Source organism: Dama dama, chromosome 20, assembly GCF_033118175.1.
Source record: "Dama dama isolate Ldn47 chromosome 20, ASM3311817v1, whole genome shotgun sequence".
NCBI lineage: Eukaryota > Metazoa > Chordata > Mammalia > Artiodactyla > Cervidae > Dama > Dama dama.
Window position 1 is genome coordinate 44524410 of NC_083700.1, and position 144179 is coordinate 44668588.

A 144179-nucleotide genomic window follows, 5' to 3' on the forward strand; every position below is an offset into this window, starting at 1 on the left:
TAAAGTTAAAAGTTTGTCTTGAGACTCCTTTTCTCTCATTCACTACACTCTAAGACACTCGGGGAACACGTATCCATGGCTGATTCATGTCAATGTATGGCAAAACCCACTACAATATTGTAAAGTAATTAGCCTCCAACTAATAAAAATAAATGAAAAAAAAAAAAAAAAAAGACACTCAGGTTATGTTTCAGTTCTTCCTGTGCATCAAGCTTTTTCACACCTCAGGACCTTAGAATGTGCCATTTCATTCAGCTCATCTACTCCCCTTTGCCTATTTGTTGTTGTTTAGTCACTTTCTTTGTGACCCTATGGAGCCTGCCGGGCTCCTCTGTCCATGGGATTTCCCAGTTAAGAATACTGAAATGGATTCTTTACCACTAGCACCACCTGGAAAGCCCTTTACCTATTTGACTAATTCTTATTTTCTGATTCCTCAGTAGTCCTTCCCTGTTTACTCAACTCAAAATAGATGCTTCATACTATTCTCTCTGTTAGTGGTCAGACTACATCATAGCACTTGTCACTCTTCATAATTGTGCATTGTTATGGGTTGAATTGTGCCCCCTAAAGAACATATGTTGAAGTTCTATCCCCAGTATCTCATACTGTGCCCTTGTTTTAAAATGGGGTCATTATAGAGGTAATAAAGTTAAAATGAGGTCATTAGGGTGGGCCCTAATATATTATGACTAGTGTCCTTGTGAAAAGAGGATATTTGGACAGAGTATGAAGACACACAGAGGGAAGATTGCCCAGGGAATGAGTGGCACACCTGCAACCCCAGGAGCCCCCAGGACTGCCAGCAAACAGCAGCAGCTAGAAGAGGCAAGCAGGGATTTTCCCCTAGAGCCTCAGATTTCCAACCTCCAGAGCTGAAAGACAATCAATTTCTGTTGTTCTCAGCCACCTAGTCTTTGATACTTAATTACGGCAGCCCTAGAGCCTAATACATTCATTAAATTGAGATTTAATTTTTATTTATATATGGTGTCTTTCTTCTCATTAGACTTAAACTTACTGAAGGCAACTTATGTTTATTTTATTTACCATTACCATTTACAATACTTTGGCCACCTGATGCAAGGAGCAGACTCATTAGAAAAGACCCTGATGCTGAGAAAGATTGAAGGCAAAAGGAGATGGGGGCGACACAGGAAGAGATGGTTAGATAGTATCAACGACTCAATGGACATGAATGCGAGCAAACTCCAGGAGATAGTGGAGGACAGGGAAGCCCAGCGGGTTGCAGTTCATGAAGTCACAAAGAATTGGACATGACTTAGCGAATAAACAACAACAATGACAATTTACAGCAGCACAGATGATGGTATCTGGTCCCTATTAGCAGTGGAATCTTTGTGGAATTGAACAACTATGAGTGGATGCATGGTTGATGGATATTTGAATGCAAAGTATTTCAAAAGGTTTTAGAATCTCAGACTGCTTAAATAAATCACTTTATTAATTTAATCTTAGAATCAGTAATCATAATACTTCAAGTAGGAAGAGAACATTGTTTATGCATAATTAACAAATGCCTCATTTAACCAGCTCTGATTAGCTGTTTAATTACATGTTCTGGAAAGACTTCCCTTAAAATGAGACAGCATTGTTCTTTTGATCTTACCCAAAGATTACCCTAACTGTAATGTTCAGAATAAAAAATATAAACAATGTCTTCAATCTCCATGACTTACACTAAGAGAAATATAAACAGGAACTGTGGAAGTTCAATTTTTCTGTTTTGAACATATGTAAGTATAGCCTTAAAGAACTGCACTAGCCAAAGTGGTGGCAAACACACACAAAAAGCTGTCCTATTTTAAAGGATATCATTGCTCAAGAGCCTTATGAACATGAACATAAATACATTTTCACACCTGGAAAAACTGTAACACACAGAAAGATGGGAGGAAGATAAGCAATAGTATGCATGCTGTTGACTTCTGCTCCAACAATTTTTTTTTTTTGGCCATGCCATGTGGCAAGCAGGCTCCTAGTTCTAGATCATGGATTGAACCCAGACCTCCTGCTTTAGGTGTGTGGGCCACCAAGGAAGTCCCATGCTCCATTAATTTTTAATTCACATCGTTCCACTAATCACTATACACATTCACACACCACGTACCCATATGCACACATACACACACATCTATGTACATAAATACAAGCTTAAATGTGTATCTATAGCTATCTATATTCACACACATAAACCTTTCTTAATATAATACACCTTAGTAACTATGACCATTAGCCTGTTTTATCTCAGGATACCCTGAATTCACGGATGGACTGAAAGTCTGTGTTTGGATGAGTAACGAAGGAAAGCTGATATAGAATTTTTTTAACTAGTCAAAGTCAGCTGTGTATAATTTATTCTAATACTTCCTAGCAATGTAAATCTGGCAGATTAATTCCCCCTTTCCACAAATGGGAAATTGAGGCCTAGAATACTTAACTAACAGGCTCAGAATTTTAAATGTTAAATGCCTTTTTTTTTTACAGTGTGCTCAGAACTTAATTCTATATCTAACAACTCTGAGAGTTTATTCAAAGCCATTATTAAATGTGAAGGAACATTATTTGTACATTTCCAGACAACTTCTATTCCTCTCTGATGTTAGGCTGCTCACAGTACACATTGATATATTCCTACATCTGGCTTTTAAAAAGCTAGAAATTAGGAAAGTTTTCTTGATCATAATGTTACCTATGAGTTGGTCAAAACCTAATAGTTGCATGTTTCTGTTTCAGATTAGGTAGCAATCAAAGTGATTTTTCCATTTAGGAACGATGCATATGCTGTAAGGTAGGTCTCTCCAGGAAAACTTCTAAGATCCTGTTTTTACCTTTTATGTTTAACCTGTGCCCTTAGTATGTACAGCCCTTTACACATATTATTTTATACAGTACTACATTAATAAAGTACTATTATTAGTCTTTTTATAGAACAGGTAAAGCAAGGGGCATGGGTTCGATCCCTGGTCTGGGAAGATTCCACATGCCAAGGTCAACTAAAGTCTGTGGGCAACAAGTACTGAAGCCCATGAGCCTAGAGACTGTGCTCCACAACAAGAGAAGCCACCGCAATGAGAAGCCCGTGCACTGCAACAAAAAGTAACCTATGCTAGCCGCCCTAGAGAAAGCTGTCGCAGCAATGAAGACCCATTGCAACCAAATAAATAAATAATTTCAAAAAATAAATAAAAATGACTTTAAATAAGACACAATTTCAAAATAACTCATCATGAGAATGAAATTTGGCTATAGAAAAATTATAGTTAACTATCCTTCATTTTCTCATTTTAATATGAACCAAATAAAGCTGCCAGGATGAAATGAGTCAGAAAATTGAGGCTTGGAGGCTCTAGGGAGAGTAGGCAAGGGAGTGGAATACTGAAGAGGGTATCCACTGAAATCCAGTGCTAATGTGATCAAAGACTTGCTTTTCTGCCAGTGAGATTATGAAAGGAGTCATGAGATGGAGAGGGCAACCAAATAAAAGTCATCATGCACCCTGCAGCTTTTCTTTTCTCATGTGACAAAGGCTGACTGAGACACTATTAAGAACTGGTTGTCAAATGCCATGATTCTGGATGTTCAAGCTAAGCAGATCTGTGAAATGACAGAAATAAAACAACTTGTCAAGAGCTTATACCTCAGAGATCTGGTGAAATACAGTGCAGTGGACAGAAAAATTGGAAGTCATACCACGCCTACCAGGTGGCTCGAGTCATTCGACAGTTGTAAGAAATTCATGATTTGTTCATTTTCAGAAGAAAAAAAGGACTAATTCTATTCAAAAACAAAGCCACATAAAATAAAACAGGAAATTAAATCTAAAATACCCTCTAAAATACCTGTGAAGAAGGAAACACATGGGCCTGATTCTACTGTTTTAATCTGTGAATGCTTATTAGGTACTGTATGTATGTAAAAGTTTCACTTGAGATGTTATGAAAAAATAGCTGCTTTTCACATGAACATTTTCTGCGACAGGTGTCAGAATGAGGAGGTTCACTGCTAAAGGGAGTCAGAATATAACACGGCAGAGGAATCCAAGAACAGACTGATTAATTACGAGATCAATCAAGAACACAGTCACTTCAGTTTAAATTAAAGATGTTTATAAGCCATATTTCATTTGCTAACCTAGCTTAAGAGACATGGAAATCTCCACATAATAGACTAATTTCATTATTCTTAATTTTCAAATCTCCATAAAACAGTGAGAATGCTGAGCTTGATCTTTAATGAAATTGGGTGTAGCAATCCTTCATTACACTGTTGATGTTACAATAATCATGTAGTTGGTTGAATGTATTTGTAAAAGAAAGGATCATGGCTTTGTCATTCAATATATCCTTCACATCAGTGTGCTTTGGATCTCAATGGAGTATTTCAATATAGAAATATATTTTATCCACTGGGCTCAATCAAATCTAATGTAAAGACTGTATTTTCAACAGATGAGTACTCTCACAACTCTTCATTTCCCAGCCTTGTGCTATTTTTTGGCCAATAAAATTATGATTGACTTCCTATGCAATTACATGTGCTGGACTAATGGTCTATTTATACTTGCAATTTCTAATCCATGTTCCCTGTAGAGCTATTTTTACATTAGTCTTTTCTTGTTGAGGAATTTAGGTGTAAGTACAGAATATTGTTAATTATATGAGTGTATAGAACTTATACAATTGTAAATGAATAAAAATGTATGCTCATTTTAAAATTATAGTGTGGACATAATTTGTGTTCCCTCAACCTCTTCTTTCTTTTGCATAAAGCAGCCCTCTTCTTTTCGAGGGTGCACATCTAACATGAGGTCTGAATGAAAGCTGCATCTTCCTTTGACCATAATAACCCCCTTGCCTTCTGTTCTTTGCATAAAAACAAGAACTTGACCTAGGATTTATTGATAATGGCACCCTGGCTTTCAGCCCCAGACTGGCCTGAGGCCAGGATGTGGGGAAGAGGGAGAGCTGGCTATATCCTAAGCCACTTTTCTGACTGAAGCTGGAAAAGAAGAGCTCTTTCCTTTCCAGCACCAAAGCTAGGAACTCATGAGCCAGGAGTTACTAGGAAACACTAATCTAGCTCAGGATTCTCAGTTTAGGCAATCAAGGTATTTTGGGTCAGATAGTTCTTTGTTATAGGGGTTAAGATGTTTAGCAGCATCCCTGATCTCTTATCAACTAGATGCCAGTATCTCCTCCCATAATGTAGTTTAAAAAAATATCTCCAGACTCTGTTAAATGGGCCCCCGTTTGAGAACCACAGAATAAGCCTCATGAAAAGGCAAGGCTGGGCTTCCCCGGTGGCTCAGACAGTAAAGAATCTGCCTGCATGCAGGAGACCCAGGTTTGACCCTTGGGTCAGAAGATCCCCTGGAGAAGGAAATGGCTACCCACTCCAGTATTCTTGACTGGAGAATTCCATGGGCAGAGAAGCCTGGTGGGCTATAGTCTATGGAGTCACAAAGAGTCAGACACAACTGACTAACACTTTCACTTTTTCACTTTCAAAGGCAGGACCAGGTGGAAGTGAAGTCAACCCATTTGAGCAAAGTAGGAAATAAAGACAGAAAGAGAAATACATCTATTCAGAACCAGTTACACTCTTTTCCTTCTTGGTTATATAAGCCCATTATTTCCCATTTTTTTCTAAAATAGTTTCTTTGGTCAGTTAGAATAAGAATTCTGAAACAATATCACAAAAAGACTGAAGGAGAAACTGGGCCAAAGGCAAAAAACCAAAAAAAAAAAAAAAAAAAAAAAACCCACAATCAATAATAGGTTAATCAAAGCACAGAATCAACTGCCAGTTTTGAAAAAAATATAAGAATTTAAAAACCTGTTTAAGGCAAAGACAGAGAATTTGATTATAAAATAGACGGTCAACAGCGTGAGTAGAAATCCAAGTTTCCAGAGTAATATAAAACTAGTCAAGGTAGTAATCTTGGGATGAGGTAAGAAAGTGGAAAAATACTTACATTTGTATTTTCTGGGGATCATACACATGTCCAGTGATAATTTCTTATTTTAAGTGTGTGTCAGTGTGCCTGTAGTTCTCTAAAAAAGAAGCAAATAATGTTTTCTAGTCAATCAACTGCCAACAATTTTTAAAAAAGAGACGGGAAAGTACAAACTAGGAACCAAACAAGTTAAGTAACATTCTCAAATCATATCTTAAACCTGAGCTCACTGACTCTAAAATTCACAGGAGTCAAACTCTATGATGATGACTTTCATCCTAGTACAACAAAGGAAATAAAATTTTTCCTTCCTAGGACCTCGGGTCAAAACAACAGAGAAATTCACCATGAGTGTGTCTACTTTAAATATCCAGTTGAGGTTAAAAGATTTTAAATTTCCCTCCAGGTAACTGGAATGAAAGAAGAGGGTGGAATCCTTCGAAAGAAAGAAATAGTATTACCTGGCTAGAAGCAATTATACAAGATGGACTTAAACCACTTTGAAAATATGCCAAGTCTATCTCCAATTCCATACAATGGCTACTGGCCTGTTCCACTTGAAATCCTTGCCTTTTTTTTTTTGAAGGCTATGTGCTTGGTGGGAAAATAACTGAACAACAAGAATTGTATTCTTTGAGAATCTGTTGTTGAAAGAAGGCATGAGTGCAATGAAAAGTACCTATAGACTTTAGTTTTTTTCTTTAAGTAAAAGTCAAATGTATCATTCTGATGTTTTTAAAAATTGTTTTTATGATGAGGTATCTAGTAATCATATTTCCATATGCTAACAACAACCATCACAGTACACATCACACCAGCCAGCTCAAGAAAACTACACTAGGAGTTCTACTTCCAGGATGACAACACAAGGAGTTCCAACTACATGTTTCTCAATAGTGAAAATTATGACAGAGTCTCTTCAGCGAATAGAGCTAAGACAACTGTATATTCTCATGTAGAAGAATAAAATTGGGCCCTTATCACACATCATATGCAATGACTGACTCAAAGTGGATATCAAAAGCCTAAAAGTTAAGGCTCTTTTTACAAGAAAACTTAGAGGTAGAACTGCATGACTGCTCTTTTGGCAATGACTTCTTAGTTATGACGGGGCTTCCCTGGTGGTTTAGAGGGCAAAGCATCTGCCCAATCCCCTGGAGAAGGAAATGACAACCCACTCCAGTACTCTTGCCTGGAAAATCCCATGGATGGAGGAGCCTGGTAGACTACAGTCCATGGGGTCACAAAGAGTCGGACACAACTGAGCAACTTCACTTTCCTTTCCTAGTTATGACACCAAAAGGATAAGCAAACAAAACAAAACAAAACAAAACTGAACTTCACCAAAATTTAAAATTTCTGTGATCCAAAGTGCACTATCAAGAAAGTAGAAAAGAAATATTTGCAAATCATAATCTGATAAGAGATCTGTATCTAGAATTATACAAAGAACTTTTACAACTCAATAACTAAAATTGGGCAAGGGATCGGAACAGATATTTTTCCAAAGAATATACACAAATCACTAACAGGCACACAATAAAAGATGCAACAGGAAATGCAAATCAAAACAAGATACCATTCATCCACTGGGATGGCTATAATAAAACTAAATTAAATTTTAAAAATAAATGCTGATAAGGATGTAAAGTAATTGGAACTCTCATACACTAATGGTAGGAATGTAAAATGGTACAGCCACTTTGAAAAACATTCTGGTAGCTCCTTAAATGGCCAAATATAGTTGTGGTATGAACCAGCAATTCCACTCTTAGGTACAGGCCCAAAAGAAATGAAACCTATGTTCACACAAACACTTACATACCAATATTTATAGCAGCTGTATTCATAATAGCCAAAGCTGAAAACAAACTAAATGTCTATCAATGAAAGAAAAAACAAATATAATGAATAAGCAAAAATGTATATGTCTACACATGTATGTGTGTGTGTGTAAATATATATCTGTTCTTGTCACCCTGCTTATTTAACTTATATGCAGAGTATATCATGCAAAACGCCAGGCTGAAAGACTCATAAACTGGAATCAAGAGTGCTGGGAGAAATATCAGTGACCTCAGATATGCAGATGATACCACCCTAATGACAGAAAGTGAAAAAGAACTGAAGAGCTTCGAGACAGGAGTGAAAGAGGAGGATGAAAAAGCTGGCTTAAAATTAAACATTCAAAAATCTAAGACCATGGCATTCAGTCCCATCACTTCATGGCAAAGAGATGGGGAAAAAGTGGAAACAGTGACAAATTTTATTTTCCTGGGCTCCAAAATCACTGCAGACAGTGACTGCAGCCACAAAATTAAAAGATGCTTGCTCCTTGGAAGAAAAGCTATGACAAACCTAGACAACATATTAGAAAGCAGTCATAATTTTGCCTATAAAGGTCTGTATACTCAAAGCTATGGTTTTTCTAGCAGACATGTATGGATGTGAGAGTTGGACCATTAAGAACGCTGAGTGCCGAACTGATGCTTTCAAACTATGGTGTTGGAGAAAACTTTTGAGAGTTCCTTGGACAGCAAGGAGATCAAATCAGTCAATCCTAAAGGAAATCAACCCTGAATATCCATTGGAAGGACTGAGGCTGAAGCTGAAGCTAAAATAGTTTGGCCACCTGATGTGAAGAGCCGACTCACTAGAAAAGACCCTGATGCTGGGAAAAACTGAGGAAAAGAGGAGAAAAGGATGACAGAGGATGACATGGTTGGATGGCACCATCAACTCAAAGGACATGAGTTTGAACAAACTATGGGAGATGGTAAAGGACAGGGAAGCCTGGCGTGCTTCAGTCTAAAGAGTTGGACATGATTTAGTGAGTAAACAACACACTTGCACACACACACATATACAATAGAATATTTTTGACCATAAAAAAGAACAAAGTACTGATCAATGCTACAACATGAATGAAACTTGAAAATATTATGTTAAATGATAGAAGCCAGTCACAAAAAAAAATCACATATTATATGATCCATTAATGTGAAATATCTTGAACAAGCAAATCTATAAAGACAGAAGACAGATTAGACATTCCTTAGGCCTGGAGAAATGGGGAGAGGGGCTGTAGACATGAAGTGGTAACCAAAATGTATAGTGTTTCTTTTTGTGGTGAGATGATAAATTAGAAGCAAAGTAAGTAGCTGTAAACAACAAAATGGCTCACAAATCACTTCAGATTCACAGCATGACATACTGTGCAGCCATTTAAAAAGTGCATAAGAGCTTTCCACAAGATACTGTGAAATAAGAAACAAAAGGCAAAATAGTAGGTATAATATGACTTCATTTTTATAAGACAAAGCTAAAAACTGCCTGTGAGGGAGTGTGTGTATGTGTGTGAGCCTGTACAGGATACTGTAAGTATCCTGTAAAGCAACGTATGGAAGGAGATATACAAGTTAACACATGTAACCTCTGTGGGCATGTGGTGTGTATGTGGGATGTCACTCATGGATAGAATGAGGGACAGAAGAGAGGAAAGATATGCAGAGCTAAAGGCTTATTGAGGTATAATTGATAAGTAACACTAAGTTTAAGAATACAACATAATGATCTATTTATACACTGTAAAATGACTAACACAGTAAGATTAGTTAATATCCATTACCTCACACTTGCAACCAAAACCTTGATGAGGATTTTTAAGATCTACTCTCCTGTCAACTTCAAATACACAATACATTATTAACTACTGTCATGCTGTGCATTACATCCCCAGGCCTTATTTATAGTTGGAAGTGTGTACCTCTGACCACCTTCACCTAATTCCCCCACCCCTACTTCCCTCTGGCAGGTGTTCTAAGTTTTCTATGTCATTTAACAGGCTGTTAACTGGAGACTATTACCTCCATTTGAGTTCTAGATTATTCTCTCTGGATGGAGAAATGAAGTTTGGAGTGGCTAAATAGTTTGCAAAACAATACAGTTGGAGCCATCCTGATAAATAGGAAGGCTTCTCAATCCAAATTCGTTTTGAATGTCAAGACCAGTGGTGGCACAAACACACAAACTGTGTATGAAAAGAGTTATCACATAATGAGGCTTCCCCATTACAGTTATCACATAATGGGGCCAATAGGGCAGTCCTCTCTGAAAATGACCTGAGACCTGGGAAAGAACTGGCTTGGGGTTTTTATGATAGTTAGAGATGAGTCCCTGTAGACAGGGAGGAGGCTGAATGGTTTGAACTTCCTGTGAGTGCTGAAAGAGGGAACATTCTTTTGGCTTTCTTAGCAGCTTGTCCAGACATGGGGCAGGAGAGCAAAAAGCAGGTGAAGCTTAAATGTTGTCAGCAGCCGAACATTAAAAAATGAAGGCAGATTCTTCACTACAAATGGTTTGAAAAGTCTACATGTCAGTATTTAAGAAAAAATGTTCAGTTTTATATCTGTATAAGTGATTGTGTATCTCTTCTTTCAGTTTGTTGTTCAGTTGCCCAGTCATGTCCAACTCTTTGCAACCCCATGGACTGCAGGACACCAGGCCTCCCTGTCCCTCACCACTCACCATCTCCCACAGTTTGCCCAAGTTCATGTCCATTGCATTGGTGATGCCATCCAGCCATCTCATCTTCTGACACCCTCTTCTCCTTCTGACCCCAATCATTCCAGCATCAGGGACTTTTCAATGAGTCGGCTGTTCACATCAGATGAACAAAGTACTGGAGCTTCAGCTTCCTTGCTTTGGTTAAGATGATTTAAATGTCTAGTTTGTGTGTGTGAGACATTTATTTAAATGCTAATAACCAAATGATTAAAAATAATAAGCAAATTCTGGGATACAGTGAAGGACAGAGAAGCCTGGCAAGCTGCAGTCCCTGGGTTGCAAAGAGGCAGACATGAGTGACCGAACAACAACAGCCGAATGGTACAAGTCATACATGTAAGGTAATACACATACCTCAAGCTTCACTCCAAGTCTTGAGAAATGTCTATTTACAAAAATTAGCAAATGTTAGATAACTAACATATTCAATTTTTACATGGCTATAAAATGAATATAAAATCATTTTGTATGATAAGTATTACTAGACTGTGAGCCTGGAGAATGAATTGAGGTGTAATGTGTCTTTATCTCTGTTATTGTAACTTGTGTCTTTAACTTTGTTACCGTAAGTCACCTGCACTTGTGACTTAAAACAAACAAAATGGGAGGACAAATTTGATAAACACTGTGTACATTAAAAAATAAAGTTAGATGTGAGTTGCAAAGAGTATGTTAAAAAAAAAAAAATCCCCAAAACATAAAGTTACTAGTGGGAAAATGACTGTATGAGTATTTCTAAATAATAACTCAAAAATAATTTATATTTATTTTGGTAGCCTTTAAACAATTTTTTAACTTTTAGCCAACCAACTATCAAAGTTATCTTTAATTGTTAAAAATATTTAATCTGTTTTGCAAATTTACTTTGAATTCCTAATATCAAAGTAAATAGTATTTCAGAGAAAATTATGATGAAATAAAGGTGAATATACAGTATACTTATTAATATACACTGGATTCATATTAGAATCTGTTTCAGAGACTTGAGTTACTAATAGGAAAAGAACACACAATAGTCAGTCATTTCATAATAAACTTTTTATTAAAACTGAGTCTTTACAATATATTTAAAATGACATGTTCCACAGACAAATATTTAAGAAAAAAACTATTTTATGTATAATTATTGGCATACAAATTTAAGAACATAGTTAAAACTAAGCTAAATATTTATATGTATGTATATGTGTGTGTGTATATATATGTATATCCAAATTTATATCAATGATCTGGCACACCTGAGCTTTAAGTTGTTGGTTTTCCAGATAGTGTGAAATACCTTTTATCCACTTTAGAAAGGATCCAGCCCATTGAGAAAGAATAACTTTGGTTAACAGACATTATCTTCCAAAGATCACATAGAGGTCTTCAATGAGATTACAATTTATCTTCAGAGGCTTCTTCCAAGTGGAGATCTGTCTGTGATGTAAGGAAGGATTCCCATGTAGCAAGGCACTAAATAATGGAAACACACCATCAGGAGATCAACAGTAGTTCACTTTCACTGTTAGAAAAAGTAGTAAATCCTTATATAACTGTTCTGATAGCAACGTGTCCAACTCCTCTCTCCCATCGGCTTGCCAGGATCCCTGTCACTTTTTACATATTTTAACTCTTAATGAGGGAAATTATTGCTAAATAAGATGAAAAGATAAAGGTTAAAAAACTAGCATGGATTAGTTTGTTGAAAAAATCTACTATTTCCCCACTGTCAGGGCAGAAAACAGGTCTAAATCATAGAGGAAAAGATGGACCATTTGGATATGAGGCAGGCATTAAGCACCTAGACAGAGGAGTAGTGATACAAGCATGGTTAATCAGATCTGAATCCTACTACATCACATATGTTTCTGCAAGTCGATTAATCTGTTATAGTTTCTTCAGCTATAAATTAGGTTAATGATAATACCACAAAACCAATCGTGAAAATTAAATTTACATAGTCTGTATAAATTTTTATGCAGAATGCCTGGCTCAAAGTAAATATTCAAAAGTCAGCAATTATTATATTATAATGGTCTACCAAGACTAAGTAGTGAATGAAAGTGAAGTGAAGTCACTCAGTTGTGTCCGACTCTTTGTGACCCAATGGGCTATAGCCTACCAGGTTCCATCGTCCATGGGATTTTCCAGGCAAGAATACTGGAGTGGGTTGCCATTTCCTTCTCCAGGAGATCTTCCTGACCCAGGGATTGAACCCGGGTCTCCTGCATTGTAGGCAGATGCTTTACCGTCTGAGCCACCATTAACGTGCCCAGGAAATGAATCAAGGTGATCTAATTGAGAACTATAGAACAAAAGAGAATACATATTTTTTTTCTATGTGCACATAAAACATATACCAAAACTCACCATATTCCAGGATATACAATAAGTCTCAATACACTTAAAAAGAGTAAATCATATGAGGTTTGTTCTCTGTGCATAGTGAAATTAACTTGGGAATCAGCAATTGAAAAGTATCTGAAAAATCCCCAAATATTTGAAATCTAAAGAAGAAAAAAACCAGGTAATCTAGAAAGTATTTTATTTTAAACTGAATGAAAATGAAAACATAATATAAAATTTTGGGATGCCACTAAAGTAGTACATAAAGAGAAATTTATAGCACTAAACACCTATTTAAGAAAAGAAAAAGGTCTTAAATGACTTCAATTTCCATCTTAAAAACTAAAAAAAGAACAAATTATACCAAAAGTAAGCAGTAGAAGGAAAAAAACAAAAAAGATAGCAGTGTGAATCAATGAAAGAAGAATCACTGGATCTTTGAGAGGATTAACAAAATTGATAAACTTTTAGCTAGACTGTTCATAACAGAAGAGATGACATAAACTACCAACTGTTAGGATTAAGAGAGGTGACATTAGTCTAAAAATTATTGAAGGAAAAGTAAATATTATTGAAAACTTTATACCTATACATTTGAGATCTTGAATAAAACCAGTGAAAAGATACACACTACCAAAATTACCAAAACTCACTCTAGAAAAAATAATCCAAATAAATCTGAATGTTTTGTTAAATATCTTCCCATAAAGAATACTCCAGGTATAAATGGCTTCCCAAGCGAACTGTATCAAAAATTTAATGAACAATCATATTAATTCTACACAAACTTTCAGAGAACTGAAGAGAAAGGGAAGGTGTCCATCATACCAAAGATATTACAAGGGAAGAAAACTATAGATTGCTACCCCTCATAAATACAGATGTAAAAATTCCAAACAAAATTTTAGCAAATCATATAGAAATCTATATACATACATACATATATATACACATACATATATACATACATATACATATATACATACATACAGAAATCTATAGAAAGAATTATACATCATGATCAAATGGAGTTTATCCCAAGAATGTAAGATTGGATTAATGTTCAAATCTATCAGTGTAACTAACTGTATTCAATTGACATGGAAAGACATTTGTCAAATTACAAACGTCCATCTCTTAGTTTAAAAAAAGTTCTCAGCAACCTAGAAACATATGGACAAATGTATTAACTATTAGCTATTATTAGTATTTTCTTTTGAATGCCAAGAAAAAAATTTAATTCAGCTTTATACTTAAAAATCTCTACCAAATTTTAAACATAAAAAAGGAAATAAGAAATACCTAAATATATATAATGTTTAAAAATCTTTATCCACAATGTATACAAAACTATGGAACTGAAGGGCTAATAGATAGCAGAATCATAGTTCACCTTTGTAAAAAGTTCTGTTTCCTATGTGAAACTCATTTCTGGCCTCTTCTGCAAATTCATACATAATCTACTATCTGGTAACCCTGCAGGGTAGCCCAAAGCAATTACTGCGCTCAGGAGATATCATATCTTTTTGATAAGTCTGCCAAACTATTATTTAAATAAACTTCTGAACATTCTCAAGGCAAAATTCAATGAAAATGTGAGCAGTCTACTCTATTTAAAATTCCTGTCAAATAGATCCGAACTGCACCAAAAATGGTATTAATCCTAATGTGGAGAAGCTTCTATCATTGTCATATTCTTCAACTATCCTAGTTTAATAAATGTCTAAGGGAGATCAGCCCTCCACGCTGATTACTGCTGTGAATTAATGTTTCCATTTCTAAAGAAAATCCTCAGAGGGACAGTGAAATGTGGTAAAAGAAACAAAGTAACTCCAACATATGAAAGGCAGAAAAACAATTTATGTATTTTGAAATATAGATTATAGAACAGTAGCATAGAAAAACAAGTGAAGTATCATGACAGCTGCTGAATATCTATATGAATACTCAAAGAGGCATCATTATGGTTGTTTATCACATATTGGGCTTTCCTTGTGGCTCAGCTAGTAAAGAATCCACCTGCCATTCAGGAGACGTAGATTCAATCCCTGGGTTGGGAAGATCCCCTGGAGAAAGGAAAGGTTACCCATTCCAGTATTCTGGCCTGGAGAATTCCACGGACTCTATAGTCCATGGGGTCGCAAAGAGTCGGACACGACTGAGCGACTTTCACATTTGACTATCACATATTACCTTCTTTAAACTTCACAGTGATGATTATGAACCTTATTTTACAGATGAGAAAGCTAAGTATCAATGGTTAAATATGTGATATTACAAATCTAATAAGAGGTACAGCCATTTAATAGCAAATGGAAAATAATTAATATCTTGAATGACCACCAGAGTACATTTAATAAGTCACTGGGCCATCAAGATGAGATACCTTTCTTTTACACAATGTAAGAAGAACCATTTTGGAGGAGAAGAGGGTAAAAAAAATGCCTGATTGCAGGTGGATCAACTTTTACGAAAGAGTATAAATGCAGGTTGCGTGTAGAAACTGATTCTTTACATGCCTCTTGGAAGTTTTTCCAGGTGTATGTATACTCTTTGAAGATGACTGAGTTAATAACATGCCAGGCAGGAAGTAAGTGTTCAGTAAATGCTGAGAGCATAGGGAAGGAATGTACTCAACTGCTGATGCAAATACACGGGTCATCAGAAACACTGCATTTTTCAATCTGAATATTAATCAACTGACATCCTGGCTTCTATTGATTACTAAATGTGTTAATGTTAAGTTTTGCCATAAAAACCTGATCCCCAGTCAGGGTGCTGACCAATCAGTTTTCTGGGTCCACAAAGCTGAGACATGGCCCTGAACTGTAACTCCTGATGCTACCATTCATCTTTTGGAATTTTGATAGCAGATATTTTTACTAACTAAATATGCTAATTGCCCCCTCCTGCCAATGTTTAATATCAACCTGTTAATATTGATATGTTGTGTATTTATCCAGTTAATGTACATAAGTCTAATTTTTGAATAATCAAAGATAATCTCTAATGTTCTTTAAATCTATCTTTTTTTTTTAGCATGAAAAATGAAGTGAAAACTCAAGAAATGGATTTTTTATACCATAAGCAATTGGGATAATTGAATGATACAAAGAATCATCAAAACAACAACAAAAATCTCAAAACCCAGTGTGACACTTGCTCATAATTGTAAATTATATATATATTTTAAAGTATTTCTATTATTTGGCTTCTCACTGTTTTCTATCAAGGAACTGATATATTCCCATTTTTAAATCATTATATTTAGTAAAGCAAGCTAATATCTATTAAAATTAAAGTAACAACAAAAAATACCCAGTGTCACAGTTGACTTGACCTTTAATTGTACCCCTTAGCTCATCAGTGGCAACCCACTCCAGTACTCTCGCCTGGAAAATCCCATGGACGGAGGAGCCTGGTAGGCTGCAGTCCATGGGGTCGCTAGGAGTTGGACACGACTGAGCAACTTCACTTTCACTTTTCACTTTCATGCATTGGAGAAGGAAGTGGCAACCCACTCCGGTATTCTTGCCTGGAGAATCCCAGGGACAGGGGAGCCTGGTGGGCTGCCATCTATGGGGTCGCACAGAGTCAGACACAACTGAAGTGACTTAGCAGCAGCAGCAGCTTAGCTCATTCTAGTTTGATTATCATACTGTCATAGAGAATCAATAACAATTCCACATTTAATTGAATAATGTGCATATTTTTTGTACATATTATTTTATTTGATACAACAATACTCTGACAAACTGTAGTAATTGCATCTTATAGGTAAGAGAACTGATCTATTGAGTCCAGTATTCTTTTCTAATGCCCTATGCTTCTCACTGCAGTAAAAGAAAGCCCATAAACATGTTGAACACGCTATTAGGCAAGATGTGGGGTGACTGGAAAGCAAGTTTATCACAGACCCTCATTAATTGAGAAGCCAGTGCACATTTTTTTTCTCCCCTAGGTGGCTCCAGTTTGTAGCCAAAGACCAAAAACTGTAGCTTCTCTTTGAAGGCATGACTGGGAAAGACTGTACAGTTAGGAAAGTGAGGCAGAACTAGGGCAAACATACTCAAAAGGTAAATAAAAGCCCTTTTGTTCTGACACATGCTTAAAGACTTCTCAAATAAACAGAATATGTAGAAAGTAAGTTTTAATTACAAAACTAGTCTTGAAAGTAAATCTCTTGCTACCTCAGTAAAAGCAGTGATGACATTTTGCCCTAAGAAAAGGTAAATGTCTCTTTAGCTCTCAAAAGTGACAGTGATCCACAAGTAGATGTGATTAAATTTTCTAAAGAATGAATGATAACAAAAATGGGGTTTCTGTTGGTATAACATAGCTTCCAATGAAAGCTTCCACATTTAAGAGTCACTATTTTCTCAAAATGGTAGGCTATAAAGAGGTTCTGTCCCACAGTCTGAAAACATTCAAGCAAATGTTTTCACTTTTCTGGGCCTATTTACCCATTCACAGAAGAGGGGGCTTAAACCATGTGCATGCATCAACTTTCATCCGAGAACCTAAAATGGCCAACACAAAAATAAACAAACGCAACCTAGTTATTAACTTAAAAGCTTTTGCACAGCAGAGGAAACCAGAAACAAAATGAAACGACAACTTACAGAATGGGAGAAAATATTTGCAAATGACGTGACCAACAAGCAACTACTCTCCAAAATACACAAACAGCTCATACAGCCTAATATAAAGGAAAAAATCGAAAAATGAGCAGAAGTTCTAAATAGACATTTGCCCAAAGAAGACATACAGATGGCTACATGAAAAGATACTCAACATTGCTAATTATTGGAGAAATGTAAATTGAAATTACAGTGAGGCGTGACTGAGCACACACACATCAGCTCACACGGGTCAGAATGGCCATCATCAAAAAATCTAAAGCAATAAATGCTGGGAAGGGTGTGGAGAAATGGGAACCCTCCTACACTGTATAGCCACAATGGAGAACAGTATGGAAGTTCCTTAAAAAACTAAAAATAGAAGTACCATATGATCCTACAATCCCACTCCTGGGCATAGATCCAGAGAAAATCAGAATTCAAAAAGATACATGCACTCCAATGTTCATTGCTGTACTACTTGGAAGAACAAAGGCATGGGAGCAACCGAAACGATCACTGATGAAAGAATAAATAAGAGGTGGGATATACACACAATGGAATATTACTCAGCCACTATTCAGCCAAAAATGAATGAAATAATGCCATATGCAGCAACATGGATGGACCTAGAGATTATCATACAAAGTGAAGTAATTCAGACAAAGACAAGTATCCTATGATATTGCTTACATGTGGAATCTAAAAAAAAAAAAAAAATACAAGTAAACTTATATACAAAACAGAAAGAGACCCAAAGACATGGAATACCAACTTACGGTTACTGAAGGGGAAAGCAGTGGGAAGGGAGGGTAAATTAGGAGTTTGGGAATAACATATATACATTCTATATCATTACTATATATTTAACAGACAACCAGGAAGGACCTACTGTATAACCCAAGGAACTATACTCAATATTCTGTGATAACCTATAACGAAAAAGAATCTGGAAAAAATAGATATATATGTAGGTACAAGTGAATCACATTGCTATACACCTGAAACTAACACAACACCGTAAATCAACTGTACATAAATCAATTTTTTTAAATTGGCAAATGAGATCACATATATTTGATAAATATGCCTTGCTCTATTTGGCCTAAGAGTGTGGAAAAGCATCAAATATAAAATGTTACCTCTTCCCTCAGTATTTGATATTTATAAGTTAATTGTCACTATAAATAATTTCTGAAGATTCAGAAATACATGAGAAATATTTTCAATTACTACTATTGCTATTAATGGTCTACATTTTTTGAAACCTTATTATGTGCTAGATTATTGTACTGAATTAAGAACTTAACATATATTTTACTTACTTATTTACTTATCCATCTATCTAGCAGCTTTGAAACATATTTTCTAAACTGGCAATTTCAGGCTCAAGTGAAATAAGTAGTGGCTTAAGGGATAAGCTAGTTGAGACTCCTGAAAAGGTAATGAGTATAAAAGCTTCAAAATAATTTATTTTTAGTGACTTACTAGGAATATTAAATTTTGCCTCTAAGACTTTTCTTTCATCTTTATTTTATTATGTACATATATACATACATGTACATATATATTTTAATATCAAATAAAATTTATGATGTGTATACTATTATTTTCAGCACTTTACAGAAGAAGATACTGAGGCTCACTGAAATAATGAAAGTGTCTGAACTTGAAGTCACAAGTTACGCCTATCCAAGGCCAAGTTCTTAGTCACCAGGTGACAGAGCCAACATAAAGTCTGATATCTCCACAGGTAATGCTATGACCCTGTTCATGGAACAGCTGGTGGAAAACTTAGTCTCATGCAAATTACCACAAGAATCAAATTAATAAAATATTATCTATATATCTCTGCTAATGAAGTAAAATAACCATAAATTTGCCTAAAACAATAACCATGATATGTACTAATATAAAATATGATAAAAGCCAAACCTTACCACGTACTTTTTTTTAAACCAGAAATTTCCACATTAAGTCTAAAGTTGTGCTTCTAGTTTTCCTATTAACCCCAATGAAATAATAACTGTATCTCTCTTAAATTAGAGCTGAGAAATATGACTGAGCATCCTTTACTTATTTTAATGCTATCTCAACTATCTTGGGCACATATGACATCATCTACATGTGAGGAAACACTGAAGCTCAAATATGTAAACATCTCCATACTAGGCCAATATCAATGCAAAATAAATTACATTGGGAAAATTTGTAGGCCAAACCTAAAATGAGGGCAATGGGGTGTGCAACATTTTAGTAACTGCTTTTTCAATCACCTAGACCTAAGAGCCAAATAGTAATGAAAACTTTAAGGAGTTGCATATTTAAACATTTTCCTGAAATATAACCAATGTAGAAAAAAATTAGAGATGATGTTATAAAAGGAAATCAACTTCTATTATTTTACAATGGCTCAAAATTATTCAATAAATTTCATTTTTGGAAAAGTCTAAATTCAGAATGAACTGCTAATTTATAATTTGAGAAATATCAGTAACTTCAAAATGACAAGATTTGCATTTTTTTCTAAAATTAGTTTTACATATGAAGACTATAAGTAATAAGTCTGCATTTGTAAATACTGCAAATACTTAAATGATTGCAACAGTTAACACAAAAAAACTCATTAGCTACAAACGCCATCTTGTGGTCCTTTTAAAAATTATTTTGTAGTTTGTAGATTTCTAACTCAAGATCTTCTAAAGATAGAAAGAGCCTTAGATACAACCAATTCCATTTTTCTCATTTTTACATGTGGAAAAGTTGGGGCTCCAAAGACCTAATACACTGGAAATTTTTATAGAGAGAATACAAGAGCCAAAATTTTCACATTTTCAACTCATACTTTTATATACGATATCATCATTCTTTTTTTTTTTTTTTTAACTAGTACCAAGCCAATTACATGAAGTTTGTCTGGTTTAGTACCAGACACTTCAAACACTGAGCTGATCTTGTTTATCATACATGAAAATACAATAAGCTAAAAGAAGAGCACATTTACTTTTGGATTTTGGAAAATTATCAAGGCACAGCTATGATAAAGCACATTATTTTAAAGCATTTCACACACTTTCTAATTTTATTCTTCTAAAAACCTGTGAGGGATGTGTGTGGATAGTGGGCAGAGGCAGATGAAGACCACTGGTTTTTACCTTTTGACAGATTAGAAAGCTAGGCATAGAGAAGATATGACCAAGATTTTACATTTAGTGGCAGGCATCCTGATAGCCAAGTTTAACTTGTGTCATTAGGCAATCCACCTTCTTTCTTCAAAGTGTTACAACATGCAGTGTGTGCATGTGTGTTTTAAGTCATTTCTTCCTTTTCTTTACAGGAACTATTATATCAGCCCATAGTACAGCAACTTACACAGTAAGTTGTAAGTTCTTGATTCAGAATCTAGATAATTTTAGAAATGATTTCATTATAAAATATAATCACCTATTTAAATGTTTGACTAACTTAACTACAGAAAAACTACAGAAAAAACTCACCTCATTCAAAAGTTGAGAAAAGACAGACTGTCGATACTATGGTATAACTATCACTTATACTCCTAAATTCAACTTCACTTGTATAAATAATTGAGAAATAACTATATCTCAGAATATAAGAGATTAATGAAAATGTTTTTAACGTAAGTTTTTAAGAAAGAAGAAACCTACAAAACAACAAAAGCTTTAAAACTTACATGAACTATAATAAAAAATGTTCATAGTTGTTTGGAAACATGAACTATAGCTTTGAAACATGCAATTCAGCATAGAACTCATCACTTAATAAATAAAACAACACAGTTACATGATACTTTTGAATTCTAAAAATGATAAATATTTCATTTTTAAGGTTTCCTTAGAAGTATATAAAAGTCAGACCTTGTTGCCTTTAAACTGAATTCTATAATTAATCTTGCTTTATATACATTATAATACTTGAATATTAGCCAGATTATACATTTTAAATGAGAAAAAAACACTACCTATGTTAATTTGAAGAGCTAAACAAACTTCTAGAAAACAGAAGGAACTTTAGAGCAGTGCTTCTCAAACTATCTGTGGTGAAGAAAACATCTTTTGTCGGCTAAGAACCATTAGTGATCCTACTGAGCTGACTAGTTCGCACTTCATGCCACAAAAGTCATCACAAAAGCTGGACAATACCCCAACTGGCCTATACTTGATTCAACAAAAGAAGTCTAATAATCACCTGGACATCATGACAATATCTAATTGCCCTAGAATATTTCAATTGGTTATATTCTATTTCTGAACTTATCATGTTGTAAATCTGTAATAAACAATTTATGAATTAGGCATTAGTCCACACCTTAAGTAACATAACTTTAGAGATCAATATAATTACCCAAGCTTTCCTAAATTGTGTTCCACGACAGGCTAATGCTATAAGAAGAAATGCTAACCTAGTCAAAGTTATGTCTTAGATTCATAAACCATTTAAGAACCTGTGCTAAATCACTTTAGTCGTGTCTGACCCTTTGTGACCCCACAGACTGAAGCCCTCCAGGTGTCTCTTTCCATGGAATTCTCCAAGCAAGAATACTGGAGTGGGTTGCTGTGCCTTCGTCCAGGGGATCTTCCCAACACAGGGACTGAACCCCCGTCTCTTACGTCTTCTGCATTGGCAACTGGGTTCTTTACCACTATCGCTACCCAGGAAGCCCATATAAGCACATAAAAGGTTCTAAGAACTTCTTTAGTAAATATGCCTATTTAATTCAAACTTATTTGACTACAGAATCTATCTTTTTGATCAAGATAAACACCCATTAACATTACAAAAACAAATTTCCTATAAAATGCATAGAGAAATTCTAGTTTAAACAGAACTTGCTGATGTACATTATTCAACAACTGCTTTAAAATTCCCAGTGGCAGAGAACTAATTTCTTTGCAATGCAATTTAATATAATTTAGAGAATTATAATACATAGGATATAATTCTCTTTTTGTGATTTCAAATTATTTAACTTCCAAAAGTTAGTTCTAGATATGCTTTCTTTTTTAAAAAAATTTCATTGGAGTATAGTTGCTCAGAACTATGTAGTTTTTTCCAGTAGTCATGTACAGATGTGAGAGTTGAACCATAAAGAAGGCTGAGTGCCAAAGAATTGATGTTTTTGAACTGTGATATTGAAGATGACTTTTGAGAGTCCCTTGGACTGCAAAGTCAAACCAATAAATCCTAAAGGAAATAAACCCTGAATACTCATTGGAAGGACTGATGCTGAAGATGAAGCTCCAATACTTTGGCCACCTGATGCGAAGAGCCAAGTCACTGGAAAGGACCCTGATGCTATGAAAGACTGAGGACAACAGAGAAGGGAGTGACAGAGGATGAGATGGTTGGATGCCATCACCAATTCAATGGACATGAATCTGAGCAAACTCTGGGAGATGGTGAAGGACAGGGAAGCCTGGCGAGTTGCAGTCCATGGGGTTGAAAAGAATTGGACACGACTGAGTAACTGAAAAACAACATAGTTGCTCAGCAGGTAAAGAATATGCCTGCGATGCAGGAGATGTAGGAGATAGGAGATGCGGTTTCAATTCCTGCGTCAGGAAGACCCCTTGGAGAAGGTCATGGTGACCTGGTCTAGCATTCTTGCTTGGAAAATCCCATGAACAGAGGAACCTGGCAGGCTACAGTCCAAAGGGTCACAAACAGTAGGACACGCCTGAGTGACTAAGCACTAAAATCGCTCTACAATGTTGTGTTAGTCTCTAATGTACAGCAAGATGAATCAGCTATACATGCACATTTAGCCCCTCTATTTTTCTTTTGGATTTCCTCTCCATTTGGGTCACCACAGAGCACCGAGTCGAGTTCCCTGTGCTATGCAGTAAGTTTTCATTAGTAATCTATTTTATGCACAATATTAATAGTGTATAGATACCAATCCCAATCTCCCAATTCATCCCACCTAGATAAGGTCTCTGAAGCAACAACAAAACATGAACTCCCTCCATGACTGCCCTCCAAATACCTTTCTTCTTTTCCAATTCCTTCAATAAACATGCATCTCAAAGACCACTATCATCATTACCACCTTATTCTGAATACATCACAGTTTGTCAGTATTACTCCCAAATGCATCATCTGGACTGAATTCAGTATTCAGAAAAGCTACTGAAGAATGGAGATCATTACTGTGTTATAATTTTTTTTTAAAGTGTCTTCTAACATAACAAGACCTCATGAATCTTATAAAACTTCAATTTTGAAAGAAGCAAATTTCAATGTGGTGACCGAGACAAAGACCTAGTAAGTTAAATGACTTAAACTTGACAAAGTACACTATCATTCTACATGCTGAAAATAATCTTTTTGCAAAGTATTTCTGGCTTGAGTATAAAGATTCTTTGGTACTAGGGTGCGGGGTGGGGGAAACCAGTTAGAAGTAGATTTACAACTTGGAATATGAAAGGACTTTGTCATCAATATAGAGGATAACATTTACCTTATTTGCTATGAGAGAGAAGAATTCCTTTGAATCACTGAAAAGCTGTATCAAATTATTGAAATGAAACTTTAAAAGGTAGTTGGCTAAAACTGAGCAGTTTTTTTTTTTTAAGACAAGTGGAACTGAAATTCACTGTCAAGAGTTCATAGCTACTAAACATCTTCAGATGGTTTTACAACAAAGGCTTTAATGAACATTAGAAGTCTTACATTTTAATCAGTTTCTTAAGTATTTTCTAGACAAAAATTTCATAAATATTTCAGACATGATTCCATAAATGACTTCTGTGAACAAATAAATCTGAGATCTTAAACAAAGGTGAACATAGTTTTTTTCCTAAGGAGCTTCTTAGGAATTTAATGTGCTAAGATGCATTGCAACCTTCTTCAATAAAATGAAACAGCATAACTTAGGAAGGCACTTGGCTATGAAGTTGTCATACCCAATAAGAGCAAAAGTAAAATAAATGGGAGCAAATGATTGTGTGATCAAATATATCCTCAAATAAACAATTAGGACTCAAAAACTATGCCCAGGGACTTCCTCCAGCATTTGTACTAGTTGACTTTAAAAACTTACAAAATGTCTTTAATGTAGCATTCCCTCAGCTCAGTTTATAATTTCACCTCTTCACTCATCCAAGATTCCTGGTACAATCTATCAAGCTGAGAAGGCAGCTTCCCAGACTCTGTGGTTGGTATTCTCCATGGATGCCTCTCCCATAACCAATCAACTAATAACACAGGACCATAAAAGCATCCCATGAACAGCCCAAGCAAGAGTTTATTGAAGATTTTGTTTCTATAAGCAGTGGTGAAGCCTCTCATCTGAGAGTAAGAATAAAAAGTTTTAAAGTCTTAGGATGCACAAGGTTATTTCTTCTCTGCTTCCCTTTTAAGCATTATTATTATGTACCTTTAGATTCTATTTCAAATAGGAATTAATTGCTTACCAAAAATAAAAGATTTTGATAGCATAAATGGTAAAAAGGACAAGATTAATCATTAAATAATCAATAGTGTCGGTCTCTTTTATAAAAATACAAAGGGAAAAGCTCCTAGGCATTCAGTGGAGCATTATGGCATTAAGAAGATGAAAACTTGGTGTTTTGATGAAGATGACTGTCCCTAAATGAACTGGATGGTCCCTAAACATGTGGTGTACTATAGCTTGAATTTGTCAATCTTGACATCAGGCTTCTGAGTACCTTTCAGTGAGTAAAAAAGTCAATAACGTGGACAAAAGAATGTAATGAATCGGAAATTCTAACTGGCACAAAAATGGTCAGGTTGAGTAAATATCTAAGCATCTTAACCTCTCAAGATGGTAGCAAGTTTACTTTTCAGGAAATCTATCCTACCCATTAATGGAAATCTACTGAATTCACTAGGGTGTATAATGTAGTTCTGAAACATTCTTCCAACAGTTCCAAATAGAGACTGGTATTTTCTGAAGGGTTGTTTTACCACCATCAGGAGATCTGTCTTCCTGAGTTCTAGAGATTAGGTAAGGTACCAGTTTAAGTAAATGTTATGAGGCATGACTGTAAAAAGAAAAGTACCCTGATATGGATTCCAAAATCCCTGTCCTAGATAATACTGAATTATTCTAGCTCTTTGTTCTTATGATTTTCACAGGGAGTTGAGACACACATTAACCTTAAAGAAAGTATCTATTTACTCCATTTCATCTTAAGAAACTGTCAATATAAAAATATAATTTAAATTGCTCAACATAGAGCAACTATTATGCCTCTCTCCCAACATTTAAACGGAAAACTAAGAAACAACAGGTCCTTCTTTGTGACCAAAATGATACTAAAAAACTATAGTTGAGTAAACCTTCAATCATCTCCATCCTTCTCTCTACAAGTACTGATGCTGAAATTAAACTTTTTTGTAAATTTTCAAATCACTTTATTAAATTCTAGGGAATATGGCTAGATGGCCAGGGTTTCCTTCCTTTCCTTTTCTTTGACTCCCAGATTTTCAAAATAGTACTTTGTCATCAAGTTTCTGTCTTGTTACATAACAGCTCCTCTTTGTTGGATGGAGTTAGATCTTGGGAAAGTTATTCTCCCTCACTGCTCCTTTCAATTAATGTAGATGAACAGCAAGTCCATAATTTATCTGAGACCCAATTTTTAAGAAAATAATGAAATTTCAGACAGATACATAAATTCCACTCATCAGAATCTTCTTAGCTGGCAGTTTTATTATCATTATCAACATAGATTAACCTCTTAAAGTCACAATGTTTGGGAGATACTTTTACTTGGATCACGGTGTTTTATTCATGAAAAATTTTTAAAATGTACCAATGTATGTAGCGCACCAATGAATGTAAAACAAGAAAAAAATCTTTTGCTACAATTTATTTTACTATTCCCCAATATAACAAGGAATATATTTCTAAATAAAAACAACTATACCTGAAAACTTCTAGGAGATTTAATGCTTATCTGTTACTTACTTTGTAAAAGAACTTCTATGATGTGTATTTTTAAAATTTTCTCTGCTTTTTGAATGGCTCATATATAGCTGGACTTGGATTTCAGGGAAGCATTAGTTGTGTTATTGATTTGGCTAGATTGTGAACTCTTGAAATGATTTTTCTTTTCTTCTTTTATCTCAGAGAAAACATCCTATACTAGATGCTTTTCTGCTTCCTAGATACCCACATAGATATAAATATTTTTATTATTCAATCATGATAGAACCCTTCTACTAAGTCAGTTTATTACGATTCAACTAAAAAAACTAATTCTAATACTCTTCCATTAAAAAAGTAATATATTATAAAGCTGTATCAATCAAATGAAAAATACATATACTTATTATTCTTCCCTAAGGGGAAGATTTAAGTTTGAATTTGAATGCTGCTTAGCATAGGGTTTTGATGTTAATAGAATCTAAAAGAATGATTTTTCATGAGGCAACTAACATTCTTAAATAAGACTGATAGCATTTGAAATGAAGTGACCTCTATCTTGGCTATTTCTTGAATATCTTATCAAGAAACATCTTAAGTCTAAAGTTCATAATTATTTTAAATAGTATTGTTTATGAGAGCAAAAAATTTACATAAATGTTCAATTATTAGTAGTTATCTTCACTAATAAAGATATATGAACATTATGTACTATATAAAGATCAAGTTATACAGAAAAATGTTTAAACAAATGAAAAATATAGAACCCAAAATAATACATATCCACTGTAGTCATCATAACACAAATAAGTAATCATGTTTTTATGTTGACATATTTGGAAATGCAGAAATTTTGAAATATTTTGATCTGCATAGAGCAAATTATTTTTCTATAAATGCATTTCAATATACCCCTCTCTAGGAGATAAGGCTATGGGTATTCTTTATTTCCTCTTTATACATTTGTGTACTTAACTTTTGTTGTTTTTTGTTTGTTTTTCCTTTACATGTATTAATTCTAAAACCAGAAAATGAGGCCAAAAGACTTCCATATATTAACTCTAAAATAAATTATGCAAAGAAATAAATTTTACTACTTCAAGTATTACATTCAGTTAACTACCAAATGATTTTATTTGGCATTAATATTATGTGATCTTTTCATGATTATAACATTAAAATTAAACTTTAAAGAGCATATTACTTCAGTTTCTGATATCTACCAAGGATTCCCTCCTTTTAAATTTCTTCACCATCATCATAATTATCAGCGTCAGCATCATCAACAATAAAAACACTATTTTGTACCTTGTGTTGCTGTTTATTCACTAAGTTATGTCTGACCCTTGCAACCCATGGACTGTAGCTTGCCAGGATTCTCTGTCCATGGGATTTCCCAGGCAAGAATACTGGAGTGGATTGCCATTTCCTTCTCCACGGGATCTTCCCAACCCAGGAATTGAACCTGCATTTCCTGTACTGCAGGCGGATTTTTACCACTGAGCCACCTGGGCAGTCTTATTTTGTACCCACTAGAGAACAATTAGAAAATGTCTGTGCACTTTATCCAACATGTCATAGTTTATAGTTTTAGCATCCCTTCATGTTTTAGCAAGAAATAACTTTCTTTGGTTATCTGGATACTAATATACTTTGAAATTATTCACTTTGAAATTTTTCACTGATGTTTAATGGGATTTTTGGTTTTATTGCTTTGTTCTTCTTAGTTTTTCAAAAAAGATTCAAGTTTATTCTTAGCTACTGGTCATATAGAACACAATTGGGAATAGCTTCATTTTACCTAATCAGAGTTTATTTCAGATCCTTGTTTAATATTTGAGGTTAACTGTCTCTAAGTAAATTCACACATCTAAGTACAATATTTCAGTTAGACAATAATTGGCCTTTGATACAGACATATCTCATATATCTACAAACTGATTTTCCTCTGTCATTTTAATAGTTAAATTTTAAGTTATAAACAAGTTGTGACCATTTCACTTCATCAAAGTCCAAAGACAAATGTTTATACCCTATTTTTTTCTATCACACTGGAAGCAAACCCCTTTGGGGGTTTATTATTTTTTTTTTTACAAATGTTGATGAAAAAAGAAGTATTTCCATAATAATGTTATTAAATTAAAAAGGAAATGGAAAGATTCTGAAACATCTTACTTCCTTATATATTTGACATATTCTGAAGTTAACAGATAACAGCAGACTGTTGCTGTTTCAGGCCATACAGTCTGTGTTAATTAGGGAGCCTTGATTATATAAGGGCTTCAACTTCCGATTATGCCTGGAATGATGTGCCAAATCAGTTAAAAGTTATTCACTCAGGAAAAAACTCAATAAATAACTTGAGCTGTAGAGACCTTATGAAGCTATTATAAAGAAAACCAATGATTCCTACAAACATCTCCATCTAAAATGCCGTACACTTGATATAATTTTAGTAAGATTTAGAAATACAATTCACCTGGAGGAAAGAGTTGAAAACATAGATATAAACTGCTGTGAGGGACAAAATTTGCAATATGGCAATATGGCACAGTGATGCTAATTTAACTATTTCTAAGAAGATAGTATTTTGTATAAACTGAGTGCAATCTATGAAAATAAAAAAAAATGTGCATTTATGTGAGAGGTATAGTCAAAATCTGAACATTTCAGTTGAACTTCAATGGAACTACTATGAACATTTTCTCTTAAAAAAATTAAAAATCCAAACTTAGAACTAAGTTTTACAGACATTATCATTGGGAGGACAACATAGTATGAGTGTTTGTCATATGATTTTTATACCCTAATATGTTTTATAATTGCAATCACTTATAGTATAATGTATATTCTAATTTTCTTAAAAAATTATTTCAATTATTAATTGTCATAGCACTCCTATAATGTCAGTGTGGCCATGTTCTATCATAAAAGAGAAAAAAGTTATTTCTGTGGGTTTAAAACAGTTAAAGTTGTAAAAAAAAAAAAAAGGCATATAGTGACATACCTGCTTTAACAGAAATATTTTAAATCATTTCAAAATCTGAGACTTATGGGGAGTTCCTTTTAGATATTTTAATTTACTTAAGGTTGTTAATGTAGAATAAAAAGGGAAGGTAGAAAACATCCTTTCCAACCCCACTTGCTAAAAAGAAAATCATTTAAATCTGTCCTCCAACCTCTAGCCTGCTGCCATGAAACCTCTATGTCAGTTCGCCTCTCTGACTTTGTTGCTACACTTTCTAACCAGGCTCAGTATGTTTCGTTTTGTTCCACTATGACCCATATACATTCTAAAAGGCAAGTCCAAATTGTCTCTTCCCTGCTGAAAACTCTTTAATGGCATTTCCCATTTCCCTTAGAATGAGAAATAAAAGACAAAGCTTATTAAGGCCCTCTTCAGCCTAATAGGGTTCAGGACATACTAACACAAAGTATGACACGCTGGCATATTAAGATGAATGAGTCTGAGAAATAGAAACGGAAAGGTCACTCTGACCTTCTTCCAACCCTTATCTCCTGAGGCAAGTCATAAAATCCTCAAGTAAGAGGTGGGATCCTCACCCCCAGAGGACAGGTGCATCTTTACCTCCGAAGCCAAAGGACATGAGAAGACTCCTAACAAAAAGGCCTTGCTAAGTCTCCCTCAGTTTACTGTGCTTACGTTATACTCCTTAACCTACCCCTCTCTATGCGACAACCCAATCTTCATCAAACCTGGCATAAAAATACTCAGATCTGTTTCTTCTGATCTTGACTTGTTGATGAAGGCTCCTGTGCCACAAAGAACTTACATTCATTCAACTTGTGTGCTTTTCCTCCTGTGAATTTATCTTTGCCAGTTTCACTTTCAGACCCAGCCAGGGATCCTATGAGGGTGGAGGGAAATATTTCCCTCCTCTACAAGCCTCATTTTTCAATTCAACGCTATCTCCACTCCACCATTCTCCCAAAGGAACCTCGGTAATTTGAACATGTTCTCTCTCACCTCTCTCTGCTTTTGTGCAAAGTGTTCTATGCCAGGAACTCTCTTCCTCACATCTAAATCTCGCTACCGCTCATTCATTACTCAGGACTCAGCTTAAATATATCCTCTGAGGAATCTTCCTCTTTCCTTCTAGATTAGGTTAGATGCCCCTGCAAAGTCTTCCTGTCCCGGATCTCATTATACTTTTTACTATAATGTTTTGTGTTAATTGTAACATGAGGAAGAGATTGTGTTTGTCTTGCATACTGTGGTCTCTCCAGGACCCAGCACAGAGGCTGGTGGTTGTAGGGGCTCAAGTATTTCTTGCTGAATGAAAATATCAGTATCAGTTAGATAATCTTGCAAAATATAAAGTATTTTAAAGTACCTTTAACCTGGCAAGCACTACGGAGTACAAAATATAATTTTCTTAATGTATCAATTTCAAATAGTCATATATTCAGACAGAAATAAGGTTAAAGATGTATTTTAATATATATCTTCTAAGAAAAGTATGTTCAGAATATGCTAGGTAAAAAAAGCAATAGCATAAAAAAAAAAAAAAAAGCAATAGCATAAAATTCACTGAAAATAAATACTACTGTGTTCAAAAAAGACAATCATTTGAAAAGCAAAATGTTGATTAGGCACTTTTCCTAAGGTAAACAAAGAAAGAAAGAAACAAAACCAACAGAACTAAACTAAAGTGAACTAATGCTCTTTTTTGACCTTTTGAATAGCTACAGAGGAAAGGTGCGGATGGAAGGGACATAAGGTATAAGCTCTGAACTAATTTCCTGCTCATTCAAACTTCTGTTTCTTTCCTGACTTTGCAAACAATACAAGAAAAGGAGCATGCATGCTCAGTGGCTAAGTCATATCCAACTCTTTGAGACCCCATGGACTGTAACCAGTCAGGCTCCTCTGTCCATGGAATTTTCTAGGCAAGAATACTGGAGTGGGTTGCCATTTCCTTCTCCACGGAATCTTCCTGACCCAGGGATAGAACCCGTGTTTCCAGTGTCTCCTGAATTGGCAGGAGGGTTCTTTACCACTGAACCACCTGGGAAGCCCGGGTAAGAAAAGAAGAGGAAATGAAATTTTAATCAGATAGGAGAATCATTAGGAAGCCTGATCAAATGATTTTTGAAGATGTCAGATCCTGCCAAAGCAAGAAACTGAAGGGAAGACAGACAAAACAAAACGGTAGCATTTAATTTTTTTTTTCATATGTCAGATTCTGTTCAGTTTATTTGTATTGTTTAAAATTAGGGAAATAATAGACAAGAAACTGAAGGCAAGACAAACAAAACAAAACGGTAGCATTTAATTTTTTTTCTTATATAAGAGTCTGTTCAGTTTATTGGTATTGTTTAAAATTAGGGAAATAATAGGAAAATAAGAAAATAAAAAAATCAGTGTTTAAACAAGCTCAGTTGTAACATATAAAATATTTGTAGCTTTTTATGTAATATATTATGAAACCATTTCAACTTGGCACTGGTTGAAACAACTTCAGTATAACTGCTAAAAGTCATGAATACAACTCATGGTGGTTTTTTCATTTCTTGTCTGCTTCATTAATAAATATTACATTTGGGTTTTTCTTATGGCTACTTCTTAAACTTAAATCGCTTCCTTTCATCCTGAGTCTTAATCTTGAAAGTGAAAGAAAGTGAAGTCGCTCAGTCGTGTCCAACTCTTTGCGACCCCATGGACTGTAGCCTACTAGGCTTCTCCATTCATGGATTCTCCAGGCAAGAATACTGGAGTGGGTTACCATTTCCTTCTCCAGGAGATCTTCCCGACCCAGGGATTGAACCCAGGTCTCCCGCATTGTAAGCGGATGCTTTACTGTCTGAGCCACCAGTGCAAAATGGCATTTACTTCTTTTCCCTTCTCCTATATTCTGAGTTTTACATAAAGATAGCAAAATTCTCTCTCACATCAAGCTCAGCTCAAATTAGGCACATGGGCATGCTGTGGAGGAAGGAAAGCTCATCCCCTTCTTACAGGTAAACACATTAGTGTTGGTGGGTGGGTTTAGCGATGCTCTATTAACTGGCAGCTCCACTGGCACTGAGCCACCAAAGAGGATTTTGAACATGACACTTGGTTCCTGAACAGACTCTTTCAATACAAGACAAACAGAAAGTGAGAGAGAGGATAACTTTTTAAAAAGAAAGCAATACGCATATCACTAATTACCTGTTCATAATAGAGGATGTTTTCCTCAGCCATATTTGTAAATGCTGACTTGATATCATTTTGCATGTTTTGTCTCCATCTTTCCCAATCTGCTTTCAGGGCATTATTAGCACACTCCACTTTATCTTCCAGTTTTCCAATCTCTTCCGTAAGCTGTGTTAGATCACAAAGAGAGATCAGCTGATCTATGCATTTCTGCCACTAAGTGAATTCTTTGAATCTAAGATGAATATTATATTTTTTTAAAAAAGCACAAGAATATTTTTTTTGAAGAGTTGCCAGTATAGTCAGAGATATCATGTAGAGGTCTAAGGTCTGCAACCAAAGCACTTGACTTTGGATAAATCTCTCAAACCTTGGGCCTCAGTTTCACTATTTATAAATCAAAGGAAAATGAACTACAAGTAATCTCAAAATTCTTTTGCAATAACTCTCTCATTACCACTGTTTGTGGTGATAATATTTATGTTAAAAGATACAGTTTCACATCTTCAGCTTTTCTTTCCTGCTTCTCACTTTTCAACTGTTTTGAGCAGAATGCTCAATTAACTGACATGTTATAACATCCATATAGATTATTCAGTCCAGCCTAGAGGCCCAGGGGATTAACTGGCTACATTCCATTCAGCTGGTAACAGAGGCAGGATTATATCTCAAGACATGTGACACCTAGTCCACACTCCACTAAACAAGCTGTGTGTGATAGTCACACCTCCTCCCAAGTCACCCACCAACATTTGAGCATGGAACCCATCAATGTATTGCTTTAAATTTAACACATTATCTTTATACAAATTTTAATATATTTATCCATATTTTATTTATTTTTATATTCAGCATACATGTATTTACTAAGTGCCTTCTCTGTATCAGGCATTCTTCAAGGGCCTGGAGATTCAATAATGAAGACAACAGACAAAAATTCCTGCTTTTACCAGAACTTATATTCTATTGGGAAAGACAAACCATAAGCAAGACAAATGAAATATCTACCATTTGATAATAAGTGTCAAAAAGAAAAATGGAGTAGAAAGGTAGATAAGGAGTATAAGAATAATGCAAGTTTAGATAAGATGGCTGGGGAAAATCTAAGTAAAAAAGTGTCATATCTAAAGTTGATGTTAGAGTGAATCACGCAGTTCTTAGCAGGAAAAGCATTCCTGGCAGAGGAAAGAAACAGGGCAATGGTCTAGAGGTAGAAGCATGTTTGGATGGTCCGAGAAGAGCAAGGAGACCAGTATGACTGTAGCAGATGGCAGAGTTAAAAAAGAGGGAAGATCCTAGGAGATGTAGTCAGAGGAGTAGCTGGGTGACCAGATCTTACTAAGCCATGCAGTCCATGGTAAAGGCCTTAGGTTTTATTGAGTGAGACCAAAGGCAGGGACAATTAAGCAGAAATAACACCATTTCTCCCATGTTTTATTAATAAAAGGGGCATTATACATTACCTTGACTGCAAGTATTCAAAAGAGGCTGTCATTAAGAAGGTCCCCATTACAGACATGTTAAAAGCTAAAATGTATGTCTTAGAATTAAAAAAAAATGTTGTTTTACTTTCAATGCTTGCTTAAAATATCACTTTTTATTCATTCATTTTGCTATGAAATTTCACTCTGACTTTATTTCATTGCAGCCATATTTGCTTTTATTTCCCTCAGACTAGATGTTTGGTATTATATAAATCTTTTATTATCTGCAAAATGTAAAATGTCAATCGCTCAGTCGTGTCCAACTCTTTATTATCTATGGGAGATCTATTTCATATGTAGGGTTGGTTTTCATGGTTTGTGTGTGGTGGGAATGTGTAGTTTTTTTTTTTTTTTTTTTCCCTTAACTTTCTTGTTTTGTTTGTAAACTATATCAGGGAGGCCATTTATTACTTTTATGGGTACCTATGACTCTATGGGGTAATTATTTTGCTAAATCATAGAGGATGTCTAAAAGGGTGTTGTGTTGGTATGCATGCTCAGTTGTTTAGTCATGTCTGACTCTTTACAACCTCATGGACTGTAGCCCACCAGGCTCTTCTGTCTACAGAATTTTCCAGGTAAGAATACTGGAGCAGGTTGCCATTTCCTACTCCAGGGGATCTTCCCAACCCAGAGATCAAACCCATGTCTCTTACAGTTCCTGCATTGGCAGATGGATTCTTTACCACTGTGCCACCTGGGAAGCCCAACAGGGCATTAACAGGATGTCTAATGGTAGATTTTGGGAATAAGCTAAGGTAAAATTACTGACAGGCCAAACTCAAACAGGATCCATAGAAAGCTCATGTGCTGGTTACAAAACCTCATTTCCATGGGTTGTTGGAACAAATCTTCCCATTTTCACAGCCAGATGGCAATGATTAGAAAAGTGTCTTTTTTATATCTAGGATCAAGAAGTAACTACACCAACAGTATCTACACTTTTTCTCCTCTGCTTAGGTTCTGCAGTCTAAAATGGCCCTGCACTGGAGCGGGATGACCTGCAAAATTCTTTATTGAAAGTAGCTTCAGGAAACAGTATCTAAATCATATGTTCTAAATCTTGCTTCCCCTCCTGATAAGAGCTTAAAATGGTGTCACTGCCATGAGGGCTTTACAAGAAAGTCATCTCTTTACCAACCTGCAACCCCCCATCTTGCTAGCCCTTGTTAGTGGTGGTTAGGCTGGTTGGTGCTTCTGCTCTGGCCCAGGGCTACTGCACTCCTAAAGAAGTCCTGTCCTGTTCCCTGACATCACTCCAATCCACAGAAAGGTCTGTAGCCTCATCAGCATGGCACTGAGGTTATATGACTAATGATAGGCTGAACTGATCTCAGACTCCATATTGGTCTTTCACAAGCTGTATGACATTGGGTAAACTACTTTTTGAAGGCTTAGATTCTTCATCTACAAAATGAACATAAAAATAATGATACCTATCTCGTAGGAATTTTTATTTAAAATTGCCTGAGATAATGAACACATTAACTGATGTTCACAGTGTCTGACAATTTATCTACTAAATGTTATCTATCACAACCATTACCAGCTGGTGAAATGGGAGCTGACTGCCTCTCCTCTTCCGGTATTTTAGTCTCTGGAAATATGCTATTCCTCTGCCAGGATCTAGGTATTAACTTCCAGTGCAATTTCTTGATTTATTCTTACCAATGTAGATGATAATATATCCAATTCTATATAATTCATGCTAAATATATATTACCAATGCTTATTTTTGCTGGCTATATATTGACCATTTTTACTGATGACTCCATCATGACTCTAGTTTGAAAAAAAGGAAAGTGATATTAGGTATTTCCTCATACTGAATCATCTTCCCATAATTTTAATTTTTAGGAAACTCAACTGATAATAAGCACAAAACACTTAATTTCTTTCCTACCAATTTATAAAGACATATTATTAGATCTCCCTTCTTTTAGTTGACTGCAATTTTAGCAAGTTCTTGCTAAACTATGGACAGTACAAGAAACCGTCCATAAAGATGGCACAGTCAAGGTTATGAACATAAACACTCAATATAATTTCACCAAAGTGGGAAAATAACATGTTAGGTGCCTGGCAGACCAAAGAAGCTCCTCTAACCACGTGGCAAACTTTCAATAACTCTAAAAGTAGGAAATTCAATTCATAATTTCTACTGCAAAACAACATAAAGACTGAGTTTAAAAGGATTCAAGTTTGAATCATTCATTTCACAAATACTGGAAACTTGGCCCTCTGTTGGTGGAAAAACTAAAGAAGTAAACAGTCCTTTTTGCCAGGAAAATGTTGAAATATCAGAATAAGTAATAAAAGAATGTAACACAGTAAAAATAATGGTTTTGATTTAACCACAGGCTAATGTGGTAATCTCTAGCTTCAGTTATATTCGGCTAAAAAGGAGTCACACGATTAAATGAAAACCATTAATACTAAGAGCTCAGGAAAACAAAACAATATCCTTCTTCAATTCTTCAATACTAGGGACAGCAACAATAATAATGAGCATTTATTGTATTTCTGCCACAGGCCACCGTATTAAGCTATATGCTTTACATACATTATCTCATTTAATCTGCATTATAATGTTGCACATTTTGTAATATTGTCTAGCTTCTGGGAGACATATACAAAGGAGAAACTGGGAGAAATATACAAAGGAGATCACATAACTTTCCGCGGCATCATAGAGATTCAAACCAAGTCAAAACACCTGTTCTTTCCAGAGTGACTATATAGCCCCAAGTTACCTTGCCTGTAGCTACCTGTAGCTGAATAGCCCCAAGTTACTTTACCTGTATGCCAAAGCCTTTGACTGTGTGGATCACAACAAACTGAAAAATTCTCTAAAGAGATGGGAATACCAGACCACCTGACCTGCCTCCTAGGAAATCTGCATGCAGGTCAAGAAGCAATAGTTAGAACTGGACATGGAATAACAAACTGGTTCTAAATCAGGAAAGGAGTATGTCAAGGCTGCATATTGTCACCCTGCTTATTTAACTTATATGCAGAGTACATCATGAGAAACGCTGGGCTGGATGAAGCACAAGCTGGATGAATCAAGATTGCCGGGAGAAATAGCAATAACCTCAGATAGGCAGATGACACCACCCTTATGGCAGAAAGCAAAGAAGAAGTAAAGAGCCTCTTGATGAAAGTGAAAGAGGAGAGTGAAAAAGTTGGCTTAAAGCTCAACATTCAGAAAACTAAGATCATGGCATCTGGTCCCATCACTTCATGGCAAATAGATGGGGAAACAGTAACAGAAGTTATTTTTGGGGGCTCCAAAATCACTACAGATGGTGACTGCAGCCATGAAATTAAAAGATGCTTGCTCCTTGGAAGACAAGCTATGAACAACCTAGACAGCATATTAAAAAGCAGAGACATTATTTTAACCAAAAAATGTCCATCTAGTCAAAGCTATGGTTTTTCCAGTAGTTATGTATGGATGTGAAGGTTGGACCATAAAGAAAGCTGAGCACCAAAGAATTGATTCTTTTGAACTGTGGTGTTGGAGAAGACTCTTGAGAGTCCCTTGGGCTGCAAGGAGATCCAATCAGGCAATCCTAAAGGAAATCAGTCCTGAATATTCATTGGAAGGACTGATGCTGAAGCTGAAACTCCAATATTTTGGCCACCTGATGCACATCTCCTGCATTGGCAAGTGGATTCTCTACCACTGAGCCACCAGGGAAGCCAAATCTAACAGAAAATAGATATGCAAAAACAAAACAAAAACCAACGACAATCATTCAAAGCAGAATGTGATATATATAATAATGGAGGAAAAAAATTAAATTAGAATATAGAAAGATACAGAATGGAGGATTAATTCTAACAGGGGTAGGGGACATTCCAAGTGTGAAACTGCTAGGCAATGAATGGGTGAGGGTGTGGCATGATTAAAACCACAGGGATTTTATGGTATAGAGCATGATAAAAGAATGGATAAGAGATAGGTTTGGAAGTAGTCAGGAAGAAACATGGGCTTCCCTGGTGGCGCAGATGGTAAAGAAGCTGCCTGCAATGTGGGAGACCCAGGTTTGATCCCTGGATCGGGAAGCTCCCCTGGAGAATGGAATGGCTACCCACTCTAGTATTCTTGCCTGGAGAATTCCATGGACAGAGATGCCTGGTGGGCTACAGACCATGGTGTCGCAAAGAGCTGGACATGACTGTGAGACTAATACACGCATAAGATGAAACATGGGAAGTACAGCTGGACAGGCCAACTGAAGACTGACGACTAGAGTGTATAAGTGATAATGAGCATAGAATGCATTCTGTAGGAAAAGGTAAGCCACTGAGAGATTTTGGCCAGTAGGAAAGGAAGGAGGACAGGAAGAAAGAAACCAATTAATCTACACAGGAACTGTGGAAACAGCAAGCAAAATTATAAGGATTTGGCTCACTCCCTCTCACTCATCCAGCAGCACTCACTCAGCATCCATCCTTACTTCCTGTGTTAAGAACCAAGATGAAGGGTGAAAAAACTGACTCTGCCCCAAGAACTCATGCCTAAGGGGAAAAATAAAAACAACTAGATAAAATGTGATATACATCTCATGTAAAGCAAATAGGGTGTACAGTCCTAGAAGCAAGTTTACCTTGAAGTTTCTAAAAAATGCAAGTGGTTTGTCAAGGTTTGTACCTGGAGTGTGAGTGGGAGAAGAGCAAAAGAGGAAAAAAGAGATATTACTTTGCCTACACAGGTCCATATAGTCAAAGCTATAGTTTTTCCAGTAGCCATGTATGGATGTGAGAGTTGGACCATAAAGAAAGCTGAGCGCCAAAGAACTGATGCCTTTGAACTGTGGTTTTGGAGAAGACTCTTGAGAGTCCCTTGGATGGCAAGAGTCCCTTGGATGGCAAGGAGATCCAACCAGTTCATCCTAAAGGAAATCAGTCCTGAATATTCATTGGAAGAACTGATGCTGAAGCTGAAACTCTAATACTTTGGCTACCTGATTCGAAGAACTGACTCATTTGCTGAGAAAGACTGAAGGCAGGAGGAGAGGGGGACAACAGAGGATGAGATGGTTGGATGGCATCGCTGACTCGATGGACATGAGTCTGAGCAAGCTCTGGGAGTTAATGATGGACAGGAAAGCCTAGAGTACTGCAATCCATGGGGTCACAAAGAGTCAGACACCACTGAGCATCTGAAGTGAACTGAACTGAAAAGAGGAAAAAGACACATGCAACTGCCAGATACTAAAGGAATTTCCCGGGGGGGAGGGGGAATCTGGATTTTTAATTAAAAAAAAAAAGAAAAAAACAAGTGGAATCACTGAAGAATTTTAGAGAAGAGGACCAGGAAGGGAGTGTAACAATCAGGTTCCAGATACAAGGGGATGCTGAGAGGAGGAGACCCTGAGAGACAGAATCAGTAGCGGGTTGACAAGTAATTAAGTGTGGGCATTGAAAGAAAAGATCATGTGATCTTTTAAACTGGATAACATTCACTGGAAGAACCGGTCAGGTAGGGTAAGAGGAAATGAAGGCCTAAAGACAACAGTAATAGTCATGCAGAGTGAGGTCACTCCAAAACAACTTTTGGAGGTCAACCCTGTGACATATTTCGCTAAAAATTTACTCCAACTCTTACAAAGTGGAAAAAAAAATACTGATCCCTGAGAAGGGACAGGGTCACAGAGGAAAAAAATAATGAAATAACAATGGGAAAAAAAAGATCGTGCTAAAAATAATCCACCATTAATATCAAGGCTTCAACAAGGGCTTCCCAGGTGGTGCTAGTGGTAAAGAACCTGCCTGCCAATGTAGGAGATGTTTAAGAGACACAGGTTCAATCCCTGAGCCTGAAAGATCCCCTGGAGGAGGAAACAGCAACCCACTCCAGTATTCATGCCTGGAGAATCCCATGGATGGAGGAGCCTGCCAGACTACAGTCCGTTGCAAAGAGGGGTTGCAAAGAGTCAGATACGACTGAAGCAACTTAGCACGCACACAGTATAAACATATTACATAATTACTATACTTCATTATTTCTCATCCAGAAAAGTACAATCTAAGAGGTGGGTGTCAAATCAAAGAATAAAAGATACATGAGGTTCATGTCATAGCCCATCAACTTGGAGGTATCCTAGATTCAGGTGAAGGGTGTTGCTTCTTGTTTTGTTTCTTTGATTCAGTTCAAAGATATCTAGAGAAAGACCTGATGGCTAAAGAGCCAAGAACAGATGTACTGGTTCCATTCACATCACTTATAGCTCTGAACCGTGGTTATATCACATTATGCATGTTTGTCACAGGTCAAGTGGGAAAGTGGCTAAAATGATTTGCACGAATCCACCCAAATCATTCATTATTGCTAGGAAATAAAAGCTACCTTCTAAGGGATAGCCCTGGGAACCATTAAACAGGTATAAACCATTCCACTATTTTTAATAGTTACTCAGTGTCTGAAGTACATGCCTGCTAAGGCATGCATCTGCTAAGGCAACCACAGGTGCAAAGTCCCTCAATCCCGATTAACCACGTTGGAGGTTTTCCTTATTCCCTCAAAGCTGACTTTAGAAAGTGAAACCAAGAAACCTTACAGAATTTTCATAATTTTTGTTAAAATAGGCCTTTTGTATATTTTATTGTTCTATTACATTTAAATTTGTAAGAACATACTTTCTTATAAGTATAATCATCAGAAATAGATCTAATTTTATAGAAAAGTTATATAAATCCATGCAAATATAGTTTATTTATTACCTTTCTTCAACAAATGATTAAAATTTTTCACAGAAATTTAGTATTTTATTAACTTAATAAAAAAGATACATGATAGAACATTTTAGAATCCCACAATAAAGATATTTAAATTTTTTTCTTTGTGACAAAATGTGGTCCTGAAAATTATATCAGAAATATCTATTTATAAATAAAATAATATAGATGAGAACTGTATGATCAGTTAGGCTAATGAATGAAATAGGATATAATCAAAGTTAGGGAAGTGAATAAAACAGGATTGCAAATAAAATATGAAAAAATATTTTAAAATATTGCTGAAAAGAACATATTCCACACAAATAAGTTGCCTAAAATATTTTATAATAAAGCTTGGACACAAATTTTATAAAATGGGATCACCCATGCAGCCATGAAATTAAAAGGCGCTTACTCCTTGGAAGGAAAGTTATGACCAACCTAGACAGCATATTAAAAAGCAGAGACATTACTTTGTCCACAAAGGTCCATCTAGTCAAGGATATGGTTTTTCCAGTGATCATGTATGGATGTGAGAGCTGGACTATAAAGAAAGCCAAGCGCAGAAGAATTGATGCTTTTGAACTGTGGTGTTGGAGAAGACTCTTGAGAGTCCCTTGGACTGCAAGGAGATCCAACCAGTCCATCCTAAAGGAGATCAGTCCTGGGTGTTCATTGGTAGGTCTGATGTTGAAGCTGAAACTCCAATACTTTGGCCACCTGATGCGAAGAGCTGAGTCATTTGACAAGACCCTGATGCTGGGAAGGATTGAGGGCAGGAGGAGAAGGGGACGACAGAGGATGAGATGGTTGGATGGCATCACCGACTCAATGGACATGGGTTTGGGTGGACTCCAGGAGTTGGTGATGGACAGGGAGGCCTGGCATGCTGCGGTTCATGGGGTTGCAGAGAGACAGAGCTGAACTGAACTGAACTGATATGCTCATAAGCTATATGAGAGGTATTTACAGTGTATCCAGTGAGTATGTGCTCAGTCGTTTCAGTCATGTCTGACTCTTCAAGATCCCATGGACTGTAGCCCGTCAGGCTCCTCTGTCCATGGGATTTCCCAGGCAAGAAAACTGGCATGGGTTGCCATTTCCTCCTCCAGGAGATTTTCCTTACCCAGGTATCAAATTTGCATCTCCTGCCTGTGTCTCTTGCACTGGCTGGGGGATTCTTTACCACCTCAGCCACTTGGTAAGGCCCCATGTATCCAGAGTGTATATATTTGATCTAATACTAAATGTTTGAAAATAATTAGGCTTTTCTTCTTAGAGATTAAAGTGTGCTTAAAGATGATTAAGTAGGACTTTTGCTCTTAAGATTTAAGGTTGATCTTTTGATGCTATTTCTTTCAAAGTTTTTCCAACACAGAGGCAAGAACTTTTATATTTATCAATAGAGACAAGAATCATTTCACTGGATTTGCTTGGCTATACCATGGTCCAACATTTTACCAATAAAGGTCCATCTAGTCAAAGCTATGGGTTTTCCAGTAGTCATGTATGGTTGTGAGAGTTGGACTATAAAGAAAACTGAGCGCGCTGAAGAATTGATGCTTCTGAACTGTGGTGTTGGAGAAGACTCTTGAGAGCCCCTTGGACTACAAGGAGATCCAACCAGTCCATCCTAAAGGAAATCAGTCCTGAATATTCATTGGAAGGACTGATGCTGAAGCTGAAACTTCAATACTTTGGCCACCTGATGTGAAGAACCGACTCTTTAGAAAAGACCCATATGCTGAGAAGACTGAAGGCAGGAGGGGAAAGGGATGACAAGAGGATGAGATGGTTGGATGACATCACCAGCTCAATGGATATGAGTTTGAATAAGCTCTGGGAGTTGGTGATGGACAGGGAGGCCTGGCGTGCTGCAGTCCATGGGGTTGCAAAGAGTTGGACACAACTGAGTGACTGAACTGAACTGAAACATGCAAATGGACTTTTTCCTTCTACATTTGAACCATTTCCTCCTACAAATGGACTCTGAGATCTCATTAGGACTTTCTGGTAGGGGAATGCAGGTGTTTAGGAATTACTTTTGGGCTTCCCTGGTGGCTCAAATGGTAAAGAATCTGCCTACAATGCAGAAGACCCAAGTTCAAACCTTGAATCTGGAAGACTGCCTGGAGAACGGAATGGCAACCCACTCCAATATGCTTGCTGGGAAAATCACATGGACAGAGAAGCCTGGCGGGCTACAGTCCCTGGGGTCGCAAAGAGTTGGACACAACTGAGCACCTTTCACTTCACTTAGAAAGGCTTTAGATTCCACAAGGACTATGAAAGAAAGCAATTAACTTTTGGAGGGATGGCACAAAATATGTGTGACCACCTAGCCAGTCAGATGAGTGAAGTCACTGTTGCTATTAAGGAGATGACAAACAGCCTTTATATTTTTGCTGGAAAACGTTTTGATTATCTTAGTTTTCTTTGTCTCTAACACTATCAAGAATGGTCTGATAGCAAGAAAAGGAGGGATTTACAAGAAGTGGCTTGCAGCTATGGAGGGGGGGAAGTTAGGGAAAGGAACTGTGTTTGTGTGTTTATGTTGCACATTCACAACACCTGCCTGCTCACTTAACAATGCTGAGTTCCTTCTGTGATCAGGTCTGGAGCTGCATGTCACATATAGCATCTCATTTAACTTTCTCTATACCTCTTAGAGGTAGCTTTCTTCCCCTCAGTCTAGCTGGTTCAAGTTTTCAATGTTAACAAACTCTGCAGACGATGAATCTGAAAAGCTTTAACATCCTTCGGCCCGTTCTCAGTTATGTATTTCTTCTTCTGAATTGTTTGGCAAACTCAATCCAAGTTTTTCTTTTCTTTTCTTTTTTTATTGTTTCCTGGCCCCTTCCATTTTAATTTTATTTATTTGTACTCCTTAAACCTCTCTTCTCCTCCAATATACAAATATAGTACAAAATATAAAATAAGAGTATAAAAATAAAATATAAAATACAAGTAGAATGCAAATAAAATACAAATAGAGTATCAAAGTAAACATTTATTTAACAAATCTTTAAGTTCTTACTACGTGCCAGGCACTGGCGTAGGCACATGAGCAAGGACACAGGGATGAATACGAGAGGGGAGGTTACTGTAGCTGGGGGCTACAATCTAGGAAGGGTTTCGGATCCACACTGCATTGGGCGTTCCCTCTGTGTCATCTGACCAACTGCCTTAGAATCTATCAGTGAGTCTGTGTTTTGCTCTGTTTCATAAAATAAGGAAGTACCTTCCAAACAAAATCTGAAGAAATCAAGGCCATCTAGACTCAAAGTTTCCCCTAAAAGAGGAAATCTAGCTTTATATCCAACAAATAACCTTATTTCATCTTTTTTAGTTGTCTTAGAGTATGGATAAGTTGTATTTGGCTCCTCCTCTCCTTTTTTTCCTGAAATTTAATAAATTCATAATCACACACACTCTAAGTGATCTAGAGGTTGGGCTCTGAAGTCCATGGATGGGAATCCTGTGTCATCTTAGCTAAATTTAGTTCCTTGATAGGTTGCAGTTTCCTCCTCTGTAAAATGAGGAGAAAGAAAGTACCCACTTCATAGGACTGTGTTGAATAATGTGTTAGCAAAGCGCCTGGGACTTAAGCACTGAATACATGTCAGGGTTAGAGTGGCACTCTGATGTGATTATGAAAGGATTATTGTAGGCTTCAGAAATGTCCTGACTGAACCCGCCAGTTTACTTCTACTAAGTTAGGGATTCCTTACTGAGGGCAGGCATGTAAAAAGAACAACTTTGGAGAAACAAAGAGATGGTAATAGGTTAGAAAGCTCCCCAAATGTCCCCAAGATGTCCAGGAGTGTTGGTGACTGAAACGGACAATGTAGTCAGGCATATATAGTCTATGTAAGGTCATTCCATCAGGCCCTTCTCCAAATCAGATGAGCAAGACCAAAAAGACCAGAAATTACCTCCATTTTGAGGAACTAGGTTATCACATCACATCAATACATTATTCCACTCTAATACAAGATATATTAGTATCTTGCTAATTATGGAATGATAAATCCTAAGATAAAAAATGCAGGTGTGGACCTTAGTCTAACTGACCTTTAAAGTATACTACCTTGTAACTAAAAAAACCTGTCCAGCAACTTAAGAAGACCCCCTGTACTTCGAAACATTCTCTTAAGCTTTTAGTTTTTCTTATTTACCAGAGATTAGTTTTTAGAAAATATATTAGTTCATTCAAGAACTATTCGTTGAACATCAGCTGTGTGTCAAGAGTACCTACTAGGCACAGTGCCCCTATGTGAATTATTTCTTTTTTCTCACTCAATTTTTGGCATACTGATGTCACAAGGGTAAATCTTCACTTAAAGTGGAAAATCCTCCCAATTCGGACAGTTTCATGATGAGACAAGTTACAGAATGCCTTGATGGGTGTTTCTGAAATTGGGATTTCTATATCCTCATCCATACTCAGTGATAATCTAGAGGATCATCAATGTCATAAATAAACATGGCATAATCTTGATATAGATATTTTATGGAGATCTGAGAAAAATATTTAACATAAACATAAATATATTATGGAGTAGTGATACTTATATGAAACTTTAATAAAATAGGAGATCGTAAAGAAATTTTAAGCTTGCATTGGTCATAGATGTGTCTCTAAGACTACTGGGGTATACATTCCAACTTCCCTGTACCAAAGAAAATAAACACTTTTGATAAGAATGTTTGAACTACACACTGCATTACAATGTGTTAGAAGTAAATCTGCTTGGTTGCTGAACTACATACTTATAAGGAATTAATACACATTGGCATGGTAATTCTAGGTGAGTTAACTGTGAAGATTACCAAGTTTTATCAAAGTATCATTAATAAAAATTACGGATTGAGGAAGAAGTTTCCTCACAGTCTATTTCTTCAGGAATAGTGGCCAGGATGATAGAAGAAAAGCCAAACTTTTTTCAACTACTTTGATCTATTACTGCTAAACAGCAATCTAGGGAAAATTCCACTTACCTCTCTAAGAAAAAACCAACTTCTCTATTTAGTCACTCACCCTTCATCACTTATCTCTGATATTACTAGGATAGCAAGTAAGCATCCCTTTTCCTCACCTTGTGACTGTCTCTATCCAATACTATGACTGAGCTCCTAATATCTGAACACTTAAAAAGATCTGCTCCTAATGCATTATTGGAAGAGTTCTCTTCCTAATGAATAATCACAACGTCACACAAATTACTCTAGCATGTTGAAATTAAGGAGGATAGCATGATCTTGATACAAAAATTCACATTTCTAATAGAAACAATGGTAATTACAAATCATTCTTTCCCCTGTCCCCCAGCTTTATTATGGGGTGGAACCGGCGTACAATTGACCCCAGAAAATGTATAAGTTTGAAATACACAACATGATGACCAATCATTCTTATTCAGAAATGTAAACACAAAAGTCCTAAATTTTAAGTTGAGCTAGCCAAATCGAACAAGAGCCAAGTTGAATTTATCTCATTGATACAAGGATGGTTAAAATGAGAAAATGTCTTAGTGTAAATCACCAAATTAAGTGAATAATGGTGAAAATCATACTACACTAGCTGGTACAGGAAACCATTCAATAAATTTCAACACCCACTTATGAATCAACCTGTTATCACATAGGAGTAAATAAAAATGGCCTCAGCCCGATTAAAAATATGTAATTTTCAAAGTTTAGCAAGCATCATTACTAATGGAAAAAATCCCGAAAAAATTTACTTTAGCCTCAGTAAACCAGTCAATTCTAAAGGAAATCAACCCTGAATATTCATTAGAAGGACTGATGCTGAAACTGAAGCTTCAATATTTTGGCCACCTGATGTGAAGGGCCAACTCACTGGAAAAGACCCTGATGCTGGGAAAGATGGAAGCCAAAAGGAGAAAGGGGCAGAAGAGGATGAAATGGTTAGATAGCATCACTGACTCAATGGACATGAATATGTGCAGCTCCACGAGATAGTGAAGGACAGAAGGGCCCGGCATGCTGCAGTCCATGGGGGTTGCAAAGAGTCAGACATGACTTAGCAACTGAACAACAGAAACAACAACATAGATAATACAAGGATGTCCCATCACTAATAGCTTTATAATGCATCTTTTAGCCAGATCAATAAGAATGAAAAATAAATACAAGGTATAAAGATTGAATAAATAGGACAAAACTATTAATATACACCCATAGGATTTTCTACATAAAAAATTTCAAATATTATATAAAGAAATTATCAAAAATTATTATAAAAATAATTTAGATGATTGCTGATAAAAGATAAATACGAAAAAGTAAATTATATTTCTATACTCTAGCACAACCAAAGTTAGAAAAGAAAAAATTTTAAATACGTAGTAATAATTTATGACAAATACAAACAAAATATAAAATACTCTGGAATAAACTTATGAAAACTGTAGAAGATCTTTTTGAAAAAATATTCTAAAACTTTATTGAGAGATATCAAAGAAGACAAAAAAAAGCATGGTTTCTAAAAATTATTCTACCTTAAATCTTCTATTGAGTACCTCCTTTAATTTCAGATTAAGTACCAGTTCCTCAGGTAGTTCTTATCTACAGATATGTACAGAATAGCATTTATGTACAATGTAGGTATTTTTTCACTACTCTTTCCATCTCAGTCCACTGTTCCTCTCCTTAACATTGATTAGGACAATCATTTTATGTATGTTTATGCACTTTCCTGTTACAATATAAGTTGTAACATGAGCCATGTGTCTATCTTTTGAGCATTCTATCCTTAGCACTCACTACTTAGAAATGTGATAAATATTTGTAGAATAAATTAATGATTTCAGAAAAGTGAAATATTAGTAACAAATCTAGTCTTGTTTCACCATTCCTTTCCAAGGACTGTTTCATTACACTGTGAAATACCTCAGAAACTTACAAGCTGCCTGTACCTTATCCTAAAGGTATGTATCACCAAAATTTCTGAGCAAAACAATACAACTTGAGGATAATAGCTATTCTTACTTAAGAGTATCTTCACTTTTTTCTTTTTAAATAGCTTCTCTATTATTGCCTTTTATGGGGAAAAAAAAAAACCATTCAATCTATTTATTCAAATGCTAAAAATTTCTCTTCATAATCAGAAAAGCTGAGGAATTATCATTTTGAAAGTCCTTGAAAATAATATACCTAAATAAAAAGATTTAGATTGCCACTCCATCAGAAGACAATAGAAAATTCTAAAATTCAGTTCTAATCTGACAGCTACCTCTTCTTAACAAGTATTAATTAAATTGCAGGGGAGGGAGAAGAGGGCTCTTAACAATAAAATTACATTATTTTCTGACTTGTGAGAGAGGTAAGATGTGTCTGAAAAATTAGATGCTTGATTACACAATGCTGCTCAAGCATACATGTGATTACTACACGTGTGTACCTTTTTTATATACTTCATAATACACACTTTTCTTAAAAAGTAGAAACCTCTCTTCCTGAAACTCACTGCCAATTTTATTATCCAAATGTAACTTGTTCAGTAAAACACAATGCATTCTCTTAAAATGACAAATTAAGTCATAAAACACCCACTAACGCAGTTGACACATCACCTTTCAAGTCAGTACCTCCAGCACCATTAACATCCTTCAAATAAGGAATAATCATGACACTGGAGGCAACAGAAAGCTGATTATTTAAACAGCCCCATTTTAGGAAGTATAGTGATCTCTTCTGCACAACAGAAGCACAGTAAAAACACACAAGACAGAAGAGGATTAATCTTTTTTCCTACTGCTTCCCTGAGCCCTATTAATATAAACCTTTAAAAAAGAAATGATATGGCTCCTGAAAAAAAAATTTTTAATCAAGTCTTTTAATTCTTTAGGTATAATTTCCTATATTTGTTTCGGAAGAACATAATTGAAGCCTAGAAAAATGATATGCCATACTATCATTAGGTTTCAATAAAGTTAATAATTGTTTCAAAGCCAAATCTAAACATGTATTTTATAGACCTTCACAGGTCATACAATTTTCTGCCATTAAATATTTTTATTCACTACCTAATCAAACAATATCTCACATATTATCTCATTCAATTCTCACTATACATCCATAATATGAATATTATTTCCCCATTTTACTAACAAGAAAAAGGAATGCTTATTGAAGTTTAAGTTACTTTTTTGTAACTTTCTCCCAGAGTTTCCAGGTTCCCTAATTTGTTATCCAACTCTACTATATTACAAAATTCCATAAGGGGTCCATAAATTTCAGGACATATATCAGACAGCTCATAGGCTACATGAAGGAACTTCCATTTATATTTAACTCTTTTTTATTGGGGGCTTCCAGGTGGCTCAGTGGTAAAGAATCTGCCTGCCAAAGCAGGAGACACAGGAGATGCAGGTTTGACCCCTGAGTCGGGAAGATCCCCTGAAGAAGGAAATGCGGATCCACTCCAGTATTCTTGCATGGGAAATCCCATGAACAGAGGAGCCAGTTGACAAAAAACATTACATTAGTTTCAAGTATTCAACAAAATTATTTGATATATGTACATATTGAGAAATGATTACCACAATATGGATGTCTAGCTAACATCCATCACCACACATATTTACCATATTTCTTTCTTGTGATGAGATCTATTGAACTTTTAAGATTTACTCTCTTAGCAATTCAAATATACAATAGAGTATTATTAATTATAGTCACCGCCCTACACATTACATCCCCATCACTTATTTGATAACTGGAAGTTTGTACCTTTTGACCACCTTCTATTTAACTCATGTAATGTTTTTAACTTACATGCATAGTTTATGATAAAGATAAAATATATAAGTATAGTAGTATAAGTAGAGATAATTAGTAAATTTAAAATATATACATATGGAGAGATGTGCTCAAAAATATTTAGGTGATAGATCAAAAAGTCTAGTGACAGAAATGTTATCTTTGCTGACGTAGTGTGTACATTAGACTTTTAATCAAGTGAATTCTTGAGGTTTTTTCAGACATTAATTTCTTTTCCATCTGAATCCCTATCAAAGATAAGAAACAAAGTTGACAAGAAATTAGCTAACTTGTTCAAGACTGAACAATTAATAATGAACTATCAAAACTGAATAGTCTCTGGTTCAGCAATTACATTTTTAGGTATTTATTCCACAGACCTACTGGCACATTCACAAATAATGCATGCACAAGGTATTCACTGAAGCGTTGCTTAGAGTAGCAAAAGGTTAAAAATAAATTTTCACCAGTAGGAATCAGATTAAATAAATTTTGGCACATGCATATATCAGAAGATCATGTAGCTATAAAAGACTAACAACTGGAATGATATAAGATGTGTTATATTAATAAAGCAAAGTACAGAAATCTTTATAGCATATTATTACATTCATTAAAAAGTAAAATCAGAATGCATATTTCTATTTGTTGCACATCCATAAAGTAACCTGGAAGGCTACAAAAGTAACAAACGGCAGCATGCATACAAGTGGGGAGTGGGAACTGGGGAGATAGAATATAAGACAGGAAGGAGACTTCATTAAATGTGTGTTCTAAAATTTATGAATATTGAACCATGTGAATTTATTACAAGCTTTCCAGGTGGCTCAGTGATAAAGAATCTGCCTGCCAAAGCAGGAGATGCAGATTCGATCCCTGGGTCAGGAAGATTCCCTGGAGTAGGAGATGGCAACCCACTCCAGTATTGCCTGGAAAATTCCATGGACAGAGTTGCAGGGTAGGCTATAGTCCATGAGGACGCAAAGAGATGGACATGACTGAGCACACACACACACACACACACACACACACACTATATTACATATTCAAATCAATCATTTTGGTGGGTTTTAAGCAACATGCTAATTGCTTATGTTAGAGATCAAGAAATACATTTTTGGAAACAATGAAATGTTGACATTCCTAATGTTCTACAAATGAGAACTGGTGGTTGGAGATAACATTTGAAGGACACATACAGGGACTAAAAATGAGACAGAGACACAGAGACTCAGCTCCTTCTTTCTGGTTGTTGAAATGTATAACCATATCACTTCTTCCACTGAAAAGAGAAAGTTAGATGACTCAAAGGGGTGTTGAAGATGCATGTGGAAGTGCAAAAGGTGATATTTCTACATTAATAAGTCATTTAATGTGTAAACTGAATTACACATTCATATATGTATGTGATCTTAAATGTGTATAAGTAAGTTAATCTAAACATCACAGCTAAAAATTTGACATTGGATGAAAGTCTTGTCTACTGGTGTGGAATCATCTTTGGGAAATTTCTGCCAAGGTAACCTTACATGTGGACTTCCCTGGTGGCTCAGAGGGTAAAGCATCTGCCTTCAATGCAGGAGACCTGGGTTCGATCCCTGGGTGGGGAAGATCCCCTAGAGAAGGAAATGGCAACCCACGCCAGTATTCTTGCCTGGAAAACCCCATGGATGGAAAAGCCTGGTGGGCTACAGTCCACGGAGTCACAAAGAAATGGACACACGAGTGACTTCACGCCATAACCTTATGTGTGCATTTCTACATGTGACAGTGATGACCATATGTGGTATACATGCATGCCCCTGTTATATCCTCATTAATGGAATATGAAGAATGTGCCCAGCATTTTCCTGGTGTGAGGGGATGTGAAAGGTCTTTTAATGCATTAGAGATTTGTTCTGAATGTATTTTTTTGTCCTTTCTCTTACTCATTTTAGATTAAAAGCTTCTCTGTCAAAGGGTTTCAGTAGCAACAGACCCTGCCTCCAGGAAGGACAGAACCTCTGCAAGTTTGCAGTTTATTTTGAAACTGCACCTGGGGATCCAAAACTCTTACCCTCCTGCCCAGCCACACTGCTACTAGAACCACTGACATACACTATGCCTCCTTAACTCATTTCATATTCTCTCTTTTTTTTTTTTTTTTACTGAGAGATAAGCAAGGCAGGTCAATTTACTCTAAATTTCATACCATTAAAACTGCCAGCTCACTATCACAGAACATCTCAAATCACCAATAATGTCCTGTGGCAGGCATGGCAACAAGACTTTACATTGAAAACTCTAAATGATCCATATTCGTCATCTGAAGCATGTGATAAGGATCTTTTCAGATGTTACCTCAGAGTATAGTTTCCAAGTTACTGGCACAATTTCTGGAGTCCTGCTTCAACAACTTCTACACCTGCAATATTGAGCCAGTAACTTTTCTCTGTACCTCAGTTTTCACATTTGTAAAATGAGGAAAGTTATACTATCTACCTCATTGCATTGTGTGAGACTTAAATAAGGCATCTAGAGTACTTAGAACCCTGCCCAGCAGATGGTAAGTGCTTAAAGAATATTAGCTCTTATTATCATCATCATCACCCATTAGTTTTAGTGTAACTAAAACTACTGACTGGTTAAAATAAAATTCTATATAATAATTCCTTGAAAGAAGGGAAAAAAAGAATTTCAGCTTTCTGAAATCACAGCTCTACATGCTCCAAATGTGCTTCCAAGTTGCAGTTTCTGATTTATTGTGATTCTAAATATATATATTTTTTGAAGGGATTAAAAAAAATCACTAGATTCTTAAAATTCCTTTTTTGTTTTGATCTTTGTAGAATATAATTATTATCTGCCTTCATAGTCTTACACCCTAATAGATTTCAAACCCATCTATTAGGGGGGTAAAAGTATTTATAAGAGACCAGGGAGAACAGTGCCAGGTTATAGTTCTGGTTCTATTAATTAACAAACTGTACAACTGTGGACAAATCACTTAACTTTTCTGATCAAAATCTCCCTACTATCACCTTGGTTTATGCCATCCTCATCTCTTTCCTATCGCACTGGACTCAATAGTTTTTTTGCTTCCCATGCGGGAAACAAAGTGAGCACCTGAAAGCAACCATCAGTTCTTCCTCTCCCCTTTCACTTCCCGAACAATTCAGTCCTAAAGCTTATTCGGTAATGCAGAGCAAAGATGGTGTCCATGCTGGTGGAGGAAGGGAGGCAAAGGCATGGTGGCCCAGAGCAGGATGTGAAGGTGTTGGCAAGATGATAAGGTCGTCCCTGCAAAGAGTGGTCCAGAATGAGACGTAACAGCCCAGTCAGGGGGAGAAAGTGCATACTCCATGTGGGCAGCATGGGGGAGCCGAGGCCAGCATGGAACAAGATCCTAGAGTAGAAAAGAGGATGCCCCTCTCCCTCGAGGTTGTGGTCCAGTGGGGTGAGGTGAGGAGTACCTCCACTTAGGAAAGAAGATGACATGAGTTATGCAGGATTGCTTACAAACAGAAAATCAATCAAATAAATTGATATGCAAAGGATAATGAGAGTCTGTTTCTCATAGTCAGAAAAGGAACTACAAATATGGAAAGAAAGAAAACTAGAATGAAGTCTCATGCTACCGGGTTTAAGTTGGAGGTGTTGGTATGAAATTGCTGTTTTTAATACATATAAATAGACAATATAGATATAAAAATGTATGATTATACAGAAATGTTTTGTATCTATGTCCACTCAGATCTCAGAATAATGATATCTAAAAAGCAATGAACATATCTAATGGCAAGATATTAATACTATGTCCTAAACATAATTTTTTCCAAATATACTAACCAGGGCTTGTTAGAGAAATGGCTGATTCCAGTGCTCAGGCAAGAAAAGTGCAAGAAGAGCCTAGAATGTCTTGTTATACCAGAAACAAGCAAAGAATGATGGGAATGTGTCAAAAGGTAATAAAAATGTTTGAAGATGGTGCCATTTGTGAAACTGGTCCTACTAGTCAAACACGCAATTAATATATCAAAATACATAGGGATAGTAATGGACTAAAATCCACTGACTGAAATAGAAAACCAACACACATACACTCACACAAACATATCAATTTAAAGTTTAAAGTAAGGTAAGGAATGAAATAATTATACAGCCTCAAAGGTGCACCCCACAAAATGTTTACTACTTATAAAAGGAAAGGAGCGATTTTACAATGGAGAAGTTAGGCACACATCACCTTAACCAAGTGGAACCAAAGAGTATATTGTTCAGTTCAGTTCAGTCATGTCCGACTCTGCGACCCTGTCCATTACCAACTCCTGGAGTTTACCCAAATTCATGTCCATTGAGTCGGTGATGCCATCCAACCATCTCATCCTCTGTCATCCCCTTCTCCTCCTGCCCTCAATCCTTCCCAGCATCAGGGTCTTTTCAAATGTCAGCTCTTCCCATCAGGTGGCCAAATACAGGAGTTTGAGCTTAAGCATCAGTCCTTCCAATGAACACCCAGGACTGATCTCCTTTAGGATGGACTGGTTGGATCTCCTTGCAGTCCAAGGGGCTCACAAGAGTCTTCTCCAAGATCACAATTCAAAAGAATCAATTCTTCGGTGCACAGCTTTCTTTATAGTCCAACTCTCACATCTATACATGACCATTGGAAAAACCACAGCCTTGACTAGATAGACCTTTGTTGGTAAAGTAGTATCTCTGCTTTTTAATATGCTGGCTAGGTTGGTCATAACATTCCTTCCAAGGAGTAAGCATCTTTTAATTTCACAGCTGCAATCCCCTTCTTGCAGTGGTTTTGGAGCCCAAAAAAATAAAGTCTGATACTGTTTCCACTGTTTCCCCATCTATTTGCCATAAAGTGATGGGACTGGATGTAATGATCTTAGTTGTCTGAATGTTGAGCTTTAAGCCAACTTTTGCACTCTCTTCTTTCACTTTCATCAAGAGGGTCTTTAGTTCTTCTTCACTTTCTGCCATAAGGGTGGTGTCGTCTGCATATCTGACGTTACTGATCTTTCTTCCGGCAGTCTTGATTTCAGCTTGTGCTTCATCCAGCCCAGTGTTCTTCATGATGTACTCTGCATGTAAGTTAAATGAGCAGGGTAAATAAGTAAGTTAAATATACAGCCTTGATGCACTCCTTTTCCTATTTAGAACCAGTCTGTTGTTCCATGTCCATTTCTATCTGTTGCTTCCTGACCTGCATACAGATTTCTCAAGAGGCAGGTCAGGTGGTCTGGTATTCCCATCTCTTTCAGAATTTTCCACAGTTTGCTGTGATCCACACAGTCAAAAGCTTTGGCGTAGTCAATAAAGCGGAAATAGATGTTTTTCTAGAACTCTCTTGCTTTTTCGATGACCCAGCGGATGTTGGCAATTCGATCTCTGGTTCCTCTGCCTTTTCTAAAACCAGCTTGAACATCTGGAAGTTCACGGTTCACGTATTGCTAAAGCCTGGCTTGAAGAATTTTGAGCATTACTTTGCTAGCGTGTGAGATGAGTGCAATTGGGTGGTAGTTTGAGCATTCTTTGGCATTACCTTTCTTTGTTAATGGGACAAATAAATTTCATGTGCTACCAAACACATAGATCACAGCATCACTTGAATAATATTCCTGTCAAATATTGACAATTTAATAATAAGGAAGTATCAAACAAATTACTATAACTGGCCTCAATCTTTAGCATAAAAGGTCACAAAAGCCAAGAGAGGGAATTCACAACTCTTGGCTGATTGACAATCTAGGCCTCAATTTTCTCATATATGAAAATGAGACTCAAGTATGAGACTCAAGACCTTATAGTATTATTCATTGTATGCATGTGTGCATGCTAATTTGCTTCAGTGTGTCTGACTCTTTGCAACCCTATGGACCAGGCTCCTCTGTCCATGGGATTCTCCAGGCAAGAATACTGGAGTTAGTTGTCATTTCCTCTTCCAAGGAATAGTAAATGTAAACTACTGGCACAGTGCCTGTCATATAATAGGGACTGAACAAATGCTAAATATGCTTCAGAAAGGAAAGCAAGAGAGAGAGTCTAGAACCTCTTTGAAAATTGAATGGTACTTTGATTGGGGCATTCCCCACTAAGTTCGCTTTCCTATTGACTAAGATTTAGTAGGAATAAAAAGTTTACTCTCCAAAACTGAGAAATATAATAAATCAAAATGCAGTTAATTTAGTCATATGGCACTGTACAGAAGAGAATTTCTAGTTCTTTGTAGAAATAGGCTTTTTTTAATTTTTAGAAGTACTATTTAGAAAAGATTCATACTTTAAATAATGTTCTATGATATCATTAGATATTTTATAATATATTAGTCTTTTATACTTTCTTCTTCTAACTTACCAAAATTTTTACTGACACAAGCTCTAGATTTATAAACATTAATTCATCTTCAAAAAAAGTTTCTTCAAAGTAAGCATTATTTCTGCATGTTCATGGGTAAAGAATACTAAACGTGTGATTAAAGTCACAAGTTAAGTAAAAGCAAATCAAAGCCCTCTGCAGGCTTCAGTCTCCCAGTGTGTTCCTGCTCTAAGCATAATCAAATATTTATTGATGCCCAGGCAGGGCTGGGAGTGAAAGAGATATGTAAGATAGACCCTTAGGACACACTTCTTATTAACAAAAAGTCTAAATTAAAAGGAAATTGAATCTATTTTGAGTTTCTATATGGGACAGCTATTTAAACTATTATATCTATGGTAGGCAGAACTCCACAAACCAAACCACAATTCCACACGGACACTATACATAGAATTTCTTAAATCCTGTGAAGAAATGACTGGAATTTTAAACTATTCCTTTCACTTATCCATCTGTTATTTTGCTGTTGCAGTCAAGACAGTGGAGAGGAAAAAAAAAAATGTTCCTACAGAAAGACACAGAGCTTACAACCCTCCCTTAAAAGTCATTTACCATAATGTTCCACTGCCTCTCTTTCATTTTCTCCTTCACCAACTCCATCCACCCTCACCCACCACAAAGGTACACGGGCCTTATTCATCAAGACCATAAGTTTATATGTTCCATTTTCAAATCAGTAAACCTTAGTAATGCAATAACTTCCCTAAACAAATGTTATGGGTAAAAATTTTGGAAGTAGTACAATTTTTTCACTTCACCATCAGACATCTCCTAATTTTCTGGGTTAATACTGTTAATACAAGTAGTTTGATGTTCAAGTTTGTGTTCACATCAGATATGCTGGGGTTGGAGGGTTCTTAAAAAAATAAGAACACATTTTGGAGGTGGGAGGTCAAAAATATGTTTTTAAATGTGTGATCTTTGAAATTATCTGGAACATTTTACTTCAGTCATTAAATTTATTATTTCTGCTCCATGTTAGATTTAAGATGGCCTCCAAAACTAGATTCTACAACTAGTTTAAAGGAGTGGCGAGCTGCAGCTGAACAGCGCTGGAGCTGCTGGAGCAGCAGAGAGGAGATACCCCACGTCCAAGGTCGGGAGCAGCAGCCATGAGGAGGTACCCCACGTCCAAAGTCAGGAGCAGCAGCCAAGAGGAGATACCCCATGTCCAAGGTCGGGAGCAGCAGCCATGAGGAGGTACCCCACGTCCAAGGTCGGGAGAAGCAGCCAAGAGGAGATACCCCACGTCTAAGGTCGGGAGCAGCAGATGTGCTTTGCTGGACTGGCTATGAAGAGATACTCCACATCCAAGGTCAGAGAAACCCCAGTAAGATGAGAGTAGGGGCAAATTTGCATTTAGCCTCAAACCCCATTCCCACCAGAGACACTAAGAGGACTCAAACAAACCTTGTGCTCACGAGGACCCAGGGACCCACAGAGACTGAGGCAGAACTGTGTTTGAGCGTCTCCTGTGGAGGTGCGGGTCAGCAGTGGCCTGCCACAGGGACAGGGGCCCTGGGTGCAGCTGACTTGGGTATGGCATAAGCCCTCTTAAAGGATGCCGCCATTAATCCCACCACAGAGCTGCCAGAACTTACATAGGACTGGGAAATAGACTCTTGGAGGGCACAAACAGAACCTTGTGCACCAGGATCAGGAGAAAGGAGCAATGACCCCACAAGACACTGACCCAGACTTGCCTGTGAGAATCTAGGAGTCTCCAGTGGAGGCATGGGTTTGTGGTGTAGCAGTACATGCATGAGATCTTTTGAAGGAGGTCACCATTATCTTCATTACCTCCACCATAGTTTGGCCCCAGGTAAATAGCAGGGAAGGAACACAGCTCCACCCAGTAACAGAAGTGAAGTGAAGTGAAGTCACTCAGTCGTGACTGACTCTTTGCGACCCCGTGGACTATAGCCCACCAGGCTCCTCCCTCCATGGGATTCTCCAGGCAAGAATACTGGAGTGGATTGTCATTTCCTTCTCCAGGGGATCTTCTGGACCCAGGGATTGAACCCAGGTCTCCCACATTGCAAGCAGGCACTTTAACCTCTGAGCCACCAGGGAAGCCCATCAACAGAAAATTGGAATAAAGATTTACTGAGCCCAGCTCTGCCCATCAGAACAAGACCCAGTTTCCCCCTCAATCAGTCTCTCCCATCAGGAAGCTTCCATAAGCCTCTTATCCTTCTCAATCAGAGAGTAGACAGACTGAAAATTACAACCACAGAAAACTAACCAGTCTAATCACATGGACCACAGCCTTGTCTAACCCAATGAAACTATGAGACATGTCCTATAGGGCCACCTAAGACAGACAGGTCTTGGTGGAGAGTTCTGACAAAATGTGGTCCACTGGAGAAGGGAATGGCAAACCACTTCAGTATTCTTGCCTTGAGAACCCCATGAACAGTATGAAAAGACAAAAGGATAGGACACTGAAAGATGAACTCCCCAGGTCAGTAGGTGCCCAACATGCTACTGGAGATCAGTGGAGAAATAACTACAAAAAGAATGAAGAGATGGAGTCAAAGCAAAATCAACTGGATAGTTATGGATGTGACTGGTGATGGAAGCAAGGTCTGATGTTGTAAAGAGCAATATTCCACAGGAACCTGGAATGTTAGGTCCATGAATCAAGGCAAATTGGAAGTGGTCAAACAGGAGAATGCAAGAGTGAATGTCGACCTTTTAGGAATCAGCGAACTAAAATGGACTGGAATGGGTGAATTTAATTCAGATGACCATTCTATCTACTACTGTGGGCAAGAATCCCTTAGAAGAAATGGAGTAGCCATCACAGTCAACAAAAGAGTCTGAAATGCAGTAGTTTGATGCAATCTCAAAAACGACAGAATGATCTCTGTTCATTTCTGAGGCAAACCATTCAATATCATGGAAATCCAAGTCTATGCCCTGACCAGTAATGCTGAAGAAGCTGAAGTTGAATGGTTCTATGAAGACCTACAAGATCTTTCAGAACTAACACCCAAAATAGATGTCCTTCTCCTTATAGGGGACTGGAATGCAAAAGGAGGAAGTCAAGAAACACCTGGAGTAACAGGCAAATTTGGCCTTGGAGTACAGAATGGAGCAGGGCAAAGGTTAACAGAGTTTGGCCAAGAGAACGCACTGGTCATAGCAAATACCCTGTTCCAACAACACAAGAGAAGACTCTACACATGGACATCACAAGATGGCCAACACTGAAATCAGACTGATTATATTCTCTGCAGCCAAAGATGGATAAGCTCTATACAATCAGCAAAAACAAGACCAGGAGCTGACTGTGGCTCAGATCACGGAACTCCTTATTGCCAAATTCAGACTTAAATTGAAGAAAGTAGGGAAAACCACTAGACCATTCAGGTATGGACCTAAATCAAATCCCTTACAATTATACATTAGAAGTGAGAAATAGATTTAAGGGATTAAGATCTGATAGACAGAGTACCTGAAGAACTATGGACAGAGGTTCCTGACATTGTACATCCCCAAGAAAAAGAAATGCAAGAAAGCAAAATGGCTATCTGAGGAGGCCTTACAAATAGCTGTGAAAAGAAGAGAAGCCAAAAGCAAAGGAGAAAAGGAAAGATATACCCATTCGAATTCAGAGTTCCAAAGATAGCAAGGAGAGATAAGAAAGCCTTCCTCAGTAATCAGTGCAAAGCAATAAGAGGAAAACAATAGAATGGGAGACTAGAGATCTCTTCAAGAAAATTAGAGATAAGGGAACACTTCATGCAAATATGGCACAATAAAGGACAGAAATGGCATGGACCTAACAGAAGTAGATGATATTAAGAGGTGGCAAGAATACACAGAAGAACTGTATGTAAAAGATCTGCATGACTCAGATAATCAGGATGGTGTGATCACTCACCTAGAGCCAGACATCCTGGAATCTGAAGTCAAGTGGGCCTTAGGAAGCATCACTACGAACAAAGATAGTGGAGGTGATGGAATTCCAGTTGAGCTATTTCAAATCCTGAAAGATGATGCTGTGAAAGTGCTGCACTCAATATGCCAGCAAATTTGGACAACTCACAGGACTGGAAAAGGTCAGTTTTCATTCCAATCCCAAAGAAAGGCAATGCCAAAGAATGCTCAAACCACCACACAATTGCACTCATCTCACACGCTAGCAAAGTAATGCTTAAAATTCTCCAAGCCAGGCTTCAGCAATATGTGAACCGTGAACTTCCAGATGTTCAAGCTGGTTTTAGAAAAGGCAGAGGAACCAGAGATCAAATTGCCAACATCCGCTGGATCATCGAAAAAGCAAGAGAGTTCTAGAAAAACATCTATTTCCGCTTTATTGACTAAGCCAAAGCCTTTGACTGTGTAGATAACAGCAAATTGTGGGAAATTCTGAAAGAGATGGGAATACCAGACCACCTGACCTGCCTCTTGAGAAGTATGCAGGTCAGGAAGCAACAGATAGAACTGGACATGGAACAACAGACTGGTTCCAAACACGAAAAGGAGTGCATCAAGGCTGTATATTGTCACCCTGCTCATTTAACTTACATGCAGATTACATCATGAGAAATGCTGGGCTGGAAGAAGCACAAGCTGGAATCAAGATTGCCGGGAGAAATAGCAATAACTTCAGATATGCAGATGACATCACCCTTATGGCAGAAAGTGAAGAAGAACTAAAGAGCCTCTTGATGAAAGTGAAAGAGGAGAGTGCAAAAGTTGGCTTAAAGCTCAAAATTCAGAAAACAAAGATCATGGCATCTGGTCCCATCACGTCACGGCAAATAGATGGGGAAACAATGGAAGCAGTGACAGAATTTATATTCTTGGGCTCCAAAATCACTGCAGATGGTGACTGCAGTCATGAAATTAAAACACACTTATTCCTTGGAAGAAAAACTATGACCAACCTCGAAGGCATATTAAAAAGTAGAGACATTACTTTGCCAACAAAGGTTCGTCTACTCAAGACTATGGTTTTTCCAGTAATAATGTATGCATGGGAGAGTTGGACTATAAGGAAAGCTGAGCACTGAAGAATTGATGCTTTTGAACTGTGGTGTTGGAGAAGACTCTTGAGAGCCCCTTGGACTGCAAGGAGATCCAACCAGTCCATCCTAAAGGAGATCAGTCCTGGGTGTTCACTGGAAGGACTTATGTTGAAGCTGAAACTCCAGTTTTTGGCCACCTGATGTGAAGAGTTGACTCCTTGGAAAAGACCCTGATGCTGGGAAAGACTGAAGGTGGAAGAAGAAGGGGACGACAGAGGATGAGATGGTTGGATGGCATCACCAAGTCAAAGGACATGGGTTTGGATAAACTCCGGGAGTTGGTCATGGACAGGGAGGCCTGGCATGCTACAGTCCATGGGGTGGCAAAGAGGTGGACATGAGTGAGCAACCGAACTGAACTAAACAAAGTAGATAAAGACAATAGCACAAAGGGAAAACAAAAGTAGGGGAAAAACAAGGTAAATCCAGGAGTGAATTAGAAACACAAAACACATTGGCCAGATAGAAGTAGATCAGAATTGGGGTTCTCAACATTCTAGAAACTAATGTAAAGAGTGGGATAAAGAATGGGCTAGGAATAGGTATTAAACCTAAGATGTGCACACACTGAAAACAAGTTAATGGCTCTAGAGAAATTAAATCCTATTGCTGGTGCTGATACATAAATGAATCTTTTCTCAGGGGTCCTCATAAAGGAAAACAATTAGAAAGTAGTCAGTGATGCTGATGCTTATAAGAAAGAGATTAATGGTTCTCTTTTTTAAAATGTCCTTTAATCAATGGTACAATGCTAAATGCTGTTTAGTAAAACAACTGTTTGGAGTAAAAATCACAAACTTTTTAAGGGTCAGTATATATTCATATACATTTTAAATTATATATTCAATTGCCTAGTGATCAGGTGGGGCAATGGGAGCAGTCACTATTTAACTCAAGATAATTACTACGTCATTTTTTTTTAAAGCAATGTAAAGATCTAACAAGCAGGATTACAGTTACCACTTTCCAAACTTTGAATGAGACATCCAATATATATTTCAAATACAAAATATTTACAATCTACCTAGCTAGATACTGCACTCATAGTATTCACAGGCTGACTTAACAATACTCTAAGGAAGGTATAACCCACAACTTTTAGAGTTGAGGAAACTAAAGCAAGGAGAATGTAAGTAACTTGTCCTAAACTACAAAGGCACACAATGCTATGGCTAAAATCACATGCAATTCTACAACTGGGTTTAAGATCTTTTATTAAACACTTTTCAGATACTACTCTACTTGCAATGCCATGAGATAAATAACAGAGGAGAAAAGTAATCTGGTAAAATTTCAAATAAAGATCTAGGCTCAATAGGCTCTTATTCATAGAACTGACATGATTCTTTGCTTTTTAATCAAATACTTATTATTCCCCTCTACAAGATATATAAATAGCAGCAAACAGTTTTTCTCCAATCATTTGAACCAATGATGCCCTAAATGAGAGGCTTGCCAGTGATGGTTCAGAGGGAGAGGGATTCTAGGCACGACCTGGTACTCTGTTCTGGGAGGACAGCTACTGAGGGCTTTCATCACTCACTCACCCGGATTCCCAACCAGTAGTGTGTCTACAACTCCAATGTACAGCTACACTGTGTATGTGAGGCACATATTTATTGACTGTTTACTTCAAATCCAATCCCCATTCTCCCTCTTACTACAAAGAGCCCGTTTGTTTGTTTTTATTTTTTAGGTATTTGCATCAGAGGGCAGCTTCAAGCTGGTCTAATTCAGTACTGATGGTCACATTTCTACTCCAAAGTACTAGTTTGATCATGGACTCACCATGAGATGGGAGAAAAAGTCTGTTGGATATCTTCTAGGATAAACTGATAAAAGGAAACATACAAAAAGAAAGTCCTTTCTTCTTTCACTGGATAACATCATGTCTTTCACTGCTGTGTGAGTGTGTACATATGTACATATGCATATCATCTGTGTGCATGAGAAACCCACGTAGAAGCAAATAGACACAAAAGAAGCAGAGAGAGAAAAATAGACACTAGAAAATGAGGCCTATAGAAAGGAATAAATTTGTTAAAAAATCAGGAGAGAGAAGTGAAGTAACAAATATGCAAGAAAAGGTAGAGCCAACCTCTGCCCTGACTCCAAAAAAAAAGAAAAAAGCTATGTCAACGTTATATCTTTAAAGTTTAAAAAGCATTTAGTACAGTATCGAGAACATTTCAAGATTAATAACCACAATTTCAGTATAGGAGTAAAAAACCGGTTCAAAAATAGCAACTCACATGAAGCAAGGACCAGATTAAATAAATTTGGTGTCTGTTTGTATCTTTTGAATGTGGCTATATGCAAATCCAAACTGTAACGATCTTATGAAAATGCATTTTTTATTTTTGCTCACATAAATATACTGCTAAACGGCTATGGCATATATCTAGATCCAACTCTCAGATTCCATGCACATATTGCTAAATGTCAAATGTATTCATATTCATTTATATGTGAATGCTGCTTTGAGTGGCAAACTATAAATCATCCATTCAAAAATAAAAATAAAAATAAAATGGATATGCAGCATTATTTAGCAGCACAGATGAACCTTATTTATCTTACAGTTAAACAGTGAAATGAATAAGCATTTTCAAACAGAAGCTCTGACTCTGAAAACTTATAACTAAACTGCAAAAACCACAAGTTCCTCCAAATATTTGAGTTTTCCTCAAAATCTCAGTTACTGTTATACCTTCATCACAGGCAGAGATTTCCTTACTTTGACTGAATATCTGTTTTTTAATATCTTCTCTATCAGAGCATATAACTCTCAGTGTCTATTAAAATATCTTACTATCTACACTTACCTTATTCTGTATCAAATTGTTTTACAAATACCTCATAAACATGAAGTGATTAAAAAAGCTGAATGACCCTAAGTAAATCTGTTTGAAAGTGAAAATGCAAGTCGCTCAGTCATGTCTGCTCTTAGCAACCCCATGGACTATACAGTCCATGGAATTCTCCAGGCCAGAATACTGAAGTGGGTAGCTTTTCCCTTCTCCAGGGGATCTTCCCAACCCAGGGATCGAACCACGGTCTCCCACATTGCAGGTGGATTCTTTACCAGCTGAGCCACAAGGGAAGCCCAAGTAAATCTGTTTAGTTCATCTTATTGGTCAAATTATCTACCCCCAGCCAAAGCTATATAAATTCCCTTTCTTTCTCATAACTAGCCATCTCATCTCTGATTTTTTTTTTGTTGGAATATATCACGGCTCAGTCCTATGAAGTCCTGGGGCCTCTTTTTCTCATCCCTTAGTGATCTGAACAAATGTCATGGCTTTAACTACAACTTATCTGCTAGTAATTTCCAGCTGGGTCCCTCCCTGACCTCTGGATTTTTATACAGATTTCCATACGTCCCTGCTCAACACGTCACTTGGATTATCTCCAGGCACACCAACTTCATACACTCAGATCTGATTTACTCACCTTCTCCATGTTCTTCCCAAAGTCTTTGCCATTTCAGTGCCAACACTTAACTCCCACTTGCTTGGTTTGAAAACCGTGGTATAATCCTTGTTCACTCACACTTCATAGCACAGCAAATAGCAACAGCTGTATCTGCAAAATATCCTCAGAACATGACCACTCCACACTGCTTCTGCCCAGGTCCAAGCTAGGGTGTGCCCTGGGACTGGAAGAGCTAGTCTGCAGCTCCAGCCTCCCATTCCATGCACACCCCACATTTGCACTACCTTTCGTCTTTCCCAAGCACGGTAGTCATTTTAGAACAAGTCTCACCAGGTCACTCCTCTGTTCCACTGTGGTCTTCCTAACTTGTTGAGACCAAATCTTACCCCTGCTTACCTCTCCAACCTCATTTCCCACAGCTCTTCTGCATCCTCATTCCACTCCAGCAACACTGGTCTCCTTGCTTTGCAGGAAACACACAGGCATAATTCCACTTTGCATGTACTGTCCCCACTGCCTGACATGTTCTGCTAGGTATTCATGAAGCTCAAGACCTCAACTTTCTGGGGTTTTACATAAACAGCTTCTTAGTAAGACCTTTCCTGACCCCTAATTTTAAATCACACTGCTCCCCAACACTGCCTCTTCTCCACACTTATCATATATGACAATACACTATAAATTTTATTTGTTGCTTTTGTCTCTGTCTCTAGAATTTAGGACTCACGAGGGTCTTTCTTCACTATTTTCTCCTAGTGCTTGGATTAGTATCTCTTATATGTTAGGTATCCAACAACATTTGATAAAATGTTTCGGTGAATATTCTGCCTTAAATGTTGTCTCATCATGACATAAAGTTCCACATCTCCAATTTTCTTCTTCCCTTATATGCTACAGTTCAGTTTATTGAGCCACAATCTGCTTTCCTAGAGAACTAGAAATGTCAAGGGTCACTAAGAACTTGAAACAAGGGCTACCCTCATTCCTTAAGTGCTTCAGATTCTATCTCCCACCTACGTCTCTCTCAAATTTCTCTTCTCAGCAACTCTGGAACCACCACTTCAGTTCAGGCCCTTGCTGGAACCACACAGTCCAAAGTATAAAGCCCATATGCTTCATCCTGACAAATAAGGCTCCTCTCTGATCTGACTACAACCCACCTTTAGAGCCACATCCTGCAAAGGATTCTTCTGCACCCCATTCTCCGGCACCCTGCTCACTACACATCAACAGCGTTGCTCACACTTGTTTCAGCTTTTACTACTCTTCATAATTGCCACTCACTAGTCTTCAAGGAACAATTCCTTACTCGTTTTACAGGACCCAACTCAAGTGTTAAACTGCTGTAAAGCCATCAAAATAACTACAGCTAACAACCACTGAGCGCTTTCTATTCACATGACCCAAGTAACTGACTTGCATTTTATCACTGAATCCTTAACAAGGCTATTAGAAAAGCACTAATAATCTCCCCCTTTATACAAAGATAAAATGAGGCTTTAAAATGTTAGCAAATGTGTCTTAAGATTTAATAAGCAAATAAGACAGGATTTGATCTTAGGTTTATCTAACCCCAAAGTCTAAGTGACAAAACACTAAATGAACAGCTGAACTGACCTTCACATGACTATTCTAGTCTTTATTAAGTTGAGGTCATTTTGAAACCATTAATTTTATTGTTGTGAGACAAGAAGTACAAACCACAACTCTAAGAAGCAGCCACTTTACAACTACTCAGGTAATAAATCAAGGAATTCACTCTAAAACATTATTTTGGTTTGCAGGAAAGCATATAATTTTTGTGGGCATATTTATGTGATGAGAAAAACTAATAATAATGCCATAATTGCCAGTTTACAGCACATACAAAGTTACAGGCAAGATAAAAGACAAGAGCCTTGCATTCACATGGCACATAGGCCACATAAAGATCATCTGATATGTCTAACATGACCTCTGGAATGTTAGTTGCATCAGGGCTCTATTTCCACCCAATAATTATAATTCCCCTAGTCTTTGCCGTCCTTGGCAGAGGTTCATTTCACTATCCTTTGCATTACAAGCTGCTTCGTCGGGTTTGCATATAGCATCGCACCCAAAGGTGACTCTGATGGAGCTTCTGAAGGAATCCCCAGCAGGTCTCCATAGAAATGGCCCCAGGGTTGTCTCCAAAGTGGCCCTGCTTGAGTTGCCATGGTAAACAACCAGGATAGATTGCTCTATTCAGTTCTCTGCCAGGGTCGCCATGGTGACTGCAAAGGAGAGATCCTTAGAAGGACCTCACAAGGGCACGTTTCCATGGTGACCCTATCCTGCATATTTCTAAGCAACTTCCCTTTGGTTGTTCCGTGACCAATCACAGCAGGTTCATTTTGAGAGTAACCCTGGAAGGTTGCTTCCAAAGATATCATCATAACATAGGTATTTCAAAGTGAGGTATACAAACAAACGACATGAAAATGTAAGTGGAACCATTCACAAATCATCAAATTAGTGCCTGTGCATTTTAGGATCTGTTTTTGATAGGTAACAAAAAAATACTTGTAATGTCTTTGATAAACATCTCTTTTTCAGATCCTAATAAAAATTATCTTACAGAATAATGCAGATAATTAAAGCTTTAAATTTCTCCAATCTCACAGCATAGAATCTAACTAGGTAAAAAATACTTTATAGTGGACACGTCTCTCTCTCACACACACACAATGAAAGCAAAAACACAGATGGCTCATCAGGTTATAACGGGATATCAAGGAAATTTTTATAGAGCAAAAAGACAAAATATTTGCAAGTCAAATGAAAAGAAAAAATGTGTTTTTTAGTTGAGTTGGGAAAGCCTAGCCATATTTGGGCCTAAGCTATTTTTTCCTGTATTTCTGTGGTTGGAACAATCCCAACTACTCTTCCTTTCAATTTAAAATACGAATATAAGCCATTCTGAACAGATGCTCGGTTTTTAAGCCATTTTACTATTCTCCTGAAACTTTAAAATACTGTACTTTTTTCTAGTATCTAGTCAAGGGCAAATTTTTATCTAATCACAAACTTCAACATCTCATGAATTTAAATATCTTTAAAAACTATCTAACAAATTAAAAAATTCTACAGTTCCAATGATACAATTATAATTTTGTATTACATGTGCTCACCCATTTTTGTTCCTTCCAGTTGATCCTTTAAGTTAAAAAATATATATATGCACATATATACATATATATATTGCTTATTGTAGAGTTTCCCAACTGGTACAGTGGTAAAGAATCACCCTACCAATGCAGGATGTGCAAGAGATGAGTGGGTTGCAGGGTTCCATCCCTGGGTTGGGAAAATCCCCTGGAGCAGGAAATGGCAACCCACTCCAGTATTCTTGCCGGGAAAACTTCAAGGACAGAGGAGCCTTGTGGGCTGCAGTCCATGGGGTTGCAAAAGGTCAGACATGACTGAGCAGCTGAGCACATCCCTTATTGTATTGAAAAGGTTAATCTTGGTTTTCCTCTTTTTTTTTCCTCTTTTTTCTCCTCTGTTGAGGTTAAAGCAAACGATATTCCCCTCAAGCACTGGTTTCATTTGTTCTACATTTTGTTTCTCTCTTTCACAGATTCCATTCTCCTACTCTGTCCATAACAGCGTACCACTCCCCACTCAGGTTCTATTCAGGAGAATAAACTTGAGTTTGAAAAATAAAGATAGTTAAGAAAGATGAGGGTAATTCACAATCATTATTTAGTGAAATCTCAACATTTAACAGAAAGTCTGACTTTGTAGAGACATTGTCTCAAGCCTTCAACACGTTTTATCAATTAGAGCAATCACTGCAATTCTTATTCGTTCACAATTATTTATTCATTGTCCACCATGTACCAGACATTGTTCTTTGGGCTGAGAATGCTTCAGGAAACAATTAAAAAATTCCTACCCTTTAAGTATTTAGATTATGGACAGGGGAAAACAGAAAGAAAGAGAAGATAAAAGGAAAATCAGTAAGACTATCATCTTTTGTGTCAGAAAATTATTAAAGCTAGAGAGAAAATTAGAGCAGGGAGGAGAGAGGTTAAGCCCCAAGCCAAGTTGGGATGGGCAGTAATAGTACTATGGATTAACAGGGAGGGTTTCAAGGATTCACCCACTCAGATGACAGAAGTGTGCTCTAACTTCTTAAATTAAAAATAAAATTAGGGAAAGCTCTTCCATAGAGAATTCAATGAAAGTTAACAGGGTAATGAGCAATTTTTCCTATATTTATACTTGCTCTCCGAGAGGCAGCATGGTCTGAGGCAGGCAAGTGATCCCATCACCTCCAGTGCCACCACTGTTTCAAGAACTGTACAAATTTGGACAAGTTACTCTACCTTTCAAGCCTCTATCTCAATTTTAAAATGATAATAACAATTCTGATTGGATAGTATTACTTTGAAAATACACAAAAGACAATAAAATATAAATACTAACCTATTCTGGGTGAAAATATAATGTCTAAAAATTGCTTTTGAATATTTCAAAAAAAAATGAGAAAAGAGGTTAAAAAAATAAACAGGCAAAATGTTGGGAATTAATGAAACCCAGTGATAGATATATGAGTTTATTATGTTATTAGATCTTTTTCTATGTTTAAAAATTTCCATAAAAAAGTATTTTATGGAAAGAATTAAATTTGAAAACAAATATACTTCCTTTGTAAAGATGTTTATAATAACTAGAAAATATATATAAGAACACCAATTTAGCTTATAAAATTTTCTTATAAAGCTAGTAAAAAATAGATTTATTTACTGAGTACTTACTAACCATCTGGAACAATGTTAAGTTCTTTTTTCCATAGCTTATTCAAACATTCTAATTTTACAAAATTAACTTCATACTTTACTCACTGTAAGAAAAAAATGTAAGACAGAAAGGCAGAAAAGCATCTTAAGTTTACAGACTCACATGGTATGCAATGTATAATCAATTTTCGGAAGGAATTTTAGCATCAGTTACTGAATGCTTAAAACAAGCATGTAATGGAGCTAATAAAATCTTAGACAATGAATTCTACATGATTATAACAGGAAAATTAAAAACTTACCAGATCAGTATCTGCCTTTTTGGACGTCAAAGCTTCAACTTTGGAATCCAGTTCTGCCTGTATTTGGTCTCTTCTTTTCATGACAGCCTTTGTATTAAAACACAGGAAGGAAATAGGCTGTACTTTGTTTTAATAATCTTTGTATAGCAAAAATATACATTTGCAAATAGAAGTAGCATCTCTTCCCCAGGCCATCAGTCATCTGGGGGTATAATGCCTTAAAATGTTTTTAATCTCTAAAAGCTAAACAGATAGCAAGTACTTAAAAGAAACTTGTTCATAAATCTTCTATTCGTTTTCACAGTGTACATCTTACTGATTTAAGTATTTCATGTACAAAATACAAATGCTTTGGTGGTGTACTCAAGGCACATATAGTTCTTCAAAAAGACCAAAGAATAAAACAAATTAACAACAACAACAAAAAAAAATCAGTAGAAGCACTGAAAATACATGCTATGGTGTAAACTAGTTGTAGTTGTGAAGGCATATGCACCACGCATCTGTAAGTATCTACAATCAGCCTTCTTACTGGACTCCAAAAGCTAATAACTAAACAAAGTCAATTACAGTGGGGAATCAAAATGGAAGTGTGCATTCACATCTTAAGATTTTATTTTAGCTTAAAATATATGTGTTAACCAATTAGCCAAGCTTTTAAGGAAGAAATATGGCCTCTACTCTGACTGATAGGAGTTCCACCTTATTTACTTGAATAATCATGATTATATGTTTCAGTTAAAACACCCCTGTGAGGGCTTTTAAATACAGAATTCATCTACATCTTTTACAATGTTTTCCAGCATTTTACAGTGTCTTTCCCTTGGTGACTCACTTTTCTTCTAGACAGTCTACCTGGGTTTTGCAGATGCAAAGACTGTTTGTACCCATCTTTCACTGGTTTTCACAGTATTAATTAAATAGCGAAATTATAATAATGAACATAAGTGGCCTAAACAGTTCAAGGCAAAAATAAACTAACTCTGGGTAAGCAAACAGTTCAACCAGAAGAGTGGAGTTGTAGGAAGTATAAGAGAAGAACCTTAATGCGGTACAGGTCTTTTGAGTGTTTTCAGAGGAAGAGAAGAACCTAAACGGCCAATCAGTTAAATGGAACCAAACAAGCTCTATAGAAATTGTATGAAAATTGAGTCATTAAGGATAGAAAGCTGACTTTGCAGGTGGCGCTGGGGGTAAAGAATTTGCCTGCCAATGCAGGAGATGTAGAGATGAGGGTTTGATCCCTAGGTCAGGAAGATCCCCTGGAGGAGAACATGGCAACCCACTCCAGTATTCGCGCCTGGAGAAGCCCTTGCACAGAGGAGCTTGGTGGGCTACAGTCCAAGGGGTCGCAGAGAGCTGGACAAGGCTGAAGTGACTGAGCACAGCACAGCACACAAGGATAAAAAGCATCCTGAGAATAACTCACCCTAGTTTTGTGCCTGGTGGAGTCACTCTTAAAATGTTCAAAAGAGATTAACATCTCTCTTGTGTTCAAAGAAATGAATAGAAAATTCAACTAATTGTCACAAATTCTCTTATATTTACTTAAATGTTTAATTGCCATTAATGTCAGGAACTCCTTCCTTTTTCTAACCCAAATGGCACATACAATAATTTAGACCCATTAAGATCTGTTTCCATCAATATGAAATACTGTGCTTCATATAGATAGAAATATTTTAAGTAAGAGGTGGCTTCCGAAGACAACTAGTGAAAACAGCAAAAATTTAATCCTTTTGTCAGAGCATATACTTTTCATTATTTTAGCTCACACTGAAGAAAATATTCCAATATAAAACAGAAACAGATCTGCAATGTAAGTGCTACTGATTATACCCTAGGAACCTACAAAATAATACAATCAAATGAGGACTTATAAAATAATTCAATTCTGGTTGCTATTATCATTTTTCCACACCTTTAATGATACATGATTTAAACTGCATAATTTCCATCTTGACATAATAAACAGCAAAACACATCTAATTAAGGGAAAATAATACTATATTTTTAATGATAAAAATCAGATCTCTTTGAATAGCCACACAAGAGGGAGATCAATAATGAAGTAAACCAATGGAACGTAGCCAAGGGAAATGAAGGCAAAGAGGAGGTGCCTCAACAGTGAAACACTAGAGGGCTTTGGGAAGCAGGGAGGATGTGCTTATAGGAGGACCCCAAAAGAGTCAAGTAACAGCAGAAGCCTGAAATACCTTCAAAATATTTAAAGATTCTGTGAAGGAAAATCTAAACATAATAAACATGAAAGAGGCAGATATTATGCTGAAAGGTTGAGAGAGTTTTTCTTACTGAGACAGAAACAAAAAAAATTTTTAAATCCTCCTAAATCAAGAGTACATGAAAACAGAAACCAGACATAGATTCAAGCATAAATGGCAAAAAAAAAAAAAAAAAAAAAATGGATTACCAGTGAATGCAAACTGACTTCTTCCACCACTGTCACCTACAACACCAGAAAGCTGAGGGTGTCAGTTCAACTGTGTGAGGTATTATGCAGAGAATACAGGATGAAAAACATTAGCTTTGCAGATAACATCACAAAATCCCAAATATCTAGAGACCTAAACTTGAACTTAGGAGGTTACATGTAAAACTTTGGTATAAAAGGAATAAAAGCCTTTTCAAGTCATGAAAGAAAAACATGGTAATTTGGAGGATTTCTTTTTAGAAGCATCCAGAAGACAGAACAAACATCAAGATCCTTCTCAAGTACTTTCTACATAATCATACAAACAAAATAAAACATACAAAATCCCTATATTATAGGGATTTTCACACAAATATGAAAACAAAACATAAAAAATATGTATATTCATATAAATCCCTATGTTATAGACAATAAGAAAAGACCTTATTTTTATCATTGTGCACATGCTCCTGTACATGAACATTAAGAATGTGGATATCATCCTTTAAATGTACTAGAAAGCAACTTGTCCATGAAAAGAAATTTCTAAAGTGCTGAAAATTCTTAAAGGAAAATTTTTAAATGCTGGAAAAACTAATCATACTCTCTATGTAAATCTTGACTGAGGATGCTTCAAACCTATGTTATAAACTGCTGTTACTACGGTTGAATATGCCTGTCTTTTATTAACATATTCTTCCACTCATCAATTCATTCATGCAGTAAACAAATATTTATGAGCATCTACATGCAAAGTATCTTTCTATGAGAGGAAGATAGTGGTGAACAAACAGAAACAGCAGCTGCCTTTATAAAGCTTATAAGCAAGTCAGGGACTCAGGTGGAAATATAGTTAGGAGTCCTTACCATTAACATTTCACTATAAAGCACATACTCATGTACAACAGGAAGCAGAGCCTCTGAGAGTCCAGACATCCGTTTTTCAGTGGCCTTACTGCATTTGTCAATGCAGCTGGCAACACTTTTTAGAGTATCAGCCAGATCTTCTTCCGATGCCGACCACAGAATATGAATTGGGCCATATTCTTTCATTTCATCTAAATACTCTAAAAAATAATAAGTTCCTCAATTTATAATATGTTCTTTCAATATATACTTCAACATAATTTCAATCATATACTTAAAATATATAAAAATTCATAAATTTATAAGTTTCAAAATCCCTATATTATAGACAATAGGAAAAGACCTCATTTTTCTCATTGTGCACATGTTCCTGTACATGAACAATAACAATGCAGATATAGTCTTTCAATAAATTGACCTGTCCTCCCAGTCTGCTGAGACCAGTCCTTGAATAAAAGTTTTCCAGGTGTAATCAATAATAACATGCTTTTCCATTGTCAAAAGTATCCTGGCTTGGGCAATAAATTATATGATCACTGTATCTATTGTATCATGGACTACTGCCTACCAAACTATACCTGAGTATCTCATTGGCAACATGATGTAAACAAAACATGTCTTCTTTTCTTCTTCTCCTGTTTACATATCCTACTTATTGGCAATTGCTTCCAGAGATCTAAGCAAAAAATGTGGAGTCACCCTAGACCCTAAACTTACACCTACAAAGAGACAGTCAATCACTAATTCCAATCTTTCTAAATCTGTATCTGTTTATCTACCCACCCATCCATCCATCTACCCACCCATCCACCTATCCTCATTTGTAGTCATCAGCATCTCTAACCTGCACTACTGCAAGAGACTTCTAACAATTCTCCCTCTCAATTTTTGACACAGTATATGAACATTAAAGCCTCTTAGCTGAATTAGTCCTTTAATTCAGCTTTAAAGTCCTTTAAGTCCTTCAGTCCCTACCTCGCCTTTCCAGGTCTAACTCCTGAAAATCTCCCTCACAGGTATTTTAATTCAAGGCAAAATAACAGCTCATTCATGAATATCATGATTTCTCCTAAGTTAAACACTGCATATGTCTTTTAGTTGCCCTCTACCATTTCTATCGTCTGACAAACTACTTCTAACACTTTAAGTCGTAACACAAGTAAATCTCTTCTGTTTCTGTTCCAAAGGATTCGTAGATGCTTTGTCCTCAATGAGTGTCATAATTTTATAGTTCTATTAAAGCCTATCATAATTTAATACTATTATCTCACTCTATTATAACTGCTTGCATAACTCACATACTCTGAGGCCATATGCTCATTAAAATAGGGCAAAGTCATTATTTTTTTAATCTCAAAGCCTAATACATAATGTATCAATGAAAGAATGAACAAAAGACTATTCAGTCCTTGATAATCCATTTATCCAAAAATTTGGATTTCATATTAAAATCTGAATATTTTTATACATTTGCTTTCACACTATCAATGTTTAATGACAGATGGCTTTTATGGTAGAGGATGTATGAATAGTGAGAATTTTTGGTCTAATATCCACATAAGTATAATTAATTTCTCTATATTTAATCATCTTACTAGTCATTGGAGTTAGTTGAAATATGTCATATTGCTCTAAATTAAACTTTTTTACTAAACTATTAAATTTTTCAAAAGTTTATATGATCAGGTAAAGTAAAAAAGACTTTAAAAATTTAAAAACAATAGAAATACTAGTTATCACCTAAGGAAGATACTAGGTTTGACAACCACTAGGATCCTTCCACAGAGGAGGCAATGGCACCCCACTCCAGTACTCTTGCCTGGAAAATCCCATGGACGGAGGAGCCTGGTAGGCTGCAGTCCATGGGGTCGCGAAGAGTTAGACATGACTGACCAACTTTACTTTCACTTTTCCCTTTCATGCATTGGAGAAGGAAATGACAACCCACTCCAGTGTTCTTGCCTGGAGAATCCCAGGGACGGGGGAGCCTGGTGGGCTGCCGTCTATGGGGTCGCACAGAGTCGGACACGACTGAAGTGACTTAGCAGCAGCAGCAGCAGCAGCAGAATCCTTACAAATCACATCCTCCTGATCTAGGCCTATCTTTTATTTTAGATAATGGCCATGTGACACTATCCCTTCTCCAGGGGATCTTCCCTTTGGACCGAACCTGGGTCTCCTGCATTGCAGGTAGATTCTTTACTGTCTGAGCCACGAGGGAGGCCCCGATATTTCTAGAAAAGAAAACATTCTCCTTTATTTCTTTTCTTAATTTCTGCATATATCAAAGTATGTTGTTTACCATGTGAAGTATTTATTTTAATATAAAGAGCTTCCTTGAAATTCTAAACTGTGGTTATATAGCACTCAAATTGCATCTGTATGGAAACACTTAATGAGCTGCACTGTAATTTGTCTGTTAATATATCTGTTTCCCCAACTAGACTGTGAACTCAGGGACAGCTACTATTTTAACCCTCCTTCAATCTTTAGCACAAAACGTTAGCACATGATGTGGTCAATACAAATTTGCCTAATTAGGGAACACAAAACAAAGTCACAGAAAAAAAAAAATAGAATAAAAAGCAAGTCAAAAGAGAAATGACTCATTATGATAACCAAATTCTTCATGATTTAAATATGAAAGAAATGCCTTATATATCTTAGACTCCCAGAACTCCAAAATAAAAAACACACCATCATTTTAAATGAAATCTTGATAAATGAGCTTTACATTTGAAATACCAAGAAATCCCTTAAATTTGTGCCAGTGTGCCTCCACTCCTTGAAACTGAGAGCTCAAATTTATAAAGCCCACCACAAAAACCCAGTTTCCTTTTGAGAATTTCACAAATACTAGAGCAGATCAGAGATTTGAAAACTAGTCCCTTGCACCAGTAAATATAACACATAATGATGATATTTGATATTCTATAAAACTCTTAAATGTCAAGAGTTTCCAGAGGTCTCTTTGAATTGCCATACCACTTAACTATCCATCAAGAATTCACTGAATAGAATTGGAATCACTGAACCTAGTTAAAACAATTATCTTCTAGATTTTTTTAAAATTACAAATGGTAAATACAAAGACAGACCAAAAAGGCATAAATCAAATTATTGTCAGACTTCGCCATCTATTTTAAAGGTAGGTGAATGCAATTTTAAAAAATTAGCAAAAACTCATCATAGAATTTATAGAATTCAGAGAATCACGAAATAAAATCTAACTTGAAATAGGAAAAGAGATCTATTTTAAATCTCTCTGCCATTGCTTGGACAGGTCTAATATAGTGTTCCTGAACCTCCTCCCTCGCCCCCCGCCCAAGTAAATGTGGAAACCCTATTTCCTGAAACATCACTTCTTTGATTAAAATGATGGTCCATGTTGAACATTTGAGACTGACTGCACCCAAAATATTAAGCTCTTTATCCCTATTACTTATAAATGGAAATAAGAATGTGCGTGTGTGCTCAGTCATGTCCTACTCAATGCAACTCCATGGACTGTAGCCTGCCAGGTTCCTCTGTCCATGGGATTCTCCAGATAAGAAGGCAAGAATAGTGGGGCAGGGTGCCATTTCCTCCTCCAGGGGATTGTCCCAACCCAGGGATCAAACCTGGGTCAGGTCTCTTACATCTCCTCCATTGGCAGGCAGGTTCTTCACCACTAATGCCACCTAGGAAGCCCTTGTGTGTTATGTCATGCCAGTCATGTCTGACTCTACAGCCCCAGGGTCCGTAGCTTTCCAAGCTCCTCTGTCCATCAGATTCTCCAGGCAAGAATACTGGAATGGGTTGCCATTTTCTCCTCTGGGGGATCATCCCAACCCAGGGATTGAAACTGCATCTCTTATGTCTCCTGCATTGGCAGGTGGGTTCTTTACCACTGGCATACCTGGGTATACTCCAATAAAAATTTTTAAAAAGAAGAAAGAGAGAGGAATGCCCAGCCAATGCCCAGGTTGGGAAACTGAAACTGTCAATGATGAACTGCTGGAGTCTTAGTATGGACAATTCAAGGAGTTAAAAACTCCAGAGAAACCCAGCCATGGGTGAAATCCCACAATATTGTGAGATTTACCTCCAAAAGCCTGCACAGTAAATATTAGGTAAAAATTACTTCTGCTTCCTGCAGGAGGTGAGAAAATAAGCCATTTTGTAATAACCAGGGTACTCTACCTAATGGCCAGGGTTCTTCTTAACAAGGCCTTCCCTCGTGGGAAACTGGTTACCCAGAGTATAACCTGCTGGGGTATTATCAGAGCCTAACTGACCTGGTAGCTTCCCTGGATGGCTCAGTGGGCAAAGAACCTGCCTGCAATGTTGGAGACCTGGGGTCGATCCCTGGTTGGGAAGATCCCCTGGAGGAGAGCAAGGCAACGCACTCCAGTATTCTTGCCTGGAGAATCCCCATGGACAGAGGAGCCTGGTGGGCGACAGTTCATGGGGTCACAAAGAGTCAGACACGACTGAGCGCCTAAGCACAGTTGAGCTGGAGGAAGGGAAACACCTAACTTGAGCCCACCCTGGTCATCCTGTCTCAACTAAGAGGGGGAAGCAAAAACCCTGAACTTCTATGAGGCTCACAGTGGTCCAGAGGCACAGACTCATGAAAGGACTGAGACCTAACCACAGGTCTCCAGAAAGCTTCTCCTCCCCACACCTCGCCACCACATTACTAAAGGCCTGTTCACTTTTATGAGTACATCATGTCTGGCTACCAGCGGGGAAAAAAATTACAAGACATACTAAAAGGCAAAAAACACAATTTAAAGAGAGAGCAAGCATCAGAACCAGATGTGGCAGAGATGCTGGAATGAGAGCATGATTTTAAAACAACTATGATGAATATGCTAAGGGCCCTAATTAGATACAGTAAACAGCATGCAATAACAGATGGGCACTGTAAGCAGAGACAGAAATCCTAAGAGTGACCGAAAAGAAATGCTAAGTTGATGCTGCCTTACCACACCAGCAAATGGAAAAGATTCATCAGAAATGCAACAACTTTGAGATCACAGTTCAGCAGTTCTACATACCCCGTTCTTCCTTGTAGATTCTCTGAGATATTTTATCTATCAAATTTATTTTCTGGCTAAATATTTCAATGAAGTTATTCATTTCCATGAACTCCTCAGGGCGACTTTTAACTCCTCTCATTGACAATGCAACCGCTCTGACTGACTGTCCCATCCTGCTGAGTAATCCAGGCCCTTGCTTCTTGTGAGAAGAGAATTCCTAGGAACAAAAAAAAAAAATAAAACATCAGTGATGAAGCAAACAATGATATTCTAAGATCCAACAACAAAAAAAGAAATCTAATTGGAAGAATAAAGATGATAAAAAGGTTCCATATACATCTTTTTTATTTCATGTTAATTTGAAGCAGATGAGTTAGGGCACACAGTCTTTTCTCTAAGTCTCAGTCTCCCAGATAACATTCCTTTCCAAAGTGCTCCTGTAAAACATGTAATCATGTTTTCTCAGATCCTTCAATCAGCAAGGTATAACAGAGGGAACTGCACTTACAAAGATACTGGAGAAGATACGAAGAATGATATGAGATGAAACCTGTATTTTATTAACAGGAATTTAGAAAAATGATTGAGAAAAATACCTCTCAGGGTCTAAGCTACTCCCTAGGAAGAAAAATTGGGAAACTTTGTTAATCCTTTAGTTATAATAATGGCTAGCATTTATGAAGAGCTTAATGTTATTGGCACTATACCTGCATGTTTATATACATCACTCACAACAACACAGTGAAACAGGTTCTATTATTATCCTCATTGTACAGAAGAAAACAGAAGCAAAGGAAGGCTAAAGAAGCTTGCTCAAGGTCCAAGAGCAATGAATTGGTGGGTAGGGATTGAAGTCCTGGCGGTCTGACCCCAAGGGCTTCATTGCTAAGCACTAACTGCCTCTGCTTTCTTAAAGTCACTGGAATAGTTGGGAAATAAACTCCCTGACCATAGCTCTGCAACCAACTTAACTGGATAAACTGTTATACTTTCTCAACTGACTGGCTGTCTTTGGAGAAAGATTTTTAATAAAATATGTAATAGATGGTTCACAGTTAATTTAGGAGAGTCAGCTACAGATTTGCAAAGTAGAAATGTTATAAACGGATACACCACACAGAAGTATGGCCTACTGAAAAAGAACACCAAGAAGGACAAGGGATTCTGACAATGGGTACAGCACTTACTCAAACATAGGTTTGAGATCAAAGATGATCTGGAAAAGATAATGTGTTATTTAATATCTGGATAAATAATACATAATAATATTTTTATCTGTGGATTTGGCAGTCAGCATTGTTACTGAAGAGTAACAATGTCAAAGTGTAACATAAACATTCACACAGGTACAAAAATCTATAAATAACAATGCTGACTACCAGATCTATAGATAAAAACAATATTATGTAATAGTCACCCAAATATTAAATAATATATTATCTTTATAAGATCTTCTTTCTTGAAGGTCTTACCCAAAATAACATATAAACTTGTTAATTTCCAAGTCAGTATGATTTTGTGTGCAAAGAATATAATAACAAATGCCACCCTTGACCAGGCAGTACGTCTATTCAGGAGGGCTACTGCATCATTTGATAGAGTAAATATTATCAGAAAGAGCACAAGTCACAACTAGCAAGCTGTTACTGCAACTGCTGACTGTAGAGAATGTTTCTAACAGCTTCTAAGGGTCTGGAGTCAGGCCACAAATTCTTCTCACATAAGTCACACAGGGCTTCCAGACACCAAGTACTGTCAAAATTGAGATGAATCACTTCTTTAGCTTCAACACTTTGGCAACAACTGAGAGACAGAAAACTCAACATTGGTCATTAAGTATTTGATATTGACCGTCTGTCCTACCTATCGTCTTTCATGGTGAATTAAATCTTAATAGAAGGAAAGAAAAAAAACAAAAGGAATATAAAAGGAATCTGTATTAGAAATTAGATCCTCTAAAATTAGGTAATTGAAGGAAAAGTAAGAAAACTATATATATTATCTATTAATCCATTCATCCATCCATCTATTAATAAAAAACTTTTAACTTGAAAAACTCTGACTCATTACTACTCAAAACAGTGTCAATTTTAAAATGTTTTTATATTTTCAGTGTTAGCTATATGCAAGGAGTACCCAGGCAGTTTAAAAAATATATCAGCTACCAAGAGAAATATGAGGATGTATATGTGAGAAAGGTATATTATTTTCATAATGTTCGTATGTAGACCTGATACAGGGTTGTATCTGAAGGATATTTCTTAAATGTTTAAAACTCCATATTAATTCAAGGTTACTACTACCTGATTTAAAAAGGTAAATAGAGGAGTATACAACCTACTACATGTACAAATACTGAAGGATTATATGAGTATAAATTAAAATTTTTTACCCAAGCTTCTGCAGTAAGAAAAATTTTAAAGTCTTCATTAAATGTCAGAGTCGGATGATCAGCAATTCTGTTCAAAAATTTGTGCAATGCCTTCCTGCGAGTCTCAATGAAGTCATCATTAAAGCGTTCCACCATTCCTTTCACTATAAACTTTTCTGGCAATGGCTAGGGCAAAAAAAAAAAAAATTAAAAGGTATCTAAGCATTTTGTGGCACAGGATTATAAGGAATTCTACACTTTTTCTTTTTGGAAGACTATTTGAACATGTGATCATTTCTTATAAAAATAATTTTTCAAAATTCACAATGCTAGAGCCAAATACCAGAAAAACTTAACACATTACAATAGTTTAAAACAACAAATCTGTACATAGATTGAAAAGTTTAAAAACAAATGTTTCTCAGAGAAATGAATTGCACTGAATCAAAGGTCTGAAATTGGGTGTTAAGACATTCTAATGATTCACAAGACAAAATGGCAGCTATTCCGTGAAAAAAAAAAAAAAAAAAATGTAAACGTACTGGAATAATCAGAGTTGGGTGTGCTTCTTCAAGTTTTTCTTTCAACCAAAGGAAATCTTGATAACGTCTCCTAACTTCAAATTCACTGGAGTCAAATTCCCCACGAGATGTCTGAAGAAAGTAGGAAAAAATAACAGCACATGCAATATAAGACAGAAGACATTTGCCTAATGTTATTTTAGACATTCTGAAATAAATGGGTCTCTAAGAAAAACTAACAAATTCTAATTATTCAGTGTTTGTCAGCCTGTACATTTTTTTTTTTTCTTTTGCAGTCATCAATTCATGTAGCAGAAGCAACAAAGCAAACTTTCCAGTATTCCCAGAAAGAAAGCAAACATCACGCTCAAATTTAAAATCCAAACTGAAAAATCTGTCTCAGAGCCACCATCTGTCTTCCACAAGATTTTAACTACTATTATCTTTGGCATGACTTTCTTGCTAACAAGAAAGTGTGTTCTGACTTTAGGTTTCCAATATATTTCATTTCTCAAGATGATCAAAATTCAGAATTTGAGGAAAGTCCTATTTTTGCAACTTGGAAAAATAACCTGAACATAACTGAGAAAAAAAATGTTTCCTTGGAATATGCTCAAATGAATTGCTTTGCTAAAATTTGCTTTTAGTATTTGAAAATTCTAACATTAACCAGAGTGATTTTACCACTGTTTAAAAATGTTATTAATGGGAATTTAATGTGAAAAGCAAATCTTTCTGTCATTTCTCAAGGAATTTTGAACTATATGCCTAAACTCCTAAAAGTTAAGCAAACACATTAAATATCTGTTCTCAACAAACCAGAATCTATTCCAACACATATGACAAGAAGAACATGGGCACAATATCAACCTCACCTCTATTACCTGAATTACAAGCCAAACACAAAAATAGCTTAGACAATGCACACTCACCTCTTATAAGAAAAAAAGTCACTTAAATCGTTTTTAAGAAAATTATACAGGAATATTGTTTGAGATTTTCCTGGAGGAGTAAATATGGAATAAATAACACATTACATTATTTCACACTCACCAGAAATATCAATCACCCACACAGATGAACACAATTATAAAATTAAGCAGTTCAAGTCAAAATAAGATGCAATCTTAATTGTCATAAAATAAAGTTCACAAAAGCTACACTTGCCAAGGTTTATTCTCATAAAGTGAATGTTTAGAATATCATAAAATATATCTTAGCAAAACACTCCCTTTTTAGTGGGAAAAAGTAGAGGTAAATGAGATGCAGAAGTCTAAGGAACTACATGTTCAAAAAAAACTACAAAATCTATTATGCAAAATGGTACAAATTGTGGAAGTGGTAAAAATAGGCCAACTAAATCTAGTGGAAACACAGTTTAACAATATATATACAAGTTGGTATGTGTACATATATAGGCAAATACACACACATGCATACATACACATATAGACAAAACATGGTTAAAGTAACTCGTTAAACAATACTCACTGACACCTATTCATACCAGGTACATGTGTACAGGTTAACTACCAATTTCCAAGAAAAAATAAGTCGCCATAATTAACAATAAAAACACTCAAACACTGTGAAGTTAAAATAAGACTGAACATTACATGTCCTTAAGAATTCCCAAAACTTCAAGTTGACACAAAAGAAACTTGTATAAATTCCAGAAACAGGAAGATATAAAATCAAGTCAAATAATTGGTTGCTTCTGTCCTCATCACCCTGCCAGTGACTTAAGAGTTCTCTAACATACCACAATAAAGAGAAGAAAGAAGAGAATAAGTACAAACCTTAAGGAGAGTGCATTTGTTCTTCCTACTGCAAGACTTCATTGGACTTCTAAAGGGTTATAAGTTACATATTATTTGTCCTCCAAAACAACTTTTTAGAACACAAATCCTTTCTAAGTTGGAAATTTGTCATCAAATTTTCCTATTGTTTGGGAGCATTATCTCTTTTCTAGTCTAGAATACATTTTCCCATGGAAGGTAAACCATAAATGGTGTTAAATTTTTCATGTCTGACCATAAGAGCCTGGGTACTTGAAGTTTAGGACTAAAAGACTATACCTCAAAATGCATTTATTTAGCCAATACTGACCTTCAGTCATGGGCAAATAGTTACTCTAAAATCTGAGGATTTAGAAAACTATTTTTCTGAGGCAAATGAATTTAGAATCAAGAATATACTTTAATCACCAACTACTGACACAAGCCGGCAGGCATTTATGAGTTTGTCTTCATGATGAGGATGTGAGAGGGCAAACCTTTATTAAACCTCTTGAGTTCTTACTCCCACATGTCCTAAGGCAAGGCACATCTCTATATCTCTGAAACTGAAAGTATTTCTTCAGAGCAGTTACTTTGGATATTTCAACCTGGAGAATTAGGGTCATTTCTCATAAGGGGATGCCAGGAACGTGGGCTTCCTGATACAATTATTTACAGTCATGGTACTCTTAAGTAATCCTAAGTAGGGACTGCCAGTGTACATGTAGGCACAAGAGTATGTGCATTTATCCTTATGATCCTAGTGTCTATGAATATAAATGTTTATAAAACGAAAACTTTCCCAGGGTAGCCATCCTTGAATCTCCTAATTAGATGGAGTACCTGCTGTGATGCTCATAAAATTCTGTATTTTTCTGTCACAATATTTATAACTATAATTAACTAATAAGACATACAATTGTTTAATATCCATTGTCAACGCCATGCCCCCCCATACTGAAAACTCCACGAAGGCAGAGGGTCTGTCTCAATCACTGACATAGTCTCAACATACAACATGGTGCCTGAAACATAACTGGCACTCAATAGAACTTTAATAAATATATCAGTAAATAAGTGATACTAAGTAAACAACAAAGAAAAGACTATTTGCTAATGCAATATACATCTACTAAAAGTTTATATTCTTGTATCTGTAATACATATTTTAGTATATATGGGTACAGTTTATAAACTCAGTTCAGTTCAGTTGCTCAGTCATGTCCAACTCTTTGTGACCCCATGAACTGCAGCACACCACGCCTCCCTGTCCATCACTAACTCCCGGATTTTACTCAAACCCATGTCCATTGAGCCAGTGATGCCATCCAATCATCTCATCCTCTGTCATCCCCTTCTCCCCCTGCCCTCAATCTTTCCCAACATCAGAGTCTCTTCAAATGAGTCAGCTCTTCGCATCAGGTGGCCAAAATACTGGAGTTTGACTTTTAACATCAGTCATTCCAACAGCCAGGACTGATTTCCCTTAGGATGGACTGGTTGGATCTCCTTGCAGTCCAAGGGACTCTCAAGAATCTTCTCCAACACCACAGTTCAAAAACATCAATTCTTCTGCGCTCAGCTTTCTTTATAGTCCAACTCTACCATCCATACATGATTACTGGAAAAACCATAGCCTTGACTAGATGGACCTTTCTTGGCAAAGTAATGTCTCTGCTTTTTAATATGCTGTCTAGGTTGGTCATAACTTTCTTGCCACGGAGTAAGCGTCTTTCAATTTCACGGCTGCAGTCACCATCTGCAGTGATTTTGAAGACCAAAAAAATAAAGTCTGCCACTGTTTCCACTGTTTCCCCATCTATTTCCCATGAGGTGATGGGACCAGATGCCATGATCTTCGTTTTCTGAATGTTGAGCTTTAAGCCAACTTTTTCACTCTCCTCTTTCACTTTCATCAAGAGGCTCTTTAGTTCTTCTTCACTTTTTGTCATAAGGGTGGTATCATCTGCATATCTGAGGATATTGATATTTCTCCCGGCAATCTTGATTCCAGCTTGTGCTTCATCCAGCTCAGCGTTTCTCATGACGTACTCTGCATATAAGTTAAATGAGCAGGGTGACAATATACAGCCTTGACGGACTCCTTTTCCTATTTGGAACCAGTCTGTTGTTCCATGTCCAGTTCTAACTGTTGCTTCCTGACCTGCATACAGGTTTCTCAAGAGGCAGGTCAGGTGGTCTGGTATTCCCATCTCTTTCAGAATTTTCCAGTTTATTGTGATCCACACAGTCAAAGGCTTTGGCATAGTCAATAAAGCGGAAATAGATGTTTTTCTGAAACTCTCTTGCTTTTTTGATGATCCAGCGGATGTTGGCAATTTGATCTCTGGTTCCTCTGCCTTCTCTAAAACCAGCTTGAACATCTGGAAGTTCCCGGTTCACATATTGTTGAAGCCTGGCTTGGAGAATTTTAAGCATTACTTTACTAGCATGTGAGATGAGTGCAATTGTGCGGTAGTTTGAGCATAATTTGAGCATTATCTTTCTTTGGGATTGGAATGAAAACTGACCTTTTCAAGTCCTGTGGCCATTGGATGCAGTAAAATTAACCAAATGTATAACAAAGGGACGTACTTTATAACAGTTAAGCTGAAAGATAGTCTGCCACAATCACATACAGATGCACAAAAGTATAATGAAAATCTAAATAGTTTTGTTGTTACTGTTGTTATTAAGTCATGTCTAACTCTTTGTGACCCCGTGGACTGGAGCCTGTCAGGCTCCTCTGTCCATGGGATTTCCCAGGCAAGGATACTGGAGTGGGTTGCCATTTCCTTCTCCAGGGGATCTTCCTGCCCCAGGGATTGAGCCTGCATTACCTGCACTGCAGTCGGATTCTTTACTGTTGAGCCACTAGGGAAGCTCTCTATATGGTATAAAAATAAACTGTCTAGATTTAAATCTTAGCTCAGCTAATGACTATGTTGTGTAACCTTTGGCAAGTTTTAAGTTTCAGTGTCCTCACCCACAAAATGGGGCTAAATCATAAGATCTAGAATTGTTGTAAGCATCAGATGAGTTAATATTAATACGTGTCAAGTGGTTACAACATTGCCTGGCACAAAGCAGTCCCACAATAAAAGTCAGTTTAACACACTATAATATTCTCACTATCACTACTACTACCATAAAAGCAGCACATTTAAAGCATGATGCAATACAGATAACTCCTAAGAATAGTATGTCTGATCAGAATGAAATCCATAGGATGGCTTATAAAGTGCCTTGCTGCAAGAAATAAATGAGGGGGAAATCATTCAGTCACAAAATCTTTGCTAGAAAGGATAATGAAAATGGATGATTACGATTATAATAGCAGTAACAGGAGAAATATGGCTCTGCTCTTAGCAGTGTGTCTGTAGTAACACACGGAATATTCACAAAGATCCTGTTAGGTTAGTGTTATTGTCTTATTTCCAAACCAGTTAACCAGCACACAGAGCTTAATTAAACAGCAAGAAAAGGTGACAAGAAGGTTCTACTTCACGCTGTCCTGCTCTGTAGCCTTTCGACAGGGTCTGACACCATAAATGTCTTCACTCACCCACTCACCAAAAGGTTAAATGACTTAGGTGCTACATCCCAAGGACTGTGTTCACAATTATGGATAATTTAAGATACAATTACCTGCCTTGAGAAGCTCACAGACTCAGTGGGAATAAATAAAAACCACACGTGTTACTGACATACACACAAGCAGGTAGCAAATACTGAACACTTATCATGTGTCAGGCACCCTGTTAAGGGTTTCACATTGAGTACCCATCCTAAATGAATTCTTACAGCAACTGTACAAAACCAGGTCCTATTTTCAGTTCAGTTTCAAAGATTAAAAAAAAAAAAAAAACCCGAGGCTTAGAAGGATTAGGCCTAGGCTTTTCATTTCTTTGCTGCACTGTCATATCTTATTTTCTTTAGGAGTTCAGTTAGAACAGTGTGAGCAAACAGTAGAAAGAGGATTTTTAGCTTGTGGGAGCAGAGAGGGTGAGCATCGTTTCGAATTGCATCTTGAAAAATAAACAGTAGTTCTTCTGTCTGAAAGTGGGAAGGGCATATCAGACAGAAGAAGCAGCATATGCAAAGTTATGACAGCAAGAAATACCCTAGAATATTCAGAAAAAAGAGGTAGTTCTATGCGAGTGAAGAGTAGGGGCATTAAAAGTAGGCAGTAAGAGGCGAGTCGTATATAGCAGGCTGACTCCAGACTGAGTGGGTCTCTGAATGTCATACAAAGGAGTCTGCACCTTATTCTGTAGGAAATGAGGAGTCAAGGGAAGATTTTAAGAATCTGAGTGAAGAGCTGAGATACACACATCTTAGTGCAACATAATTAGCAGGCCGTACTAAAAGAAGTGATGGTATGTGGAGGGTCCAAAAGATTTTCAGCTGCAAAAGGCATGCACTTCCAGAGTCAGAGAGTGAGAATTCACAAACAAAATGTTATAACTTATAAACAGAATTCTTAAAGGCTGCTGTTACACAAAGATTATAATTGCAAAAAAGATTATACTATTTGGCTGTTTTGTTAGTGTAAGCTGTCATTTCACAGAGCCTTGTCTGAGGATTAAGGAGACTTGGGTTCCAGATCTGTTCTGCCTTTGCATCACTCAACACCTAAAAGCATCTCATATATAAGATAAAGAAATAAAGTAACCATTTGCTTTTTTTTTTTCTTTTTGGCTTTGCTGGGTCTTTGCTGTGGTACACGGGCTCTCTAGTTGCAGCGCATGGGCCTCGGTGCCCCACAGCATGTGGGATCCTAGTTCCCTGGCCAGGGATTGAACCTATGTCCCTCTGCACTGGAAGGCGGTTTCTTAACCACTGGACCACCAGGGAAATCCCACCATATGCTCTTATTTGGAAAACAAATGAAAAAAATTTTTGGTAATCTTCAGAAGAAATGTGAATATAGAATACTGAGTTACGTTTTGAACCAGTTGTTTTCTTTATTAGCAAAAGTTCTTTCCCAGATATGTTTCTTTATAATCTTTAAACCAAAACATTAAAATGTTCCTATTTTAAGAAGCACAACTGCTAAAATACAAGTGACTGGTACCCAAGTTAATCCAAATTCATATAGGATAAGTGACAGATAGATAAGATGCAATGTCTTATTCAAAATGGCTGAAAGACCAGTACTTAATTCTGCTAAAATTCTCTAACTTGAGTGTCAAAGTGAACAAAAAGTAGTTCTAAAAGTTCAAAGAAGCAAGTATGGTCAAGAAAATGTTCACTAAATACTTACCTTAGTAATAATCCTATAAGTAATAAAAGTTTCAATTGTAGTAACATGGCTTTCAGGTTCATCGACTGTAATAAAAAGATCTTTCAAATCTGGCTCATCTTCAAACTTGACTTGGTTTATCATTGATAAAGGGGATGTCGGCATCAGAGGGCTGAAGGAATTCATGTCCATCAATGAGGCATCCTATGAATAAAACATTCAAAAATTAATGTTTAGGGGGAAAAGAGTTGAAATCCTCTTTTTCTTAGACGCCACAAATACTAATCAAATATGTCAAGAACAAAAAGGATAGCTGGACTCCTGCTTAAATAAAGTATGTGGAAATATATGTTTATTTCTGTTTCCTCACAAAATCCCACTTTAAAAATGACAGTAAAGAAACAAACAAAAAACAAGACAAAAATCATAAAAAGGTACAAACCCTCAAAGTAAAAAAATAAGCTAAGTATGAAGTAAACTATCTTTTGGAGACTGGAACTCTGATGGTTGAGTGGTAACTGAAAAGCTACCACTAAAAAAAAAAAAAAAAACAGCTAAAGTAAACCTAGGATAGGATGGTTAACTGGGAAGAAGGAGGCATACTGATGACAGAGGATCACATATAGACTCGAGAAGCAGAGGCACCAGAAACCTGTGGACACAGAACGCTGGGAGAGCTAAATGAGAGGACTGGCTGAAAAGCTCACAAAAGAAAAGAGAGTTGGCACCTCAGATTCCCTCACATACCCCATGCAATCAGGTGACTTATCGTTCCCAGTTTTGCAGAAAACTGGAAATTTACCGGAGTGCCTCTGATTTCAAGGACACCAGGTAGGGTGGAGGGAGAGACAGGGAGTGTCTTACATACTAGATGGAAAGATATCCAGTCCTTTCCCGTCATTTGGCCCCAAGAAAGGGGCAGCAAGATGGAAAACTGCACATAATAGTTGGAGATTTCCTCTCTTAGCTGACCATTCCAAGAAAAAACTGACAGCCGCAGTGCCCTGGGGAATCAGCCAAGCCTCTGCATGCTAATCCCACAGGGAAGCCCCTTCCTGGCAACACGCTACTGTCTACTTGGCTTTTCGTTACCTGGTGCAGGAACCAGCAAATATCTCAACATGTGGGCAGGCTCTGAGGCGAAAGATTCACAAAGAGAATACGAGAGGCAGACAGAACAGAGAATAGAATGCTTTACCAACAGAGGAAAGCATGAGAGGGAAGAATGATATCAAACTCATAAATGAAAACAGGTGTTATATTTTTTAAGAATTCAGAGAACAGCAGAGAAACCAAAAAAAAAGGAGGCTTATGAAAGCTGAAATATGACGAAAGGATAAAAACTCAACAGAAAGTTCCAAAGATAGAACTCAGGAACTAAACTGGACCAAAAGAACATGAGAAGGAAAAGAAGATATTTTTAAAAATTAAAGGATCCAGGCAGATAGAACCTGAGTGAAAATAATTCCAGAAAATGAAGAAGGTAAGTCCAAACTGAAGTATTTCCAGATTGACAGGGTTTATCAGACCTCTTCAAAATGAACAACACAGTGGTGGGGTGGGGAATGCTCCCACAAGCTTCCATTACCATGACATTTCATAATTGTAGAGGTTTTTTAATTCCTAAAAGCTTAGGGAAAAAATTTAGGAAAGCCTAAATTCCAGAAAGAATATAAACAGGCAAAATACAACAGGAACATCAGGAATCAGAATGCCTTCAGATTTCTCAAAATGATAATAAATTAGTATCTTCAAAATTTTTAGAGGAAAATATTTTCTACATAGAGCTATTTATACCCAGAAAAAACAGTCATTCAAGTATACAGGAAAAATAAAGCCATTTCTGGTGTGAAAGATTTCAAAATCTGACTTCCCATGCATCCATTCTTTAGAAGACTTCGCTTTTCCAAAATAAGGGCATATACCAAGAAAGAAGAAATAGGATCTAAAAGTAAGAGATTCAACAGAGAAGAGAATTAAAGGAAATTCCTTAGATGACAGTGGAAGAATGTCCCAGGTTGACAGCTTTGCAGCAGATTTAGAGAACAACCTATACAGACAGGAGTTGAAAGACTTCAAGAAGGCAAGGTTACAAAGAGGAAATAATAAGAGAGGGAGGAAGGAAAGAGAAAGAGGAAAAGAAGGAAAGAAGGAGACTGACAGAATATCTGCTACATCTAAGCAAAATGAAAGGAAGCATGCCATGTTAGACTTTGTAAATCAAATATGATTGATGCAAAAAAAGTGAAAAGGAAGAGAAAACAAGACAGGGAGAAAGGGAGGGGCTTAAAAACATGAATAAATGAATGAATGATGAACTCTAAGGAAAACAAAATGTAAAGAATGAAAATGTAAAATCACAAGTCATCACAACCCTTGACAGTGAATAAAAATAAATTGTTCTTAATCCCAAATTTAACTAAAAATGGTGATATAGTTAGACTAAGATAGTAGGAAGAAAAGCATTAGTATGTTTGAGAAGAGGAGACATGCTAATACCATGACAGAAAAAAAAGAGGACGAAACGTTCCAGACTGCTGACAACCATCTAAGAGACAACCACCAGGCAACACATGATCTTAGACTGAATTCTGTACCAAAGGAGGAGAACCTTTGAGAATCTTTGTTTTTTTCCTCTCTAAGAGCTATCTTCGGTACAACTGGAAAGTTTTGAAAGGGTCTGTGGATTAGAATATATTAATAGTATTATGTCAATGTTAATTTCCTGATTAAGATACTTACACTGTAACTATGTAGGAGAGTGTCCCTGTTTTCAAAAATACACAGAGATTTAATTATGAGAAATAAAATATGTTTCCAATTTACTCAATTTACAGAGGCAGAAAGCAAATGTTGGGAAATGGTAAACAACCAACAGACCTAGATTCTTTGTGGCATTCTTGCAAGACTTCAAGTCTGAAATTATTTCAAAATTAAAAAATATATTCATTGTTTTCAAAAGTCAAATCATTCGACAAGGCTTAAAATGTAACAAATTAAAAATAAAAATGCAGCATCCCATGTTCTGGTATTGCTATTACCACTTCATACTCCTTAGAATTAAATTCAGAACTCTTAGCTATATTTGTTCCTTGCTACATTCTTTATTTCAAAATAACAGATATACTCTTTTTCTAGTTTTTCAATTTTGATATTATCAGTAGATTTCCTACTAAGGAGGATGAAGAGTATTTATTTAGCCAATTAATTATGAGTATAGACTCAGAGACCTACTTTACTCAGTGGATTATAATTCACTAATATAATTCATTGTAATGCTCTAAGTATCCAAAACTTGCCTAGTAGGAGTCCCTTAAAACTGGCATCTGTGTGTTTTTGATGTCTTCATTACTCCTTGAGCACTTTATTTTCAGGCATATTAAGATATTTCAGATTCACCTTATACTTATTTTCCCTACCTTCAGTCATGGGATCAGACATTTATTCAAAGAGCTCTGGTTCCTTTAAGAGGAGACTGGTACTTATAAATATAAGATATAAATGCTAGAAAATATATGCATGTTAGACATGATTTAGACCAAGGAATAGAAAACAAATCACAGTTGGGTTGATCAGACACACAAAAAACACGGAGATAATAAATGTCTTGCAACAAAAGTTCAGTGAGATAAATTACAGTATATCCCTATGATAGAATACAATAAAGTCTATCCATGTAACAGAATACAATAAAGTGATTAATGTATTAGAACAATATACAGAAACTTGGGAAAAGGTTCACAGTATGTTATTAAGAGAAAGCAGCAGCTTATAAAATTTGTATTTAACTAGATTCTAATGCATGCATGTGGGCTTATGTGTTTATGACAGAGGGGGGCCAGAGGGTATGAAAGGAAAAGTAACAAAGAGCAACTCATAATATGCATGTGCTCAGGAACTTGGAAATTATACCAAAAAGTTAACAGAAGTTATTTCAAGTGTTGGGATTCCTCTTGAGTTTAATATTTTCCTGTCTGAGTTTCTATGTTTACAAATATTCTAAAATAAATGTGTATTATTTTGCAAAATGATTTTTAATTGTTGAGAGTCAACACTGTATCTAATGTGTTCATAAACAGTAAGAACTATTGTAATAAGTTAAAAGAGTATCTAGGGCCATTTTGGCAGAAGACCTTGGATTACACATTTAATTGTAGGATTTTTTTTTTCTGAACTCATCAAAATTGTATAGTTAAAAAGGAAATTTAAAAATATGCCCAGAATCACAAGAAAATGGGATTGTCAAAATTATGGGATGATAACACAATGGAATACTAAGCAGTTATTACAACAGAATTTAGAGGTTCCAAATAAACATGCTATCAGCAAGTACAAAAATCTCTCTCAATATTCATTTCATATAAATAATAGTTTTCTAAGCTGACAAATTTTAATTTGATGGGCAAATGTGCTTTAAATTTCACTGACAGTGCATACAACCATGTGCTTTGGCATTCTTTGCAGTCACCCTCTTGACTTACCACAACCCACTTCTTTTACCTACTACATAATTTAGCATTCTATTTCTTCTGCTTAAAATGCATCCTTTTGTAGCGTGGGAAAGATCTGCATGAATTTACAAAGGCTCACAATTCCAATGAGTGTAGTGTGGTGTCATAAAAATATGCTTCAATATCTAGCAAAGGAAGAAAATTACAGGCTGAAATTTAGCAACCTCCAAGATTTCAGTAGAAAGATTTAAATTACTATGAATCACTTAGAAACATTCTTGAAACCTCAATAAAACTGACTGTTCAAAGAGTTTTATATTCACTTCAAAGAAAAAGGAAAGAAAATACACTGACGATACTTAAAAGATTTACATTTGGACATGAATAAGGGAAGAAAATAAGTGTTTGAGAAGATCCAAAGAAGTAATTAACCAAAAAGAACTCCATTTAACCTTTTGTGGTTGATGCTTTTCAGGAGAAATGGATCGTTAAAATTTGTTCTTTCCAAACAAAGGTCTCACCTCCAGGATCATGCATGCCTCTTTCTCCTGCTAGTTCTCTCTCTTCCTTCCCCTGCCCTCAACTTCATTTATACATTTGTTCATTTTTTGTATTTGGTTATATGTCCTTTATCTTATGATATTTCAGACAGTGAAAATACATCTTTTCATTTTTTTTTTTTCCTTCAAGAGATTAAAGCAGAGCGGAAATTATTTGCATGCTTAAACTTCTTAAATAACACTGAATACTTATAGCTAGCAAAGTGAACACACACACACACAGAGGAATGCACCGAAACATCTAGGGATGGTTTCAGGCTAAAATTTGAATATGCATAATAGAGAAGTCAGTCACATTGTTGCAGGAAGTCATTGCCTTTTTTTCTCTCTCTCTTTTTTGATAGGTCCCACCCACCTTTGGAGGATAACTGCTTTACAGTATCGTGTTGGTCTCTGCCATACATCAACACGAAATCAGCCCCAGGTATACTTACGTCCCCTCCCTCCTGAATCTCCCTCCCACCACCCACCTCTCTAGGTTGTCACAGAGCTCAAAAAATGGGTGGAAGACCTAAACAGACAATTCTCTAAAGAAGACATACACATGGTTAGAGAAATGCAAAGAAAAACTACAATGAGGTATCACCTCACATCAGTCAGAATGGCCGTCATTAAAAAAATCTACAAACGGATGCGGAGAAAAGGGAACCCTCTTGCACCATTGGCGGGAATGTAAATTGATAGAGCTGCTATGGAGAACAGTATGGAGAGTCCTTAAAAAACTGAAATAGAATTACCACATGACCCAACAATCCCACTAATGGGCATATGCCCTGAGAAAACCATAATTCAAAGAGACACGTGCACCCCAATATTCGTGGCAGCACTGTTTACAATAGATAAGACATGGAAACAACCAAGATGGCACTGCCTTTTATCCTTATTCCAAATTAGCACATTCACAATAAGAAAAACCATGTAAATGACTTTCCTAAAATAAACAGACATTAGCACTGTGCTAGCATCATGCTGCAATTTATTGACAAACTCACTTATGAAATAAGGGTAAGTTTTCCTGGTCGTTACTTTTGTTTTATTGTAAGTATCTGCTGTGAGTTGAACCATGTCCTCCCAAAATTCATATGCTGAACTCCGAAACCTGCCACCTCAAAATGTGACCTTATATGGGGACAGGAGCTTCACAGAGGAAATAGAGTTAAAATGAGGTCATTGAGGTGGGTCCTGATGCAATATGACTGGGATCTTTACAAAAAGGGGGGGATTTGGACAAAGCCATGCATGTTATAAGACACAGGGAGAAGACAGCCATCTACAAGCCAAGTGGAGAGGCAGGGAAGAGATCCTTCCCTCACACATTCAGAAGGAACCAACCCTGCTGACACCTTGATTTCAGACTTTGAGCTTCCAGAACTGTGAGAAAATTAATTTCTGTTTGTTTCAGACACTTAGTCTGTGGTACTTCATCATGTCAGCCCTAGCAAATGAAGAGCACTTCTGTATACAGAATGGCACACAATAATTGTGCAAAGAAGAAAGGAAGGGTAGAAAGGAAGGAAGGAATTAGAATTAAAACATTACATCTTTGATCCATTCATTTTTTTTTTAACCAGTTAATAATCAACTTCAATAATTTCTGAGAAATGTTTTTGCCTCCCTCCTTTAATGCTATTTGATGGTTCCAAAGTTCTACTACGGAAATAAATAAAATACGCAGCTGAAATTTAAAACAATGGCCTGCCAATATTTGAGTGCTCAGGAGACGAACTCCATAAGAAACAGGTTGAAAGGTGAGCTATGACCTCTCTGAGAGGTGTCCTTCCTTAATATCCCTCCCTAAGATTCAACTCCAGAACATCTCATAAATATAACATGAATTACTCTGATAATACTAAATTGCATCCACCATCTGTGCACAAACAGCTATTTTCTTTTTACAAGCAGAGGGGGGAAAAAAATCAATGTGAGAAGTGTGATAAATCAGAATACTGGCATGAAAAGGCCACGCAAATAAAATTGCTGATGTACAAGAAACATGTACACCAAGAGACATCTGGTAAAATGCAACTTGCAAGGAAGGAGTTTGAGAAACCATGTTGTTATGAGGGACACTCATCTTGATGGGCCTAAATTTAGACTTACCAGCTGTGTTTTGGTTTACAACTCCTTCCAATCTGCCTGCTTATAATAATAATAAAAATTAGAAAGGCCTTCTGTGGAACACTGTTGAAAATGTGATTGGGGGAAAAGCCAGCCTGTGTTGGGTTCTATAAAGGGGCATACAACACTCAATAATCTTGTTTGACATAATTTCCAGTGCGATGCAGTATATATACCCTTGTATGCATATATCATAATTTATTTATCCATTTTTTTTTCTATTTTCTAACAGTGTTGCCTTGAATATACTTGGGCTTTTTCAGGGTTTTTGCACTATAAAGTTAGAGATTAACCATAGAAATGTCACAAATAGTTTTATTTGATAAAATTTTCCCCTCTGTACAAAAAGAAAAGTGGTAAAAGAAAAAGGTTGGGCAGTCAAGGTGTTAGTCGCTCAGCTGTGTCCGACTCTTTGTGACTGCACAGGCTGTAGCCCACCAGGCTCCTCTGCCCATAGGATTCTTCAAGCAAGAAAACTGGAGTGGGTTGCCATTTCCTCTTCAGGGGATCTTCCCAACCCAGGGCTCGAACCTTAGTCTCCTGTATTGTAGGCAGATTCTTTATTCAAGTTTAGACATATACTAGCTGTGTGAACCTGGTCAAGTATTGTTACTTTTCTGAGATTCAGTTTTCTCCTTTGTAACCTCAGAGAGGTCATATCTCACCTTGGACTCCAGATGATCAAGAAGAGGATAAAAAGGGACAAATAAATGTGATGTATATAGACACTGTCTGCTTGAAGGCTTTATGTGAGTTACGCAAACATTACCATAACCCTGTAGGATATGTGCTGTTTCTTTCCTTTTTTTAAACTAGGTAACAATACTACTGAGGAGCTGCTATTTTACCTCTTGTTTTCAAAAGAAGAATCAGGTTAAATCACTTGTTCAAACTCTAACTGCTATTTCAATAAGTAGAGGAGCCAGCATTTGACCACCCCCTAACTGCCAGTAGGCTGATCTTAAGGGAGATCAATCCTGAATGTTCACTGGAAGGACCGATGCTGATGCTGAAGCTGAAGTGCCAGTAGTTTGGTCATCTGATGCAAACAGAGGACTCTGGAAAAGTCCCTGATGCTGGGAAAGATTGAGGGCAGAAGGAGAGCAGGGCATCAGAGGATAACATGGCTGGATGGCATCACCGATGCAATGAACATGAACTTGGGCAAACTCTAGGAGATGGTGAAGGACAGGGAGGCCTGGCAAGCTACAGTCCATGGGGTCGCAAAGAGTCGGACACGACTGGGAGACTGAACAACAATAGCCAGTAAGTCAAATGTACTGGGCATTACCACTGAATTCACTTTTTCAGTTTCCCATGAAACTAAGTAGAAATCTAAAACAAGAATACAACAATCTCTATGGTTAAAACATTGTCATGTGGTACGTACAACCTAAGGCACTATAAACACATTCAGGGCAGCCCAGAATAGATAGATAAATTGTGGTATGCACACAAGGTTACATATAATACACAGCAATGAAAATCAACCACAGGGACTTCCCTGGTACTCCAGGGGTTAAGAATCTGCCTCGCAATTCAGGGTACATGGGTTCAATCCTTGGTTAGCAAACTAAGATCCCATGTACCACAACTACTGGAGCCCGGCAACACAACTAGAGAATCCTTGCTCCACAATGAAAGAACCTACATGATGCAACAAAGATCCTGTTGCCACAACTGAGACCCAATCCAGCCAAATAAACAAATGCAATCTTTTAAAGAAAATAGGAAATCAACTACAACTTCATATAAGGCCATTGATAAATATAAGCTAAATTATAAGCTAAATATTAGGGAAAAAAGCAAATCAGAGAATTCATATAGGACAACATCATTTTTTAAAGTCCTAAACCATACAAGGTAAAAATTCAGAAAAATCTTTAACAGATGTTGTTTCAAATACATACACAGATCTTCCTCAACTTACAGTGGGGTTACATCCCTATAAACCCACTGAAAATTGAAAATACTGTAATTCAAAAAGTATTTAATACACCTAACCTCCTGAACATGACAGCTTATCCTAGCCTATCTTAAATATGATCAGAACACTTACATTAGTCTACAGTTGGGCAAAATCATCTAATACAAAGCCAATCTTGATGAAAGTGAAAGAGGAGAGTGAAAAAGTTGGCTTAAAACTCAACATTCAGAAAACTAAGATCATGGCATCTGGTCCCATCACTTCACAGCAAATATATGGGGAAATAATGGAAACAATGAGAGACTTTATCTTTTTGGGCTCCAAAATCACTGCAGATGGTGATTGCAGCCATGAAATTAAAAGACACTTACTCCTTGGAAGAAAAGTTATGACCAACCTAGACAGCATATTAAAGAGCAGAGACATTACTTTGCCAACAAGGGTCTGTCTAGTTAAAGCTATGGTTTTTCCAGTAGTCATGTATGGATATGAGAGTTGGACTATAAAGAAAGCTGAGCGCCAAAGAATTGATGCTTTTGAACTGTGGTGTTGGAGAAGACTCCTGAGAGCCCCTTGGACTGCAAGGAGATCCAACCAGTCAATCCTAAAGGAAACCAGTCCTGAATATTCATTGGAAGGACTGATGCTGAAGCTGAAACTCCAATACTTTGGCCACCTGATGCAAAGAACTGAATCACTGGAAAAGACACTGATGCTGGGAAAGATTGAAGCCAGGAAGAGAACAGGACGACAGAGGATGAGAGGGCTGGATGGCATCACTGACTCAATGGACATGAGTTTGAGTAAGCTCCGGAAGTTGGTGATGGACAGGGAAGCCTGGCGTGCTGTAGTCCATGGGGCCTCAAAGAGTCGGACGAGACTGAGCGACTGAACTGAGCTGAATCTTAGAGTGTTGAGTAGCTCATGTACTTTATTGAATGTTGCCTGAAAGTGAAAAACAGAATGGCTGTACAGGCACAGAATGTTTGTAAGTGTATGGTTGCTACCCCCGTGATGGTGTGGCTGGCTGGGAGCTGTGGCTTGCTGCTACTACCCAGCTCCAGGAAAGCTTATCTCCTACTACCCAAGAATAGATCAAAATTCACAGTATGGTTTTACTGAATGTGTAACACTTTTGCACTGTGAAGTCTAAATATCATACGTCAAACCATTTTGCATTCAGGACCATCACTTTTATGAAAACCAAATGAAAACCAAATGAATGAAAAAAACAAAACCCAAATTATTATTTTCTTTTAAGCAAGAGAGAGACAGGATCTTGGGAGGACCACACAGAGAATGCAGGTTTACCTCATTTTATCTTGCTTCACTTTACTATGAAGCATGTTTTTCACAAATTGAAGGGTTTTGGCAAGTCTGCATTGAACAAGTCTATAGGTACCATTTTTTCCAACAGCATTTGCTCACTTCATGTCTCTGGGTCACATTTGGGTAATTCTTGCCATACTACTTCAAATGTTTTCATTATTACTATATGTTATGGTAATCCGTGATCAGTGATCTCTTATTGTAATTGTTTTGGGACACCACAAACCACGCCCAGATAAGATATGAACTTGATAAAAGTTTCTGTTCTAACTGCTTTCCCCTTTGGTTGTCCCCCCATTTCTCTCCCTCATCTTGAGCCTCCCTATTCCCTGAGATACAATACTGAAACAGGTCAAGTAATAATCCTACCATGGGCTTCCCTGATGGCTGAGTAGTAAAGAATCTCCCTACAAAGCAGGAAATATGGGTTCAATCCCACATTCAATACCAGAATCAGGAAAATCTCCTGGAGAAGGAAATAGCAACCCAGTCCAGTATTCTTGCCTGGGATATGCCATGGACGGAGAAGTCTGGAGGGCTACAGTCCATGGGGTCACAAAGAGTCAGACACAACTCAGTGCAGGAAGCCATTAGTCCTTCTGAAGTGAAAGGAAGAGTCTCAAGACTCAATTTAAATAAAAAACCAGGAGTAATCAAGCTTAGTGAGGAAAGCAAGCTAAAAATCAAGATGGGCTGAAAGCTAGGTCTCCTGTGCCAGTTAGCCAAGTTGTGAATGCAAAGAAAAAGTTCTTGAAGGAAATTTAAAGTGCTACTCTAGTGAACACACAGATGATAAGAATGCGAAACAGCCTTATTACTGATACAGAGAAAGTATTAGCGATCTGGATAGAAGATTCAGCCACAACATTCCTTTCAGCCAAAAACTAATCCAGAGCAAGGCCTTAACTCTCTTTAATTCCATGAAGGTTGAAAGAGGTGAGGAAACTGAAGAGAAAAGTATGAAGTTAGCAGAGGCTGGTTTATGAGCTTTAAGGAAAGAAGCCATCTCTGTAACATAAAAAAATACAGGGTGAAGCAGCAACTTGCTAATGTAGAAGTTGCAGCAAACTATCCAGAAGGCCTAGCTAAGTTCATTAATGAAGGTGGCAACACTAAACAACAGATTTTCAATGAAGATGAAACGGCCTTATACTGGAAGAAGATGCCATCTAAGACTTTCATAGCTAGAGCAGAGAAGTCACTGTCTGACTTTAAAGTGCTTCTTAGTGGCTAATGCTGGTGGTAACTTTATGTTGGGGGTCAATGCTCGTTTACTATTCTGAATAGCTTAGGGCCTTTAAAAATGATGCTAAATTGATTCTGCCTATGCTCTATAAAAAAGGTTTTCCCAGCAGCTCAGTGGTAAAGAATCTGCCTGCAATGCAAGAGACACAAGAGACAAGGGTTCAATTCCTGGGGTCAGGAAGAGCCCCTGGAGGAGGGCATGGCAAACCACTCCAATATTCTTGCCTGGAGAATCCCATGGGCAGAAGAGCCTGGTGGGCTACATATAGTCCATGGGGTTGCAAAGAGTCACGACTAAAGCAACTGAGTATGCACATGCTCTATAAATGGAACCACAAAGCCTAAATGAGAGCCCGTCTGTTTACAACATGGTTTACTGAAAATTATAAGCTCACTGTTGAGACCTACTGCTCAGGAAAAAACATTCTTTTCAAAATATTATTGCTCATTGACAATGCACCTGGCTACCCAAGAGCTCTGGTGGAGACGTTCAATGAGATTAATGTTTTCATTCTTACCAATACAACGATTCTTCAGGTCATAGATTAAAGACTTCCAAGACTTCTCAGACTTACTACTGAAGTACATTACTGAAGCACATGTCCTGAAGTACATTCAGTACATTCAGGACTGAAGCCTACCTTTCACAAGGCTCTAGCTGCCATAGACAGTGATTTCTCTGATGGATCTGGGCAAGGGAAAGCGAAAGCCTTCTGGAAGGATTTCACCATTCTAGATGCCACTAGAACATCCGCGATTCATGAGAAGAGGTGAAAACATAAACATTCACAGAATTTGGAAAAAGTTGATTCCAACCCTCTTGGATGACTTTGAGAGGTTCAAGACTTCAGTGGAGGAAATAATTGCAAATGTGGTATAAATAGACAGAAACCTGGAATTAGAAATGGAGCCTGAAGATGTAACGGAATTGCTACAATGTCATGATAAAACAGGAGTGGATGAGAAGTTGTTTCTTATGGATGAGCAAAGAGGTGGTTTCCTGAGGTGGAATCTACCTCTGGTGAAAATGCTGTGAAGATTGTTGAAATGACAACAAAGGATTTAGAATATTACATAAATCGATACACTTAGTGATAAACCAGAGGCAGGGTTTAAAAGGACTGACTCCAACATTGAAAGAAGTTCTTCTGTGGGTAAAATGCTACCAAACAGGATTGTATGCTACAGAGAAATCATTTGTAAAAGGAAGAGTCAATTGATGTGGCAAACCTCATTCTGTTGTCTTATTTTAAGAAACTGCCACAGCCACCCCAACTTTTAGCAACCACTACCCTGATCAGGAAGCAGCCACCAAAACTGAGGTAGGCTCCTCAAGCAGTAAAAGGATTATGGTTCATTGACAACTTAGATTATGGTTAACATAATTTTTAGCAATAAAATATTTATAAATTAAGGTATGTATATTTTTTGCACACTTAACTGACTGCAGCATAAACATAACTATCATATGTACTGCAAAAAACCGAAAACTGGGTGGCTCATTTCATTGCAATACTGGCTTTATTGTGACGGTCTGAAACTGAACCTGCAATATCTCTGAGGCATATCTGTACCAAAATTTGAGGTTATGCTTTATTTCCTAAGCTAGTGGTGGATGCAATGTTATTATTCTAAGAGTCTGCAAATATTTTCCATAAAGGGCCAGATAGTAAATTTGGGTCTTGCAGGCCATCTGGTCTCTGTTACAATTACTTACCTTGGGCACTACAGTGTGAAAATAGTCACAGACAACACATAAATCAATGGATGTGGTTATATGCCAATAACCTTTATTTGTGAACAAAATGCAGACCGGATTTGGCCACACAGGCTGTTTGCCCCTGTAGATATTATATAGTTATAGATATTATATAAATAGTTATATCACCGATAGTGATGGATGTAATATGGATATATATGTATATACACATAATTGTATATATGAAAATATTCTATATTAAAAATAATTTTAAAGTTTTATAAAAAGGCAGTTCAAGTAGGATAAGGATATATGCTTGATTATTGAAAACTGTCCACTAATTTTCTTTTCACAATTTTCTCATCAAACCTAAAACTAAAAATTAAATCCTTTTCACCTTTAGTACATATATGCTAAGTCGCTTCAGTCATGTTTGACTCTTTGAGGCCCCATGGACTGTAAACTGCCAGGCTCCTCTGTCCATGGAATTCTCCAGGCAAGAATACTGGAATGGGTTGCCACTGTCTACTCCAAGGGGTCTTCCCGACCCAGGGATCATACCCGTGTCTTTTGCATCTCCTGCATTGGCAGGCAGATTTTTTACCACTGTGCCACCTGTGAAGCCTATTGTATAGCAGACACACAAAAAAATTTTAGTAAGATTTTTTTCTTGCAAACAGCCATACAACCCAGGGATTGAACCAGCATCTCTTAGGTCTCCTACATTGGCAAACAGGTTCTTTACCACTAGCACCACCTGGGAAGCCCTTTGGTAGGTAGGTAGAAGTCAAAAGAAGTTTCAGATTTTTAGCATCTTAATGATTACTACATATGAAACAAGGACAAGTAAAAAAGAAAGAAAAAAATAAGTAAAACATTAAGACTGAAAGACCCTTAAGAATCTGCCCCTGTGTCCTTCAAATCATAGGTGCATTTATATGTATGGCTTAGAGATATGTCACATCATTCCATGTAAAAGACATTTAAAGCCATGAATGTCAAATCCATAAATGATAAGAGTCTACTAAATTTGTTTTAAAATAAGTATGTGGTAATGGATACATATATGAAACAGTGTCAGCCAATTACTGCTACTACTAATCTACTATTGTTCTACTATTGTAGATTCCTGTGATGGCCAACTGGAAGCAGAGCAAGCCAAGAAAAAGCAATTATACTAATCGGAACTCCCAAAGAGGTTGAAAATATGTCCCACGGGGATATAACACTGCACACCCAACTCAGGGATATACTGAAAAATGGTTCCCAAGAAGTGCACTAGTTGGCTAAAATGGATTTTGCGTCCTCAGTTGCTTTAGTCGTGTATGACTCTGTGCAACCCCATGGACTGTAGCCCTCCAGGCTCCTCTGTCCATGGGGATTCTCCAGGCAAGAACACTGGAGTGGGTTGCCACGCCCTCCTCCAGGAGATCTTCTCTACCCAGGGATCAAACCTGAGTCTCCAAGGTCTCCTGTATCGGCTGGCAGACTCTTTACCACTAGTGCCACCTGGGAATCCCGTAGTATAGGGATAATAATTATCTCCAAATCACTTATTTCTTAATTGGAAGGGCCAAGAATCGGCCGCCACCACCCATATGCACACACAAAAAGCACCGAGCGTAGCAGTGTTATTTCATTTAACAAAGGTTCATAGAATGTCAACAATGTGTTAAGCACTGGGCTGGGGATTCTATAGTGGTCAAGACTGGCTGCCATGATGCCTTCTCTCATGAAGCTTACACTGTAATTAGCAGGGAGGGTAACAGATAATAAACAAATAAAACCACAGAAAAATAAGATAAGTCCAGATACAAAGAAAGAGAGTAAATTCCAGAGAAAGCAGAGTGATATGCTGGAGTGTTTAAGGCAAGGAGCGAGAGGAATGCTTTTGAGAGAGCTATTAGGGAGGGTGTCTTTACGGAGGTGAAGTGAGAAGGAGCCAGCCATGAAAGACAAGGAGGAAAGTGGATTCCAGTCCAGGAAACCAATAATGCCTACGGCAGGAAAGCACTTATAATGCTGAGGGACCAGAAAGGAGGCAAACAGGTAGAAGAGAGGATTTGATGAAGGTATAACCAACAAAACTTAAATTGACATTTACTGTGACAGAATTTGAAGTACTCACATTTTCACCTGATAGGTCTTGAAAAAAAAGGGAATGGAGAACTCCAGGATAAATTAAATGCTGCACCTGAAATCCAAAGTAAGGCGCCAGCTGCACAGCTAGAGGTTGTTAAGGATCTGTATGATCTTCCCCAGATTATTCATGAGCATTAACCAATTGCAGGATATTAATCATGACTAATGCCTTTCCATTTATCTCAATTATGTTGAGTAATTTCTTATCTAGTGGAAAATTGTCTTGCTTGTATTTAATACGCTATAGAAAAAAATTCGCTTTCCTTATTCAGAAAGGTTCAACACACCATTTACATAGGATTTGCCACAAAACCTTTGTGGAAGATGGCATCACTTCTTCAGTCTTGATCCCCAGATGAAGTAGATCCAAAGCCTGGACCAGACTCACAGTCAGTCACAGTTGACATATACACGAGGAAAAAAAGAAGTCTTTCTTGCAGATAAGCCACTAAGAACTTGAGGCTGTTTGTACTACAGCATTATCTAGTGGAGCCTGACCAAAAATACCATTCAAACTTCATTCAGGTTAAATACAGATGTATTCATGTACATATGTGTTATGTATGTATGCACACACTTAACCTTTTCAGAGTTAGTACAAAAGAATGAATGAGGGACTTTTTTTCCCCCAATTTTGAAAACCAATATAACAAGAGTTTACCTTTTGTTTTTGGTCATGCATAATAAGGTTTTCATTTTAATTCTTAATAGGATTTCTATTCCTAATGTTTCATTTTAAATGAACAAGCTCTGATTCTCATTTTAGAATAAAACTTTTATTTCTTATAGCAAAAAAACTTAAATGATTAGAAAAATAAAATATTATGCTAAATAAAAGAAACCAGACACACAAAAAAATGTATGATTCCTTTTATGTGAAATGTCCTAAAAAGGCAAATTTACAGAGACAGAAAATAGGAGATTAGTAGTTGTCTATGGCTGGGAGTAAAAATGGGTACTAACTGAAAATGGAATGACAGATTTTGGGTAGAAAATGAAAATGTTCTAAAACTAGTTGACAGTGATGGTTGTACAACTCAGTAAATTTACTTTAAAAAAAAAATCATCTACCCAAAATGGATGAATTTTGTGGTATATAATTACATCTCAATAAAGTCAGTTAAAAACAATTTTCAAAGGGTATGTCATACCAAAGAATTTCTCAAGGTCAAAAAAAATTATTTCAGTATCAGTTTTAACAACTGCCAATTTAACCTTCTGTTCTATTTTATCATAGGTGTGTTTTATTGATTTTTATATCAGTATTTGCTAATAATTTTGGTTGTCTGACATCCTTTTTTATTAATAGTACAAGCAACACTGCATTATCCAGGGTGACTAGATATATGTAGTGTCAGAGTTAATCAAATATTCTGTTTAAAACAGACAAAACCAGTCAAGCTTATAAATTTTTATTTGTTCATTGAGACAACTTTAAAGTATCTTCTTAAAGTAACTGTAAATGTTTAACTTTTAGTCTAATATCCTCTTTGAAAAGTGTTTGATACAATTTTAAAATGCATAAAAAAAATAAATTTTGAACACTACAACTACATAACTATTGAGTCTGTGTTTTATTTTGATCATACTCAGTTCAGTTCAGTTCAATCACTCAGTCGTGTCCAACTCTCTGCAACCCCATGAATCACAGCATGCCAGGCCTCCCTGTCCATCACCAACTCCCGGAGTTTACTCAAACTCATGCCCATCGAGTCAGTGATGCCATCCAGCCATCTCATCCTCTGTCGTCTCCTTCTCCTCCTGCCCCTAATCCCTCCCAGCATCAGGGTCTTTTCCAATGAATCAACTCTTCGCATGAGGTGGCCAAAGTACTGGAGTTTCAGCTTCAGCATCAGTCCTTCCAATGAACACCCAGGAATGATCTCCTTTAGGATGGACTGGTTGGATCTCCTTGCAGTCCAAGGGACTCTCAAGAGTCTGCTCCAACACCATAGTTCAAAAGCATCAATTTTTCGGCACTCAGCTTTCTTCACAGTCCAACTCTCACATCCATACATGACCACTGGAAAAACCATAGCCTTGACCAGACGGACCTTTGTCACACTAGCCACTTGTAAAAACTAGCAGGCTATAAGGGTTACACTAGAACATCCTATCAGAGCCCCAAACTGCAAAAATAAAACGCCATCTTCAAAACTCAATGGAATAAAGTATATTAAATTCAAATCTGGTCTTTTAATATTATTTTCCTGAAATGCTTGTAATAATTTTCTCCAGTGCCACTGACCAATAAACAAAATAATGTTATCTGCACAAAAGAACTATATAGTTCTTCTCCCTAAAGGTTTTCATGGATTTTATTTTCTTTTAGCTACACAACATCCAATCTTATTTCCAAATATAAAACTGGGTATAGATTCTGCTGTTTCCCTGGTTGGTCAGCAATAAAGAAGTTACCTGCAATGCAGAAAATGCAGGTTCAGTCTCTGAGTCGAGAAGATCACCTGGAGAAAGAAATGGTAACCCACTCTGTTACTCTTGCCTGGGAAATTCCATGGACAGAGAAGCCTGGCAGGCTACAGTCCATGGAGTTGCAAAAGAGTTGGACACGACTTAGCAACTCAACAACATAGATACTTCTAGAGCCTGCCCTTTCCTGTATCTGCATTTCCAGCCTTCAAATCTACTCTTCGAGCTACTATTTCATTCTTCCTGCCAGAGCTGATTTCCATTGCTTGCAACTAAGCCCCCTGATTGAGACAGGTGTTATTGGCTTAACAGGATTTATTTTTCCAAATAAAAGGTTTCTAAATGATTTCCTTGGGTTTTTTAATTCTTTGTGTTTATCTCTCCTAATGAAATCTAAATAGGAGATTTTGTTAGGACTGATGCTCAACACAGCTCTGTGTCATCCATCAATAACATTTACTCACCATTTATCAAGACAAATTTATTTTAAATTCTATTTGGTCTAGTAACCTGACTGGAAAGACCAATACAATACAAACCAAATTTACTGAAAACAGATCAGTGGCAAATTACTGTGATAACTGTGTCAGTCTGTATGAAAAAAAATGCACAGGCCATATAATTCATTAATGTATTTATTCCATTAATATTTAGAGTTCCTATTCTTCTACCTTCAAGGAGTTTAATTTATTGGAGCTAGAAAGGCAATCAAGATTTTAGAGAGGAGAAATAACCATACCTTTTTATAAGGCAAAACATATTAGGTATTATGAGATTCAGAACACTATTACGGGAAGACCAGAATGGGAAGAAATTAATTCTAGCTGGAGAATGAAAATGTCCTTAGGAAAGAGGTCGCTTTACAATGGGCCATAAATAACAGAAAGGATTTTGGTTTGTTGAGACCCAACAGTAAATTGTAAGGTGAAAACAAATCACTGAGGAATCCTGTTAAAATACTGATTCTGATTCATTTGGTCTGGAGTGGGTTCTGAAACTGCAAGCCTAACACCCTCCCAAGTGACCCAACAGACTCATGGAACATATTTTGAGTGCTAAGGTGAGAGACAGAAAGGTAGGTGGGTGAGGGAAGAGGCAAGGAAAGCCAGGGTGTAGCCTAATCACCCAGAGCCTGGATGACACAATGTGACAATATATTCAGTATGTTCAGAGCTGTGTGCTCTGGAAACATCAGTTCTCTGTGAGGATGTAGGTCAGTCTACAGGCAAAACATCAGAAGAATGAGGACCTTCTGAGGCTATATTAATGGTTCTCAAAGTGAAGTGAAGTGAAGTGAACTCGCTCAGTCGTGTCCAACTCTTTGCGACCCCTGGACTGTAGCCTACCAGGCTCCTCCATCCAAGGAATTTTCCAAGCAAGAGTACTGGACTGTTTTGCCATTTCCTTCTCCAGAGGATCTTCCCAACCCAGGGATCGAACCCAGGTCTCCCTCATTGCAGGCCGACGCTTTAACCTCTGAGCCACCAGGGAAGCCCAATGGTTCTCAAAGGTAACCACAATTCTACTTAGGGTTGGAGCACCGGGAGTAAGAAGAAGGCACTAATTCCAGAGATGCCAAGAAGATAAAACCAAGTGGGATTTCTCAGATATGTAAAGAACAGAGAGAGTGAGTGAAAGGCATAATTAGAAGATAAGACATACCACTGATATTTTATCCTAGATAGCTAAGAAATTGCCACACCATTAACAGAGAACTAAATGAAAAAGATAACAGGTGTGGGAAGAGAAATATTAGAATTAGGGAATTGTGAAACACAGGCACAGAGCTGACTCATTGGAAAAGACCCTGATGCTGGGAGGGATTGGGGACAGGAGGAGAAGGGGACGACAGAGGATGAGATGGCTGGATGGCATCACTGACTCGATGGACATGAGTTTGAGTAAACTCCGGGAGTTGGTGATGGACAGGGAGGCCAGGCGTGCTGCAATTCATGGGGTCACAAAGAGTCGGACACGACTGAGCGACTGAACTGAACTGAAAACATAATTTAGTTTGGAAAGTAAGCTGCACTGATTAGTTGAAGGGATGAGTAGGACCACCTATGTAAGGTTTTCTGTTGCTCTCATGGTTAAGTCTGGCAAGTTTAAATTCCATTTGTAACAGCCTCTTAATAGTGGGAAGGGATTGTGCAACTGTCACATGCTCGTCTCCTCTGAGACAGTTAATCATTCAGTCTGTCCTAGAGCAATTACAGTGACAGAATTTATGGCCTAGCTGAGTATGACTTTTATTCTGGAACCTTCAATTAGAAAACTATTCCATCAACTGACCTAAAACTGATCTCCATATACTTTGACCTAAGTTCTAGTTGTGCCCTTCAAACCTATAAACATTTAATCCACTAGAAGAACTCTTCATAAAGTTTGTTTAAAAAATCAGCCCAAGTCTTTTTCCAAGCTAAACTACATTTTGCTCCTCCCAGCCTTTCTTCAGGGGCCATGGTTGCCAGAACATATCACCAGTCAAAGCCCTTAGTTTATTCTCCTTGGCGATGGCAAATGTACAGTGAGACTGTCACTACTGTAGCCGCCCTCCCCACTCCTTCTGCCAGTGACAGTGCTGGTGGATCCAAACCCTCTTCTGCCAAGCCCACACTCAGTCTAAGACTCTCTTGCAAAACAGTATTCCAAACAATCAGGTCACTGGTATCCACAGAAGACATAATATCCCTTTGCTGTTTTCCGACACAGACTATCAACTCTCTTTTAAAATGCAGAAGGTGGAATGGAACTTCAGCTGCATAGACAGTTCAAATTACAGTACAATTAATACTCCATATGACCTTGAAAATATGTTATTTGTTCAGAAACTGTGTCAGCTGGGTATATTATCATTCAGTCACTGGAAACCACTAGGAAAGCTTGAACATAAAATGATCCTCTACACAATCTATCCAAATTTACCCTGCAAGATCCTCATTTGTTTTAATTCTATTGTTGACCATATATGCTCACTCATAAGGAGAACTTGAGGATTTTTCATTTTCTACTTCATTCACCTACTCTTCCTCCTTTGGAAGGCATATAAGAGTACTTAACATATAAGAAGGCTGAGCTGGTAGACAGTGGAGTGTCTACAGGGAGTGTCTACAGTGGAGTGTCTATAGTTCTGGATCAGCCCTCTTTTTCCTTTATCGGTTCCTCTTTATTTAACCATCAAATGCTAAGGCTCATGGAGGCAGGATCAAGACGAGGGTCAGAGAAAGGGGAACACGTGACTTGCCTGTTGTGATCCTGTATTTATCAAAAGATCCGAAAGACCAATTATGTTTTACAGACTATTAGCTTTTATTATAGTTTCTACTGCTGAATAACAAAACAACCCAAGATATTTTGTTTTTATATTTCATTATGCTCAGTGGTTTATTGGGTCAAGAATTCTGACAGGATACAGCAGAAATGGGATGTCTCACCCACATTATGTGCGGGGCCTCAGCTGAGAAGATACCATGCCTCAATGCTAAGGATTGACATCATGCTAGACATCTTTACTCACAAGCTAGTCATTTAATGCTGGATGTTGCCTGGAACTTTAGCTGAGGCTAAAGTGATTTTACACACACACACACATCAGAGCTGGATGTCTCAACAACTATAGCTTTTGGAAAGCTAATTCTTTCCAAAATAACCTTTCCAACCAAAATGTGAGTGATTTCTTCGTTTGTTCAAATAAACATATACACTGCTACATTTCCTCCCTGCTTTGGGACCACACTTCAGGCAGTGGAACGTTTCTAGCTTCATCTCTGTGTCAACACAGCTCATGTGGAAGTGGCCCCTTCACACAGCTTGGGTTCCAGCAACACTATTTCCATTTCTCTTCCCTTTAGAACTAGGGGTTCTAATGGCTTTTTATTACTGCAAGTCTGTAAATGCCTCAGTATCCTTTCTTTGTTCCTGAAACTTGCCCCAAATGCTATAAATAGTCCTTGCATTAAACTCTTCATTTAAATCAATGGAGAGAATTCTGATTCTTATCATGATCATGACTAATAGAGGCAAACAATAGGAGCTAAATAAAGATAGTTCCGAGAACATATGTGAAAAATTAATAACCAGACTTCCAATATCTTCTAAGTATTTGATAGAATTGTTAAATAGTATAATTGTCCCTCCACTGATAAAGATTATACACACACACACACATATACACATACAAACAGACACACATATCAGAGCTGGAAGTCTCAACAACAGAGCTAATGATTCTTTCAAAAATAACCTTTTCCACAAAAATATGAGTATTTCTTTCAAGCTTTTGAAATAATATATACATTGTTACATATATAACATATACACTGTTATATACATAACATATAATATATACAGTGCTATATATATAATATATACAATATATATAACAAACAATATATACATTGTTATATTTCTAATTTACTATAAAAATAATCTTAGTTATCCACCATTCTCATTAAAAATGATCACCTCCTTCTTTTCAAAGTGTTTATACTAAATATACTAGATAGTTCTGTTGCTTTTAAAGCTTTGTCAGAACTTGAAATTAATTCTGTTTGTCTGTACCTTCCAGATGGAGAAGGAAATGGAAACCCAATCCAGTATTCTTGCCTGGAAAATCCCATGAACAGAGGAGCCTGATGGGCTACAGTCCATGTGGTTGCAAAGAGTGGGACGTGACAGAGGACACACGCGCACACCTTCCAGAACCTTTTTTCTGCCCCATTATTTTTAAAAAGAATTTTTACCTCAGAAGCTCCAGCTGCTGAGCACTAAGCCTACATACCATGACTTCTCGAGGTCTACTAGTGGTGATGACAATAATTACATCTGTAAATTCCCTGATTATCCTAAATAATATAGATCTTCACTGTATTGGCTATTATATACTGAACTATTATTTACTGAGTAACACATAAATATCTCAGTGTTTCACTGTGACATATTCACCTATGCTCTGTTTCAACTCCTATTTCTTCTACACATTACAGTATTTAATAAAAATAAAGGCAATTTATTTTAATATATTCTTTTCCCCCAAAAGAACTTTTTCTTTTATACATGGACAAGTTTGTCCCTATTCTCTAGGTAAATTGTTTGCAAGTCTCATCTTATTTTGGCCCAGTTCTAAAACTATTGCTATACCTTTTATCCTTTTCTTATCTTTTTTTTTTTTTTTTTTTTACAAATTATCATTTATGTTCTCCTACCTTCCACATCTATTCTTGTCCTTTTAAGTCAATATCCTCTGCATTCTCTGTGTTCTATTGAGAGCTGATATCATTTAATCCTAACTGGATTATTTGAAAACTCAGAACAATACTTTGTTTTACTTTCCTATCTCTCTTGATGTATACTGTCATTTAGAGTTTCTGTCACATCTTCTAACTGAACTCCAAGACTGTGATAACAAGATATGAATCTTGCATTTCTTTGTTCCAAAGAATCCTTAGCATAGCATCTTACACAAAAATATTTAACAGGTATTAAACAGGTACTTACTTGTAATGCACCGAGAGAAAAAAATAAATGATTATAAGCCAAAGAACTTACTCTTTAAAAAGCTTCTGATCTGCAAATGTATCCCAATAAACCACATTAAAGACTTCCTCAGTGACTCAGCAGTAAACATTCTGCCTGCAATGTAGAAGCCTCAGGAGACAAGGGTTCAATCCCAGGGTTGTAAAGTTCCCTTGGAGAAGGGCATGGCAACCCACTCCAGTATTCTTGCCTGGCGAATCCCATGAATGGAGGAGCCTGGTGGGTTACATCCCTGGGGTCACAAAGAGTCAGACATGACTGAATCAACTGAGCACACACATGAACCACATTAACAAAATGAAGAATGAAAATCATATGATCATCCCAGTAGATAAAGAAAAAGCATTTGACAAAATTCAACATCGATTTATAAGAAAAATTTTCAAAGTGGGACTAAGGGAACATATCTCAACATAATAAAGGCCATATATGACAAACCCACAGCTAACATATACAGTGGTGAAAAACTGAAAGCTTTTCCTCTATGATCAATAACAAAATAAGGTTGTCCACAACAACACAAGAGAACACTCTACACGGACATCACCAGATGGTCGACACCGAAATCAGACTGATTATATTCTTTGCAGCCAAAGATGGAGAAGTTCTATACAGTCAGCAAAAACAAGACCAGGAGCTGACTGTGGCTCATAACATGAACTCCTTATTGCTAAATTCAGACTGAAATTAAAGAAAGTGGAAAAAACCACTAGACCATTCAGGTATGACCTAAATCAAATCCCTTATGACTATACAGTGGAAGTGAGAAATAGATTCAAGGGACTAGATCTGATAGACAGAGTGCCTGATGAACTATGGACGGAGGTTCGTGACATTGTACAGGAGACAGGAATCAAGACCAACCCCAAGAAAAAGAAATGCTAAAAAGCAAAACCGATGCCTGAGGAGGACTTACAAATAGCTGTGAAAAGAAGGGAAGGGAAAAGCAAAGGAGAAAAGGAAAGATATTCCCATTTGAATGCACATTTCCAAAGAATAGCAAGGAGAGATAAGAAAGTCTTCCTCAGTGATCAATGTAAAGAAATAGAGGAAAACAACAGACTGGGGAAGACAAGAGATCTCTTCAACAAAATTAGAGATACCAAGGGAACATTTTATGCAAAGATGGGCTCCATAAAGGACAGAAATGGTAGGTACCTAACAGAAGCAAAAGATATTAAGAAGAGGTGGCAAGATACACAGAAGAACTGTACAAAAAAGATCTTCATGACCCAGATAATCACGAAGGTGTGATCACTCACCTAGAGCCAGACATCCTGGAATGTGAAGTCAAGTGGGCCTTAGGAAGCATCACTATGAACAAAGCTAGTGGAGGTGATGGAATTCCAGTTGAGCTATTTCAAATCCTGAAAGATGATGCTGTGAAAGTGCTGCACTCAATATGCCAACAAATTTGGAAAACTCAGCAGTGGCCACAGGACAGGAAAAGGTCAGTTTTCATTCCAATCCCAAAGAAAGGCAAGGCCAAAGAATGCTCAAACTACCGCACAATTGCACTCGTCTCACATCTAGTAAAGTGATGCTTAAAATTCTCCAAGCCAGGCTTTAGCAATATGTGAACCGTGAACTTCCAGATGTTCAAGCTGGTTTTAGAAAAGGCAGAGGAATCAGAGATCAATTTGCCAATATCTGCTGGATCATCAAAAAAGCAAGAGAGTTTCAGAAAAACATTTATTTCTGCTTTATTGACTATGCCAAAGCCTTTGACTGTGTGGATCACAATAAACTGTGGAACAGTCTGAAAGATGGGAATACCAGACCACCTGACCTGCCTCTTGAGAAACCTGTATGCAGGTCAGGAAGCAACGGTTAGAACTGGACATGGAACAACAGACTGGTTCCAAACACGAAAAGGAGTGCATCAAGGCTGTATACTGTCACCCTGCTTATTTAACTTATATGCAGAGTACATCATGAGAAACACTGGGCTGGAGGAAGCACAAGCTGGAATCAAGACTGCCGGGAGAAATAGTAATAACCTCAGATATGCAGATGACACCACCCTTATGGCAGAAAGTGAAGAACTAAAGAGCCTCTTGATGAAAGTGAAAGAGGAGAGTGAAAAAGTTGGCTTAAAGCTCAACATTCAGAAAACGAAGATCATGGCATCTGGTCCCATCACCTCATGGGAAATAGATGGGGAAACAGTGGAAACAGTGGCTGACTTTATTTTCTGGGCTCCAAAATCACTGCAGATGGTGATTGCAACCATGAAATTAAAAGACACTTACTCCTTGGAAGGAAAGTTATGACCAACCTAGACAGCATATTAAAAAGCAGAGACATTACTTTGCCAAGAAAGGTCCATCTAGTCAAGGCTATGGTTTTTCCAGTAGTCATGTGTGGATGTGAGAGTTGGACTATAAAGAAAGCTGAGCACAGAAAAATTGATGCTTCTGAACTGTGGTGTTGGAGAAGACTCTTGAGAGTCCCTTGGACTGCAAGGAGATCCAACCAGTCCATCCTAAAGGAGATCAGTCCTGGCTGTTCATTGGAAGGACTGATGTTGAAGCTGAAACTCCAATACTTTGGCCACCTGATGTGAAGAGCTGACTCATTGGAAAAGACCCTGATGCTGAGAAAGACTGAGGGCAAGAGGAGAAGGGGACGACAGAGGATGAGATGGTTGGATGGCATCACTGATTCGATGGAGATGAGTTTGAGTAAACTACAGGAGTTGGTGATGGACAGGGAGGCCAGGCATGATGCGATTCATGGGGTTGCAAAGAGTCAGACACAACTGAGCGACTGAACTGACTCTCATCACTTTTATTCAACACAGTATTGAGCGTCTAAGCCACAGCAATCCGACAAAAAGAGGTAAAAAGAATTATAAATTGAAAAGGAAGAAGTAAAAACTATCACTGTTTGCAGATGACATGACACTATAAAAAGAGAAAAAAAAAAACTCCACCAAAAAACTACTACAATAAATGGATTCATTAAAGCTGCAGGATACAAAAATCAACATACAGAAATTCGTTGTGTTTTTATACACTAATATGAACTATCAGAGAAATAAGAACATAATTCCACTTACAGTAACTTCAAAAAAAAAAAAAAATACCAAGGAATAAATTTAACTAACAAGGTAAAAGAGCTATACTTTGAAAACTATAAGACACTGATAAAAGAAATTGAAGACAATATAAATAAATGGAAATATAAATACCATGTTCATGGACTGAAAGAATTAATATTGTTAAAATGTCCATATTACTCAAAGCAATCTACAGATTCAATACAAGCCCTATCAAAATATGAATGGCATTTTTCACAGAAGGGAAACAAATAATCCTAAAATTTGTATGGAATCACAAAAGACCTTGAATAATCAATGCAATCTTAAGAAAGAAGAACAATGTGAGCAGTATCGTGTTCCCTGGTTTCAAACTATGCTAAAAAAAACTATAGTAAACAAACAGTATGGTACTGGCACAAAAACAGATACATAGATCAGTGAAACTGAACAGTAGTCCAGAAATAAACCCATGCTTACATGGTCAATTAATTTATTAAAAGTGGTACAAGAATATATAGTAGGGAAAAGACAATCTGTTCAATAGATGGTGATGGGAAACCTGGACAGCGACATGCAAAAGACTGAAACAGCCATTTTCTTATACTAAAAAAAAGAAGTAAACTCAAAATGGATTAAAGAATGTAAAAAAAAAAAAAGACTTAAATGTAATACCTGAATCCATAAACTCCTAAAAGAAAACAAAGGCAGCTGCTCTTTAACCTTGGTCTCAGCAATCTAAGAATTTGTCTCTTCAGGCAAGGGTACCAAAAACAAAATTAAACAAATGGGACTATATCAGCTAAGAAGCTTTTGCATAGCAAAGAAAGCCATCAACAAAATGAAAAGGCAACCTACTGAATGGGAGAAGTTATCTGCAAGTGATATACCTGATAAGGGCGTTATATCCAAAATATATAAAGAATTCCTTCAACTCAATATAAAATGAATAATCATGAAAAAGAAAATAAGCAAAGCAAAAGAAACAACCCAATTTAAAAATGAGTAGAAGACCTGAATAGACAGTTATCCAAGGAAGACATAAAGATGGTCAGAAGACAGAGGAAAAGAATGTTCAATGTCACTAATCACTAGGGCAATGCAAATCCAAACCATAATATGGCAGACATCACCTCATACCTGTCTGAATGGTTTTTATAAAATGAACAACAAAAAACAAGTGTTGGTAAAAATTTGGAGAAAAGGAAACCCTTGCGGACTATTGGTGGGAATGTAAATTGGTGCAGTCACCATGGAAAACAGTATGAAGGTTTCTCAAAAAATTAAGAATGATCATATGATCCAGCAATCCCACTTCTGAAGAAATGAAAACACTAATTTGAAAAGATATACACACCTGTACATATCTTCGGGCTTCCCAGGTTGTGCTAGTGATAAAGATTATGCCTGCCAATGCAGGAGACATAAGAGATGTGGGTTTGATCCCTGGGTTAGGAAGATCCCCTGGAGAAGGGAATGGCAAACCACTTCAGTATTCTCGCCTGCAGAATCCCAATGACAGAGGAGCCTGGTGGGCTATGGTCCACAGGGTCACAAAGAATTGGACACAACTAAAGCAACTTAACATGCATGCATGCACGCCAATGCTCACTTGCTTCCCTAGTGGCTCAGACAGTAAAGAATCTGTCAGTTCAGTGTCAGAATCTGCTGCAGTGCAGGAGACCGGAGTTTGAACCCTGGGTCAGGAAGATCCTCTGGAGCAGGGAATGGCTATCCACGCCAATGTTCTTACCTGGAAAATTCCATGGACAGAAGAGCTTGGCAGGTACAGTCCATGGATTTGCAGAGAGTGGCACAGAACTGAGCAACTAACACTTTCACTACTTTTTTTCATTCTCACAATAGCATCATTTGCAACAACCAGGTTATGGAAGCAGTCTAAGTGTCCATCAATAGATGAACAGACAAAGATGCTGTGTATATATGTACACAACTGAATATTACTCAGCCATAAAAAAGAATAAAAATTTGCCACCTGCAACAACATGGATGGACCTAGAAGGTATTATGTTAAGTGAAGTAAGTCACACAAATGTTTTATCATTTCATTTATACGCAGAATATAAAAAAAAAAAATAGAACAAATGAACAAATAAAACAGAAACAAGATCCATAGATACAAACTAGCAGTTTGGAAGAGGGAGGGAGAAATAGGTAAAAGGGATTAAAAAGTGCAAACTTTCAGTTATAAAACAACTAAGTCACAGGTATGTAATGTACATGCAGAGAATATAGTCAATAATATTGCGGTAACATTATGATGGTTACTAGACTGGAGAAGGAAATGGCAACCCACTCCAGTGTTCTTGCCTGGAGAATCCCAGGGACGGAGGAGCCTGGTGGGCTGCCGTCTATGGGGTCACACAGAGTCGGACACGACTGAAGCGACTTAGCAGCAGTAGCAGCAGACTTATTATGGTGATCAATTCATAACGCATATAAATGTCAAATCATTACATCATACAGCAGAAACTACTATACTATTGTGTATCAACTCTACTTCCATGATAAAATGATTAAAAAAAAAAGCACCTGGACAGGGGTACGGTATATATACTCATAAATAATATAAGAAAATAACAGATACAATTATAAATATAAACTGAATATGAAAATTGTCAATCTCAAAGTTCTGAAGGGTAAAGTAAGTACACTTCAAAAGCAATAGCTGATACCACCTTAGGGTATGCTGGACAGTGGCAGTACAGAGGAGCAGGCTAAAAAGGCAGCAGTAGAGAGAGCAGGACAAATGAAGACGAGTTTCTTAACTTTGCTTGTCGAACTGCAGTTAATGGTTGCAAAATTCAACTTACTAAAATATAATCAAGCAGGACTCACACATGTGGATCCATCCTGCTTGCTACTGTTGTACTGGACCCATAGAAAAGTTAAGGCCCTCTTCTACAGAAGCCAGACACATAGGTTAAGGTAAAGATACAATATTGCATATTATTATATGCACTGCTTAATAATGCAGTGGTTAGGTATATTGCTGAAACTTACATTCTTTTAAAACAGAATACACAATTACAAAACAAAATTAGCTGGAAAAACAATTGTTTTATTTAGAATGAGAAAAGAAAGCTCAACAGCTGCTTGGAGTCACAGAGTTCTAGATTCCTTTCTTCTGAGATGGCTTTAAGCAATTCACCAGAAATGCTTACTTAGATATGCTTCTGGCTACAATCTGTCATTCCTGTACCACCTAGAACCTGTACTACTCCCAGTATCTTACATTTTCCAGAGACCTAGGCAAAAAAACAGCCCAAACTCAAATTTCATTAGCTTCATCTAAGATCGGCCTCAGACTACAAGAGACTCATTAAAACAGTGATTCTTGGTGGAGGTCAGGACACTTGGAATCTGGGGAAAAAGAAACCACATGACAAATGTAAACCATCTCAGATGATTCCGCTTGCCACTCTCTACACACTCCCTGTACTCATCCTCCCCACCCCAAGCTTCACAGTGCAGAGCCCCAAAGGCTAACGCTCCAGTGGTAAACAATCCTCCTTCAAAGCAAGAGACACAGGTTCGATCCCTGGGTCAGGAAGGTCCCCTGGAGAAGGAAACAGCAACCCACTCCAGTATTCTCCCCTGGGAAACCCCATGGACAAAGAAGCCTGGTGGGCTATAACCCACCAGGTCCCAAAGAGTCAGACATGACTTAGCAACTAAACAACAATGGTATCTTAGAAGGCAATATAAATAAGAACTGATCAACTGTCCTTGATCTGAACATAAAGTATGTGTGGAACAACAACAACAACAAAAAAAGTCAGTGTAAACTTTTTACAAGTAAACAAAAAATAATTCCACTGTTTTACAATTTAAACACACTGAAAGGTCACGTGGTTTCATCAAGGGTATAAAGCAGATACTCCATCTGAACTTCCCCAATACACCTGTGCCTACCACTTCACTTAATCTTAAAGGGAAAAAGGGAGCGAGTTTTGCATATTCCTCTTTGGGGTCTGAGTATGCTTGTTCACTTTATAACTTTTCTCCCAGAATAAAGCAGTGGTGAAGTCTGTTGCTTTGCTTAACACCTCAAGGTAACACTTAACCTACTGCGCAGGCTTCTTAGTCATGAATACAATGTTCCCATCTCAACTCTTCTACCAGCAGCAACTCAGAGAAGCTGCAGTGGCACTGAACGGCCTCGCAAGAATGGTATTTTTCTTTTCCAAAACAAAATTACAGCCATCAGCCTACGGGCACCACAAGTCTGCCAGTGTCCAAGTCGATTTCTCTCCAAATATCCTGCAAGTTCAGAGGGCCCTTTGGTCTCTAGGTTGCCCCGGGTTAGGTTTAAAAATGAAAGCGCCGGCGGTGAGTTGGGTGGCAGGAGCTAAAAAATCCTGAGCTCCGCAGCGCAGGAGCTTCCTAGTTGGACACACGAACTGTTTTCTCCTGAAGAGGGATTCCCTCACGCCTCTTCCCACTAGACTTAAGACTCACCTCCGGCGCCACCCAAGTCTCCAATCCAAAACCAGCAACAACACTAAATCAAGAATAATTTCCCTAGACTCGGGTGATTTCGCTCCCAGGGTTCAGGGCTGGCTGCGCCCTAAAAGAAGCTGCCAGGGGCGGGGGCACTTTCGGGCCACCGCCTCCCCGGTTCCAGCACTGTCCCTGGAAATATCCGCGTCAGAGAAGGAAAGAGGAGAAAAGTGGGCAATGGCACAACTTTGCAGACTCCACGAAGCTATGGCCCTGCCGAACGCAAGGTCAAAGTGCAGAAGAGTGAACTGCTGCAATTCGGGACCTGCTGGGAGTCAGCCCCGGGGGCGGCGAGCAGCCAGGCAGGATCAGGCGGCCTGGGCAGACCCACCCACTCGCCGCTCCGAGCCTCCAGCGGGGCCGGGGGAGCGCGCTAGGGCGGCCGCCGCACGGCGGGGCCAGCTCCGGGAGTTGACTTGGAACTTTCCCGGGACGCGCCGCCCTCACCTTGCTGAACACCTCCAGGTCGTCCTCGTCCTCGTCCAGATCCAGCACCTCGGCCTGCAGCAGGGCGGAGGAGCCGATGCTGCCGGGGAGGGGGGCGTCACCCCCCGGGCTGTCCCCGCCGGCGCCCCCAGCCGGGAGGCCCCAGGAGCGCGCCTGAGACGCCCGGCACTCGCCCTCCATCCCCAGAGTGCGAGCCGGTCCGGCCGTCGCCGCCAGCCCGGCTTCCCCGAGCTTGCCCATTGGCTCCCGCGCATCCTGCACCTCCCCGGCCGGCCCCGCTCCAGCCCCACGTCCGCTGCGCAGACGCGGAACTGCTGGAGCGAACGCCCGGCCTGGGCTCGTCCCCACCTGGCTTGGGGCCTGCGGGAGGCGAAGGGGTGGGTCTCGGGGGCTCTGGCTAGGGTGGGGCCTGGGACGCGACCCCCTGAAAGTAGGGAGTGGGACCTGGCTGCTGGGCTACCCTGCGAGGGCTTCTACCGGGGCGCGGGTCTGGGCAGAAGCGACCGAGCGAACCGCGAACTTCAGAGGATCCACAGCGGGGCTGGAAAGCAGTCGCCCCATCTCGCCAAGAGAAAAAAACCATTACTGTATTTCCTGTAGTTTAATGGTTGCTTTTTTCCCTCCCCGGTTGTGGTTTTCGAGTCCGTTTTTTACTAAGGCTAATGCAAAAACTCTTCTGTTTTGTAATTGATTTTTGACCCAGTGACCAGACTGTGTGGTCATTTCACTATCAAGCCAGGAAAGTTGGATTTTAAAACTATTTTCAGCCACTTTCAAATGTATCTTTACTCCTGGAAGTCTTCCTGAAGTCAGTGAGCAAGAATGTTACTAAGGGTCAAGGACAGCAAGCGTGACTGGACATTGCCATCGAGAAATAGTCTTCAGTCTTTACACTGCCAATGCAAAGCCATAACTGTTTAGTTGTTCGCTGCTTTTTATTAATATTAAAAATAATTCAAAAAAAGAAATTCCAAAAATAAAGGAAAATTGAATGTAAATCGATATATTTGGAACTATGTTCAGGTTTTATTACTTACTTACCTCCTCCCCAACACTTTCCTCCCATCAGCCAGGAAAGAATAGCTAAGAAGTTTGCACAGAGAGCAGAGGCAAATTCAAACTTGGTTTTTAAAATGTCTGTGGCAAAATGTTTAGCCTAATGTTTAACATATTTAACTTCAGAAAAAAATTTAGACGTGTAAGAGAATTTCTCTGATTAGAAGACAAGGCCTTAGTAATACGTGCCTCTTAACCAATCATATTGGTTTCAGTTCATAAACACACTTCTTCAAGCAAGCATGTCTCCCTGCTGGTTGAATATCCAGGCTCCTTCCTATGCTTTATGGTTCCTGTACCCAAAATGCCACCTCCTGCCCATTCTTCAGGAATTAACTGTAATCCCATGTCTTTGAAGAAGATTTTCTGATTGACACTGTCTGTTGCCAGTTTAGCATTTACTTTTATTTCATGTAATAGATTGCATTTATTTTATGTAAATGCCTTACATTCTTTATTAGATTATAACATTTTAAGATTAGAGATCACATTATTTATTAATAAACCACAGTGGCAGATGTACTCACTCAAAAAGGCTCTCTGCTAAGAGAATAGGAAGGATACAAGTTATTAAAAGACGTTTTCCTCTCTAAGCTCACACTGGCTGGTGAGAAAGATTCAAGTTTTTCGAACTGCAGTCTGAACCAGGAAATTCTTAAGGGTACTGTGACTCAGAGGATTGCCAGAAAGCATAGAGACAGGCTCAGAAAATGGACGGAACAAACCAAGTTTGTATCACAGCCAAACTGATACCACGGAATTAATACAGCAGACGTTGCCACCACCAGTACTGAGCCCCAGATAGCACACCCAGTCCGCGCACTGCCACGGACAGTGACATCACTGAGTCCACGTGCTGATACCCAGGACAGTACCACAGCTGTCTCTGAGAACTTCTTTGCTGTTACACCACAGAAGTGCCCACAGCCCTGTTTCTCTGTTAATTATTCTACTTCCAAAACCCCGAAAGGGGGTTAAAAGACAAATTAGACATTTAAAAGACAAATTAGATTTCTAAGCATATTAAGTCCACATTGATACTAGTCAGCCAAAGACAAAAAAACAATCCCTACTATATAACTCATTCCTTTGGCCACCCAACATTAAAATCACAGTTCCTCACATACTTTCTATTTTTTTTCCCAATTTCTGCTAGATACACTTCAGCTATGCTTCAAACTCCTGGGAATATAGTCCTCAGCTCCCCAAAGGAAGAAAATCCAAACCTGCTCACACCTGGGGTAGCTCTAAGTCTAAAGGGCTTCCCAGGTGGTGCAGTGGTAAAGAATACACCTGCCAATGAAGGAAACACAAGGTTTGATCCCTGGGTAGGGAAGAGGTCCTGGAGAAGGAAATGCCAACCCACTCCAGTATTCTTGCCTGGAAAATCCCAAGGACAGAGGAGTCAAGTGGTCTAAAGTCCGTGGGGTCACAAAAAGTTGGACCCCACTGAGCACACACACACACACACACACACACACACACATGTCTAACATATCTATTCCTCCTGTGGTTCTGCTGTAACTCTGTTAATATTTTATACCTGATGGACTACATTTTAGAGTTTAATTACCAACATGCCATGCCTATGTATTCAGTGGCATGGAAAATACTAAATTGCCACATAACAGTCCCAAATTCCCATTAAATAGGATCATCACTGGGTCCTTTAATGAAAGAGTTCTTATTTGGGTACTAAACTCTCTGAATCATTATAGTACAAAACTTTAAATATGGATATAGTATTAAGAGAAGTCCTACCCAGTTTTGTCCCTTGGTTTTGGGACTCTTATTCTGATTAATATCATATATTAATTTTTGGTTCTGAGAACATACATCTTGTCAAAAAGCTCCCTCTTTCTCATATTTTCCAGGTACAGGTAGGATCTCCAGAGACCATAACTGCCTGTTAATATGCCATTCAACCGTTCATAAAGTCAGCTGTTTCTGGTAATGAGACCCATGATAAGACAGGTCACCCCATGAGCATTGCTTGTTTTACTGGAGGTGAGTTAATTGATCAGGAAAAAATGTGTTGTGCAAAATCTAATGGGAAATAAACCAGTCAGTAAGTTCATGGATGATTGTGTTGGGAGAAAAGGAGGAGAAGCAAACCCAATGTATCTTTTCCACAAAGGACAAATCATGACTTCTGCCAGATCTTGGAGCTTCAGGAGGACCAGGAATAGTAGCTGCCATGGCAAGCTGAGATTTAATAACTTACCCAAGGTAAATAATAACTGGTAAATAAGACTCGCTGAAAGAAAGTGTATGCATGTTGCCTTAAAAAATACAGGAGAGGGCTTATAAGGATATTTGGGGACTGTTGGTTCTTGGATTGTAGCAAAATACATAATTCTACAATCCTTCCACTAAATATCCTGACAAACTATAACAAGAATCTTTTTAAATGCACGGATGAGCTTTCAAGGAAGTAATTGACTTCTAGCATCGAGAAACAAAGAATGCTTAAGTGAGAGAATGAGACTAGACATTTGAATGATACTCTGCCAGCTCCCAAGGGTGGGGTGGTAGGATTGGCCTAAATAATCTAAAAGTATGAGTTTGAATTGTCATGAGAGAATAATGGAAATGGAAATTTGCAAAGTATTCTCTCAATAACAAAACTCTTCCAGATCAGCCTAGGCTCAAAGTGGGAGAGACCTCTCCCCCCCGAAATCCTAACTATGGTTCTTTTGGAAGCCACAATTCAAAAACTTCAAGGAACCCTGGTTGAGTAATATATCCCTGGGATCTCTGGCACAAACAAACGCAAAATCTCTTTTCAGTTCACTTCTGGCAGAGCCACTTCAGAAAAGCGATACTGCAGATTAGATCACAATCCAAATGAAATACACTGAAGGAAATGATCTACCATGTACCAGGGTTACTATACAAAACAGGATTAGAGCTTCCCAGGTGGCACAGTGGTGAAGAATCCACTTGCCAGTGCAGGAGATACAAAAGACATGGGTTCGATTCCTGGGTCAGAAAGATCCCCTGGAGTAGGAAACAGCAACCTGCTCCAGTATTCTTGTCTGGAAAATTTCATGGACAGAGGAGCCTGGAGGGTTACAGTCCATGGAGTCACAAAGAGTTAGATAGGACTGAGCACTGAGCACATACACCCATTAAAATCATTAAAGGATTAGAGCCCCAAAGAACTTTAAACAATACACCAAAGATAAATATAATAAATAAAAAGAATAAAAATAACCACAGGATGCTACCAAAAAATACCAAAAATCCAAGAATGAATAACAGTTGTCATGAACTGATGGTTGATTTTTTTTGCCTGTTCACTTCAAATAAACTCTTGTTGCTTGCTTTGTAATAATGGTGTGTGCTTGCTAAGTTGCTTCAGTTATGTCCGACTTATTGTGACCCCAAGGACTATAGCCCACCAGACTCCTCTGTCCATAGGATTCTCCAGGCAAGAATGCTGGAATGGGGTGCCCTGCCCTCCTCCAGGGGATCTTCCAGAACCTAGGATTGAACTCGCATCTCTTACGTCTCCTTATTGATGGGTGGGTTCTTGAAAGCTCAGTTGGTAAAGACTCCTCCTGCAGTGCAGGAGACCTGGGTTCAATCCCTGGGGTGGGAAGATCTTCTCAAGAAGGGAAAGGCTACCCACTCCAGTATTCTGGGCTGGAGAATTCCATGGACGGTGTAGTCCATGGGGTTACAAAGAGTTAATGACTGAGCAACTTTCACTTTTACTTTCTTTACCACTAGCACCACCTGAGAAGCCCGGTAATAATAGTGTTGGGCCTTACAAATATTTCTACTTTGCACCCTAGCATAATTTTAAGCTTTGTCAGTAGAGGGCTTGGAAGGACACTAGAGGAGAAAGCATTTTCCTTTTCCTGTTTTGGGTGTGTTCTCTTAGCTAGTGTCCTGCAGAAAGCTTTTTTCCTCCTTTGTTCAGCCCCTGCATAGTTTCTAGAATGTAAAGTTCCTGCAGGACACATGGTTTCTCTGTTTGCTCAGACTCATGCAGCTGCAGAGGCATAGTCTAGAAATCCAGACACTGTGGCAGCCTCAGCCCGGATTGCTACACCCCATATCCTCTCTGCAGTCCCAGTCATGGACACACACCAGGCACACTGGAGGTCAGCCATTCCCTAACCTTTGTCCTGCACAGCCAGCCCAGAACTGACCCAGTCTGCTGGACATGGAAGTGCACTTACCTTCAGGAGACCGGGACCTACAAGCCCCTGACTGACAGTGTCTAGTAGTTTTTCCTGGTGCCTAACAAGTTCTTCCTTGGTGGCTCAGAGGGTAAAGCCTGCAGTGCAGAAGACCCGAGTTTGATCCCTGGGTCGGGAAGATCCCCTGGAGAAGGAAATGGCAATCTACTCCACTATTCTTGCCTGGAGAATCCCATGGATGGAGGAGCCTGGTAGGCTACAGTCCACGGGGTCGCAAAGAGTCAGACACGACTGAGCGATTTCACTTTCTAACAAGTAATGAGGCTCAACACCTCCCAGAGGCTGGACTTCCAACAGGTTCCACTAATAAGTGAATTCACTGACTTACCATTCAGGAAGCCACGATGGTGCTCTTTCTGATGACATCTGCATCTCAACCACAGCAAGAAGGCTTTTTCTTGGGTACTTATCTCAGCCATAGGTATAGAGACCACATCTTTTATCTGCTGTTCCTGGATTCTTTAGAATTCTTTTTAACTCTCAGTAGCCAATTCCTCCTTACTCCAGTCCCCTGTTAATAAAGCTTTATATTAAACTTTCCCTGTTCAAATGACTCTATGGTGTCATCTCCTTACTGGACACCGAACAATACAGGAATCTTTCTGGGGTCGGGGCGGGGGGAACCCTGCAAAAATGGCATTCTGGATTTCTTCTTAGAACCAGTTGACTGAGGAAGAAAACCCTTGAGCCTGGTTTGCAGATGGGTCTGTATTAATTTATAGGTAGTTGCAAATGGCTTGGTTGGAATGGTCAGGGAGTTGAAAGGACCAATATTGGAAAATTGATTAAAAGTAAGCTTACGGAAGAATAAGTATGTGGGTGGACTTTAGAATGGGCACAGACTGTGGAGGTATTAGTGAATGTGAAATGTCCACCAAAGGACCATTACCACAGAGGAGGCTCTTAGTGATCAGGTGAACAAAATGGTCAACTCTGGGGATATCAGTCATCCTTTCCTCCTAGCTGTCGCATCCCTTGCTTAATGGGCCCATGAACTAAGTGATTGTAGTGGCAGAGATGGAATCAACGCACAGGCTCGATCGCTGTTTTTCTGAGAAGCAGGTTTGTGGAGCTCCTCATGTAGGCGTTCTGGAAGTTGTTGCTAATGCTCACTTTCTGTAAATAAAAACCATCTAGAAAATTGCTCAGAGCTAGAGTAGTTTTTACTTCCTTTCATTATGATGCTGAGTTTGAAAGATACAATTTTTGTAATGTGACATGATCCCAGGGAAATCTTTCATTTCTTTTTCTTAAAATTGCATTTTTGTTTCAAAAAGAAACTTGTCAAGAAATTTCCTTAGTATCAGAACTTAGTAACAACACTTTGGCCTGGGGAAATATTTTTAAATGATCTACATTAGATACAGTTTCTGAAAATTAAAGTGTTTGTTTGAAAAATTAACTCTTTAATATACCTGGGCTGTAAAACATGATGATGTCAAATAAATATATAAAAGAGGGATAAATAAATAAGTACATTAAAACTCTCACATTTAATAGCTGTAGAAAAAAGAGAAAAATTACAGTGAATTATTAATATTCTTTGAGAACAGGAGCAACAGTATTGAATATTTATAAGTATTAAATAAAAATTTTAACCTTAACCTTATCTTTTTGAAAAAAATTGCAGTTATTATCAAGAGACTGAATATTGCTTCAAATATGTTATGTAAATGTTTGATCTTGTATAGTAGAACTATTTTTTTTAAAGATAAGAAGAATTTTATGTGTAGAAGTCTCAGATAAGAATATTTCTCTCTCTTTGAATGGTTGTATCAAAAGAGTGATTTAATAGTGACAATACTGGTGAATGCTCTGACCACATACTCTTTGAAGGCAGAAACCTCGGCATATAGTCTTTCATAAGAATCTAGAGAGTATTTGTTAGCTGGGTGACCCTGCATATCAAAAGCCACTGAGGCAAAGGGCATGGGGATAGAGCATACTCCTCCCATTCTTGGTAATGCCTTCCACTTACTTCTCTATCTCTTCCCTAAAGACATAACCATTTTGGCTTTAGGCCAACAGTTTTTCCTTATATTCAAAATCCTACAGTCATCCTGAGCGAATGTGCTCTTCAGGATTACTTCTAAGTTCTTTATCTTCTATAACACTGAAGATTTTCTGACCATTTCAACTCAATTATTTTGTCAGAAAGATGTATATATATATATATATACACACACACACACACACACACACATATATATATATGTGAATGGACTTTAAGTATTTAAAAAGACACTCAAACATAATAATTTAAAAAATAGATAAAATTCACAAATTCCAATTTTTTTTCTATGTAATTATCTAAGATCTTGAAGTTTTTTAAAATTTTTCAAATTTTGTTGTTTAGAGAATTTTATATATTTGGCTCAATTTGATAGTAATTAGAAAAAAGAAGCCTAAAAATAATTAGCAAATAAAAATTTTACATACATAATATGGGCTGAATTGCCTCTCTCCAAAAATCCATGCATTGAAGCCCAAATCCACAATATGACAATATTTGGAAATAGAGCCTATCAAGAAGTAATAAAGGTTAAATGAGGTCACAAGGGTAGGGCCCTAATCCTATAAGACTGATGTCCTTATAATAAAAGCCCTTATAATAAAGAGACCCCAAATGATTGTCTGTGTCCTCCTGTGCACAGAGGAAAGACCTTGTTTGAATACAATGAGAGGATGACTGTCTGTAATCTGGGCACAGAGATCTCATAAGAAGCTTGCCTTGACAACACCTTGACCTTGGACTTCTGGCCTCAAGAACCAGGAGAAAATACATTTCTGATATTTAAGTCATTCAGTCTGTGGTATTTTGCTATAGCAGGCTGAGCTGATTACTGTGATAACTTTGACCCACAAATTCCAGTTAAGTCTTTTCTCTATATTAAAAACACAGAGACACATACAGGGATGCTCATTATAGAATTTTTGTAATTAAAAAGAATTGGAAGTAATCTGTGTACCCTTCTTCTGTGCTGTACATTATGGATCAGCTCACTTAAATCTTGTTTTACCGCCTATTCTTTGAAATCAGAAAGTTAACTAGACACTACTGCAGCTAGAGCTTTGAGTGCAAATTGGGTTCATTACTTAGATGTGTTCACATGGGGTTTGGAAATGAGGTGGACACCATCTTTCTGCTTTTACTTGGTAATTTCTAAAAGGAAGCGAGGCAGTGAAAGTGTACAGGTTTTGGCTATTGCTATTGTTGTTTGACTGACTGTCCCTACAGGAGTAGTATTCCAGGATCCTTTCCCTGGCTTCCTGGGTGTTAAGCTGGGGTGGAAGCAGTAGAAGCGGTGTTGGCAAGCTGATTTTGGCACAGCTTCAGAAGTGGTCTCAAGGTGGTATCTGCCTTAGTTGGTCAATTTCGTATTGTTTTGGAAGATATTTCTGAAATATCTGATGAGAACTTTCTCTCTTTAGCTTTTCTAATAGTTTTGTAAGTTCTGATTCCCTGTATGTTATTTGTACATGCTTAATATACATATAGCTATTTGTTTCCTGTACTGGACCCTGACTGATGCATATCCAGTAAGGAAATGATTCAATAAATTATGATATATTCGTGTAATGAAATGAAGTATGGTGGTTAACGGAATGTACGGTGGTTAACAGCTCCATTTATCAACAAAGTCAGATATGATGGTTGAATAAAACATCAAATGAAAATAGCAAGTAGCAGACTATGTATAAACAACAGTTCAGTTCAGTCGCTCAGTCATGTCTGACTCTTTGCAACCCCTTGAACCGCAGCACACCAGGCCTCCCTGTCCATCACCAACTCCAGGAGTTTACCCAAACTCATGCCCATTGAATCGGTGATGCCATCCAACCATCTTATCCTCTGTCATCCCCTTCTTCTCCTGTGCTCAATCTTTCCTAGCATCAGGGTCTTTTCCAATGAGTCAGCTCTTCACATCAGGTGGCCAAAGTATTGGAGTTTCAGCTTCAACATCAGTCCTTCCAATGAACAGCCAGGACTGATCTCCTTTAGGATGGACTGGTTGGATCTCCTTGTAATCCAAGGGACTCTCAAGAGTCTTCTCTAACACCACAGCTCAAAAGCATCAATTCTTCTGTGCTCAGCTTTATAGTCCAACTCTCACATCCATAGATGACTACTGGGAAAACCATAGCCTTGACTAGATGGACCTTTCTTGGCAAAGTAATGTCTCTGCTTTTTAATATGCTGTCTAGGTTGGTCATAACTTTCCTTCCAAGGAGTAAGCATCTTTTAATTTCATGGCTGCAGTCACCATTTGCAGTGATTGTGGAGCCCCCCAAAAATAAAATCTGCCACTGTTTCCACTGTTTCCCCATCTATTTGACATGAAGTGGTGGGACCAGATGCCATGATCTTCGTTTTCTGAATGTTGAGCTTTAAGCCAATTTTTCCACTCTCCTCCTTCACTTTCATCAAGAGGCTCATTAGTTCTTCTTCACTTTCTGCCATAAGGGTGGTGTCATCTGCATATCTGAGGTTATTGCTATTTCTCCTGGCAGTCTTGATTCCAGCTTGTGCTTCCTCCAGCCCAGCGTTTCTCATGATGTACTCTGCATATAAGTTAAATAAGCAGGGTGACAATATACAGCCTTGATGCACTCCTTTTCGTGTTTGGAACCAGTCTGTTGTTCCATGTCCAGTTCTAACCGTTGCTTCCTGGCCTGCATACAGGTTTCTCAAGAGGCAGGTCAGATGGTCTGGTATTCCCGTCTCTTTCAGACTGTTCCACAGTTCATTGTGATCCACATAGTCAAAGGCTTTGGCATAGTCAATAAAGCAGAAATAGATGTTTTTCTGGAACTCTCTTGCTTTTTAGTAATAAATCTATATACATATACACAAACCAATAATATGTTGTGTGGGTACTTGGGTATGTATGAGAAATAAACATCAAACCAAGATCATGATTCTCCTTTCTGGAGAGGAGGAGAGGATGTGAGTGGCCAAAGATGATTTAGCCTTTATTTAAATGCATGTAAGAATTTAGGCTTTTCTCCAAAATTTAAAGAATGCCTTCATGTTTTCATGCTTTATAAAGAATTAATTTTTTCAAAGCAAGTAACATATGATTGAAGTATAGTTGATTCACAATGCTGTGTTAGTTTCAGGTATACAACAAAATGATTTAGATATATATATAGATAGCTTCTCTTGTTGCTCAGTCAGTAAAGAATCTGCCTGCAGTGCAGGAGACCCAGGTTCGATCCCTGGGTTGGGAAGATCCCCTGGAGAAGGAAATGGCAACCCACTCCAGTATCCTTGCCTGGAAAATCTCATGGACAGAAGAGCCTGGTGGGCTGCAGTCCATGGCGTCGCAGAGTCAGGCACGACTGAGCGACTAACGCATATGTACATATAAAATCTTTTCCAGATTCTTTTTTTCCATTATAGGTTATTACAAAATATTTAATGTAGTTCCCTGTGCTACACAATAAGTCCTTGTTGGTTACTTATTTTATGTATAGAAATGTGTATCTCTTAATCCCAAACTCCCAATTTTTCCCTTCCCCCTTTCCCCTAAAATATTTAATTTTTTAAAAAGTTTCTCTGTAGCCGGGCGCGGTGGCGCGCGCCTGTAGTCCCAGCTACTCCGGAGGCTGAGGCTGGAGGATCGCTTGAGCTCAGGAGTTCTGGGCTGCAGTGCGCTATGCCGATCGGGTGTCCGCACTAAGTTCGGCATCAATATGGTGACCTCCCGGGAGCGGGGGACCACCAGGTTGCCTAAGGAGGGGTGAACCGGCCCAGGTCGGAAACGGAGCAGGTCAAAACTCCCGTGCTGATCAGTAGTGGGATCGCGCCTGTGAATAGCCACTGTACTCCAGCCTGGGCAACATAGCGAGACCCTGTCTCTAAAAAAAAAACAAAAAAAAGGAAAAAAAAAAAAAAGTTTCTCTGTTACCAAAAACACTATGCTTTAAACATTGTGCTTCCTGAATATAACCTTCTATTACGCTAGCTTATTCTTTCTACTATCTCATGACCATTATTGTGTCTCACTGGACCATCAGGATAGCCATCTCTTTACTTCTCTCTAATAGATCATCATTCAGCTTAGATTTCCTGATCCTTTATTTCTGTTATTCTAGTCATCTGTCCTCTTGTCCCTTTTTTCTTTTTGTATGTACCTCTAATACAACCTAGAGTCCTGCAGTCCATGGGGTCATAGAGTTGGACACAACTGAGTGACTTAGCAACTAACCCCTTCACCAGTTAACGCTAGTGACAAAGAACCTCCCTGCTGCTTCCCTGGTGGTTCAGATGGTCAAGAATCTGCTTGCAATGCGGGAGACCTGGGTTCCATCCCCAGGTTGGGAAGATCCCCTGGAGGAAGACATGGCAACCCCAACTACAGTATTCTTGCCTAGAGAATCCCCATGGACAGAGGATCCTGGTGGGCTACAGTCCGTGGAGTACAAACAGTTGGACCCGACTAAGTGACTAAGCATAGCACAGCACAGCCAAAGCAGGAGACACAGGAGAGAAGGGTTCCATCCTTGGGTTGGGAAGATCCCCTGGAGGAGGACATGGCAACCCACTCCAGTATTCTTCCCTGGAGAATTCCATGGATAGAGGAGCCTTACAGGCTACAGTCCAGAGGGTCGCAAAGAGTCAGACATGGCTGAAGTGACTTAGCACGCACAGGCACTAATACCCTCAATGTGACAATTACAGCTGGTTATTTTCTCAGTATTCACACCTGAGTACTGAGTACTATTGAAAGAGAGAATTATTGAACGTGTTTTTAGCAACTTCATAATTACCCATCTCAACTGTGTTCTCACCACTGCTGTTATTCTGCTGCTGCTGCTGCTGCTAAGTCGCTTCAGTTGTGTCTGATTCTGCAACCCCATAGACAGCAGCCCACCAGGCTTCCCTGTCCCTGGAATTCTCCAGTTATTCTACTGTTTCTTTATTCAATTTTCCTTCTTACTCACTGCAATGGTTATTTCAAAAGTCATATGTCACTTAAAAGTTCAGAGAAGATTCTGAACCCAGCTTGCATAAACTCCTCCCTCACTTTGAACAGATGACTTATCTCTTAGTTTATAAATAAAGAAAGAAACAAAAGCTTCTAGTTGTCGAACACATACCCACTCACTTCTGCCTGCATGCAATTCTTCTTCCCTTTATTAGGAATCTTGGGCTACCTTGGTGGCTCAGTGATAAAGAATCCCACCTGCAATGCAGGACACCTGTGTACAACTCTTTGTGACCTATGGACTGTAGCCCACCACGCTCCTCTGTCCATGGAATTCTCCATGGACAAGAACATTGGAGTGGTTGCCATTTCCTTTTCCAGAGGATCTTCCTGACCCAGGGAGCGAACCCACATCTCTAACGTTTCCTGCATTAGCAGGTGGATTCTTTACCACTAGTGCCACATGGGAAGCCTTACTGAGGAATAATTAATACTCAATAAATTTCACCAAATTTAAATATACAAATAGATGAATTTTTATAATTATATATGACTATATCCCAGGGACAGGGAAGCCTGGTGGGCTGCTGTCTATGGGGTTGCACACAGTCGGACACGACTGAAGCGACTTAGCAGCATCAGCAGCATATGATCCCAACCAAAATCATGACATAGAATATTTCCATCAGAATAGTTAGTTGGTAGCCATTTGTCATATATAAAACCTGGACTCACAAATTTTGGCTTCAAACCATAGTACTTTCTTCTTATGTATATATTCTTTAAATTTATTACATCTGTGAATAGTTTTAAACAAAATTAGTTTTGTTTACTCTCTTTTACCCTCTTCTTTCCTATGTACTTTAAAAATTGTATTAATTTTGAGATTGGTTAAGTGAAGGAATGAAAAGGGCTCACATATAGAGGAGCATGTTGAATTCAGTATAAAGTTGAATCCTTTAAATGAATGTATGAGCAGATGCTTGTGTTAACTGAAGGAGAGGCTGCATGTTAGGAAAGGAAGAGGACTAAAATTCTTGAGAGTCTACTGTGGTAGACATTGCATATATCATCCCTTTTTGTACTCACAAATAACCCACAAGATAGTTTTAAATCATTACACTAATTAATATATAGAAGCTCAAAAGAAATAGGTAAATTCTCCCAAGTCACAGGGTTATGAATGATAAATCTGAAATGTAGACCCAGCTATAATTACAAAATGTCTCCTTTACTATTTCACATATCTTTCAGTATATTTGAAATTTAAAACACAATAGTTCTTTAAAGACAGAAACTTCCCAAAGCACCATTTGTTGTTTGTATGTGTGTATGTATGTGTGTATATATTAATATGTTTATATATTTCCATTCATTCACTCCATAAACAGTGTTCAGTATATACTATGAGCCATATAATATACTTGGTTTGGGGGATACGAAGGTAAACTAAACTGACAGGAGGACTGCCCTTGAAGAGTTTGCTGTATAGACAGGGTGGCAGAAAAGTAAGCAGGTGATGACAACACAGTGTGATCAGGATTGTAGAGGATAGGTAGAAGGTACTCAGGGTTCACGTAAAGGAGGCGTCCATCCTGGATATGTTAGTTCTGGGAAGGCTTCTTGGACAAAGTAGTATCTAAGTAGAAAGTTATGAAAACAGAGTTTTCATAACAGAAAGTTATATGAAAACAGAGATTACCTGGGTGAGGTAATTGGGATGTAGAGCTGAGGAGTGAGTTCTAGGAAGAGAAGATTGAATTTGCAAAGGCATGGAAATAAAGAGCAGCATTCTCCAGAAATTTGGGGAATAGAGATAATGAGAGAAGAAGCTAGAAAGTCATGTTAGTCAAGTTGGGGTCATGACACCAGATACCATTTCCATGGGAGTATCTTGAATATTTTGTCTGTTAAATTGTGTTTGGGGTATATATTGTCATAGTGGTTGTATAGTGTCTAGAGTAACTTTAACAAGTAAGGAGTGACTATTATTATTAATAGTTTTAGACTCTAAGAAGTCCATGGAGGCATTCCAAATTTTAGGTGGCTAGATCAGAAGATTTTTCTGTCTGCTTGGCAGTCTTACCATGTAGCTTCTGTTTTCATCGTTTCATAATGGCAACTTTACTTCTGTGCATTGAGTCTACATTCCAGCTAGGAAGAAGTGATAAAGACAAAGAATAAACTGTGGATGTCATCAGTCTATCTTTTTTATTTTAATCAGGAAAAGACATAGTATTTTTGGAAGCCCCAACAAGCAGCCATCAACTTATACATCGTTAGCTAGATCAGTGTCACAAGGTCATCCCTAGCTGCAGAGTAGTCTGGAAATTTTAGCTTTTAATCTGGAAACATCTGGATTGGTTGGCAAGATAGTGAATGAACACTAGGAGTGTTCCCCATACCTACCATATGAATCCTCGAGCAAATGATTGTTGAAAATTTCTTCAGAGAACACTGCAAATAAGTTAGTTTTAGAAAAACAGGGGAGATGTGATATCCAGAGGAAGGATGGAGTGCACCTTACTCATTTGTTAAGGCTAGGTATTTGGGGGCTCCCTTGGCATAGACTATGTTATAGCAAACATAGTGTTATAACGAACTGATCCTAAGATAATTTGTATTACTGAGTGGTAAGAAATAATCATCCATAAAAAGCAAGTCAACCAAAAAGATGAACCTTCTAGTTCACTCAAGTTTAAAATTCCTGGTAGACAGTGTCTGATCCATCCTGTGTCACATTTTGCAGATAGTATAGGGGACCTACACTAGGGTGCAGTGTGACAGGGAATAAGGATGGGGGCAGCTCATTTATTAATTTATTAAATATTTACTAAGTAAATGGCATGATCACAGCTGGTAGATGGGATCATGGCTGGTAACTAGGATCATGGCTGGTTGATCACAGCTGCAGTCATTCTCCCCTTTGTTGTATTCCAGTTCATAGCAGTGTTTTGTTTGTTTTCTTTGCTTTAGAAAAATATTTGGTTTATTCATGAGTATCCATGATCTGCACTGCAGTTTTATTCAACCTTCTTATCCTACCGAAAAATTGATGCTTTTGAACTGTGGTGTTGGAGAAGACTCTTGAGAGTCCCTTGGACTGCAAGGAGATCCAACCAGTCCATCCTAAAGGAAATCAGTCCCGAATATTCATTGGAAGGATTGATGCTGAAGCTGAAGCTCCAATATTTTGGCCATCTGATGCGAAGAACTGACTCATTGGAAAAGACCCTGACACTAGCAAAGATTGAAGGCAAGAGGAGAAGGGAACAACAGAGGATGAGATGGTTGGATGGCATCACTGACTCGATAGACAGGAGTCTGAGGAAGCTCCAGGTGTTGGTGATGGACAGGGAGGCCTGGCATGCTGCAGTCCATGGGGTCGCAAAGAGTCGGATGTGATCGAGTGAGTGAACTGATCCCACAAGTTTCCATCTCTGTTTCCTTCATGAAAGGGCCTATTTGCCTGGATTTTGTGGACTGTGCTCCTGATTTTCCCTTCACTTTCTGGGTGATCCTTTCTATTCTCTGTGAGGCACCTCCTCAGCTCATTCTTAAGTGTCAGTACTACTCAGAATTTTACCTTTACTCTGTTTATGCACTCTTCCTAGGTCACATTATTCGGTCAAAGTGCTTCAATTTCTTTTATATACCAATAATTATTAAACCTTATACTTTCAGATTTCTTTCTTCTAAGCTTCAGATGAATAAATCTAAGTGGTTTGTAGAACACCTTTCTGTTTTAAAACCTTGAAAATTTCCTGGGTAAAACCTAAATGGGCCCTAAATACAGAGAGGAAGGAGAGACCCAAGAAAGAGGCAGATCACTCCAGATTCGTAATGGCAGGTTTAATATGTAAGAGAATTTACATAGGAGGTTGGCCTTGGGCAGCTGCAAAATGAGTAGATCTCTGTACCCACCCACCACAATCTTAAAAGTGTATATAGAGGTCGTAACTGGGTTCAGTCCCATGTACTGTCCAGATTGTCTCAACAACACATTGTTTTCTCAAGGCTACATCCTTAAAAACAGTTCCCACTGTGAGAATGGTGGGCAGTATGTACCTTCCAAGTACAGGAGATGGGTAAAGAGTCTCTGATTGTCCAGGTCCAGTTCTAGGGTCAACAGGAAGTCATGTCCTCTTGATGACTTCCTCTAATGCCTTCTCTTTCAGAATCCTCAAAGGTAGCATAAATAAAGTTGAATTTAGACATACTTACAGATCTGTAGTCAAAGAATTCTCCCTATTACAAAAGTCTCCTTCCCTGTATGCAGTAGTCATTTTCTCTGCCTAGTAATAATCCTTTTAAATAAAATCTCTCTTTACTAAAGAGTTGTATGTCATTTGGCAGTTAATGGTGCCATGCTTTGGATGTAGTGTTGATTGCCCCTTGGACCCCCTTGTCTTCATCCTGTATTCCTAGTGGCTTCTCAGGCCCTCTGTGTCCTTTTCTAATTAGAGAAATCAGGATCCATGGTGAAGAATCACAACTCCTAATCCAATCCAGTGCTCAGGAAATTTGTTTGTTGTAGCATGGTATTGAAGAGTTACTTTTATTCTTTCTGGCAAACAGATTTTTTCTTTGCCCCTTTTTGGGAGCTTCTTTTATTTTCCCTCAGATCCTCTAAACTGAGATTGGAATGTAGGAATCTCCTCATCTCTTAGAACCAAGAAGATTGTGTGTGTGTGTGTGTGTGTGTGTGTGTGTGTGTGTGTGTGAGCTGGGGGTGGTGGTTCCCTCAAACTCTGTTCCTCTGTTAATACCATGTATAACTCTCATTCCATAAGGCCCATTTTTTCCTCTTATTCTCTGTTGACAGCATGAGACTACATGCTTTCTACTCCGGCAGTGATTCAGTTTAATGTCTTAAGAAAGAGCCAAATTTCCCAAAAGGCTATTTAGAACTTCAGTTGCCTCTTGGGAGATCTTGACAATCTTCAAACTGGCTTATCATCCCTGTTCCTCATTCTTCCTTCTAAACACCTTTTAATATTTCTGATTTTTCTCAGAAATTAATGAAACTGAATTTATTCTGGAAAAACTTTATTTCAACAGTAATTAGTTTCTATATGTAGTGTGTCAACTTGAAGGTAGTTTCTAAGGTCTTTTGGTAACTTAAAACCCTAGGTTTATGCTAAATTAATTATGCAAAATATGTAGGTTGTGTTTCTGTTTTTAAAAAAAAGGGTAATTTTATACTAAAGTAAAATTATTAGTTGCTTCAGAATGAGGAATAAGAAAGGGTAGGATAAAGTCTGAATGAATATGGAATTTAGAAAGCTTATGGGAAAGGAATGTTATTTCTATGGCTAAGACAATGGCTAAGATTATGGGCTTATTTATAAGATTTTAAAAAGAAATTTTAGTATCAGTTATTACATTGATATAAAATTAGAATTTGGTTTTCTCTCTGTGAAAATGACAAAATTTTCTTAGATGATTGTTCTGCTCTTAATAATAGGTAATAAAGGAATTTTCTTTACCTTTTGAATATCTGCCCAGAAATAAAGACTGTATCTTACTAAAATATTTTTCCATGCTTTATGTTAACTTTGAAATTTAATTTATTATCTTTTCCACTATATTTTCTTCTAGTTTCCTTATCACAGCAAATGACATGACTATCAAACTAGTTACCCAAATCAGAAATCCAGATGCAATGCCCTTTCTTTCCTCCCATCCCATCATCCAACATATCAAAAGATTCAATTGATTCTATCCTTAAATATATTTGGAGACTGTCCTAAAATACACGTTTTACCATGGTCAGCACATTGTCTCCCTAAAGTGAAGCAACAGAAGTTTCCAAATTACAATAAGATGCAACTGTATTGATTTACTATAAGATCTGTCTCTCATAGCAGTGGAGTCTCTCCATGTTAGCAGACCAATACAGATATCAGAAAGTGAGTTTTGAAGTTGAAATTGAATTAAAGGAAGTTAGAAATAATTTGTTTAATAGCATTAGGCTAAGAAAGACACTCTCATATATCCAGTTTATAATAAGGTGGTTTCCCAGGCAACTGAAAAGTTTGAAGTCATTAACTATAACTTGACACATTTGTCTCAACAAGGTTAGCTCACCATTGAAATTTAACATACTCAAAGCTTGATGGCTGAGACTCTCTATTCCCTATAAAGTACTTGGATAGCCATAATTAATATTTGTTTCTCTCACTCAGATTTGTTTTTTTTAATACAGCTGACCCATCTCTTCGACCAACATGTAGCGTTGCTGACAAGGAGGACGTTTAAAATGATTGCAATTGACCATGAATTGTGAAATGAACAATTCCATTCTTAAAGGAATATCTGTTTTCCTCATCACCAAAAGATTAGAATTTTTTAACTTTTAAAAGTTTTTTTTTAAAAAAGGTCATTTTAAATCCTGACATTATATTTATCTAAATACCAACACTTAATAAACTGTGGCTACTTGTGACGGATTTGAGCTTTTTCCTTTTCCTATTTTTCAATTAAAAATTTTAAAAAGCATATATTATGCAAGAACTAAAGTGAGACATGGCTACTTTCCAAAAAAAAGTATTCAGTTAAATTGACAGGTAATGACCCTTCTTGATTTTTCACTCATCGAAGCAATTATTTCATGTTTTCCCTTTTCTTTTGAAACCTCTAATGCTGACAGCCTACCCTCAACAGAAACAACAACAACAACAAAAACCTAATTGGTATCATATTTCATTAAAAAAAGAATGGAAACTCTCCGATGGAAATTTAACCATCCTCCACTAGCAGATGCGTGATGCCATATGTTGTGAAGAAGCAGCCTTCCTCTTATAAAGAGTTAGTTCCTCCTCATATGCTTCTGTCCCCCAGTCTTCTCACTGTCCCACTGGCTTTGATTTAACATTATATTAGCTTATGAGGGCTGTCATAATAAATACCACAGACTAGGTGGCTTAAACAATAGAAACTTGTTTTCTCACAGTTCTGGAGGTAAGACATCTTAGACAGGGTGTGAGCAGGTTTGAGACCTCTCTCTCTTATAGATGGTCCTCTTCTCCCTCTGTCTTTACATGGTCTTCCCTCTGTACCTGTGTCATAATCTCTTCTTCTTATAAGGACATCAGTCATATTAGATTAGGGCCCATCCTAATTATCTCATTATAACTTAATGACCTCTCTAAAGACCTTGGAGGACTTCCCTGGTGGCTCAGACGGTAAAGCGTCTGCCTACAATGTGGGAGACCCAGGTTCAGTCCCTGGGTTGGGAAGATCCCCTGGAGAAGGAAATGGCAACCCACTCCAGTATTCTTGCCTGGAAAATACCGTGGACGGAGGAGCCTGGTAGGCTACAGTCCATGGGGTTGCAAAGAGTCAGACATGATTGAGCGACTTCACTTTCACTTTTCTAAAGAGCTTAACCCCAAATATGGCTATGTTCTGAGGCTCTGGGGTTAAGACTTCAATATATGAATTTGGACCATAACAATCAGTTATGGTCTTTTCTTTCAGCTTTATCAAGTGTATTTCTCTTTTTCTCTCATAACTAGATCATTCCTCAAAGTGTAAAATGTGTGAAAGTTTCCTATTCTAAACAAAATGATCCATTGACCCCACACCCTGTTACAACTACAGTTGCATTGCTGTGCTCCCATCCAAGCCATGTTAGTATAGTCACCTGTACACACCATCCTTTTTCTGTATCACACTTCACACCTCTGTCCTCTCCAGTATGATTTCTGCCCATCCAACTCCATAAGATTAAATATAGTGGATAACTCCTTCATTCTTGGTACAGTTACCTACCCTGATACCCATAACAACTGCAAAAGACATTTTGGTTGTTTGGTATCCACTCCATCCCTCTCTCATATAGCACAGGTGAAGTTTAGGTGGGACTAGACCAACCCAGTTTTAGGAGTGGGTTTGTATTAGTCTCCTTGTTCTTGCCACAGGAATTTATTCAATACTGGCTAGGGATCTGAGGCCTATGCCCATAGTGACATCCACATGATCACACTGAAGAGTGATCCCTGTAAGTGGTCTTCTCTCTCCCTCAGAATAATGGAGAAGGACACAGCCTGTGTTCTGCTGAACTTCATTTAGCATAAAAGTGAAACAATCCTGTGGAAACACTACCATGAGAGAATCTCCAAGAAACAGAATGAGAATCCTGATAGAACCACGCCTGAAGCTTTCTGTATATCTGGACTTCTAACTCAAGAGGGTCAGTCAGACTAACCACTGCTTGTTAGTTTGAGCTAGGTTTCCCCCTTCTAATGGAAAGCGTAAGTGAATCAACACCAGGCTTGCCTGGTCCCAGCATTCATCTGTTTCTTTGTTTCTCATTCTCTGTCACAGTCTTCATCGCCTCAAGTTGGCCATGAAATATTTTAGTGTTAGTTCTTGAGGACATGGTTCTGGGCCTTGGTTACTTCTTTACAAACTCTCTTCCTGCAGAGTGTAGGTTGAGAAACAGATTATGTGTGTAGTGGGCCCCTGGGGGAATCTGGTGGGCTGACAGGACAAAACATAAAGAGCTGCCTTAGTCTCTCAGGGGTGGGCTGTCTCTCAGGAATCAATATAATTTTTGCTTGTCTGTGTTGAGGGAATAAAAAAATGGGAAGTTAGCTAAAGAACAAATGATTTGAGTATAGTTAATTATTTAAAAGAATTTCCTTACTATAATTATATTATTTATTGAATCAAAAGTAATTTCTATTCAAGTTTTGAATTTCAAATCTGGACTTGAATAACCAAGGCATATTCGATTTTCGTCCGTGCTTAATCTGTTTTCATGTACACTTATGAGAATTCCTAGAATTACTTAATTGAATTACTGATGATTAACAATTCTGAACAGAATTCTAATGTTCTAATATTGAAATTTTATTAAATTAAAATTTGGGAAGTTATTAAAAAATTGAATTTTTTCCCTTGATAAGAAGGCAAATTTAAAATGTAGAAATACTATTTTAGGCTTTGTTCAAGGTGGTATCAAGGAAAGAAAGCATTTCAAAATATCTCTTTGGTAACACTTGGTGTGTTTTCAGTTGAAAATAAGAGAAAACCCAACAAATATTGATGAATAAAAAAGGGGATTTATTAGTTCTCTTAACTGAAAAGTATAGTAGTTCTTACTGTAGATAAAAGTTAACAATTTTTGCTTGTTTGATGGCTGTGGAACACAGTGAGTGAAAAATATGCCAAATTGTTAACTCTAAAATATGAACCATATTAAAATGTTTCTGAGGAAGACCCCAAAACTCTATAGCCCCAAAGGTTATTTACCTTAGGTTAGCACTGTCCACTGTATTCCACAGAGCATGAGTTTCTTGCAAGGTCTTCAGGGAAAGAAATTCATAGTCAAATGCATTCTTGAGAGTATGGACTGGTTAGCCACATGGGTGTCAGAGAACACTTGGGTTGAAATTCTAGCTCAAACAGAGACATACTGCTCACTATCTCCAAGTTTCATTTTCTCCTACACAAACAGAATGGATGTCATGGAATTATAAGCATTGCATGCAGTATCTAGTACTTATGGTACACAACTCTGTGCCAGACACATCTCTAAAAAGTTCATGCATATTAACTTATTTAATTCTAGCAACAGCCCTAGGAGGTAAGTAATTTTATTATCTCCATTTTACAGACGAGTAACTTGAGGAATATAAAGATTGATTAACTCCCCAAGATTACCCAGCTAGTAAGCAGCAGGGTCAGGATCATTCCAGGGCAGAATGCATCAAAAATCCCTGCTTTTAACTAATGTGTTATACTTCTTATTTGACGGTAAAGAAATGTATTTTATAATTCTCATTTGATGGTAAAAAACTTTCTAGAAAAGCCTAGAATTTTCCTCAATAAATTTGGTCACTAAACAGTTTGTGATGCTTGTTAACATGTTTAATTTGAAAATATTACTGTTATAAATGCACTTGGAGAGATGAATAAACAAAGAAGACCATCTCAGTATGTAGGTCCCAATGCTTCTAGGTCAGAATACAGAGTCATCCTCAAGAAGAGTTGTATCAAGTGTCCATAATCATCCTGGAGATGACAGGAGCTTTATTAGCTCAATACCTCTGACGGTTATCTTCTTCTGAAGAAGTGTGCACACTTTTTTTGAAGTGTGCATGTTTGTTACTTACTGTTCACTCAAAGTGAATCTCAATTTCAGAACTTCCAAAAGAGATATGTTTGGGATAATTTGCCAGTTTCTAAGTATCAAGACATAGTTTCCTGATAACCTTCTTAATGTCAACCCTGTTTCTCCTTATTCACTGTTTACCTTCAGCAGAATCCCCAACCTTATTAGTTGTGGCCCCGGGAGAGAAAGTCCCGTGACCCGAGGCTCAGCACATTTGTTTGGAAGGAGTGGCTTCTGGTTGTTTCCCTCAGAAGATAATACTAAGCTTAGGAGACACTTATGATTCATGACATATTTAGTACTAACCCTAAGAATAGTTTTCTTGTTAATACTGCAACTATCATGTATATGTTTTGAAATTTTCATCATTGATGTATATGTGTGTGGTAGTCACATCTGACTTTTTGTGACCCCCATGACTGTAGTTCACTAGGCTCCTCTATCCATGGAATTCTCCAGGCAAGAATACTGGAGTTGGATTGCCATTCCCTTCTCCAGGGGAGCTTTCCAACCCAGGGATCAAGTCTGGGTCTCCTGCATATAGGCAGATTCTTTATGGTCTGAGCCACACTGGGAAGCAGCTGGTAGCATTCATTATATTAACATATATTAAAAATAAAATCAATATTACTTACTTTTAAATTATTGCAATTTTAACAGTTACTTGCTGAGCATCTATAACTTGACAGACTGAAGTTTTAGTGCTGGGATTACTACAGCAAACATAACAGATGCATAAAAACTCTACCTTTTCGCAGCTTCCATTTCAGTAGATGGAATCAGACAATTAAAAAAGAATAAATGTTAAGTATATCAAGTGGTTGTATGCACAAGAAGAAAAATGAAGCTTGATAAGGGAATTAATATTGAGGAATTTACTGTTTTATAGGATAATCAGGGAAGGCCTTTCTGATAAAGTAATATTTGAGCAGAGACCTTAAAGATAGGAGTAATGACACACTTGGAGAATAACATTCCAGGTGGAAGGAACAGTAATAGGAAGCCCTGTGGCAGCTTAGTTCTAGGCAAAGTCATGAAGGTAAGTAAGGGGAAGATTGATAAATATGAGATTAGAAAAGTGGCCAGGGATCAGATCACCTAGGCTTTTGGTTTTTAATCTGGGGAGGATGGAAAAATATCAAGAGACTGATTTGAGCAAAAGAATCTGTTATATTTTGAAGAATCACTGTGACTATTGTGTGAAGAGAAGACTTTAGGAGGGTGAAGGTGGAAGCTGAAACACCAGTAAGGAAACTTTTGCAGTGGTAAAGAGTCCACCTGCCAATGCAGGAGACACAGGAGACCCTGTTCGATCCCTGGGTAAGGAAGATTCCCTGAAATAGGAAATGGAAACCCATGTCAGTATTCTTGCCTGGAGAATTCCATAGACAGAGGAGCCTGGTGTGCTACAGTCCATGGGGTCACAAAGAATCAAACAAGACTGAGCACACACACATACACACATGCGCGCGCACACACACACACAAGCAAAAGATGATGGTTGCTGAGAACAGTGAGGAAGTGGTGGATTGCTGAATAAATCCTGAAGATTTAACCAACTGGATTTCCCATCCAATTAGATCTTAAGACTTGGATCATGTGGTCCTTCTTCCCAGAATACAATCGACTGGGCCAGGGATTCATGCCCGAGAAAAAGCTGGTTGTAAAGGTTTTGGGGATAAGCAGTTGGAGGAATGGTGTTGCTATTTACTGAGGTGAGAAAAATATGTAATAAGTATGTTTGAGGAAGGGTGGAAATCAGGAGTTCAAATTTCGGCATGTTAAATTTGATAGAATTATTAGATATTACAGAGGGAATGTTGAGTAGGCAGTTAGATATTGTAGCTAAAATTTCAAGGAAAGTCTAGGCAGGAGATAAAAAAATGTGAGTCACAAGTATAGGGATGGCATTTAAAGCTCTAAGATTTAATGAGCTTGCCAAATGTGTAAAATAAAAGAAATCTGAAGATTGAATCTGTGGTACTCCAATGTTTAGTTTGGGGAGATGAAGGAGAACTAACAAAAAGAGAAAGAGCAACCGGTGAATTAAAAGGTGATAGTTTTTAAAGGTTTACAATTTTCAAACACGGATATGCACTGTGAGGATAACTAATCTCTATGTTAAAATTATGCAATATTCAATATTATGGTAAGTAGAATAACAAGTATTTTAGTTTCATAAAAGAAAAAATCTATCCTATATCTGTATATTTGCTTCTGTAAGAGCAAAAATAAGCTGATTGCTTTGGATAAGTTAATAAAACATGTGAAGTAGTTTTAAGGCAAATTTGAATGTCTTTCAAACTAACACTAAAATAAAAGTCTCAAAGTCTAAAATGAAGTCCAAAATAAAATAAATGTAAAAGTCAGACAACCCAATATTAAAATAAATCTTAACAAGGCCTTCCACATTTCCCTTTCCTGAAAGAAACTTGATTTTCTTTAACTTTTATGCTCAATATATTCACCAAGGAGACATTTATGAGCAATTCCAGCTTCTCAGGTTTTTCAATTCTGATTTCACCTAGAAGTATTATCAGAATGATAGTGGAAACAACAAAGAAACCATAATTGCAATCTTGTACAAAACCAATTTGGTTTGGATTGTCACTTACAAAGATGTCTTTCATTCAAAGATAAAACATTAGAAACATTTCATCCCAGAAAATGAAAGTAGACATGGGATGTTTTGATG

General features: G+C 37.6%; 1 protein-coding gene across 2 annotated transcripts; it reads right to left on the reverse strand.

Moving 5' to 3' along the window:
• Window positions 1–11569: 11569 nt before the first annotated feature.
• SNX7 (sorting nexin 7) lies at window positions 11570–119390 on the reverse strand. 2 transcript variants are annotated; one of them, XM_061121312.1, is made up of 9 exons: window positions 119163–119388; window positions 87737–87919; window positions 80714–80824; window positions 80193–80357; window positions 77819–78017; window positions 72777–72976; window positions 69479–69565; window positions 32583–32735; window positions 11570–12001 (listed from the first exon to the last, which is right to left on the reverse strand). In XM_061121312.1, exons 1-9 carry the CDS (start codon window positions 119340–119342, stop codon window positions 11924–11926), a joined length of 1356 nt encoding a protein of 451 aa, XP_060977295.1. In that variant the 5' UTR covers window positions 119343–119388; the 3' UTR covers window positions 11570–11923. The 2 variants fall into 2 exon arrangements, with proteins under 2 accessions (XP_060977295.1, XP_060977296.1); XM_061121313.1 differs by lacking the exons at window positions 11570–12001; window positions 32583–32735 and adding an exon at window positions 53109–54645 and having other exon boundaries at window positions 119163–119390.
• Between the last annotated feature and the right edge of the window lie 24789 nt (window positions 119391–144179).

Coding starts and splice junctions, on each gene's coding strand:
- SNX7 (XM_061121312.1), bottom strand. CDS start 119,342: ATGGAGGGCGAGTGCCGGGCGTCTCAGGCGCGCTCCTGGGGCCTCCCG. Junction 87,920..119,162: donor ACCTGGAGGTGTTCAGCAAG/GTGAGGGCGGCG, acceptor TTTTATTCATAG/GATGCCTCATTGATGGACAT. Junction 12,002..32,582: donor ACATCCTCTATTATGAACAG/GTAATTAGTGAT, acceptor TCCATTATTTAG/TGCCTTGCTACATGGGAATC.